At 40.3% G+C, this 144,179-nt stretch overlaps 1 protein-coding gene, 4 long non-coding RNA genes and 1 pseudogene across 7 annotated transcripts; 4 read left to right on the forward strand and 2 right to left on the reverse strand.

Moving 5' to 3' along the window:
* The first annotated feature begins 24,531 nt into the window (after nt 1-24,531).
* On the forward strand, nt 24,532-26,116 carry LOC120434243 (annotated as a pseudogene).
* Nucleotides 26,117-26,540: 424 nt separating this feature from the next.
* On the forward strand, nt 26,541-27,203 carry LOC120436378. The gene is made up of 3 exons (XR_005610367.1): nt 26,541-26,578; nt 26,728-26,802; nt 27,024-27,203. It is a non-coding gene; the product is annotated as an uncharacterized LOC120436378 (long non-coding RNA).
* An 18,151-nt stretch (nt 27,204-45,354) lies between these two features.
* On the forward strand, nt 45,355-50,801 carry LOC120437459. The gene is made up of 3 exons (XR_005611145.1): nt 45,355-46,362; nt 48,046-48,365; nt 48,497-50,801. It is a non-coding gene; the product is annotated as an uncharacterized LOC120437459 (long non-coding RNA).
* Nucleotides 50,802-57,064: 6,263 nt separating this feature from the next.
* Nucleotides 57,065-67,684, reverse strand: LOC120437461. The gene is made up of 4 exons (XR_005611146.1): nt 67,630-67,684; nt 64,392-64,423; nt 63,653-63,758; nt 57,065-57,120 (listed from the first exon to the last, which is right to left on the reverse strand). It is a non-coding gene; the product is annotated as an uncharacterized LOC120437461 (long non-coding RNA).
* Nucleotides 61,689-113,516, forward strand: LOC120437460 (complement C1q tumor necrosis factor-related protein 3-like). 3 transcript variants are annotated; one of them, XM_039608049.1, is made up of 9 exons: nt 61,689-62,126; nt 64,207-64,320; nt 64,430-64,604; nt 80,901-80,997; nt 81,230-81,313; nt 86,275-86,328; nt 107,134-107,196; nt 111,653-111,784; nt 111,894-113,516. In XM_039608049.1, the coding sequence occupies exons 4-9, from the start codon at nt 80,937-80,939 to the stop codon at nt 112,172-112,174; spliced, it is 675 nt and encodes a 224-aa protein (XP_039463983.1). In that variant the 5' UTR covers nt 61,689-62,126; nt 64,207-64,320; nt 64,430-64,604; nt 80,901-80,936; the 3' UTR covers nt 112,175-113,516. The 3 variants fall into 3 exon arrangements, with proteins under 3 accessions (XP_039463983.1, XP_039463984.1, XP_039463982.1); XM_039608050.1 differs by lacking the exons at nt 61,689-62,126; nt 64,207-64,320 and having other exon boundaries at nt 64,418-64,604; XM_039608048.1 differs by lacking the exons at nt 61,689-62,126; nt 64,207-64,320; nt 64,430-64,604 and having other exon boundaries at nt 79,707-80,997.
* A 21,127-nt stretch (nt 113,517-134,643) lies between these two features.
* Nucleotides 134,644-135,311, reverse strand: LOC120437768. Its single transcript, XR_005611397.1, has 3 exons — nt 135,148-135,311; nt 134,929-135,059; nt 134,644-134,837 (listed from the first exon to the last, which is right to left on the reverse strand). It is a non-coding gene; the product is annotated as an uncharacterized LOC120437768 (long non-coding RNA).
* Between the last annotated feature and the right edge of the window lie 8,868 nt (nt 135,312-144,179).

Below are 144,179 nucleotides of genomic sequence, written 5' to 3' on the forward strand. Positions count from 1 at the left end.
TGACGAGGGTCAATTATTAGCTTTTAACGGCCCTGAAGCTTGAAGTTATTACCTTAAAAGGAAGGTGTTATCAAAAAGAGAAGTTATATGTCTGTTCATAGTTATTAGAGATGTACAAGATGTACCCTTGTCTGTAAACAATGACTGGACATAATGTATTTTTGACCTGTATTGACGTGTATGTGGGGGTGTGATCCTCTATGCTATAAAACCAGAACTCAGTGTATTTTTGTCAGAGCAAATAAGCCATATGCCGACGGTTGTTCTCCGTTGTCAATAAACTCATCGTTTGATTGCACTTTTCTGGGCCTCCGTCGTTTGTTGTCTGGTCTACAGTTGATCGATCTCGCTTCATTTGGTGGAGGATGCGGGCAACTGACGATCAGCAGGTGTTTGTTGTTGTTGTCGGCGGAGGTCGAGGCCGGATCAGGTGATCGAACGGCAGACGTCACGGTGATGGCTTGACTATTGGGCCCGCAAAAAAGGTAAGGCACAAACCTCTTAAACTGAAATTGTGCTGTATTGGATTATAATTCTAGAACATGTAGTCAAGTGGTCATCCGTTGATCTCTGTTTTGAGTTTTGTTTGAAACGAAAAACTTTGTTGAAACGAAAGTGAAACTTAAGAGTAGTGTTGTGTTCACCGTCGCTCGGAAAAAGCAGTACTGAGCTAAAAGTAACTAGAGATGTTGTTTTAAGGAAATAGAGAGAAGAGAGATTGAACTGTGATTAAGGAATAAAGAGATTATAAGTGTCTAAAAGTTACGGAGCCGAAGGACTCCACCCCCGGGAAAGACGTTTCCTGGGTATTAAACTAGGGGGAGGGCCCCGCTGAGATTTTGTAGCCTCAGATATAGCCCCGGTGATCGCAGAGGATCATTGTTAGGGAGACACTTAATTGTGAGAAAAAGAGTAAAATACCGGACGCAAGAGTCCGAGGAAGTTGATATATGATTTAAGAGAAACTCAGGCCAGCCGTAAGCTTGAGGTTTTGCAGTAAAGCCGGCCGAGCAGTAAAGTGAAACTAAGGTCTGTTGTGTTGAAGTAACTCTGAGAATAAATACTGTGAGCTATGAGAGACGATTAAAAAGTATTACCTATGCATTTGTGGACCCGCCGTGGTCAGTGAAAAATTTGTGGACCACCGTGGGCCAAGAAAAGCTGTGTTTTTGTTGATATTCCTGGAGAATTTGCAGACCTGTTGACGTCTCTTAAAGACGAGCAGCGGTGTGTATATCCGGGTTGTAGGGACCCACTCATACAGCTGGAAACCGTGACGTAAGAAACTGTCTGAAATGATTTAAGTGCCAGCCGGCTGCAGGCTGTGTGGGAGAGAGGCTGTAAAAGTCTCTTTTTCCGTTCTTTTTTGCTGGGGAAAAGTGCGCAGTTAAAATTTGGGTGTGGTCACTTCCCCTTTTAATTTTAACAAAGAATAGATACATTGATTAAATGAGGGGTAGATAAAAAGGCATGCTCATTGTGCCGGTGTTTCATTATAGGTGCTTGGAAATAGACAGTGAGAGGCCCACGGGGATCCCATTAAGGCTGCTGAAGCATTTTCCTGTTTTGTGAGCGTGCCTTGGGTGATTTTGAAATACAGTATCACTGGACAGGGTGATTCTAATATAAGAGTTATTTTAATCCAACCAGAAACAGAGTAAGAAATAAAGCTGTGAGCCTCCTGAGTGGAGAGAATTTGCAGAATTTTTGAGTATCTCTTGTCAAAGAAAAGGGAAAAGAGATTCTGTGTACGGCAGACCGTGAAGTTTCTAGATTAAATCAGAGAGAACTAATGTGGCGAAAGGTTGGATCTGATATGAGGCGAACAGAGGACCGGTCTAAAAGATTAAAAGGTACGCACAAACCTGTTCAATAAGCAAATTTGTGCAAATTGACTGAATTCTAAATTATCTGTTCGCTGAGTAGATGATCTTAACTACTAAATTGGCGCAGTAGGGGTAAAACTGAATTCTCGAGAATAAAGTAAAATGTTGAAGTAATGAATGAGTAACTTGGAAGTAATGAGAAGCTTTGAAGCAAGGATAATGAAACTTTGAGAAACAGACAGTACTGAGTTAAAAGGTTATATGGTATTTCATGGTAAAAGAGAAAAGAGACCAATGCATGTTTAAGAATAGAAGAATATAAGAGTTATTGGTCAGCTTATGGTTTAATAAGTGTCAAACTCACGGGATTGAGAATCCTGTACCTCTTTGAGACTTCAAAGAGGAGCTCCGGCGTGGGCATATGTCAGGTGGTGTTGCCGAGAGTTGTGGGCTCGGTGAATAGCTAATGATCAAGAGGATCATTTTGGGAGACGCTTATTTGTAAGTAAAGGATTAAGTTCGGACGAGGAAGTCCGACAGAAAACACCTGGTGCTGTCAGGATGTTTAAGTGACACAGAAGTTCAGAAAATCGAGTCAGAAATGGTTTTGTGGCTCTTGGTAAACTGATTTTGAAGGAAAATCAGTGTTTATTGTGCTGAAGTAACAGATCCGGCGCGGTCTGACGGGAAGAATCAGCTGCACAATTCTGAGTGTGCAGTGTTGTTGATATTAACAGATCCGGCGTGGTCTGAGGAAAAGAAATAAATTGGTTAATGGCTGATATATTTATATGAATTTTGGTGGATCTGCTGAGGTCCAGAAAATAATCAATGCGGACTGTGTTGGTTCGAACGTTGATAAATGATCCAGGAAGAATTGCCCTGGGTCTGTGTCTGTGTGTGTTGTTCAGTGACAACATGCACAGTTTAAAATTGGGCGCTGTTCCTTCCTCTTTTTGGTTTCAAAACACAAAGGCTGTTGGATGAAGAATTACTGTGTGAGGAACGGCTTCACTTTTGACTAGGGAAATAATATGCTTACTTTTGGGTTTATGAAGATCTCGTAACAATCTGGGGGAGATGCCGGGGTAAAAAGAGTGAGCTCGGACGAAGGGGTCCGAGAAAAAGACACTGTGAGTTGAGCAAGGTGTTTAACTGACTCAGGATTTCAGAGAATCGAGTCAGCTGTGATCTTGAGTTTTAAGGGTAAGTTGATTTTAAAGGAAAATCAATGTTTACCATGTTGAAGTAATTCTGATGATATTACTAGATGTGTTGTGATACAAGTAAAGAATAAGTTGTGTAAAGGTGAACACACGATTGTGTTGAGATGTATGGATCGGCTGCGGTCCACCTGATAAGTTAATACTGGGTAAACTGAGACAATAAACTGTTTTTAAATCTTCACTGGCTGCAGTGAGATACGTGTGCTGAAGATTACTGGACCCGGCGAGGTCCATATGATGAAGTTCTTGGGAGATAAATGACAGAAACAGTTTCTGAATTTTGAGGAGAATTCTGAAGCACTGAGGTTGAATTTTCTCTGTGCTTGGTGCGCTGTGTGGACTTATATCAGAGTTATAAGTCCAAAGGTTATGACCTGGAGGTCATTCATGGTGTTTAAAGAAGAACAGGAATTAGAAAAGGATATTTAATGTCATATTTTGTGTAAATTGAGGAAAACTCACCACATGTGTTCACCTTTTTTTTCATTTAAAGGGACACAGACATTAACACACACACACAGTTCTTGGGTGTGAGTTACTTCCTCTTTAATTTTAAACCGCAACACATGTGTGCATTGAACTAGAATTTCAGCAGTGAATGAGACAGGATTTAGGTTAGGGCTAGTTAAAGATAAAGATGACTTTTATTAGTCCCACAGGTGGGAAATTTGTTTTGTTAAAGCAAAAGTGCAAAGTTATGCAGCAGAAATTAGAAAACACTGGAATGTAATAAAATAAAGTAGAATAAAATAATATATACAATAGAATGAAATAGAATACCAATACTATATACAGCTGAGTAAGAAAATACAAAATACAACCTTGTCAAAGAAAGAATTGCACATATAGCAGTCTTATTGCACGTAAGAGGGTTCTGGTAAAGTACTAGTTCTGGTAAAGTAAAAGATTATGCTCAAAGTTTTATGCCCTGGAGGCCAAGAGTCGTGTGTAGAGAAGAACATGACGTAGAAACGGACATTAAAGGTCACATTTCGTCTAAGATGGGGAGAATTGTCCCATATGTGTTTATTTCTCTTCTTTTTAAGAGGACAGACGCACTGAGTGTTGTCTACTTGCTCTTTCTGATTCTAAGCAAGCATGTTTGATAAAATACTCTTAGGAAAGCGTATTTTGAGTGCTTCTAAGTGTGTGAATGTTGTGAGTACTTGATTTGAATGATTCTGTGTGATTTGTACAAAATAATAAATAAGTAATAATAACTCATAGGAGAGTGCGTGAATAGAGGAGGCCTGAGAGAGTGTGTGTGCGTCAAACAGGAAGTCTGATTATAGCTGGGGAGAGACGTTGCAGCATGAAAACAGAGCAATTAGAGACTGAATGTCTTAAGAAAAAGTAATAAAATATATTAATTACATGTTTTAGAAAAAGAAAGACTGAGAAAATAAATACATGAACTAACAATTACATTAATGAATAGAAAACGACGTACACAAATTGCTACAGGTGAAATTATTGTTGAAAACAATCAGAAGTGGGATAGTTTAATATACCCTTGCAAGGAAGAAAGCAGCTTACACTCCTTTAATGTCCAGAGCCAGTGTGTCCCCTCCCTTCATGCCACCCCTGGCCAATTGGCCCCCGTAACAGGCGAGTATGGAAGGCTGGTAGCCCATGACGGGTAAGATCCCACTTGGAAAAACCACGGGACAACCTAAGGCAGGCACAGTCACGATTACTATGGCCTGAGTGAGCTCGGACTCACTGGTGGAGACGGGACTTCAAGCCGCTGGGCCGAGTAGAAAGGAAATGTCATTCAATTCTGGAGGAGGACAAGGAATGCTGTTATTTAAGGTGGGAAGTCAGAATTGGGGATAGAAGATTTGGGAAGAGAAAACTGATTGTTTAAGTGGAAAATTGTGAAGGAGTCTGAAAAAACCACAACAAAAAACATATACACAATCACACACACAAATAGAAAAGGCTTTAACCTTAGAATACAAAAGAGTTCATGAAGATCAGATAGCAGGTTTAGCATAGGAGTCTGTTTATCATGTTGTCCAACTCGCTTAGTGTGTAGTAGTTTTAGAGAGGAAAAAATTCAGAATTTAGTGTTGATGGTGTGCAAGTTGTGTGGTGTTTAACGAGATTTTCTGTGTTTTGAGCAGGTGAAATTATGTTAAGTTGACCTGAGAGTGTCAGGACCCTGAAGAAGTTGTGGCAAAATGTTCTGTGTTTAAGATTGTTGAGGTTGTTGTTGTAGTGATGGGTTACTTCTATCGGTTAGATTTGTGTTGTTTTCTTATTTTAATAGAGGGAGTTTTATAGAACATGGACGTGTAGAATTGGGCCCATTATTTTTGTAACAGTGCACTTAGGAAAAAAAAAAAAAGAAAGAAAAAACCTGTCAGGTGATTTTGTTTTGTGTTTTGATGAGCCAATAATCAGCTCTCTTCTTCTCATTTTTGATCTAAGCAGGCCTGCAAAAGAATGAATAACAGCGCTGACAAAAGTCTCGGGAGAACAAAAAATAAGGTGACCTTTTCCAGATTACAATGGGCGGAGGAAAGAGGCTACCTGTGGGGATCTGATCAGATTGTGAGTCCCTGTCTAAAAGGATTGCAGCGAGCCAATCCAGTCCAAAAGTATAAAGAACTATTTTCCTAGAAACAAGTAAAAAGAAAATAAATAAATTGATTTTGCTGAAAGTGGAAAATCTGATTATTTGTGCGGAAGTCTACCAATACCTGATGTTAATGCGTGTGAGTGAATGTGTGGGAATGGACAGGTGAATGGACGGACCAGGCAGACCATAGGTTGGACCGACTGGACACTGAGATAAAGACTGGACTAAGGTTGGACACATGACTGATAACTGTTCTGTTTTAAGTTTCCTTTCTTATAACACAGGTTGGATCATAAGTGGGGAAAAACTGAGTAGGAAATGTGAAGTTCTGGTTAACACACAGGTTTTTGTTTCTAGGAAGTTCCAAGGATGCAGGCTGGGGATGGAGCCAAGAAAAGATTTGACATAATGATTAATTTGATTTCATTCCTTAAACACAGGTTTGAAGGTCCGGAGCATGTATACCTAATACGATATGACTAACCTTTTTCTTTTAATCTCCTAAGCTCGAGTGAAGGATTTTGAGTTTGTAACACATAAGATGTGTCACAAAAGGGGAGTTACAGGATTTAAGGTTTAATTTGAAATGGGTTTTAGGATCGTTTTATGACGTTTGGGGTTTTGATAATTTAGATATAGAAATTGTTTTGTGGTTCTTTTGATCTGTTTCTATGCTCAGATGGTGATGGTTTATATCGCACCCTGGGCGTGTTTAATAAAACTAAAAGTGTTGCTCACACACATGAAGGGCATGGAGATTAAGTAAAGTTAATATAAAGGACAGAGCCCAGAACATGATATGGTGAAACAACTTTGAATGATTAAAGGAACCTTAGATGAACACAGTAGATTAGTGAGGTGTAGCAGAGAGAGGCTTTTTGTTTTCTATCCTTTACAGGAGAAGATTTCAGGACCACAGCGACCATAGGGGGCGAGAATCCTGGAAGCCCCAGACCGAACGGGAACCAACCAGAGAAAGGAGAAACAGAGCACAAATACACCTAGTTGTTTATATTACAAAGAAGATCAAAAGCTTGTTAGACATAGGTTATAATGGAAGCATAAAAGGGATGAGAGGAACTTTACATAACATAGAAATCCTGCAACAATTCGTAAATTGCCCAAACACAGTGTTCAGACCGGATATGCGCTACCCGTTAAAGGGGGCAAAGAAATCAGGCCTAAGTTTGAAAAATGAAACGGGTTAACTCGATAGAGGATGTTTCCAAAGGTCGAGAAAATAATGTAGGACCTTTTACCAGGAGAAAGCTAATTGTATCTTTTACACTTTACAGTGTGCACTGAGGGAAGTCAGGAATAGTTTAAACTAGGATTGAAAAAAATTAAACTAGGTGAAAAAAAAGGGGTGTAGCAAGTAGATTTAGGGCAGCTCACAGCCTGGAGTAAACGCAAGGTGCCGTCACACAGCTTAAGTTATTTGTTTGATTTATTTTTATGACAAAATAATAAGGAAACATTGAAAACATACAACCTGTTGAGGAGACAGATAGGGTTGGGGAATTGAAGGGTTTTGTTTGTTTAGCATAATCTCTTTTGTTATATTTTAGCTTTAACAGGAAACATGCCTCTGGAGCTTCTCTCCTGATGCTACCCTGCCAAAGACCCTTATCCATAGAGACTATGTCAGCTCCCAAACAGACAACAACAAACCAAACCTAGCAATAAACAACTTAAACATCAATAGTAACAAAGCAAGAACAATACAGAATCCACATCTGAACCGAAGAATAAAACAGTGAAATGTGGATTATTAAATATTAGGTCTCTCACCCCCGGAAGATGATTGAATAAAGAAAGACAGGTATTTATGTATGTCAGCATAAGGTGGAGTCCAACAGAAGCAAGGCACCCTACATGCGCACAGCATGCAGCAGGGTTGCCAAAATAATATAGAAAACAGCACATGTAGTGAGAGAACACCCACTAAAAGTTCTGATTACACATAGTGTGGTGGCATATGTGAACTCATGGGCGTTCCCTATGACATCATTAGCACAACAGAGACTGAGTAAAGTTTTAGATGCTCCAAATCTGACATTTACACATGAAGGAATCAATATGGCAGATTTAATGGGATCAGGAGAACCTCATGATTGTACTAAGAAAGCAGAAGTTGAAGGGAAAGTCAGGGAAGATTTAAAAGCAGAACCTATCCCTGGAGCTGAGGATTGGTTCATAGATGGCTGCTGTCATCGTGATGAAGAAGGATCGAAAGCAGGCTATGCTATAGTCTGCAAACAAGGAACTGAATTTGAGCCCACGAGGAACTCCAGCAGTGGAAGGAGCCACGCTGGACTGGTCCTTATGAGGTCGTTACCAGAACAACTATAGCAGGTCAACTGAAAGGGAAAGGCGATACCTGGTATCATTGGTCGCAGTGTGCGCCAGCACATGAGAGGTTGGTAGAGGAAAACCCCTCTACACCCAACACAGGTGGTAACGAGCAGAGGCAAAATAAATCCTCTCACCTGTGCAACGGGCCAACCAGTAGTCCACCTGGGAGGCCAAAGAAAGAAGAGGAGCAGCTTAGAAGGTCGCCACGCCAGCAGAAAGGAGCGGTGACAAGTTGAGGACTCCACAAAAGCAGGGGAGTTTCATTCCAGGATACAAAGTTTATATAACATGATGCAAACACACGAATCAGAGACACGTAATGAGAAAACTGATTAGAATGTTCCTTACAACTACATGTTTATTGTATGCAATGATATTAACTATGGCTGTGTTGTTTATTGTCTATATGTTGCAGGGCACTCCGGACCACTTGTCTGAACACGGAGGCCAGTCCAGCCCAGCACTTCCTGAGATTGTAGTTGCTAAAACGGGATCGGTAAAAAAAAAAACACAAAAGCGCGAGGTGTCAGGTAAAGGTGATGAGTGTCTCAGCATGAATAATGGCATAGAGTTGAATTATGTTAAAGGGTCTACCAGCTCATCCACATTTGATTTGTGTGACGTCATTAAGTGTACAGGAGCTAGTAGTAGCTGGAGAGCGTATGATGTATGGGTCTGGAATGACCCCATGATATGCTTAGGGTAAATTTAGTTGATGCAAAGTCTAAGCCGTTCGCAGAAAGCTTAATCACCATTCTGACTGATCAGATGGTAACTTGGGGAACAGTAGCTCAAAAGGAACAGGAACCAAAAGGGAGAGTACTTCTGACAATAGATTACTTTAGACTGAAGCCTAAGGATTTGATAAAGCGTGCCACAGGTTTCAAGGACAGTAACCTCTGGCTTGATTGGGTGGCTCAAAATGCTAGAGAACAACATGTATCTGACTGTGTTGCCTGTGCTTCAGTTAGGCAGGTAAAGGCTATTCCACAACATAACACACGTGCGTTTTTAGCCATAAGACGTAAGAGACATATCTTGGCCAAAAGAGGGACCCAGGGTACACATGCATATGACCCTAGGTTAAACTCTCCGACTTGGATAGACTCTATTGGAGTGCCCAGGGGAGTTCCAGATGAGTACAAGCTGGTAAATCCGATAGTGGTAGGATTTGAAAGTATATTTCTTTGGGTGACACCTAATAAGAATGTTGATCGCATTAACTATGTTGAGTGCAATCTGCTGAGACTCTCTAACCTAACCAGGGATGCCATGATGGGGTTCGCAGAACAATTGGGTCCGAGTTTGCTGATGGGAAATCGAATGGCCCTTAACATGAGAAGGGAGGCGTGTGCGCCATATTCGGACACATGTGCTGCACTTTTATCCCTAATAATACTGCCCCAGATGGCTCAGTAACCCGAGCTCTGGAGGGCTTGAAAACTTTGTCTAAAACTATGCATGAACACTCAGGTATCGAAAATCTGCTGGCGTCCTGGATGACATCTGTGTTTGGACAATGGAAAGGTGTGGCTATGTCAGGGATGTTTTCTTTGACTGTACTTTTGGGAATACTGGTCATCGCTAGTTGTTGTATCATTCCTTGTGTCAGAGGATTGTTGGTAAAAGTAATGGCGAGGGTTGCTAACCCTGGCTGGGTTGAGGGCATCTACCAGATGAACTTAGAACCCATAGAGTGGGGCAGGGAGTGATACAACATGAGTGTGGTGACATTCCTGGTTGGAATGTCAAAAGAGGGAATGTTGGGATTTAGAGATTCTTTTATTGCTGCCATATACTCTGCCTTATGATAAATGCATTAATAACATGTTCTACAGTATTATTTTATCAGTAATATTGTTTACAGGGTTCATATTGCATTGAATATGTTTGTCATCACATTCATTCTATTCACAGGTTGAGTTCATTTTATACACAATGCATAACTGTGCTTGTTTAGAGTTGATGTTCTATCCAAGAGGGTTTTAAGCTTCACTGGTGAGAGTGTCCAGGTGATACATGTTGAGGGAAGATGAGAACATAGCAGGTTAATTGCATGCATGCTTACAATACACATAAATCTAGTGGCAGGCCTGAGCGAAGGCCCAAGTGTCTTCTGCTCTCGTTTTGAGACCTGCGCCAATTCAGTCTACTTAGTGATTGGTGACGAGGGTCAATTATTAGCTTTTAACGGCCCTGAAGCTTGAAGTTATTACCTTAAAAGGAAGGTGTTATCAAAAAGAGAAGTTATATGTCTGTTCATAGTTATTAGAGATGTACAAGATGTACCCTTGTCTGTAAACAATGACTGGACATAATGTATTTTGACCTGTATTGACGTGTATGTGGGGTGTGATCCTCTATGCTATAAAACCAGAACTCAGTGTATTTTTGTCAGAGCAAATAAGCCATATGCCGACGGTTGTTCTCCGTTGTCAATAAACTCATCGTTTGATTGCACTTTTCTGGGCCTCCGTCGTTTGTTGTCTGGTCTACAGTTGATCGATCTCGCTTCAATGCCCAAAATGATCAGGAAATAAAAGCTGAATAGATCCACTTCAAACAGGAGAAGCTTTCCACTTTGCATCAGCTGGGAAACTCTGTCATATCCAGTCTGCAGAGCTCTGCCATATGCAACGCCTGGCGTTCCATACTGCCAACCACCCCATCTTTAAAGTCCATGAAAGGTTTTCCTTTCCATGGTGAACTTTGGTGACAGAGTGCAGAAGAAGTGCTCTGTCTGTGTCACGTTAAAGGAATCTGAACTCCATCACGTTCTGTATTTTCAGCCTTTACTGGTGAAATGTCTGTTCTTCCTGAGAACCACTGAGAAGGCCATAACCACCGCTAACGTGCAGCAGGTCAGTAACTGGTCTGGGTCACCTCCTCACCTGCAAATTTAACAAACTGCACAGACCTCATTGGTTGACTGTGACATGGATACAGCCAATCATTCTGATCTTCTTGTGCAACCTGATGTTCCCGTTTCTAGGAAGTGAACTTTGGCGTGTTGGACTGCAGCGGCGGCAGCGGCATCCTGAACAGTCTGGAAACTCTGCTGACTCACATCATGTTACCTGCTCTCAGGTCGCAGCAGGTAAAACACCTCCATTCATTCAGGCTTTCACTGAGCACAAAAAGGGAGATGGTTTAAGCTTTCAGTGATCACATGACGCCAGTGTTGGGAAGGTTACTTTTAAAATGTATTCCACTACAGAATACTGAATACATGCCCCAAAATGTATTCTGTAACGTATTCCGTTACGTTACTCAATGAGAGTAACGTATTCTGAATACTTTGGAATACTTAATATATTATCATGCTGTTTACAACTACATGAATGTCCTATTGCTGTGATTTATTACTGTTACTGAAGGTCCGCGGCTCCGAAACGTAGTAAAGGGACCTCTGGCTAATACGTCGGGTTCGTGTTGGGCTGGTAGCCGAAAACTAGCTTTACTTTGTTGTCTGGGTCAACTTTGCTTGCGGGAGACAGAGAGAGGCGCTGAAAGGCTGCTCCAACGGAACTTATTTTTTCCGGAGGAAAACACGAACACAGTGTACAGTTGAGTCTTAATAGCTTACTTACAAACGGGCTCCTCAGGCACTCTTCTTGGCTGCAGTGGTTATTATTATATTTACATGCTTCCAGCTCCCGTTTTTGCTCCGTGACAGCTCGGACTTTTCCTTTCTCTCCCTCCCTCGCTCACAGACACATAACGTGTATGGCAGTCCATTCTCGCTGCAGCACGGACTACACTGCCCATCAGGCTACACGCTTTAGAGCTATGCCTGTAGCATTCTGCCTTTTAGCTTAGCACAACAACAACAACAAAAAAGCGCTCTCTCACCCAGGAAACACGCAGAGAGAGAGCGTCACCCTGTAACCATGGCAACCGTAACGCTGCCGCCTGGAACAACATTACGTAGCTGTCAAACAAACCCAAACAGTCCTGACCCGCGACAATATGAAACAGGGAAGTACCGCCGTGTATTCCATTTATTTCAACAAAGTAACTGTATTCTGAATACCACCTTTTTAAACGGTAACTGTAACGGAATACAGTTACTCATATTTTGTATTCTGAATACGTAACGGCGGTACATGTATTCCGTTACTCCCCAACACTGCATGACGCCATATATGAAGACTTTGTTGATGGTGGGAAGGAAGAACTCTCTTTAAACAGGAAGAGACTGAAACCAAAGAAAGGGGCATGGAGGGGCAGCCATGAGGGGTCAATCCTGTGAAGAGAAGCCAGTGTAGGAGAAACGTGCTCACACCTTGGGCTTATCTGTACCTGCTGTTTTTTCTTTGTGGGGTTTGACTGTAGAGCAGCTGTTACATAAAGATCCATGAAAAGTCTTATTTGTGTGCAGTGCTCCTCCTGCTGCTTTTGGCTGTAAATAAGGTAAAAACTGAAACAGGAAACACATTAACTTTTGTTGTTATTGCTGACCTTTGACCCTGTGCCCAGTCATGGGGCTCTGTGCAGGACGGCGCCTCGTGTCCACACGTCCAGTCCTTCCTGTCCTCGGTGGATCAGGTTGTCAGTAATCTGAGCTCAGCCAGACTGAACATGGAGAGAAAGTTCCAGCTGCAGCACATCGAGCTTCCTGACGCCATCAGCCAGCTGAGCAGCCCTGCAGACTACAGAGCAGCAGGTATGAAGCTCAAGCTGTTCACATCTCACACAAACAATAAGACTGTTGGAAATACAGGAAACATCATTTAAAAGGTTTAAAAATCAACTCTCAGGTAAATCAAACCAGTTTATCTGTGGAGGCTGAAGGAAGCATCTGACCTGAGACGATGGCTTCTTTGAAATAATGAGTCCGTGTTCACGTGTGTTTAGAGAAACTCGTGTGTTTCGCTCTCAGCCAATAACAGTGAGCTGGTGGAGCGTCTTGAGGAGGTGTTGACCCTGTGGACCAATCAAATCAAGCAGGTGCTGACGGAGAGCGAGCAGATGAGGAAAGAGGCTGACGACGTCGGGCCGTCGGCCGAGCTGGAGCACTGGAAGAGCCGCACGGTGACCTTCAACAGGTAGACACGTCCTCTCAGCTGGATCTTCTGTAGCATCAGCATTTACAGGTTTTCAGTTTAAACTCAGTTTATCAAACATGATCTGACGTCTGTGGACAGAAGCTCCTCAGACCTGTAACAGTTTAGTCTCCACTCTGAGACTTCAGGACAAAATGACTTTTACACAATATAACTTTAACTTATTTATGTTTCTGCTCTTTAAAGTTTAAAAGTTAAAACATATTCATGTGTTTGTTTGTTTGTATAATAGTTTTTAACCCTTTCATGCATGAATTATGACGACATCAATCAGGATTTTTTCTTTACTATTTTTATTTATCTTTAAGGATGAAAAGAAGATTTTTGAACTTCATTTTTTTAAACATGTATTTTTCCATCTTGGTTTGAAGAAATGTTTCTGTGCACTTACACTGGCTGACCAGTGGGTGGCAGGTATGGAGCGACACATCAGAGTTCAATGTAGTGGTTTATGTGCAAGTACAACATCAACACTGACACGAATACACGAAAACAGCCTTTGAATAGCTGTAACTGTAGTGACCACTGTGTGTGAAAGGATTCATAATAACTGTTGATTTGAGCACATTTCATAAAGTCTGTGTTTCTGATCTTTCTGTGTGTGTGTGTGTGTGTGTGTGTGTGTGTGTGTGTGTACAATGAGAATTAATCTTTTGTTTATTTTTACGCAAAAATATAGAATATTATGTGACTGTAGCTTCTTAAATGTGAATCTTTGCCTTGTTTATCATTGTAAACTGAGTCTTTGGTAGTTTTGACTGCTTGTCAGACAGAAAAAAAAAGTCATTTCAGTGTAATAACTTGTTAACTTGGACTTCCAAATCAGCTTTTATCAGATATTTTCCAGCTGAGCTGTATTAAAAAAATATTTTGTTGATAAATCTAAATTCGTGACTGAATGATTATTCTGTCTTTTTGTTATTTACAATGTTTATTTTATTAATACATTTTATTATTTGTTTAAAAATAAACTTAACACTGTATGAACATGGGACTCAGAATTGAAGGAAAAGATCATCACTTTATGTTAGAGGTCTTTTAATTCAGGCTTTATAGACCAGTTCACTACCATCTTCTATTTTACAGCTACACTAACAGCATATTTACGAATACAGTACACAACCCAGACAGAATTATTAGGACAAGCTCAAGATATCTTTTTCTTGTTAAAGAGTTTAAATATGCAAAAGTGAGGCTTGAGATGTCACTCACGGACTCCCGGGACCTCATAGTGACGGGGAGGAAGTGGACCCTAGCCACATCTGTGCTACAGGCGAAATCCACTCTTCAGCATCGTGACGTGGTGGGTCACATCTAACAGGGCAGAGGAGGATTTGGTCTTGGCGCAGTAACACCTCGGTGGCAACAGGCATCTGTAACCGAACGTCGAATGAATTGGGAGAGTGTGCAAAAGAGGAAACTCTCATGGAGGGAAATCTGGGGAATGGAGTCTAATAGACTAAGTTTCATCATCCGAGCGACATACGATGTGCTACCTTCTCCAATTAATCTGCAGCTTCGGTTTGGAAAGGACCCATCCTGCCCCCTATGTACAGACCCAGCAACAGTCAAGCACATCTTGGTTGGTTGTAGGACTAGCCTTACTCAGGGCAGCTACACATGGAAACTCAACCAGGTCCTTCGGTGTCTAGTCGAGAAAGTTGAGTGCAAGAGAAAATCCATCAGCGCTCAACCTTTCACGAACCAAGAGGAGCATCGGTATCCATCAGCATTTGTCCAGGAGGGGGGCAAGCTGAGGACAAGCCCTTCAACCCCAAACCTGGGTCAGCTGAAGGTTGCCAGGGATTGGCAGATGCAAGTGGACTTGGGTCAGAGGCGAATTTTTACCACAGAGATCGTAACAACTACTTTGCGACCAGACCTCGGTTTTTGGTCTAACTCCCAAAAACATGTTTACATCATTGAGCTGACCATGGGAGGATGCGATTGAAGAAACATTTGAGCGTAAGAAGCTATGGTATGTCAACTTGGCAGCTGAGGCAGAGGACAGAGGCTGGAAGATCAAGGTGTGCCCAGTGGAAGTGGGATGCAAGGGCTTTGTTGCCAGTACAACAGCAAAACTGCTAAGAGGGATTGGGATCAGAGGACAGGCGCAACGGCAGGCTATAAGAGAACTAGCTAACACTGCTGAGAGGACCAGTCACTGGCTAAAAAGGGCTGACATCACTTGGGCAGCTAAGGCAGTCAGCTAACTGAAAGAGAAAAGAAAATATTCCGCTCTTCTTCACTTTTCTGGGAGGCAGTGGGGAGGTAGAGCATACAGCCCGATCCGGCGGGGAGGTGTGGGAAGCTAGACCGGGCGCCCCCCTTCCGGTTCTCTCTCTGCTCTCTCCTATATTGTCCATTTTGTCTTACTTCTCTCTATCACCCTTTCTATCCCTTTGAATAAGTAAGCCCAATAAATGCTAAAGAGGTAAGTATTATTTCTCAGTTGCAGTGAATAGATAGAAAATGAACTGTAGGAATCTAAACAGAAGAAAGAAGAGAAATAACAATTTAACATAAACCAGTGACACACTCCAGGGCCCGATCAACCCTGGCAGGGCCTCCTTGGATGAGGGTGTCTAGTGATGATGGCCGAAACACCCGATGAATCCAAGGTCCAGTACTGATCATGTCACGGGCTGCGATGGCAGACCGTGGAGTTGTAGTGAAAGTAGGGCCCAAACGCGAGACTCTAGTGAAGGACAGTGGATTTATTGATGGTGAGCGGACAGAAACGACAACTATATACAACTCAAGCACTGTGACTCCAGTGGCGATTCCTCTGTGAATCCCACACAGTGCACGTGTCCATAGCAGTGACAAGGTGACAACTCCAAAACCCGATTCCACTCCGTGATTTCCCCTCGTGACAACTTTCCTGACTCCCGACTCCTGGTGACACAAAAACACACACAGCTCAGCAGGCAGTCTTTGGTAGCGAAGCTGTTCACACACACGAATCTGCAGAGGTACTTAACAGGTTTGACTTAGTATAATCCCGCGCCGACTGGAGCTCCGCCACCTTCTTAAATAAGACGCTCCCCATGAAGCTATCAGCTGCAGCTGGTGAGGGCTAATGAGCGTCAGGTGCGGCAGCCTCCAGTGCGGGAACACTTCCTGGTCGCGGTCCCCTCAGTGACCCCAAAACATCCGGGAGAACACAGGGAGAAAGGACAAAGGGAGAGAAAACCACCAAAAACACAACATACGGAAAAACATATACAAACAATACATGAGCTCTGGGTCATCAGACCCAGGCCATGACAGATCATGTGTCCCAAATTTTAAAATGATAATCTAGATCAGCTCTCTAATCCCTAAACCTAACCTAACCAAGGAAGAAAAAATGGCAGATTAGCCTGGGTAAAAGACCGAAAGTTGAGGCACATAACGACGTGTGCTGCTGGTAAAGTTTCTGGGCTGCCTTTCCTCATAACAGCTGTTGGGATTCAGAGATTCTTTTATTGCTACCATATAATCTGCCTTATGATAAATGCATTAAGAACATGTTTTACAGTATTATTTTATCAGTAATATTTCTTACAGGGTTCATATTGCATTGAATATGTTTGTCATCACATTCATTCTATTCACAGGTAGAGTTCATTTTATACACAATGCATAACTGTGCTTGTTTAGAGTTGATGTTCCATCCAAGAGGGTTTTAAGCTTCACTGGTGAGAGTGTCCAGGTGATACATGTTGAGGGAAGATGAGAACATAGCAGGTTAATTGCATGCATGCTTACAATATACATATAATTTAGTAGCAGGCCTGAGCGAAGGCCCAAGTGTCTTCTGCTTTTCTTTGAGATCTCCGCCAATTCAGTCTACTTAGTGATTGATGACAAGGGTCAATAATTAGCTCTTAGAGACCCTGAAGCTTGAAGTTTATTACCTTAAAAGGCAGGTGTTATAGAAAAGAGAAGTTACATGTCTGTTTATAGTTATTAAGATGTACATGATGTACTCTTGTCTGTAAACGATGTATTTTTGACCTGTATTGACGTGTATGTGTGGGCGTTAATTTTCTATGCTATAAAACCAGCATTCAATGTATTTTTGTCAGAGGAAGCCATATGCTGATCTTTCCTCTCCTGTGTTAATAAACTCATCGTTTGATTGCACTTGTCTGGTGCCTCCGTCGTTTGTTGTCTGGTCTGCAGTTGATCGATCTCGCTTCACAGCCATCCCTCAAGAGTCTATCCATCTGAAGCAATGCATTATCAGGGACTGTAACATCTAGTTCTTTTTACTGAATTGTTATCCTTCATTTTATTCTGTAGCGCTATGGAAGGATCATTGTTGATCTGCTTTTTAATATTAGCAGTTAATTAGCCATTATTATTAGCCTCCCTCTGGTGGCCATGTACAACTCATGTCTAAACATGGTAGATAAACCATTAAAGAGGATAGCGTAAATGTACAATGAGAATCGTAATTTTCCAGTCAGTCATGTGTGTGTTTACAGTTTATTTATTACTCGTTACTTTTCGCAAAGCAAAAAGTTCAGTCCCCCACCTCTGTCAGTGAACCAATAGAAAAGCTGGTGTTCAGAGGAAGAGGGCGGGCTTTACTTGGTGTCAGTGACAGAAATGAAAAAAGCTCAAATGAGTGAGAAGGACGATGAAGGAAACATCTGTGCTGTGTCTGCTCTGTAAGTAGAATCTCTCTTTGTTTGAATTCTTGTACTTTGACTGTCTGCTCTCCTGATAAGCAATAATAATTAAAGTTATACGAATCCCTTTGAGTTTGACTTTGAGTTTGCAAAGTCAACATCCATTGTACAACTGAAGCTTCCTGCTGTGCTGACCCCTTCTGAATAAAGGAGCCACGAGAATTTGAATGCGTTTAGTATGCAGTGAATACTGTTGTCTTTCCAGCATACTTTCTGTGTAGATTTCCTCCAAGATACAAAAGCGAAATACAAGTTTGTGTGTTTGTCAGCTGCTTGTGTGGAGTTGTTCTTTATGTTCATCTCAAATCAACCTGAGTGTCATTTCTCTTTAGTTCTGATCTCACTGCTGAGCTGCACAACAAACCAAGGTCAGTAACCTTCTTCTGTCACAGTTTAAACCTGAGAAATGCTCACTGATATGACCTGATTGAATTCTCACACATTAAATAAATTAAACGAACCATTCTGCAAAGCAATTATTTCAGTGTAGCATCATATTTGTCAAATGTATATTTAATCATCAGTTTTTCATTTTAACCCTCACAGCTCGTCTGACTGTGAGTCCCAGCAGCTCTCAGTTCTTTGAAGGAGACTTTGTGTCTCTGAGCTGTGAGGAGGACGACAGCTCTGCTGGATGGACTCTGAGGAGAAACACAAGCAAAGGAAACACCACTCAGTGTGGATATGGGTGGGGAACATCTTTTAACTCTTCCTGTGACATCAGTTACATCGTTGAACGAGACAGTGGAGTTTACTGGTGTGAGTCCAGAGAGGGTCCCATCAGTAACATGGTTAACCTGACAGTCACTGGTAAGCTGAGTGTGTGGAGTTAGTGTTGATGAAGCTGTGTGTAAATGGATGAAATGCTGTAGTTTGTCTCTGTGTTGAGGTGGATCAGTGATCCTGCAGAGTCCTGTCCTCCCTGTGATGGAGGGAGATGACGTCACTCTGCTCTGTAAAACAAAGACCACTCCCTCCAACCTCCCAGCTGCTTTCTATAAAGATGGCTCCCTCATCAGGAAGCAGCCTACAGGTCACATGACCATCCAGCATGTTTCCAGGTCTGATGAAGGCCTCTACAAGTGTGACATCAGCGGTCATGGAGAGTCTCCATCCAGCTGGATCACTGTCACAGGTGACACACTCACCTGTCTGTGTTTCTGCAGCTTTCAACATTCACAATGTGACGACAACTTAATGACTGTGTTTGCTTTATTTTAGACAAACACACCACCACACCTCCACCTACATCCACACCTCCACCTACATCCACACCTCCTCCTGGTTCCAGCTCCACCACTCGTCCTCCTGTTCTCTCTGTGTTGTCATGTGTTGGATCAGTCTGTGTTGTTCTACTGGTGTTACTGGTTCTGCTGAAGAGACAACATGTTCACAATAAATCTAAAGGTTAGACTCAAACTTTTCCAGTAAGTTTTCTTAGCGTTGATGTTCTTTCAGGCCATTTGGAATATTTTTTTTTGCTTTTCATTTTGGATTATTTCAGGTGAAGAAGACAAAGCTGCAGAAGATGATGTCATCACCCACACCACATGCAATATCATCAACATATCACATGATCAAAAACACCCAGTTAGACGAAAGACAGGTAAGATATTTGCCACATTTTTTAACAGTATCCCATATATGAGAATAACAGTGGAAATAGTCATAAAATGGCACAATCTTAACAATAATAACAGTAATGATATCAACAGATGAGTTATAAGCCTTTAAGCTTTTCACCCTCCATAGTGTAGATGGTTACACATTTGCTTAACATATAGTGGTTGACCTGTCACGTAGTCGGTAATCCAGGTTACGAGCCCTGCATGATTTTTAGTTTATTCCCCTGCACAAATGATCTAACGGTATCAAAAACACTGGAGCACATTAAACGCACATGAAGTGTTGAATGCCCGAAAATAGGCGACTGGACTTCTTTAGGTTTGCAAAGATGTTTCACCTCTCATCTAACAGACTTCTTCTACATCCTACAAAGGAGCTGTCCCCTCAGAGGTGGCTATGAGGGTTCCTGGTCCACTATTGATCATGTAGCTCCAACCGTGAGTGTAGGTGATGTGTTTTAGAATGAATACAGTGTCTCAGCATTGTTTGATTCACATGTGGCACATCTGCAGTTTTCTTTGGGGCCCCTTTAGCCTCCACTAACATTGTAACCTCAGCCACAAGTCTGCCTTAAATGTTTCAGACTTTTGGCAGCGACGTAGTTGAGAAATACTCAAAATGTGGTTTAGTCCCACATTCGTCTGCTGTCTGCTTTTTCTTTTGGCACACACACAAGTTGTTAGTAGGATTATCAAAGAGGATTTATTGTCACCGTGACATATATAAAGACCAAATGCCCTCTAAAACACGAGTCCTTATGGCTTCTTTAAAGTTGTGCAGGTAAAACCACAGCAGCACTTTCCTGTTGTTGATTCTTGTTAACTGCAGTCTGATGCTGGTGAGAGGTCTCACCACAGAGTGTCCTGGTTTAGATAACGAGTTAGAAGGTGTTTGTCTTCTGCTGTGGTGAAGCGCATGAGTGTGCATTTAAAGAGGATGCCAGCTTGGTGGTCATCTGCCTTCATTTTCTCAGAAACGTCCCCCATTACTCTGTGGTCAGTTGTTTCACAGCGGTTGTGTTAAGAAGTCAGGGGAGGAAAATAATCTGGTGCTATTTATAAATGTTATCACTTAATTTCTGCATAAAGATTCATAAACAAAAATAGTTAGGTGCACAATTTGCAGTTTTGCCACTTTACACCACGTCAGTAGATTTTAAATCAAACAATGAAGACATGAATAAAGGGCAGAGTTTTGATTTTAATTCAGTGGATTTTTATGTTTAGGAATTAGAACCATTTTTATGAATGATCAAAACTAACTGCACAAACTAACATCATTTAAAACAAAATGAAAAAAATATTTCCAAAGCAGTCTTGTAATGCTGTATTTAAAATTTGTTTTTAATCTGCAGTAACAGACTCTCTTGCGATCTACTCAGTAGTGAGAACAGAAGACGTCAGTAACGAACAAACAGCCATGAGACCGAGGAGGCTCAGGTACAGCTGCTCTCTGTCTTTAATATTTAACATCCAGACTGAAGGATGTGAAGCATATGAACAACTGATTATATGTTCAACTATAAATTTGCCTCAAGAAAAATCCTGCAAACTGGAAACAGAACTGAAAGTTGTGAGGTTTCCTTTCAGTAACAACCAGTTAAAAGCCAATAATGCTTCTTTCCATTGATAAAGTCAACCGATTTGCTTTTGCTCATTTCCTGTCTTTTATCACCAGTTCCAGTGGTGAATGTTCATGTGAACCATGGCCAAAGTTTCTAATAATGAGGTCAGTGCATGCACAAGTAAGTAAGTAATTAAGTACATTCTCTTCTGAATGTAACACAAATTGTTGTCAGAATTAATAAAAATCAACCAAATAAAAAGCAAAAAACTGTGTCTCAGTTCACACTCTTAGTACACTTCCCACTAGTACACAATTTAAACATACTTATAGTGCATGGATTTTAACAGGGTCAAGCACCCTCAATCAAAGGTAGTTGTGGATTTACTGGATAAGCTATTATTTAGGCATCATTGGAATCACTGACAGTATATCCACCAATGTCTAAAATCTATATGTTATCCCTCTCTGTCTGCCAAATGATCTCTGTGTTTCACACTTCAGTTTTTTGTTTTGTTTTGTTTTGGGTTTTTTCTTTGAGGGGGGGGGGGGGGGTGTCCCCATTGGACAGATTTTTGGGGGGATGTTCTACATGAGTTGGAGAATAGCAGTGCCCTGGGAGAAAGAGGTTTAAGCTACATTTGAGCAAAAACTACCAAATAGCAGGTGTAGTAAAAACAGATGCAGTTTTGTGTGTTTTTTAGAGGAAGTCTGAACTGGGACTGTGTGTGATGCAGAGAGGTGGAGATTGGAGGTCTCGATTGAACTACAAAGCTTGTAATCATGTTTCCTGTTGTTTGAACTGTGTGTGTTTGTGTTCAGACTTTAAACCAGAGCCAGACGTCGTCTACTCTTCACTGAAGTAGACCACCAGTCCAACCACTGACATCCAGCTGCTGGTCTCTAACTGGTCCCCATAGACCACAGGACATCCACATAAAAGATTATTATTATTATTACGTTTGCTGGGTGTTATTACAACTACAACAGTTTTGTTTCTGTACAGTTTTTTTTAAGTTGTGCTCATTTTTTTTCCTTGAGTGGTTCTGTGGGTTTAGAAAAGGTGTCAGTGGAAAATCTGACTTTTTCCTGTCTGGTTGTAGCTAATATATAAACTTCTTTCTTCATCTCAGAAAATGAAGACAAATCATTAGACGTCAGTTGTAAACTGCTTAGAAATATTTAAGTACAGAACTTTTTAAAAAATATTTTTTTAACATTTGGTTTTAAGTCATTTTTATTAATTATTAATTTATTTTTAAGCAAAAATGAAAATCAGTGTCCAATGGCACTTACCTAAAAGTGAATCTTTGCCTCTCTTTTTTTCAGCTGTGTGTGTGTGTTTACTCTAGTTTGTATTAGAAGTTTTACAGTCTATCAGGATACCCACATCTTTGAATTTTCAGCCTGTGCAGTCTGTTTTGCAACTACTAAAATATAGTCATCTAAAGACACGCACAAGTTAATTTCATTTATAACTACAGAAGCATCACTGCAGAGCTGCATGTGTCTATGTATTATTTACAGTTAAATATCGCCCTCTATTGGCCATATAAAACCATGTGGGTGAATGGAGTTATAAATAAGTTATTGATGTGTCTCTGGAAGGACAATCAATATAAATGAGTTTGAAGTCGAAGAGTACTCGGTCTCATCTGATAAACATCCTGTCACGGCTGAGTAGCCGGTGTGTTTAACGAAACAGACTGATAACATGAATAAACAAAATAAGGCAAACGGGCAAAAACTAAACTAAAATCTAAACAGGGGAAACTAAACTGTGGTTACTATGATTAAACTGTGATAACTACTGACAGGAACATGATTCTGAGTATGATGAAAGAACATGAACATTACATGACCATGACCTGAGCAAAACCATGAAAACTCTTAATCTGACATGCCGTGGAAGGAAATTACACAGACGACCTGACAAAGACTGAACGAAACACAGAGACTAAATACACGCAGGAAGTGATCAGGGGAAGTGGGAGACAGGGGGAAACAGCTGACACAAATGAACATAACAACGTCACAGGGGGAGAGTAAAACTAAACACATTGAACAAAGAACGGAAGACTTTCAAAATAAGACAGGAAACATGGAGAGATGCAGGAATAACACAGATTTGACAACATGAAACACACAGACAAGAAATACAAGTCATACTGACACAGAGGACAAGAACAGAATCACACAAGGGGAAATAGATGAAAACCTAAACTAGAATAACACTCAACTAAATCCTAACTAATAATACCAACACAAGACTTAACGTGTTTTCAAGATAATATAAGAAATCAAAAATACAAAATGAACTCAAAATGCTGGCTCACAGACCCAGCCCCTGACACATCCAGATTCAGAGTCTGTCTAGAACATTTGTGTTCAGTCACATTTCTGTGAATCAACCTGATAATCACTGAGCAGTCTGCAGATGTTCACTGTTAGTCTTTAAACATACGCCTTATTCAATTTTTCTAACATCTGCATTTTATCCAGGACACCAGACGGAACCTTTTTAACCTAAGAGTGAAAATTTGACAGAAATGATAGCAGTCTCGTGATAAACAACAGCTGATTGTGCATATCACACAGAGAGTACACCATGGATGGTTCTGTGGAAAATGTCCAGTTTATTCTCCTGGCTCTGGTATGTCTCTTCAAGCTGTGAGTCCTTGCTTGGCAGTTTCAAGCACAGACAGCTTGCTGTACTTTCTTCATCACACCTTTCTGCAGATTTGATAGTTTGCAAACGTCCTTCCCTGCTGCCTTGATTGTGACCTCCAATCTCCTTCTCCGTCCAACCTTGTGGCTGTTCATCTAGTAGCTAAGCATTTCAAGGAGCACTGTTGGTGTGGCTTAGATCAGATGGTAGATTTTTTAGTATTTGACATTTTACAAACTCCTGTGAATTGGTCATCAAAGTTTAAATGTTTATTTTTCACAAAGCATCATATTTCAATTATTACTCCTTTATCTGTAAAACATTAGCATCACACAGTAGTTTAAGATGAAAAGCTTTAGTGTTTTGGTGTCTCATAAACTACAAACCCGTGAATATGGGACTCAGACTGTAGTTGTAGATCATATCTACTGAATCAGAACAGAGACTTTTTGTCTCATCATAATTCATCACACACTCATCTTTGACTGTTTGTGTTTATGTATCAGCTTGTATGTATCAGTCCCCCCACCTGTGCTTGAACCAATAGCAAAGCTGGTGCTCAGAGGAAGAGGGTGGGCTTTACTTGGTGTCAGAGACAGAAATGAAAAAAAGCTGAAATGAGTGAGAAGGACGATGAAGGAAACATCTGTGCTGTGTCTGCTCTGTAAGTAGAATCTCTGTGTTTGTTTGAATTCTTGTACTTTGACTGTCTGCTCTCCTGATAACTGATGATGGAGGAGAAGACATGAAAAACAAATCAGGCTGAATTCAAGTTCAAAACACCACGAGGACCAACTGCAGGTCTGAACTGACTCTACACTGTGTTTGTGTTCAGACTTTAAGCCAGAGCCAGACATCGTCTACTCTTCCCTGAAGTAGTCCAACCACTGACGTCCAGCTGCTGGTCTCTAACTGGCCACCCAGTCAAGTACAAAATGTTAAAAATTACCAGGTCATTGTACTCAATCTCAGGAACCATTATTCCATCCATAACGGAACAACCAGTCAAGAGCTTGGGGAAACTCTTTGACTCCAGCCTGAAAGACTCTACTGCCATTCAGAAGGCAAATGAGGAGCTGGGAGCGTGGCTCATTAAGGTGGATAAGTCCGGCCTGCCTGGAAGATTTAAAGCCTGGATCTACCAGCATTCCATCCTGCCCCGAATCCTGTGGCCCTTGCTAGTCTATACAGTTTCAATAACTACTGTGGAATCCCTGGAAAGGAAGATCAGTGGCTTTCTTCGTAAGTGGCTGGGACTTCCCCGCAGTCTCACCAGCGCTGCCTTGTATGGGGCAAGCAACAGCTTGCAGTTACCCTTCAGTGGCCTCACAGAAGAGTTCAAGGTGGCTCGCACACGAGAAGCCCTACAGTACAGAGATTCTAAAGACTGCAAGGTGGCATCAGGAGGTATTGAGGTAAGGACAGGAAGAAAGTGGAAGGCTGAGAAGGCAGTTGAGGTGGCAGAGTCACGCCTAAGGCAGAAAACACTGGTGGGGGTCTTAGCAACAGGGGGAGCAGGCTTGGGGTACTTCCCAAAGGCCCAGGTCAGCAGGGCACAGGGGAAGGAGAGACACCAGCTACTCCAGGAAGAGGTCCGAGCAGGTGTGGAGGAGGAGCGAGTAAGTAGAGCTGTAGGCCTTAAGCAGCAGGGAGCATGGACAAGGTGGGAGAGCACCTTGCAGCGCAAGGTCACCTGGGCAAACATCATGCAGGCAGACTTCCACCGGATCCGATTCCTAGCGCAGGCAGTATACGACACTCTGCCAAGCCCAGCAAACCTCCATCTGTGGGGGAAGAGCGAGACACCTGTCTGTCCCCTGTGCTCTGGAAGAGGGACCCTAGAACACCTCCTTAGCAGCTGCCCAAGGGCCCTGGCCGATGGTCGGTATCGTTGGCGGCACGACCAGGTGCTCAGAGTAGTTGCTGAAAAGATTGCCTCAGCAATCAGCACCAGCAAGCATCATCATGCTCCGAGGAAGGCAATTTCTTTCATTAAGGCTGGAGAGAAACCCCAGGTGCGCCCACATTTAACAACCGGCCTCCTCAACACAGCCTCTGATTGGCAGCTACAGGCTGACTTGGGTAAGCAGCTAAAGTTCCCTCAGAACATTGCAAAAACATCCCTCCGGCCAGACATGATAATTATTTCTGAGACCTCAAAACAGCTGATCATGCTGGAACTCACAGTGCCTTGGGAAGAGCGGATCGAGGAGGCCAATGAAAGGAAACGAGGAAAGTACCAGGAACTAGTGCAGGAGTGCAGGGGAAGGGGCTGGAAGACTTTCTATGAGCCCATAGAAGTGGGTTGTAGGGGCTTTGCAGGACGATCACTCTGCAAAGTCCTAGGCCGGCTGGGCGTGGCTGGGGTAGCCAAGAAGAGGGCCATCCAGGTTGTGAGTGAAGCGGCAGAGAAAGCCACAAGGTGGCTGTGGATCAAGAGGGCTGATCCGTGGGTAGCTACTGGTACGCAAGTCGGGGCCTGATCACCCCCGGCTGGGTCGCCTGGGCGAGGGTGTATGATGTTGTGAGACCCAAAACACCTGATGACCCCAGGATACATCACTGAAGATGCGTACCAGTGCATCCAGGAGATGTGTCTTTATAGTACAATTATCTACAATTAATTCAGTTATTATTGATTATGTCATGGCTCACAGACAGACTCATGGGCAGACTGTGTTCTGGTCAGGGAAAAAGGTGACAGTTTATTTACAAGAAGGTGAAGCACAGTGCTACTAACATGTACAGAGAGTTTGGAAATGGTCCAGGGCTCCAGAGGGGTAAGAGGGAAGGGAATCCACACACACTTTCCTCTTCAGTAAAATCACTGCCACTCCTCTTCTGCACACACTCACTATAAATGCCAGCAAAGCCACTTTACTTTGCGCTTTTATTTTGAAAAGTACCTTAGCACTTCCTCTTTTATTGTGTCATACTTCCTGTTCTGTTCTCAGTGAAACGACACAAACACGTTGCTTCAGAGTGAGTAAAAAAGTTTATTTTTTGAAAATACTCATGCAAAACTATGTATTTCATATATCTGTCACATGCAATAACTTTGAAAGTTTACACAATGTGGTTGAATTCGTTTTTTATTGTGTATGCATGTCATTTGTTTGTGGTGTGGAAAGACTGGCTAAGAGATGGGCATGGAGGAGGTTGGCTAGCTGGTTCAGCATGATTAGCACCCTTGGAAGCAGAAAGAGGTTGGTTTAATGATTGCGAATGATTGTTTATGTATTTAAGAGACAGAAAGGTTGTCGTTAATTCATTTTATTAAATGCTGTAACATAAATAGTTTAAAAACTATTGATTTATGTCAATGTCACTATTTGAGTTAATCAAAATAATTTTCTATAGTAAAATGTGAACATTTCTGCACTTTCTACTTAAATGTTTAATGGTATTTGTTTGTGCATCTTTATAGTTTTCACGGTGCCATATTGTCGGTGGTTTAAAGAGGAGAGAATAAAGTTGCATCAGCCGAAGCTCTCTGCATCACGTGTGGTAATTCCAAGTGGACAGCTACACTCACTCCTCTTCAGCCACTCTCTTCCTGATCTCCACTCAAGTTGCCACACACAGGAATCACAGGGAAGGGTCTTTAACCAGGTCTGGGAAAATCTACACACAGAGAACACAGGTTAATCCAACAGGCGAGTGCACAAAGAAAGATTTCCAAGAGCATAGAGTAGGAACACGAGAGGTTCAACATTCCAGCGACAAAGTGCTCTGTGCCGCAATGTTAAATAGTTACAGAGAACCCCAGGTAGATCAGCAACAGGTGGTGGCAATCACAGGTGCGTGGGCCAAGAGTGAGAGCCCATAACGAGCTCCGCCCAGGCAGGCAGGAGAGAGGGGGAGTGTCCAAATTAATTGGCTGCCTCCTCCTGAGGGCGTATTTGTAGGCCGATTACGTCACAGCGACACGCCGAAGGCTGTCCAAATTCGTAGACTCCTCCGAATGCAGCCGACAAATGCATCTTCCTTTTCCCCAAATTTGAAGGATGGGTTGGGTGTGTCCTTCGTGGCCCACCATATCCCAGAATTCATAGCGTGGCCCAGCCAATTCCAGTTTTCAACAATGGTGGCTACTAATAGGTTTTTAATATTACTCTTATTAATCTTTCTGGGTCACAAAATAAACTTTTAACATATTTTCAGGCAAGAATGTGGGTGTGTAAACTTCAAATATCTGCTCGGTTTATCAAGACATCACATATTTGTAAAAGTGCTTCGAAGTTTTCGGAGACGTCTGTTACCCACCAGCTCGATAGCTAGCAGGGAGCTCGAGGGTCACTAGAACCGCCGAGAATGGCAAACTCCTGACACATCATTTTCAGATCACCGCAGTCTTTCGCTACTCAGGTTAAACATAATATATAAGTCACTTAGACAACCTAAAAATGTTATTGTTTGGCTTTTTTCAGTGTTTTATTTGTTCGTGAGTAAATCGGTTTGGCTCAGATTAAAGTTCTAGTTTTCACACAGCTGAATAAACGTCAAACAGAAAACTGATTAAGCAGAAGTGTGAGATGGTCGAGAATTTACACCAGTGTCCTGTTATATTTTAGATAGCAAGGAGCAGACGGCCGAGTTTATTAAACTCCACCGAGACAGCGGTGACGCAAATCTGAAGGCTAGACAGCCGTTTACTTCCAGCCTACCCGACCTTCTGAGGACCCGGCCCACGTAGACCCATGTAGAAGGCCGGATCCTCAGGAAGATGCAGCCCATGAATTTGGACACGACCAGGGAGAGAGAGCAAAACATAAACAAAACCTGTAGCCATCATGAGTGACACAGGGACCATAACAGATTATTAGTGTGTGCTACATATAATTCAGCAGTTTTTATTTCATTTGTTCAGTGTGACACCATGTGTGATGTTTTTAAAATGTTCACTTGAATAGTGCTCATTTTTAAAATGGAGTTTCATGGAGTTTCATGACACTGTCAAAATTATAATGTGATAATAAAACAGCAACAGTCATGTTATTTTTTACCATCAGTGTTCATTTACAATTAAGTTCACATTTTTACCTGTTTATTTAAAAAAATAGATATGTAATTTTCTGATATTGCTCTTTAGTTGTAAACTTTAAATTACTTCTAAAATGTATTCCACTACAGATTACTGAATACATGCACCAAAATGTATTTTGTAACGTATTCTGTTACGTTACTCAATGAGAGTAACGTATTCTGAATACTTTGGATTCCTTATTATTTTGTCATGCTTTTTACAACTACGTGAATGTAGCAATCACATCCTGCAAATTGTTGTTTATTTTTCTCTACCATTTGGCTTTTAAGCCCAAATCTCTTTGAACAGACAATATATTTACTGCAAAGACTTATGTTAACGTAAGTTAACATAAGATGTTAACATAAGATAAGGTGTTAGCCTTCAGAAATAGTAATAAATTACACAGCAGTAGTACATCGAAGGTACTGAAGTGGGACATAACTCAGGTAGCTACCACAACTTAAAAAAGGTAGTTGCAGTAGGCTAATCTGGAAGTATAGAACTTACTTTCAGATGTTTCTGAGAGCAGCTTGGTTGATGGCAAACATAGTTTGCATTGCACGGGCAGATTTTGCCCTTTAAATGTGAAGTAGTGTCAGAATTTCCAAGTAAGAAATGCATTGCTGCCTGTTTACTACTGGCTCTGATGTGCTGGCTCCAGGTCCATTGTGTAATTGATGCCACCAACATTAAAAGGATGCTCACATTAGAGCCTCTTATTGTGTGTTTTCTTTGGGTCAGAATCAGAATCAGAGAAACTTAATCCCAGAGGGAAAGTGAGTATAGGGCTTTGGAGTTGACGTCATGCCGCAATGCATTGTGGGAGCACGGCACCATTTTAGCAGGCCACGAATCAGAACAAACACACTGTGTTGGAAGGAAGATTGCTATGAACCATACTTAAAAGCAGCTCAAAAGAAAAAGGACGTTATAGAGACAGATTGCGTCCGGATGCAAAAATTGTTACTCAAAAAAACAAAAACAAAAAAAACAGGCAGATTTAGAATATAACATGCAGTGTTCTATAGATGGATACATAAAAAGATAAAAAATTACATGTATGTGCTAACTTTCTAAACACTTTATTTGTTACATTTATGATAAATGGATTTGAAAGTAGATAAAACACATCTGTGTCGGCCTTGGCTCATAGTTCTTGTCATTAAATGAACTTCGTGTGTATTTCAGGTACTGCACTCTCAAAGACTGAATGAACCAGCATTGCAGGGTCATTGTGAGCATCACAGGGAAGGTTGAAGCCGCCCACTGCAGCTGTATAACCGCAGTCGTGGAGACCTGCAGCCATGTCCCTGCTCTTCTGTTCAAAGTAGAAGCAACAGTGAGGATCTGTGGCACAAGGACTGTTACAGATGAACCTGCATACTGGGTTTTGCTGGGTAATATGACCAAGAAACAGCCAGAGGTTGGCCATAAGATAGACTTCTCCTCTTCAGCTGCCTAAAAAAAGGCTCTTGATCAAAACATAAACAGTGACAGGTAAAAGAAGCCATCCTCAAAAAAGAAAAATTCCACCTGCTACTGTGGAGTTATCTCAACTGATGGGAAAATATTTCTCCAAGCATAGTTCTGTTATGAATAACCCATAATGTTTTATTTAGTGGGCCATGTAAATAATTTACATTTACTTAATATGTACTTACTAAGTACCACTGTTCAAAAGTTGAATAAAGAAACAAACAAATATTTGCCTTTTTTTTTTAAAATAAAACCACTTTGTAGAACATCACATCAGTTACAATGTAGAATCCATGTCGTTTATAATTTACAAATGACAAAATGTTCACATAAAATCATGACAGCATTTAAATAATATCACCCACTACTAGCATTCTGTAATTTACTGTCTCTTTTGCTACATTATACAGCACAAGACTTTTAAGACTATTTAACAAGAGCATTTTCCCCAGTTTAACTACAACACTGGGGCAAATGTTCACCATAATACAGCAAACCTTCACCATCTTATCCAGGAGGGTCACCTCTTCACCCTCACATGGAAGAAGTAATCTGATTGGCATGGTGATATGTAGCATGTAGTTTGAAGCAGGGATTTCATAGCGCCCCATGTGTAGTGTTAGAACCCAGTCATGATTTGTTTCATTCATTTCATCGGCTGGTTTGCTGCAATAATGAAAAACAATTAGCAACTCTGAATTGCCTGAATGAAAATGTCTGGAGCACACCAACAGATATCTGGGGATGGTAGAGAACTGGATATCAGCTCGTCTCACAGCTGCTATCCAGGCTAGATGCCTTCTTTTGGTAACATCCGCTACATGAAGTCCCATGAGAATAAAAAGGGAGCCCATTTTCCACCTTATTCCCTTCCCGATCGTGCGATCTAACATTACAACCGACAACACAGCAAGTGCGAACCATTGCTGATGCTTTCGCTTCTTTAGCCCTTTGTTTGGCCTGCTAAAAGGGCGCCTCGGCGGCCACGCCCCCTCCTGTGACATCACGCTCCAAAGCCCATTTAAAAATAAGGGGGGGGGGGAGATCACAGGTCAGACCCGGACTCAAATCAGCCGCTTTCACCCATGCACCTTATGGTTGGCTGCTCATACAACCGAGCTAAACTTGCGCTCAAATGCACTTAATTACCAAAATTGGAGAAGGAATAGAGAGGAGAATGTCTAACATACGAAACAGGTAATGACCGCTGTGTATTCCATTTATTTCAACAAAGTAACTGTATTCTGATGATCACCTTTTTTAAATGGTAACTGTAACGGAATACAGTTACTCATATTTTGTATTTTAAATACGTAATGCTGGTACTGGTATTCTGGTACTCCCCAACACTGGATGCCTTGAAGTGATTGTTGTAGTGATTTGGTGCTATATAAATAAAATAAAATTGAACTGATATTGAATATTGATACTATCAAATTGAAAAATCTATTTCACTGGGACAATTAGAAGCCACCAACAAATGGCATACATACAATGATGCAGCTTTTAGTGTGGTTCTGTGTTGTCATTGTGTTTTATTTACTTTTTCTCTAGGAAAAGATTCTAAATACTTTTAGCTAGTGGTAAATGTGTTTTTGGTATGTTTGGTAATATTGTATATAAAGCCAATATTTTACATATCTTCAGGTGAAGATATGTTGTGGGAGGCTGTCAGTGTATACAAAATAGGTACATTTTTAGTCTGGTTCATTTTGTCTTGTTAAATAGTCGAGGTAAATGTTTTGTGTGTGTGGGCCTGTAAAGGTCACCGCATGCCACTAGCATTTCTGTCTTTGCTTACTCACCACAGAGGCCTTTTTCTGTACTCACTTTTTCTGAATTTCTGGTCTTGTATGTGAAGCAGCTTTCAGTAACTGTTTTTATTGAAAGCATTGTAAGACAATGTTCACTAGAGTGTGTTTGTAGTTATATTTTCAAATGATGTTATCTTTGGACAATCCAAAAATGGTAGTTCTCCACCACTGTCTTTGAGCCACTACAAAAAACCCCTGCTCAGAGGAAGAGGGCGGGCTTTACTTGGTGTCAGTGAGAGAAATGAAAAAAAGCTGAAATGAGTGAGAAGGACGATGAAGGAAACATCTGTGCTGTGTCTGCTCTGTAAGTAGAATCTCTGTGTTTGTTTGAATTCTTGTACTTTGACTGTCTGCTCTCCTGATAACTGATGATGGAGGAGAAGACATGAAAAACAAATCAGGCTGAATTCAAGTTCAAAACACCACGAGGACCAACTGCAGGTCTGAACTGACTCTTTATCTTTGCTCAGGAGTCGAGGAAACACAGCAGGCAGTGAAAAGCTCAAATCATTCACTCATTATATCAACACAGCTGCACAGTGGACACATGACTTTACAGGGTTATTTTTAAAAAGTGGATATTTTGTGTATACTCATAGTGTAGTTAGTTGCAAATTCTGCAATTAGGCCTCTGCATTTAATCCATTCAAACAGTGAAGAAGTGGGCAGCCACCAATACAGCACATGGGGAGCAGTGGGTACAGACGATACCTTGCTCAGGGATACCTCAGGGTAGCTGTTCAGTGAACCCCGACCTTCGGATCATGGGGCAAGCACTCTACCTTCTGAGCTTTCTGTGCTCGAAGGTTTGCCATTAGTTGTATAGGTGATAGTTTTACATTGTGGTATTTAACAGATTGGCTTGACAAGTGAATAATTCCTAGCTCCCTGGGAAGTTAAAAAAATTCTTTGAGCTTTCATTAGGAAGGACATCTTTACCAAATAAAAAATGTGGAGGTACCTGCTGTGGTGACCTCTTCTGAATAAAGGAGCAGCCAGAAGTTTAATCTGCAGTGGATACAGCTGATTTTCCAGCATGCTTGCTGTGTAGATTTCCTCCGAGATGTATCAAAGAGAGTCGCATGTCCAAATGATATAGAAACATGTTTTTGGTAGCAAATGTGCAGATATACCAAAAGACAGACGAGTTTGTGTGTTTGTCAGCTGTTTGTGTGGAGTTGTTCTTTATGTTCACCTCAAATCAACCTGAGTGTCATTTCTCTTTAGTTCTGATCTCACTGCTGAGCTGCACAACAAACCAAGGTCAGTAACCTTCTTCTGTCACAGTTTAAACCTGAGAAATGCTCACTGATATGACCTGATTGGGTTCATGTTTCAGAATGGATCTCAGCTTTATATATGAATTAATTATTCTGCAAAGCAATTATTTCAATTTGGCATCATATTTGTAAAAAATCATCAGTTTTTCATTTTAACCCTCACAGCTCGTCTGACTGTGAGTCCCAGCAGCTCTCAGTTCTTTAAAGGAGACTTTGTGTCTCTGAGCTGTGAGGAGGACGACAGCTCTGCTGGATGGACTCTGAGGAGAAACACAAGCAAACAGCAGAGGACTCAGTGTGGAGATGGATGGGGAACATCAGTTAACTCTTCCTGTGACATCAGTTACATCGTTGAACAAGACAGTGGAGTTTACTGGTGTGAGTCCAGAGAGGGTCCCATCAGTAACATGGTTAACCTGACAGTCACTGGTAAGCTGAGTGTGTGGAGTTAGTGTTGATGAAGCTGTGTGTAAATGGATGAAATGCTGTAGTTTGTCTCTGTGTTGAGGTGGATCAGTGATCCTGCAGAGTCCTGTCCTCCCTGTGATGGAGGGAGATGACGTCACTCTGCTCTGTAAAACAAAGACCACTCCCTCCAACCTCCCAGCTGCTTTCTATAAAGATGGCTCCCTCATCAGGAAGCAGCCTACAGGTCACATGACCATCCAGCATGTTTCCAGGTCTGATGAAGGCCTCTACAAGTGTGACATCAGCGGTCATGGAGAGTCTCCATCCAGCTGGATCACTGTCACAGGTGACACACTCACCTGTCTGTGTTTCTGCAGCTTTCAACATTCACAATGTGACGACAACTTAATGACTGTGTTTGCTTTATTTTAGACAAACACACCACCACACCTCCACCTACATCCACCTCTCCTCCTGGTTCCACCTCCATCACTCTTCCTACATCACTCTTTTATCCTGTAATTCCTGTGTTGTCATCAGTTTGTGTTGTGGTTCTACTGGTGTTACTGGTTCTGCTGGTAAGACTATGTCGTCACAGGAAACCTGAAGGTCAGTTTCTTTAGATTAATTTTTTTTCTATAATATTTACAGTAAATAACTTCACTGTTGCATTTCAGCATATCACGATATGGCAGTAGAAGATGGCATCACAGAGAGTGAAATCAAAATATCAAACAGTCAAGCAGAAGGAACACAAGAAAGCACAGGTAATAATGATGCTCGTTTCTGTTGGGTTTTTTTCTTTTGCAAACAACAGCCCTGATGTGACCCATTGGTTGTGATGCCAGCAAAGCAGCAAAGGACCAGAGCTTGTCATGGGATAATAGGGATTTACATCAATGTTTGGGACTGTAGGTTTATATTGCTAACTTCTAATTATTAGACAATGCATTTCAGGTTATTTTAGGGAGTACCAAGTAGTTTAATGAAGTACTTTCTTCAGTGAGCACTTAAGTAACCTAGTACACTACCTTGAACATAAGTAATGTAGGATATGTAATAAATTACTTTCTGATTGACCCAAAAAGTATCCACAACAGCAGGTCTGAGACCTCTGAAGTGCCACCAACAGGACATCCGTCTCGGCTGAAAGTATTCTCCAAATACCAAAAAAAAAAATACATAAACTAACTGGGCTAACTATCTTGCACACTTTTATCCCAGAGGATATAGAGCCTGTCCAGTTTTCCATGACCAGGATGTAGGCTGAACTGTTTTTTGTTTTATCCAAGGTTTGATTAATGGGTGGACTTGTCAGTATTCCTAGCATTGATCTTCTTAGGGAGGGTAAGGAATGTGAGCCTCCTGAAAATAAAATACACTCTGTGTCTTTGGATTTGAAACATGAGATCATCACCTAATGCTGCTAATTCAACTGTTCCCGAGGACTTTGGTTCAAATCACCAGTTTTCTTTTAACCTCATTTGGCCTTAACAAAATTTACAGACTTTTAGTCCATTTTTGGCCCAGAGAACATCGGCAGTGCTGTAGAGGAGCAATAACTCCAAAATTTCAATAAATCCAAAATGCAGCTCAGATTAGACACAGATTCAGTTTCAGGTGAATAATTTATACCACTGCCAATTTACAGCAAAAGTCACTTCAAGGTCAGTTTGCTACCTTGTGCTCCTCAGTGCACGCACAACTTTTTAGCAGGATTAGCAGGATACACTTGAGAGTTTAAATCAACAGAACAAACTTCCTTTGACACAGTTCTTTGTGTCTTTTCAGACTTCTTAAAGTTCTGCATTTAAAACCACAGCAGCAGCTTCCTGTTTTTGATTTCAGTTAGCTACAGTCTGTTGCCTATTCTCACCACAGAGTGCCCTGCTTTAGCTAACAATAGCGTTCATGACGAGAAAGTGTTTGCTTTGTCCTCCGTGGTAAAGTGCATCAGCCTGCATCAAAAAGGGCTTTGTGGTCGTCCATGTTCTCCTTTCACACGAACACCCACCAGTTCTTTGCTGGTTCACAGCTACGATCTTAAGAAGTGGAAAAAAACCCCTTTTGAAAACCTGCTGCTATTTATAAAAGTTATACAAAGATCATTATTTAATATTTTCATAAAGCTACATAAGCATCAATAACATTTTTTCCTTTTTTTTTCTTTTTTTTTCTTTATTTTGCAGAGGATGATTCAGCTTTAGTTTACTCAATAGTGAGAAAAAAACCTGGCAGTTATGGACAAACGACCATCAGTCCAAAGACGACCACAGGTACAGCTTTTCTTTATCTTCATCTTTAGGCAGACATTTCATTTCCTGTCATACAGCTCATGTTCCAGAGGTAAATGCTCACACTGAAAACGACCAAAGTTTCTAATAATGGCATCAGTTCATGTGCAATGCATGTGAGTCAAAAGCTCAGGTAGAGGGTGATGGTTTTTATAGTTCTTTCATTTAATTTGAAAAAGAACATACCTATTACAGTTTCTATTTATGCTTCCACTCTTCTTCCTGCCGAAGTGCAAATTAAGAGCACTCATTAGTAGAATACGGTCCTTATTATTTAACTTCGTCCATTTGTCCAATCTGGCCAGCTGCCACCTGCTGTGAGTGAACGGCGTGTGAAACATCCACATTCATGAATATTTGGCTGAAGTCCCAGTTATGAGTACCATTGAGATATTTGAATTAAGCGTAACAATGCTTTTTAGGAAGAATGCGCTTTTGCACTCACAATAGCAAACTCAAATAAGGAAGTACAGCATTTGCACGACAGATTCACATTGTGATTTGCAGCTGATGTGGTTTCCAGCAAAGTCAGGACTGTGTGTGAGGGACAGAATCATGTTTCCTTCCGTTTGATCTGTTTGTGTTCACACTTTAAACCAGAGTCAGACGTTATCTACGCTTCAGTGAAGTGATGCGAAATTGAAAACTACTTTGGATGGACTTCATCAACCACCAGTCCAACCACTGATGCACACTGCTCGTCTCTCACTGCTCCCTGCAGCATCTCAGACCACAGTACCTCCACTTGATTTCCATATGTTTCCTGTGTTTTTGTCACTTTAAAACCACATCCTATTTTCAAAATTGTATCTTCCTCCATAATCTTCAGGAACAATATAAATATTTAGTTATGTATTTATGTCCTCAATAACTTTAGTGATATTTATATTTCTTTGTGTTTGATGTTCAGTTTTATGAAGATCAATAAAGTTTTGATCTTATTTTGGTTTTCTCACCTGGTTAAGTGGGTTTCACGAAAATTTCACATGAAAAAGTTGACTTCATTCCGGCTAAGTGACAGATGCCTGCCTTCAGTGGAAAAAAAAAAAACAATGCAGACTAAAACCAGCATGGCCTTAGCTGTAATCTTCAAAGAAATGCTTCAATACAGGATGTGTGTGTTTAAGACTATTTCACCCAGAAACCAACCAGCACAGCTAACATTGCAAAAGTCCTGAAAATTTTCTTGTAGCAGCTTCTCAAGAGAGAGCTGAAAATGTTTCAGTTTCTGATAAAATGCAGAACAAATGACTCAGACTGGACCTTGCTCTGGATAATGGCCCCTAAACCAGTAAAGAGATCGGTCTGATAACCTAAGTGTAGCTTGGAATGGGCATGATTTACATTTAAAGTCTTCTCCCATCCACTGGTATAAATGGGTGTTACATCTGCTTTGTGAATGACAAGTTTGACCTCTAAAAGTTGTCTGCTGGTTGGGTATGACTTAGTTTTTAGGGTCAGGTTGCATTTTACTTAGAACCTAAATATAAATTTCAGAAGCTATCACAGTTCTGTTATAAAATATTCATTTGAATAAGACAAATCCATTAAACTCTCATAAATGGATAGGTGAGGACAGTTCATTGGCAATCGAGTGGATATCTGCAGAAGTTACTTCAGCAAAGTGGAGGATCTTAGGATCCCCCGGAAGAACCTGGAAATTTTTCGGAGCAACCCAACTATCTCTCCCAGTTCGATTCTAAGGGTAGTTACACATTCCACACACCCATGTAGCATTGACTACTTGGATGCCCGGACAAAACACAAGGAGAACAATGAGAAAACCCAATTGTCTGTCAAGAGACAAAATAGAAGATGGACCTAGCAAACAGATTCATAAGAGAAATCAATTGCGAATGGTCTAAAATAACAACTTTCCATAGTCTGCGTATAGGTTTGGTGGAAAAAACAGATGCAAACTTGCACGAGCGCTAGCGGGTTAGACAAAGAGATTACTTGGTTAAGCACAAAAGTGCTATTGATCTGAACTCTGCAGCTGTATAGGAAAGCTATACTCGTCTCACTGTGGGAGACTCATTTCACTAGCACAGAGCCCACAAGAAAACCAAATGAAAAATACATCCAGATGTCAGTGAGAGGGCTGCTTAGAGAAGCTTCAAGGAGAGTCTGTGCACCCCTACAGAACCCTCTGAGAGGCAACACAGCCTTTGAGTTGAGCACATGCAGCCGTCTCATATATGCTGAGGGGAGCAGCTGCTTTCCAAGACATGCCTCAGAAGACAACTGGGAAAAGGAAATCCACTAGCTGGTTAAAAAACTGTTCCTCTTGAGGAAATCAATATGGCGATCTTGGAACACACAACATGCACCTGACCCAAAGAAAGTGTGTTTAAGAACTGCCTTATGCTTGTGAATGAGTTATAGAGGCTTATGGTGATAGTGTGGAAGCCTCAGACCATACCATAATCATGGTGCAAAATGGTTGACACCTTAATTTCAAGGGAACAAAACTCCAGAGACTTTATTCAGTTTAGAGGCATTTCCTTGCTGAACATGTAGGGAAAAAAATTCAGTTTCTCCATCTTGGATAAATGTATGACCAGCTGACAAGCTGTCAGAAAGCAGGCATCCTGGAATATCCTGGCTCCATGGAATAATCTGCAGTGATCTGGGAGTTAATCCAGACAGCGAAGTGCAGCAAAGCAGATCTGTATGCTGCTTGGTTAGACCTTGCCTTTGGCTCTATCCTCCATTAGCACATCAGGTATAAACTTGATGATTTCCACCATGTATTTTGAACCTGTTACCAAACTGCTGTAATAACCTGCTCATCTACTGCACAATCTGGGAACTTACCACACCTCGACAGAGACTCACAAGAAGATGATGATAAAGATTTTATATGATGCTCTTCTTCTTTGTCTTCTTTCAGGTGCTCCTTTTAGCAGTCACCACAGCAGATCAACCGTCTGCATGCCTTCCTTTACTTTCCATTAATTTTCTATGCATATTCCTCTTTTCCCCCTGCCTTGCAGCTTTATATTCAAAATTCTTCATCCTGTATATCTACTCTCCATCCTCTGCAGATGTTTAGACCATCTGTGGTCTGCAGATGCTACCTCTGCTGAAGCTACAGTCGGTATTATATAGTGTTCAGATTCAGACCATCTAAGTCATTTAGACTCTTTTTCTCCAATTAATCTTTCTGAGTTAACTTCAATAATTAATTCCTCCAAACCATCAACGTGTCTTTTAGACCCCATTCCTACAAAACTGCTCAAAGAAGTCCTGCCATTAATTAATTCTTCGATCTTAAATATGATCAACCTATCTCTAATAATCGGCTATGTACCACAGGCCTTCAAGGTGGCTGTAGTTAAACCTTTACTCAAAAACCCTTCTCTAGACCCAGCTGTCTTAGCTAATTATAGGCCAATCTCCAACCTTCCTTTCATATCAAAAATCCTTGAAAGAGTAGTTGTCAAACAGCTAACAGATCATCTGCAGAGGAATGGCTTATTTGAAGAGTTTCAGTCAGGTTTCAGAGCTCATCACAGCACAGAAACAGCTTTAGTGAAGGTTACAAATGATCTTCTTATGGCCTCTGACAGTGGACTCATCTCTGTGCTTGTCCTGCTAGACCTCAGTGCAGCGTTCGATACTGTCGACCATAATATCCTATTAGAGCGATTAGAACATGCTGTAGGTATTACAGGTACTGTGCTGCAGTGGTTTGTATCATATCTATCTAACAGACTCCAATTTGTGCATGTAAATGGAGAGTCCTCTTCACACACTAAGGCCAATTATGGTGTTCCACAGGGTTCAGTGATAGGACCAATTCTGTTAAACTGCAGGAATGTCTTAAAGACATAAAGACCTGGATGGCCGCTAACTTTCTGCTTCTTAATTCAGATAAAACTGAGGTTATTGTACTCGGCCCTGAAAATCTTAGAAATATGGTATCTAACCAGATTCTTACTCTGGATGGCATTACCTTGGCCTCCAGTAACACTGTGAGGAACCTTGAGTCATTTTGACCAGGACATGTCCTTCAATGCACATATTAAACAAATATGTAAGACTGCTTTCTTCCATTTGCGCAACATCTCTAAAATTAGAAATATCCTGTCTCAGAGTGATGCTGAAAAACTAGTTCATGCATTTATTACTTCCAGGCTGGACTACTGCAATTCTTTATTATCAGGATGTCCTAAAAACTCGCTGAAAAGTCTTCAGCTGATCCAAAATGCTGCAGCAAGAGTCCTGACAGGGACTAGAAAGAGAGAGCATATTTCCCCTGTTTTGGCTTCCCTTCATTGGCTTCCTGTTAAATCCAGAATTGAATTCAAAATCCTGCTCCTCACATACACACTATACACTATTTATGTTCCCATTTTCCTATTTTAGTTAGAAGACCCAAAATGCCATGTTGCAATTAGGAATGGGTACCGATATCTGGTGCCATTACGAATCTGATGAAACACAAAATCTGATGGGTTTCTTTTGGAAAAGTTTCACTGCTGTAGGCAAAAATCCTGAAATTTACTCATTTAAACTTCAGTAAATTGTCATAAACATTTTCAAATGTGTGTAATCAAATACAGAGGAGAGTAACCATATTGCTGTTAGCAGATTGTTAATCTTTGACTGATGAAAGGATTTTCATTTTCTTCTCTCTGAATAATGTTCAGAGTGTAACACTTAGTAAGTTATAATGAAAACAGAGAGATTAAGTGTTTCAGTGTCTCATAAACTATAAACTTATCAACATGTGGCTCTTACTGACTCATACCTTCTGAACCAGCACACACACATTCAAAGTCTGCTACCATCCACTGGTAAAACTGGGTATTACATCAGAGCAGCAAAGGTTCAGCACAGCAAACAGGAGCCATTATATATCTCATCTGTCCTGGGAGTGGTTCAGGATCACATTTAAAGTCTGCTTTTAGAGTATTAATAGTTGAAGAAAAGACAAATTCCAAACTTCAAACTTCAGAGTAAAATGTGTTACTGTCTGAAATGTAAATGTGAAACAGGATGCAGTTCTCTGCCAACTTAAAAAGCCCATATTTTATGAACTACAGAACATAGAAAACATTTCAAATGTTTAAACTGAGAAAAGTTTAACTTAACAGTTATAAAATGTCTCAAAAAGTTGGGGAAGTGGAAAACAAAAGGCTAGAAAAGTATGTGGTACTAAAAAGAAAGGGCTGGAGGAACATTTCACAATAATCAGGTTACATATCAGTGATATCATTGGGAATGAAAACACATTTAGAAATGGACAAACACATTTCTAGTGATTTGATTTGTTACAGTTTCAGTGTTATCATTCTGTTGCTTTTATTATGTTTCTGCAGCATTTTAACCATAATTCTGTCTCACCTCATTCAAAGCTTAAATTGAACTGAAGCTGCTGCTTATACAGAAGTAAGTATGAGTAAGTCAGAGCAGAGAATTATATGTAACAACGCGGTGAAAGGGATGCTAACCAGTCCCAACATGTTAGTGTCCAATGAAGCGGTGACACAGTGAGCTTGCAGGGACAGGCTCAGGGCGGGGCTGGAACCAGATTGATTGATTGACTGTGTGTTTCCCACAGTGACAGTGGGAGCCGAGCAGGAAAAGAGTGCTGCAGCCATCCAGGAGTGTCTGTGTCCTGGGCTGAGAAGATAAAAATCACAGTGTGTGTGCATGTGTTGCCACAAATAAAAGAGCTCTCGCTTGACCTTGATGCTGGTGTGCGTGTGTGTTTGGGGGCAGTGTCAAATATGTCACTTCATGTCAGGAGACTCTGACTCATCCAGAAACCTGGCAGCTAAGCAACTGTTCAAGTCATGCAAAGATGTGTGTGTCTGTGTGCCATAGGTCTCTTTAAAGTTTTCCACCTCACACACAAAAAATTTACAAAAATAAGATATCAGAATGATTGTGCTAGTTCTGTGAATATTTTTTTTAATAGTTCCACAAATGCAACATTTAGCCTAGCCTGAAATAAAAATGACTGCAGTGCAGTCTTTTGTGTGTGTTTAATCAGCTCAGTCCCTCGGGGGAAATCCCAGGATCCTCTGCCCGTTATGTGTCAATCTAACGTCTTGCTTGTGCATGTTTGTGCTTGTAAGTATTCATTTGCAGTCATGTTGAAAAGAAAGCACGACCTTTTACATTTATTAGGTTTCATGTATCAGGCAAAAAATCAAGAAGTGTCAATTGAGGTTAATCCAAAAAAATATACAAAGATGAGTTTTAACAAAGGTTATAGTTTTTTGGCTAAGAAGTAACACTCAGCTCTAATAAAGCCTTAATCATAATGTGTTATTTACAGCAGCAGAGACCACGGCCCCACTACTGTGATAACTCTTTGAAATCTGCTTTAAGCCCACTGGACGTAGTGGACTAAGCAGTAGCAGTAGAAACAGGTTTATGCTTTCACTGCTGAGTGTCTGAGAGCTTCAATAATAAAAAAAAAAGAGCATTAATAATGTTTGCAGTCAGCAGCTGCTCTGTCAGGTCTTTGTTTTCACTTCTTTTATTTGGGATCAAATGAAAATCTTTCTTTGAAACATTTGTCAAACTTGCGGGCTTAGGGTAGAGCCATTTGCGCGGGGGTGTTTTTGAATTTTTAAAAAAGAACGCTTAGACGCTGCTAGCATAATGGACAACTTTTCAATGGGGTTACCACACAAACGCAAAGCAGAAGATGAAGCATTGCTTAATATGTTTCCAAACCAACTTTCTTCCAAGCCAAATACTAGAAAATATGATGAAGCATATCTTCCCTTTGTCTTCACCTGCACAAGTGCCAAGGTAGGTCTCTTCGACAGAATTACTTTCCCCTGCGTTGGGGCTCTCCAAATCGCAGACAAACAGCATCCCACATTCTTGATTTTTAGTTCACAAACACTTCTTATAATGAATAACTACTCCTGACATTTTGGAGATGTTAGCTCTTTATACAGTAAAGTTAAAGTGGGTATACACTGTATACTGACCTTACACTGTTTTTTCTTTGTGGATATTTTTTCCTTCCTGATGATCAGAAGAGTGCTTGATGGCTTCAGAGACGCCTGCAGAACAACAGTGATGTCTTTCAGCCTTTAGAACAATGTTCTTGGTAAGGGTTATGCATGCCTTTTCACATGTAAACAAAAAAGAGAGATCACAGCAGCCTTGCACTGTCTCACTGTGCGTTACAGAATCCAGGATAAAATGACACTGTTTGTGTTTAAAGCATTAAATGGCATTTCATCTGCATACATGGTAGAAATGTTGAACCAGGTTTGAACCTCCAGTTTGATGGATGAGTTTGGTTATGTTTGTGTTGTTCTGTGGACATTATTTAAGAACAGAACCTGTGAAACACTCAGACCTGCTTCATACGTCACCTCCTTTCTTATTGCCTATGTAATTATTTTTTATCCTACAGTCTAAAACCTAAACCTCTAAAACCATACAAAAAAAATATAATATTTATATGTAACAAAACTTTATTTAAACTCATAAAGGTTTTCATAGAATAAAGTCCTACAAGTTAATAATTTTCAGTTTAGTTCAGTTCATTTTTATTTCAAACATATACATTCACCAACATTTCATAAAATCTTTCCATGCAGTTGTTTGAAAAGGAGTAGGCAGAAGTATATACTTACTTAGCCCTACCCCCTCAGGTTTACATCCTCATCATCTAAATTTGAACAACAAAAACATATACAATGCCTTCAACTTAGAACATAACATCACAAAAAATTATTTTCTCATGTTCAACTAAAACTATATTTAGATTTGCTAATTTGTAGAAGAAAATAAACACCAGTTTCACAGCTGTCTTGGGTTAATTGCATTTTCTTCATTCTTATACTTATTTAAAATTTCTTTTTTGAGTTTTATTTTAAACTGGTTTATATCACTACCGACCTTTATTTCTTCTTTTAACTCATTCCAAAATTTAACTCCCTCTATTGAAATAAACATCCTTTTCAATGTTGTTCTTACTCTTTGTAATTTTAAATTCCACTTCCCTCTAAAATTATACCTCCCTTCTCTTTATAAGAACCATTTACTTATTTCGATTGGGAGCATCCCTTTCCTTGCCTTATATATTATTTGCACTGTTTTAAACTTCCCCAGATCCTGGAATTTTATAGCTTGCGTCTTAATAAAGAGTGTGTTTGTCTGAGCCCTATACCCCTCCTGATTTATTAGTCTAATAGCCCTTTTCTGCATTATAATTATAGTCTGAATATTACTTTTATATGTATTTCCCCAAACCTCTACACAATAACTCATGTATGGTAATAGTAAAGCACAATATAACATATACAATGTTTTCCTATCCAGAAATTGTTTTACTTTCCCCAAGACAGCAATGCCCCGTGCTAACTTTCCCCTCACGTAAGTGATGTGTGATTTCCAACAGGCCTTATGATCAATGATCACACCAAGAAATTTAATGGTATTAACCCTTTCTAGATATACATTATCAACACAAATTTCAATGTTAATGTTTTTCTTATAGTTTCAGAATAACATAAATTTTGTTTTATTTAAATTTAAGGACAATTTGTTTCTATCAAACCACTTCTTTAATATCTTTAACTCCTGTGTAATAGATATTTAACAGAAAAGCTGTGTGATGTGTGGTCGACAGTGTGAAATGCTGCACTCAGGTGTAGAAGAATTAAAACTGTACTTTTTCCAGAGTCAGCAGATAAAAGCAACATCATTAAACACCTTCAGTAGAGCAGACTGTGCTATGGAAGGCTCTGAAACCAGACTGATATTTATCCAGGATATTATGTGTGTCTAAGAATGAGGATAATTGGTGGAGGACAACTTTCTCTAGAACCTTAAGGAATGGCAGCTTAGAGATTGGTCTAAAACAGGGATAATGAGAGTGGTTTAAATTCTGAGAAAAAGAATGAACATGTAGGTGGTTCAGAAGGGTCTTGGGGTGGGAGCGGGATATGTGCTCTGATGTTATCAGTTTTTTCAGTAAAGAACTTTTGAAAATCCTCAGAAGTGTGTGACGCAGACTCAGATATGGCTTAAGTGGTGGGATGCAGGACAGAGTTGATTGTCTTGAATAGAACTTTAGGATAACCAGAATTCTTAATAATGATCTTGGAGAAATAATTTACTCTTTCTACCTTTCTGGTGCGCTGATAGTTATTTAAACAATCTCTAAACACTTGGTAAGAAATGTGGAGCTCATCTTTCTTCCATTTTCGTTCTGCTTTCCGGCATTCCTGTCTGGCGGCATGAGTGACCTTATTAAGCCAAGGCTGAGTTTTACATTTTTGCCATCTACATTTTAGAGGAGCAATTGAGTCCATAATGTTTGTACAAGCAGAATTAAAACATGCAAGTAGCTCATCAGGATTACTGCAATGAAGAGAACTTTCATCAAATGTCAAGGCTCTGTGTGCAGGCAGGCAGGGATCCAAATGCAGGACTCGGAGACTGAACGCAACTCAAAAAACCTCCGCTTTATTGTTGGCAAAAACACAAAACATGAACTAAACAATGACTACAGCGAACCAAAACACACAGACACAATCTGAGGGTACAACACGACAATGGCACAGAGAAACACGGGGCTTAAATACACTGAGGAAGTCATCAAGGATCTCCCAGGATACACAGACACACACACACACTTCTTTTCCACCCACATGGTGCTGATGGAAAATCAGTTCCTACTTCTAAAACCAGCCAACATTTTATTGGTTATTATGAAACATCACTAACAGACTGTTTTAATCTTCACGAGAATCTCCATTACATAGAAACTACAACAGTGTCAGCGTCGGCAGAGGTAGTAAGGGATTGTTGTTGCCTTTGTTATTATCCGCTTCTTTGGAGACACACATAAAACTTCAATAACTGAAAACATAAAATAGATCTGGACACAGATGAGGGTCTGTAAGGATTTTCAGTGTTTTATTTCTGAGCTGGATTCCTTCAATGTAGCTAAACCAACAGGAAGACTTTGATCAATAATGGATTAACAGAATGTTGAGAGCATCAAATGAGCACTAATAATAAAAAAGAATATTAATAATGTTTGCAGTCTGAAGCTGTTGCACTTTGTCAGGTTTGGTTTTCACTTCTTTTGTTTGGGATCAAATTAAAATTATTCAGGAATCAAGCAGGTGTGGCTACTAACCTGTCATACCGGTCCATGTTGTGACATAAAACGGCTACAGGGAACTACAGGTGCATTTCCTGATATGTGGCTGTAAGGTAACGTGGTAACGTCCACTTTACCTTTAGATTTTTAACTTATGTTTTATCTTTTGACTTTTAATTCATGAACTTTTTACCTTTTAAAATCTTTTTTTTGCTCGAGTAGAATACAATATAATGAGGTTCCATTTGACCCACTGAAAAAGAAGACAGGAGTATACTGACCTTGAATGTTTTTATCTTTGTGGATAATTTTTTCATCATGACGATCAGAAGACTTTTTGAGGGTTTCACAGATGCCATCAGAACGACAGTAAGTGTTAAAATGATGTTTTTGAGCCTTCAGAACAATCTCCAGACTAAAAGCTTCAAAAGCATATTTTTTTAGGAAACTATTTATTGTATTTTAATTAAATTATAAGCACTTTGGTTTTCGATTTGCAACAAAAATCAAATGTACTTATTTACTTACATCTAGGTAATCTAACAGGTTGACAAACGTCTGTTAATGTTAATCCAGCTGATCCAGGATTAAAGCTTCACTTTACTAGTTTAAAAAATTTCTGTTGTTCTGTGGAGATAACAACTGAACCTGTTAAACACTCTGACCTGATTTTTTTATAGAATAATATAGAATAAGAATTTAACAATAGATGCGGCACGTCACTCTGCACGTCACTCTGCACGTCACTCTGCACGTCATTTTAATGCGACTCATCAATGTCCCTAAGACAACGATCAATCTTAGCTTTATTTTAGTTTAAAGTTTAGATTTAGTCTCATGTAGTCAGGTTTAAACTTGGATTTTCTGTTATTCACTGAAAATATCAGGATCCTCAGACATTTAGAGCACTCTAAGTGTCACTAAACCAGTCGCACTAGAACTAGATCACATGCGAATGGCTTCCGTAATGGCTTCCGTAAGCATGCTGCTCTGCTCAACTTTGGTGTTTGTTTTCATCGTGCTGATTTCTGCAGGTGAGATTTAGGTATTTAAACAAAAACAGTGTTTCTCTCTGAGATAAGGAGGACAGGTATTAACCTTCTTTACATGTTAACAGTATGATGACTTACTGATTTGGTATGTCCATAGTTATGAAGTTACGGACCTTTTCTGTCAGTCATTATGACCTCAGTAAATCCAAATCAGTATTCCTATGTAGGTTAATCTTTCCATATACGTTTCAGTGCCTGATATCAATTGTAAATATACACAGTAATGCTACAGAACACCAAATGTATTTTAGCTCACCAGTGTGTAACATATCTGCTAGCCTTAGCAGCATGAACTAGCTACATAGTAAACATAGTCATTAATATTATACTTCTACATATGCAGATTCACTAAATGACATGAAAGACTCAAGTCACACAATTTGGCTACCTAGAAGTCCACATGTGCAATAATGCAACTATAACTATATTTATAAAAATAAATCTCCACTCACCCTGTGGGCAGTCTTTATGTTTGGGTCCTCTACCAGAGGTCTGGGAGTTTGAGGGTCCTACACAGTATCTCTGCTGTTCCTACGACTGTGGTCTTCTGAACAGAGACTTTATTAAAGGAATAACAAAGTTAAAACAAACTTTCCTCATTTTAATGTCCTGTTGTTATTCATGTGAATTATATCATATTTTGTAATATACCAGCTGATAATGACATCATCACAGCATATATTTATAAAGTATTAAATATTTGCTCATGATTAAAAATGTTTTGTGATTAAGATTTCTTCCATCAGCTGTTAGTTCACTTAATACTAAAATTGATTAGAGTAAAATTATATCCAGCTAGTGTTACGATTTTTAATACACCACGAATTCTATTTTAAATAACAGCAAAAAAAACAAAAACAAAAAAAAAATCCACCTATATGTGTATGTGCAGAGCTCATTGGACTTTCTTTGTTTCCCTTCATTCTGATTGACTGTTGTAAAAGTGAACAATTGTACTTTAATCTTTAACCTCTCTGCTCTGTGTTGTTTCCTCTTTCAGACCAGAAAATCATCACCGCTGAGTCTGGACAGAACATCACTCTGCCATGTCGAGCTCCAAACAACAACATCATAGTTGTAAAGTGGAGCAGAGCTGACCTGAAGCCACAATATGTGCTTTTGTTCCAGATGACCAGCATCCATCATTTAAGAACCGGGTGGATCTGCAGGACAGACAGATGAAGGATGGAGACGTGTCTTTGATTCTGAAGAATGTGACGACTGCTGATAATGGGACATACGAGTGCCATGTCGTCCAGGGAGTCAAACAACCTTTGAAGCTCATCACCAGCTTCTACCTGAGTGTTGTTGTTCCTCCAGGTGAGTGAGTAGAGTTGAGTGTGTGTGTGATCAGAGGTGAAGCTGCTTCCTTGTTGTTGATGTTTGTTTCTAAAGATGTTGTTGATGAGACTTTGTAGAGCTGACACTTCACACCCGTTTCTCACCTGCAGGTCAGACAGGAGGACAACCAGGGGATGGACCTGTTGGACTGATAGTTGCTCTGAGTGTTTCTGCTGTGCTTCTTGTTGCTGTTGTTGGTTTTTGATATACATAAAACATAAAAAGACAGAGAGTCATGTCTCACACAGGCCTGCTGTTGATCAGCAGCTGTTTGAAACATCAGACTGATCTAGTGATGTTTTCTGTGTTGTTGGAGAAGTAGAAACAAAGAAACAATAGACAAAAATGCATGATGCTAAACATCAATCAAACATGTTCACAATTAACATTACAACTGTAAAATAAGAATAACCACAGACAAACAGCAGCAGACATATTTACTTCACCATTCATTCCCCTACCAGGCCTAACCTAAGTCTCAGCTAATATCCTGTAATCAGTATTGGGACACTCAAAAAAGTAATATACTGCACATTAGTCATCATCTTTCCTTGATTTCATACCGAAGAAAGTAATTTGTTACATCTGTTTTGCATTACTCTGCAAAATGACCTGGAACTCATTGTCTAAAAGTGATAAGTTAAAAATATAAACCTGAGGATAAAATGAGGATAAGATGAAATTAGCTGATTGCATCACAGGTTCTCATAACAAAAATAACATATGAATTTTTTTGTTCTCTTCTGCCTGTCCAACATGTGTGCAGATTAATGACCTCTTGTAGTAACAACAAATAATGTAATTACTGAATTTAGTACGGTCACATGTTACATTACTGATTTACAGAAAAATGCACTGTGATTACTTTAATGCATTACTTTGGAACACCGAGCACTGGCTGTAACTGAGGGATAGATAACCAAGAAGCTAAAACAAACATTTCAATCCATTGCAAATGACCACAGCAGATCTTTTCAAGCTCTGCAATCAATCTACACACTGCAAACAAATTGAGTCATGATATTACTAAAGGCTTTTACACATAGAGTGAATTGCGGAAAAGAAAACATGAAAATGAACTAATGTCCACATCAAGCACTATGAGCTGGTCTTGATGTTTCAAAACAATAAGAGGAAGAAACTTAACAGTTTTGAAAACACTAACTACAACTAAAACAGTAACACAAATATCATGCACATGTGAACACACCGAAATATCCAAAGACACATGTTAAATGAAGAACCTTTTGGACCCACCTTTAAAAGAACAAACAGTAAAAACCCACCACAACAAATCAAACCCACTCCCACCAGAGTGAGACCATCACCTCCTGAAGTTTCCACAGAACAACAAAACCTGTTTGCCAAGAACACAGCAGAGAGCAGAAATCTGCACCACTTACATCACATTTCTGTGATTATCATCAAACCTGTTCAGACTGTGTTAGTGTTTCTCTGTTCTCTCTGTGAATTACAGTGTTTGTTCGTCTTCAGTATTTTCATGGATCTGTTTTATATAATCTCAGTAATTTTGCTTCTGTGTACTGTATGTAAAAAGTAATACTAATTATAAAACAGCAGCTGTTTGTAAGATCAAACATGTTGTGTGAGGTTTGGACAGCACAAACTGATCCTCATGCAGAGATCAGATGTTACAGTATATCTACAGACACTCACTGAACCAAAAGTATAAACACCGTAGAAGAGGCCTTTTAGATTATAGATAATCAGTCATCTGTTTAATAGTGTTCGATTCATTGAAGGGATAACACTAAATGACATCTAGCTCATCACACGTTGTTATTACAGTGTTATAAACCCAAAGAGCTCAATAAGTTTCATATACCAGCAGAGTCTGATATTTCTGATCCATAATGATTTAACATTTCCTTCCATGAACTAAACTCTGCAGTTTGTTATTTCATTTCAAGCGCTTTTCGGATATTGTGTATCTTTTTTTATCTTTTATATTAGATTTTTTTTAATTAATGACTAAGGCTTAATACTGCATCTGTTACCATTTCTTATGTCAGTCTTTATTAATATGTTTGTTTTCTAACAGTTTACATAATATGTCATTTCACTTGCTATCAAAACTACTATCACTATACAATCTATAATCTATTTAATCACTACATTAAATATACTGCATTAGCACTATTGCTGTATTTAGACAGTTATAAAACATTTAAAAGCTTATATGTTGTGTTAATGTGCTTGGTATTTTTTGCTGTGCGCTGTGTTTGAGATCCTTTTTCTAAGCCTTTCTGCACAACCAGCATGTATTCTGTTTTCATCCAGACAATAAACTGCAGCACTAAAAGATAAAAAAAAATGTATGTTGTTTATCTAAAAATAAAAAACTCACTTTGCATAACATAATAATGAAAAAGCAGTACTGTAACAGGTAACCCTGCATGACTAATAAGCCTATAGTGGGTCTTTACAGGATAAACAACATTTTTAAGCATATTTAAAGTGTCTGGATCATGCCACAAGCTGGTATGTGTAAAAGGCACTGAGAGAAATGAAGCCACCATTAGCACTGTGCACAAAGCAGGAGAGACTTTCCCTCAAATTCAGCATCTGGAATAATGAACTCATGGTACATCAAGTCATGTTATTATTGATGGAGGATGTAGTAGGACGGACCCCTGTGAGTTATTTGATGCATGAGTTGACATTGTGGATCACGCATCTGACATTCAGTTGCGTCACATTAACATGTGTTCTGTAAGCAGACACTACTTTTTACTCCTGACCGTGCTCAGTGAATACGTTTTTTTACAGGTTATATTAGAAGTATTACAGCCTGATCAAACACCATAAACTCACAGTTAGTTCCATGACCTCTGCGAACACACATGAATGTTCATCCAAAAATGAATAAAATACCGTCACTTTATTTGAACGCTGAAACCAGCCCACTGAAGGAACAATGGGCTGGGAGGTCAGTTCCTTCATTATAATTATGTCAATTCTCATTACCATTGATAAACAGCCACTGATCAAGGCCCACTGATCAATGGCCATGAGTACCATTCACAGAGAGTTGGGGAATGGCTGCAATCACAGCATTGTAAGATGGTGAAAGATGTACCCTTAGGCCCCCTCCTCGATTCAGAGATGGTCTTTCCCTTTTCACGAAAACGGCCTCCTTGACTCAGCGCTCAAACCAGCGTTCCTCCCTGTCCAGGATGTGTACATCCTCATCATTGAAAGAGTGTCCACTGGCCTGTAGGTGTAGATAGACTGCAGAGTCCTGGCCTGACGAGGTTGCTCTTCTGTGTTGTGCTATCCGCTTCACCAGAGGTTGTTTGGTTTCCCCCATGTATAAATCCTGGCAATCCTCCTGGCACTTAACAGCGTACACTATGTTACTCTGTTTGTGAACAGAATCAACTTTTGGAGATTTACTTCATGAAGATATAAATAAAACAAAATCCAAAACACTGGGTCACTGCCCCAGTAATATAACTGGGTATAATAAGAACAGACAGATACTGAGAAGTAAAGAGTTAGTTGTTCACCAATTTAAAAAAAAAAATGTCTACAAATTGGGGCACAATTTAAGAATAATATTCCTCAGTGTAAAATACTTAAGAAAAATCTATGAAAAACACATTTTAGTTTGTGTTTACAGCAATCAATCCAAGTAGACAGTGTTGCTTCTTGACAAGACTTTAAACTTTAGATGGACACATCAAAGTATCCAACTGAGGGGGAGATTAAAAAGCCTTAAACACTGAGTGACTGTAAAACAGCTCAGCCAGTAACAATCTGCCACTGCAGTCAAGTGAGGGTGTGTGAAGTAAGCCTTCTTCCCCTTGTTAATAAAACCTGGACAGTAAAACAAAGGACATTCAAAACCAATTTTGAAAACTATCCATAAATGTGTAGAGCTGCAACCATAGAGCATACATGGATAAATTGTACGTGGGTCTGAAAGGAGAAGCTAATGTTATGGACTGGTTCTTATATATAGTGCTTTTCTACTCTGTCTGAGCACTCAAAGCGCTTTATACAACTATTTCATTCACCCATTCACACAAGCACTTCTAAGCTTAAGTGCTAAGTATCTAACATTCATACACATTCACACTCCGATGGATGCATCGGAGAGCAACATGGGGTTAGTATCTTGCCCAAGGATATTCGGCATGCAGACTGGTGCAGCCTGGGATCGAACCATTGACCTTCTGGTTAGTGGCTGATCTGCTCTGCCACCTGAGCTACAGCCACCCAAAATGGATAACTGCTATATCCAGAAGTTCTCAGACGACACCACCATTGTGGGTTGGGTGAGAACCTACAGCCAAAGGATGAGGGGACGCGAGGCCAGCCACTCCGGCACAAGCAGAGAACCACCCAGCAGAGCGCCTGCAAGGGATGGCTGTTAAACCTGTTAAACCTGCATTATTTCTAATGGCCAGTAGGGGGTGACTGTTCTTTTACAGGTGACTGCAGTGAAAGAAAAGAGTCACAGCCATTCATCAAACACATGCATCATTTAATCTCTTCTACTCTTTAACATCTGGTATGAACATTCTTCTTTTGGCCCTGACGTCTGAGAATGCAATTGAAACCATGATGGACAGTCAGACAGGAGCCCTTGTGTCACGTGTAACACATAACTGCATTGCTGGTTTGATTCATCTGGAGAGCACCACGTGCACTTTGAGAGTCATGTTTTTTTTATTTCTCCAGTGCTTTCAACAAAATCCAACCCTCAGTGCTAAGCGGGAAGTTGCAGGGAGCAGGAGTGGACCATCAGTTATCCACATGGTTTGTTGACTACCTCACCAGGAGACCCCAGTATGTGAGGCTGAGGTGGGAGTCTGTAGCACGGGGGCCCCACAAGGAACAGTACTCGCCCCTTTCCTCTTCACCCTGTACACTGCAGACTTGAGTTGTAAAATGGATAAATATCCAGAAGTTCTCAGACGACACCACCATTGTGGGTTGGGTGAGAACCTACAGCCAAAGGATGAGGGGACGAGAGGCCAGCCACTCTGGCACAAGCAGAGAACCACCCAGCAGAGCGCTCGCAAGGGAGCGGATCAGCAACCATGTCAGAACATCCAGAAATGTTCTCCAGAACTACCAAGTAACCTGATCACAGGGAGGAACAGCAGCATCCAGCAGGGGTAACTCCACCCTCCATGTCTATGTCAAACAGGGGCTAAGCACAGCAGCCTCCAGACCCACATCCACATAAGATAAGATAAGATAAGATAATGCACGTACATCGACTCCCCTCTGAAGTGCAGGTGAGCAAAGGCATCGGGACATTTGCTTATTTCCATAAAACACACCTGAAAACTCAGTCCTGCTCTGTGTGATGATCTGCCTTTATCATTGTTAATATTTACAGTGAAACAGCTCCATCTAGTGGGCCTCATCTGGTGTTAATGTAAAATGTGAATCATAGTGTTCCAGTCAGTCATCAGTGTGTCTCTGCACAGCTGTAATTAAAATGTGTTCAGAGGCCCTCAGTGTCTGAATGGTTCCAGTTCAGCTCCATAACAGCAGCGTCCCTGGTTTGATTCCTGTGTTTCAGCTCATATCTGCCTCTCTCACTGAGGGGGACGTCCACTACATGGACATAGAGCAGTTCTGTCCTCTGTACTGATTTAAAAGCTGGTGCTCAGAGGAAGAGGGCGGGCTTTACTTGGTGTCAGTGAGAGAAATGAAAAAAAGCTCAAATGAGTGAGAAGGACGATGAAGGAAACATCTGTGCTGTGTCTGCTCTGTAAGTAGAATCTCTGTGTTTGTTTGAATTCTTGTACTTTGACTGTCTGCTCTCCTGATAACTGATGATGGAGGAGAAGACATGAAAAACAAATCAGGCTGAATTCAAGTTCAAACACCACGAGGACCAACTGCAGGTTTGAACTGACTCTTTATCTTTGCTCAGGAGTCGAGGAAACACAGCAGGCAGTGAAAAGTCTCTGTATGACAACTGTAATAATCTTTAGCTCTTGCTCAACCCCAAGTTGGATAAGACATTAAGAAGATAGAGATGAGAATTTTCCATCTGATTTTAGCATTAAACATTGTTTCATTTTTGTTATTCCTAATTGTATTTAAGTACTGTTGAATTTACTCATAAAGTGTTTTGTGGTCTTAGTGTCTGTTTAGTAGAATAATCTTCACATTCATTATGATCACATTAATAACTTTCTTAAATGTAATCTCTGTTTAGATATTTAATTTATATTATTGATTTTTGTGGATCACTTCAGCAGATCCAGAAGAAGCTGGTGAAAATGATACCATCACTCATGCCGTGTACAGCTACATAAAAACATCAAATCATCAAAGTTAAAGAAAATAATAGTAATTTTATTGTTTATAATGTGAGGACATCTTGAAAAAAATCATACACAAAAAGAAAAAAGTGTGTGAAAAGAAATTAACCATGGATAGAAATCTGTAACAAATATGATCATTTCCATCCCTAAAAAGCCAATCAGTAGCTGAAACATGTTTCCTGCCCTGAGGAGTTACATTTGCTTATAGAAGGATTTTATTGCAGCTTTTCAATCTTGGAACATTTGCAGAATGGAGGAAGAGAAACTGGAATCATGGCATGTAGATCTTGATCATAGTTTCAACATTTTCTCTGATCTTTTCCTCTTCAAATGTCTCAGACTGAGTTTAGTATAAAGGTAGAATTAGATTTAGCTTTATGAGGACTGCGCTAATTTCAATAAAATGAATAATGACGACATTATGGATCATGTGAGGAATGATCAAAAATGTGGACTGTTATAACACTAAAATAAACATTTTCCTGACTTGATTTAATCAAAACATGAAATTACAATATTTAAGTTTATACTTAAGTTTCACATGTGTTTCCTTTGGTCATGTGTGTTTAACTCTGTACTTACTGAGTGTTGTTCACTGTGAGCTGGACTGTGTGTTTGTGGTCTGTGGTTAACTGAAGCTAACAGCTCTGCAGTCGTCCAGCATCCTGTTTCTGATAGAAAGAAAACACTTCAGCTGCAGGTGTTTCAACACAGAGCTGTTCATTTTACAAACAGGAAGGAACATGGAGACATCATTTGGAAAAACATTTCTCTAAACTCTGCACACAGACCATCAATGTATTCAAAGTCAACATAAATTACCAGTGTTGGTCAAGTTACTTGAAAAAAGTAATCAGTTACTAATTACTGATTACTTCCCCCAAAAAGTAATCCCGTTACTTTACTGATTACTTATTTTCAAAAGTAATTAATTACTTAGTTACTTAGTTACTTTTTAAAAACACGATTTACAACCTGAATAGGTGATAAAGTGATAGATCTTTCAGCCCAATTCTACTTTTTCTGCATAATTCATCATACAAAATGTAATCAAAAGGAAAAGTCTCTTTTTAAAACTTGTTTTAATCTTTTAACTTTATGCATCAAGCAAAAACTTAATTATATGCAACATTCTCTGACTGGAAGAAATTTGTTTAACATTTAAAACTATTTTCTGCACATTCCAGCACATAAAATAAAATATTTTTTTGTGTTTACACTCACTCTTTCAAATAGATGCAAGTAAAACACAGCAGAAAATAAATAAAGTCAAAGACTAGCGGTCCTGTTGCTCTATTTTCACCTGTAAAGCAGGACTGGGGTAGGCGGAGGTTTACCCTGGTGCAGGTGTGCTGCAGCGGTCAGTGGAAGAATCCGCGAGTTTCTCTGTGAATTTCACATTACGTCGTAGCGCACTCGCGCTGCTTGCTTGGAAGTTTAGGGTTTTTTAAGCTGTAAAAAGAAGTTTTCTTCCACGCTGTGGACACTAATGTTTTTGTCACTTTTTATGGAATCAAACTCAAAATAAGGTCAGTACTTCCACGCCTTAAACGCTGCATGCTACACTCTGTCCGCATTCGATATATTATGATCTGCAGACAGCTGTTGTCACGAACGTCGCACTCGCTTACGTCACTGTCATGAGACGTTCTTAAAAAAATCACGGTTTTAGTAACGCAGTAACGCAGCGTTCTTATGTGAAAGTAACGGTAATCTAATTACCGTTTTTGCAATAGTAATCCCTTACATTACTCGTTACTTGAAAAGAGTAATCAGATTACAGTAACGCGTTACAAGTAACGCGTTACTGCCCATCTCTGTAAATTACACTAACAACGTCTTCCTCTATTATTAGCTGTTTTTCTTTAAATTTACCTATTTGGCTTTTTAAATATTCAATTGACTCCAGTATTTTAAATATAGTAACGTCGGTCTCTATACTGAAAATCTGAATCTGACTTTAATAAAGTTACTAAATTAGTAGTGTCTGTGACATACATTCATCCTGTTGATCATGTTAGTTTGACTGCAGTCTGAAGCTGATGAGACCCACTGCAGTGTGTGGTGGTTTGGCTAAAAATAGTTTGTCTTTTGCTCTGTGGTGAATAATTTCTGGTGTTAATCTGCACAGCTTTTGTGTCATCCCCTTTTTTAAAAAAGCACCTCAGGTTACAGTAATTCTTTACTTCACAGCAGGTGCTAAGATGAGAAAACTGTGAAAAGCTGCTGCGTTTTTTTTTTTTAACATTATGCGACCTGTAGCCCTGACCCCCATCGTGAGCAAATGCTTCGAGAAGCTGGTCAGGGACTTCATCTGCTCTGCACTACCCGACTCACTGGACCCTCTACAGTTCGCATACCGTCACAACAGGTCCACTGATGATGCCATAGCCCTGACACTCCATGCTGCCCTGTCACACCTGGAGAAGAGAGACACATATGTGAGAATGCTGTTTGTAGACTACAGCTCAGCATTCAACACCATCGTTCCCTCGAAGCTGGACAGGAAACTGCAGGATCTAGGACTGAGCAGCTCCCTCTGCAGCTGGATCCTTAACTTCCTGTCTGACAGACGCCAAGTGGTCAGACTGGGCAGCACCACCTCATCCCCCACCACACTGAACACTGGTGCTCCACAGGGGTGTGTACTGAGCCCTCTCCTGTACTCACTCTACACCTACGACTGCACGGCCACTAGCAACTCCAACATCATTGTGAAGTTTGCGGACGACACTACAGTGGTGGGTCTTATCACCAACGGTGATGAGACGGCCTACAGGGAGGAGGTCAGCGCCTGACCCACTGGTGTCAAGACAACCATCTCACCCTCAACGTCGCAAAAAGACAAAGGAGCTGATAGTGGACTTCCGGAGGTGCAGAGGAGTACACACCCCATCACCATCAACGGCGCCGCTGTGGAGAGAGTGAGCAGCTTCCGCTTCCTTGGTGTACATCTGGCTGAGGATCTTACGTGGTCAGTACACATAAACAAAACAGTGAAGAAGGCGCAGCAGCGCCTCTTCTTTCTCAGGAGACTGAAAAGATTCGGCATGAGCCCCTTCATCCTCAGGACCTTCTATCGCTGTGCCATTGAGAGCATCCTCACCGGATGCATCACCACCTGGTATGGCAACAGCACCGCTTACAACCGCAAAGCTCTCCAGAGAGTAGTGCGGTGTGCTGAACGGATAATTGGAGGTGAGCTTCCTCCTCCAAGACATCTACAGGAAGCGGTGCCTGAGGAAAGCGGGAGGATCATCAAGGACTCCAGTCACCCCAGCCACAAACTGTTCAGACTACTTCCATCAGGAAGGAGGTTCTGCAGCATCCGGTCCCGTACCAGCAGACTGAGAGACAGCTTTTTCCACCAGGCCATCAGACTGCTGAACACGTCATAGACACCTCACCCTCACTACTGGAACTTCAACATTATGCACTCCATACTGTACATAAATACCACTGTTTTGACTACCAACCTCTGTATATTTTACATATCTTATTTTATTGTTTACTTATTTCATTTGTAAAACATGTATATACACACTATATACACACTCACACACACACACACGTAGAAAAACATATTTAGTACACACGTTCAGTAATGTATATACCTTATACATTGTACATATATTTATTACTTTTAGATTAGCCATTTTATATTTCGCTTGTTTTTGCACAACTCTGTTGCTTGTGAAGCCCGCACACAAGAATTTCACTCACATGTACTGTACCAGTGTACCTGCACATGTGACGTGACAATAAAAGTGATTTGATTTGATTTGATTTTGATTTAATCTCTTTTTTAATGCTCAAAAATATCGTCTCCTCAGTTAATTTTAATATGTTTTATTCTACAGAGGAGGATTCAGCTGCAGTCAACTCAACAGTGAGAACTGAAGACTTCAGTTATGGACAAACAGCCATCAGAACAAGGAGGCCCAGGTACAGCTGCTCTTTGACTGTGAACAGAGACAAGCTAGCTGCTCACCGTGTTTACTGCCATCATGCTAAGCTAAACTAAACTAAGCTAACTACATCGAAACTACCGTATTTTTCAGACCATAAAGCGCACCAGATTACAAGGCGCACTGTTGGTGAACAGGTCTGTTTTGATGCATAAGGCACGCCGGATTATAAGGCACATTAAGCAAAACAAAACAGTCAAATAAGTCAAACTTTACTATACTCATTCTTCTTGCTTCCTCCACTCCGTACCATTGATTCATTAATGTTGAATTCTCTCGCAGCTGCTCTATTCCCATGTTGTTGCAGTATATTAATGACTAACCTCCTATTGTGGATGAATTATCTCAGGTGTTCTCCTGAGTGAAGTTTGGTGCGTTTAGAACATCCTGCCATACAATTGCATTTGTCCCTGACCATTGGGAAGCCTCATGTTAACTTTTATTGAGTGGAAAAAAGTTGGCGTTCATCCTCCAGCTTCACTGTTTATGTTATGCTAACATAGCTGTGTCGCTAGCAATCATGTAGCACATCATTATATACCAGCTAGTCCAACTTCAGTAACCCTGCAAAACCCACTGCTGTTTAGTTTTCTCTCTTTATTTATGTTAGAAGTGATAGCAGAGCTGCACGTTTTGGTGTCTCATGTTTAGGTGGAAACTAGTGAGCTAACTTCCTGCTAACTTCTAACTGCGTTAAATTGAATAAATTCTGTTGACATGGATGCTTGAATGTTAAACTTAATTGTTACACCTGGTAAAGTAGCAACAATGATCATTTTATTAAAGATGAAAGAATTTAGACAATTTTTAACAGTGTTTGTTTGACTTTGGGACCTTAAGCGGACGGAGTTTTGGACCCAGACTACTCTGTGAGGCTCCTGACTACAGTAGCCATAATGCTCCAACAATCCATCAGGCGGCTTTGTAGCTTACCAAAGTCGTACTAAAACATTTTTTGACAGATTTTTGAGCTCGTGTACCACATAAAATCAGTTCGAGGTCAGTAAGCACAATCAGAATTCATACATTAGGTGTACCGGATTATAAGGCTCACCGATGACTTTTGAGAAAAGGATTTTAAGTGTGCCTTATGGTGTGGAAAATATGGTATGGCTCAGAGCTCACTGGGACTGTCTGTGATGCAGAGAGGTGGAGATTGGAGGTCTTGATTGAACTACAAAGCTTGTAATCATGTTTCCTGTTGTTTGAACTGTGTGTGTTTGTGTTCAGACTTTAAACCAGAGCCAGACGTCGTCTACTCTTCACTGAAGTAGTCCACCAGTCCAACCACAAATGTCCAGCTGCTGGTCTCTAACTGGTCCCCCAGCACCTCAGACCAGAGGACATCCACATGATCAAAATATTTTTTTTTTTCGCTAAATTGAACTAAATAAAAAAGATCTTATACTTAAGTGTAAAGGTGAAATTTATATGTGAATAAAATACAAATTAAATACAAATATTTTTTTGTGTATTATTTGATGTCCTCAGTGACTTTGATGATATTCTACTTAGGATTCATAAATGTTTTCTCATGTGGTTTTGTGGGTTTCACTGAAGTGTGAGATGGAAAGTTTGACTTGCTTGCATTTGGTTGTGGCTAACCTATCTTTGCTTAAGAAATAAAGATTACACATAAACTTCACAGAAATGCTTCAGAACAGCATGTGTGAGTTTGAGGCTGAAGTTTTTAATTTCTTTATTTTCCTATACACACGGAAACCAACAGTCAGCTATTAATATACAAGATAGAGTCTGGGACAGACAAACAGACAGTTGGGTTTAGTGTCTTGTCATTATTATTCATATTATTATTATCATTATTATTATTCATATTATTATTATTATCATCTTCTGAGCATACACACTAGTAAATCTTCTCAGTAAAGGTTCATGTAATCATGAATAAACTGTAAAGTCTGCTGTCATGTACTGGTGATACTGGTTGTGTTTCCTGGAAAAATTTGAGATTGAGGGTTAAATCTCTGGGTCTGGTCCAGGGCCTCCTCCTGGTGGGACATGCGTGGAACACCTCACCCAGGAGGCATCACTGTCAGATGCCCGAACCACCTAGACTGGCTCCTTAGTTCAAAATTTATCATTCATATTTAGAAATGTCTAAAATTAAAGCTCACAAACCCCTCCTCCACAATGACATGGTAACTCAATAAGAGGGTGGAGTGTTATGTGCCAAAATATGGCTCAGACTCAACGACAGTCTTTATTCCCTCTATTTGTATGAATGCTGTGTTTGTATGTTTGTGCTTGTCTGTGCAATAGAAAACACCTACACATATAACACATTCAAAAATCAAGGCAAAATGCAGAACCAGTGTGTGAAAAGATAAGTGCTTCCTTAAAAACTGTTAGGAGCAAGGAGCAGCAAAGTGCTGCTAATCCATTGCAGTTGGTTAACTGATCATCAGGAAGTCTTTCTTTGAAAGCACAAGTTTTACCCGTTTACTGGTCTGGAAACAGCTGCAGACACCACATCCCCACTCACCTCTCCTATGATACTACTTTGAAATCTGCTTTAAGTCCAGCACACACAAGTGGACTTGCAGATATGGAAGCTATAAGAAGCATTTGAAATGCTTTTGCTTCACTGAGATTGAACCAGTTTGACCAGGATACACACACACACCTCTTTTCCACCCACATGGTGCTGATTGAAAATCAGTTACTACTTCTGAAAACCAGCCAACATTTTATTGGTTGTTATGAAACATCACTAGCAGATTGTTTTAATCTTCATGAGAATCTCCATTATATAGAAACTATAACAGTGTAACTGTGTGCAGAGGTAGTTATGGAATGTTGTTGCTTTTGTTATTGTCTGTTTTTAGAAACACAAAGAAAACTTTTAAAAGTGAAAAGGCAAAATAGATCTCAACACAGATGAGGTTTCTGAGCTAAATTCCTTAAATGTAGCTAAACTGACAGGATGACTTTGATCAATGTTGATGTTAATGCAACAGGTTGATGCTTTCACTGCTGAGCATTTGAGAGCATCAAATAAACACTAATAATGAAAAATAACAATAATGTTTGCAGTCGCACTCTGTCAGATTTGGTTTGGTTTTCACTTCTTTAGTTTGGGATCAAAATAGAATCCTTCAGGAATCAAACAGGTGTGGCTACTAACCTGTCACACAGGTCCATGTTGTGTCATTAAAACAGGGAATACAGGTGCATTTCCTCATATGTGGCTGTAAGGTAACGTGGTAACGTCCCTTTTACTTTTAGACTTTTAACTTCTGATTTTTAATTCATGAGCTTTTAAGCTTTTAATTTTTTTTTTACTTGAGTAGAATACAATTTAATGAGGTTCCTTTTGACCCACTGAAAAAGAAGACAGGAGTATACTGACCTTGAACGTTTTTATCTTTGTGGATAATTTTTTCATCATGACGATCAGAAGACTGTTTGAGGCTTTCACAGATGCCATCAGAACGACAGTAAGTGTTAAAATGACGTTTTTGAGCCTTCAGAACAATCTCCAGACTAAAAGTTTCAAAAGTATATTTTTTTAAGGAAACTATTTATTGTACTTTATTTAAATTTGAAGCACTTTTTTGAAGCACAAATCAAATTTACTTATTTACTTACATCTAGGTAATCTAACAGGTTGACAGAAGTCTGTTAATGTTAATCCAGCTGATCCAGGATTAAAGCTTCACTTTATTAGTCTACAAAATTTGTGTTGTTCTGTGGAGATAACAACTGAACCTGTTAAACACTCTGATCTGATTTTTATAGAATAATATAGAATAAGAATTTAACAATAGATGCAATAGTGGCTGTAGCTCAGGTGGCAGAGCAGAACCAGAAGGTCGGTGGTTCAATACCAGGCTGCTCCAGTCTGCATGCCGAGCAGATACATTCATCGGAGTGTGAATGTGTATGAATATTAGATACTCAGCACTTAAAAACTTAGAAGAAGTGCCGGTGTGATTGGGTGATTGAATTGGTTGTATAAAGCGCTTTGAGTGCTCAGACAGAGTAGAAAAGCGCTATATAAGAACCAGTCCACTTACCATTACAGACACGTCACTCTAATGCGACTCACCCTAAAGCAACGATCAGTCTTAGCATTATTTAAAATGTAAATTTAGTCTCATGTAGGTTTTAAACTTGGATTCTCTGTTATTCACTGAAAATATCAGGATCCTCAGACATTTAGAGCAGTCTAAGTGTCATTAAACCAGTCGCACTAGAACTAGATCACATGCGAATGGCTTCCGTAATGGCTTCCGTAAGCACGCTGCTCTGCTCAACTTTGGTGTTTGTCTTCATCGTGCCGATTTCTGCAGGTGAGATTTAGGTATTTAAACAAAAACAGTGTTTCTCTCTGAGATAAAGAGGACAGGTATTGACCTTCTTTACATATTAACAGTATGATGACTTACTGATTTGGTATGTCCATAGTTATAAAGTTACGGACCTTTTCAGTCAGTCATTATGACCTCAGTAAATACAAATCAGTACTCCTATGTAGGTTAATCTTTCCATATACCATATACATATACATATATTTTGATCTTATTTCATTAAATGCTTTTAAGTCTAGATTGAGAGAGCCAGAGAAAATCGTTTTTTAAAATGAAATTGTTATTTTATAATATGTATGTAACTTTGTAATTTCAACGTGTTGTCGCCTCTTGGCCAGGACTCCCTTGAAAAAGAGGTTCTTAATCTCAATGGGACTTTTCCTGGTTAAATAAAGGTTATATATACGTTTCAGTGCCTGACATCAATTGTAAATATACACAGTAATGCTACAGAACACCAAATGTATTTTAGCTCACCAGTGTGTAACATATCTGCTAGCTTTAGCAGCATGAACTAGCCACATAGAAAACATAGTATTTAATATTATACTTCTGCATAAGCAGATTCACTAAATGACATTTAATACTCTGGACCATGTCCATGTGCAATAATGCAACTATAACTATATTTATAAAAATAAATCTCCACTCACCCTGTGGGCAGTCTTTAAGTTTGGGTCCTCTACCAGAGGTCTGGGAGTTTGAGGGTCCTACACAGTATCATTGCTGTTCCCACGGCTGTGGTCTTCTGAACAGAGACTTTATTAAAGAAATAACAATAGAAAAGTTAAAACAAACTTTTCTCATTTTAAAGTCCTGTTGTTTTTCATGTGAATTATATAATATTTTGTAATATACCAGCTGATAATGACATCATCACAGCACATCACACTTTATAAAGTATTAAATATTTGCTCATGATTAAAAATGTTTTGTGATTAAGATTTCTTCCATCAGCTGTTAGTTCACTTAATACTAAAATTGATTACAGTAAAATAAAATCCAGCGAGCGTTACGATTTTTAATATACCACAAGTCCTATTTTAAATAACAGCAAAAAAAAAAAGAAAAAACAATCCACCTATGTGTGTATGTGCAGAGCTCAGTGGACTTTCTTTGTTTCCCTTCATTCTGATTGGCTGTTGGAAAAGTGAACAATTGTACTTTAATCTTTAACCTCTCTGCTCTGTGTTGTTTCCTCTTTCAGACCAGAAAATCATCACAGCTGAGTCTGGACAGAACGTCGCTCTGACATGTCGAGCTCCAAACAACAACATCATTGTTGTAAATAATTTCCTAATCCAGCACAGTGCTGCTCACAGTAAGATGTGAACAACACTTTCATAACATTGAAAATCAAGAGTTACCTGGATAAGGTTTTCATTCTCCTACCTGACAGCTGACAACTCACTCCTGTTTCTTCCCTGCAGGTCAGAGAGGAGGAAGAGAAGAAGATAATGTTAAATCTGTTGGACTCATCGTTGGTCTTTCAGTTTTTGGTCTGATTCTTCTTGCAATTGTTTTGCTGATGTACAGAAGATGTAAACAACAACAGAGCCAGGCCTCAGACTAGTTTGCTGATGTTCATTAGCAGCAGTTTGAAATGTAAGTGATTCTCATGGCCACATTAATCCCCCTTACAAGGGCTAAGCATTTACTCTGCTAATATAAATATAAAAGCTGTATCATTGCACAGATAAAATCATGTATTACACATTACTTTTTACTTTTCCAAAAAGTAATACAGGTACTTATGGAATTACTTACTGGAAAAAAATACTTCATTACACTAATTACTGTATTTCTGTCACATTATTGTCACAAAATTATCAGTTAACGGCATGTTAACATATGGGTTCATACTAGTGAACCTATAAGTTGCAGTCACACACAGCAACCCAATCTAAATGAATACAAACTTATGATCTTTCTATTAGTATTTACTGATGATGATTTTAACCTCTTTAAACCTCGACCGAAGAGAACTGACACCAACCTCCACATCTAACTACATTTCAATAATTATCTGCCAATCACACGACAGACAGCAAAAATCTGCAAACCTGTTCACACTGTGTTAGCATAAGCACTATAGAAGACTGTGTGAAGTGCACATGATGTCTTTTGGATTACAGATAACTGATAATCAGTTTGATAGTGTTCGATTGATTGATTGATTGGATAATACTGAATCAGTGTTTTTACATTATTATAAACCCAAAGAAAATAAATTTCATGTACCTACAGAGTCTGATCAACGACGCTTTAACTTTTCCATCCATAAACTAGACTCTTCAGATTGCATTTTAATAACAGATATTGTTTATCAAATTTCATAGCCTATCAATTTTTTTGTTTATATTTGATTTTTTAAAAAGACGTTACATGTTTACTATTTCTTTTTTTATTTTTTAATTATTTGATATGTCTGTAACGCTTTCTCACACGCAAATGAACCAAACCAAATTCATTGTTTTTGGAAAATGCAATTACATTTGCTATCATAACTAAAATCTGTTATCCATGTGCTGTAGTTGTTGGGTCAGCCAGAGGGTCTCGCAGAATCAGTGGATAAATGCCTCTCAGAGTGTTTAAACATTTACAGTTCATGAGAGACTGAAGGTCCTGAGGAGAGTTATTGTGCACAGTGCTGCCTACAGTGATTCTGTATGAATATCTATATAATCACTGTATTAAGTATATTGTATTAGAACTTTTGCTATATTTTCTAAAACATTCTAAATACATAACTAAACAATTCACTGCCAGGCTACTCTAGCGTCTTTGTTATGTTAATGTGCTATTTTTTGTTGTGTGTTTTATTTGAGTTCACTTTAATAAGCCTTTCTGCCCAACCAGCACATATTCTGTTGTCATCCAGATGCAGCACTAAAAGATAAAAGTAAAAAAAAAAAACAAAGTAAAAAAACAAAAAAACAAATGGGCTCACTTTGCTGTTTCATTTGAAATTTAAAGTATCAGAAAGTAAGTCATGAAAGACATACAGGTATATTAAACTTATTTGGGGTCATTACAGACCACACAATATATTCAAGCATATTTTGAAGTGTCTAAATTATTTGACAAACTGATATGTGTGAATGCATAGTGCACTCAGATAAAATAAGCCACCATCAGCACTGTGCACAAAGGACAGGAGACTTTCCATCAAAGTCAACATCTGGAATAATGGTCTTATGGCACATCCAGGTAAAAAGTCTAATTGAGATTTAAAAAGAAAAAAATCAAGAAAGACCAGGCCAATACCTGCTAATGAGTGCAGACAGAATAAGAAAGTTTTAATTTTAACAAACAAATTTAAAGGACAAATATGTCGAGTGCGTCACCACAGTGTCACAGCAGTCATGAGATTAAAGGAGCCAGGCTTTGATCACACAGCTAGGATTGTATTTCACACTGACCCTGGGTTAGTAGAAGTATCATACAGTTTAAACGAAGCATTGAAACTTGCACATATTTATTACAGATGCATTGAAGCTAATCAAGATATTTACTGTCAATCTGTGGCTGCGAATAATCACTTTACTGCAAACTTTATTAACTAGTAACCAGTGTTGTGGAGTAACGGAATACATGTAACGCCATTACGTATTTAAAATACAAAATATGAGTAACTGTATTCCGTTACAGTTACCGTTTAAAAAGGTGGTATTCAGAATACAGTTACTTACTTATTCAGAATACAGTTACGTTGAAATAAATGGATTACACGGCGGTACTTCCCTGTTTCATATTGTCGCGGGTCAAGACTGTTTGGGTTTGTTTGACAGCTATGTTCTGTTGTTCCAGGTGGCAGCGTTACGGTTGCCATGGTTACAGGGTGACACACTCTCTCTCTGCGTGTTTCCTGGGTGAGAGAGTGCTTTTTTGTTGTTGTGCTAAGTTAAAAGGCAGAATGCTACAGGTATAGCTCTAAAGCATAGGTGTCAAACTCTGGCCCGCGGGCCAGATTTGGACAGCAGCCTAATTACATGTGGCCCGCGAAGCCATACCAAATTACGATTAGAGCTGGCCTACTGGTATTATGTGTTCGTGTTTTCCTCCGGAAAACAAAGTAAAGCTATTTTTCGGCTACCAGCCCGACACGAACCCACCGTATTAGCCAGAGGTCCCTTTACTACGGTTCGGAGCCACGGACCTTCAGGAACAGTAATAAATCACAGCAATAGTACATTCACGTAGTTGTAAACAGGATGATAACATATTAAGTAATCCAAAGTATTCAGAATACGTTACTCTCATTGAGTAACGTAACGGAATACGTTACAGAATACATTTTGGGGCATGTATCAGGTATTCTGTAATGAAATACATTTTAAAAGTAACCTTCCCAACACTGCTAGTAACTTAATCAGTCATGACAGAAGTTAATATTTGTGCTAACATCGTTTAAACAGTAACAGCTTTACTACAATATAAGCTAACGTTTACACCGTAACTTTAAGCTAGCACCATAAAGACGGTAAAACACGTAATAATATCTACAAATGCATCTTAAAGCCTTTATATTAGCACTCGGTGTATTGCTAACATAACCACATTAACATTATTGACACTCGCTGACTTTTAATAGTCTTTCTATAAATGCTGTCCGTTTAAATGGTCTTACCTGTAAACACTGCTGTATCCACCGGATTCCAGCCAGAGTGGATTCTGGAGTCTTCCCACGCTCCTGTTACTGATCCTCCATCTGGATGGACAATAACAAGCTTCTGAACAATCTAGCAGGTGGAGATGGCCCATATCTATGGGACTGATGTCTGCTAATAACGCCCTTTGTATGGACTGATAACATCCAAGGCGGGTGAATAAAGTCCCCCAGTTGCTAGTGGTGCCATTACCCAGCATACACCTCTCCCTCCATAAATGCAATAAATGATACAAAGGTAATAGCCTATAATTAATTTATCTGCTGTTTCTCAGGTAGTTGCTTACATTATATAATATATTGTATTCAGTATATGTCACTACAATGTGCTTTCGGAAATGTATAAATATACGGACAACAGGCTCTTCTGTGGCAATCTCTTGTCCTCAATAAACAACGTTTAGGGTTTATCTCTACAGTATTCAGTAGGTGGACTCTGCACGTCAATTCTCGACGCGAGGGGGGTACTGTTAGGTTTTTGTATTGTGATTGCCATTTATGCTTAGAAATATTTAACCATATTTGCTTAGAGGTGTATAATCGATTGTGTAGTGATAGGATGTGTGATCTTCAGCAGGCTGTAAAAGGCTTTGTGTGCATTCCAGAGCTCTCTGACTTCCACACCCACATCTTGGGAGCATGGGAGAGGTCGTATCTTGTTTTATTGTTTTATGGTAGGATAAACGTGTTTTAGGCTAAGTGCATTTTGTTTAGATGGACTGCTGGACTTTCAGGCCACGAAAACACACACACGTGTTTTCGTGACATATCAGTACCTATGACAAAAATGTGACAAATGGGAACGTGCCTTTCTGAAGGTCCTAGAGGCATGGGAATCACAAAAAGTTTTACCCATGCTTCCAGGAACACGCCCATCTGTTGAGATTTTGGCTAGGGTGAAATTTTGGTCAAACCTGAATTTAATGCTACTTGTGAGGACACTGTCAGGTTTATGTGACACACTCATGTCCTTCACTGCTCAAAACAATATGAGGACATGACGACTGAACACATGTAGAGTTCATGTTCCTGACTTCTAACTTGTCCTGCTGTTGTCAATAAAAGCTCTAAACCCAACACTGATGTAAAGCCATCTATTTCACCAGAAATTAAAGCATGTGAACTGATCAGTGGGAGGTTATTACAGGTACTGTGCTGCAGTGGTTTGTATCATATCTATCTAATAGACTCTAATTTGTTCAAGTAAATGAAGAGTCCTCTTCACACACTAAGGTCTATTATGGTGTTCCTCAGGGTTCAGTGCTAGGACCAATTCTATTTACATTATACATGCTTCCCTTAGGCAGCATCATAAGAAGACATAGCATAAATTTTCACTGCTATGCAGATGATACGCAGCTCTATCTATCCATGAAGCCAGGTAACACACACCAATTAGTTAAACTGCAGGAATGTCTTAAAGACATAAAGACCTGGATGGCCGCTAACTTTCTGCTTCTTAATTCAGATAAAACTGAGGTTACTGTACTCGGCCCTGAAAATCTTAGAAATATGGTATCTAACCAGATTCTTACTCTGGATGGCATTACCTTGGCCTCCAGTAATGCTGTGAGGAACCTTGGAGTCATTTTTGACCAGGACATGTCCTTCAACGCACATATTAAACAAATATGTAAGACTGCTTTCTTCCATTTGCGCAACATCTCTAAAGTTAGAAATATCCTGTCTCAGAGTGATGCTGAAAAACTACTTCATGCATTTATTACTTCCAGGCTGGACTACTGTAATTCTTTATTATCAGGATGTCCTAAAAACTCGCTGAAAAGTCTTCAGCTAATCCAAAACGCTGCAGCAAGAGTCCTGACAGGGACTAGAAAGAGAGAGCATATTTCTCCTGTTTTGGCTTCCCTTCATTGGCTTCCTGTTAAATCCAGAATTGAATTCAAAATCCTGCTCCTCACTTACAAGGTCTTAAATAATCAGGCCCCATCTTATCTTAATGACCTTGTAGTACCATATCACCCTATTAGAGCACTTCGCTCTCACTCTGCAGGCCTACTTGTTGTCCCTAGGGTATTTAAAAGTAGAATGGGAGGCAGAGCCTTCAGTTTTCAGGCCCCTCTTCTGTGGAACCAGCTTCCAGTTTGGATTCGGAAGACAGACACTATCTCTACTTTCAAGATTAGGCTTCAAACTTTCCTTTTTGCTAAAGCATATAGTTAGGGCTGGACCAGGTGACCGTGAATCCTCCCTTAGTTATGCTGCAATAGACGTAGGCTGCCGGGGATTCCCATGATGCATTGAGTTTTTCCTTTCCAGTCACCTTCTCACTCACTATGTGTTAATAGACCTCTCTGCATCGAATCATATCTGTTATTAATCTCTGTCTCTCTTCCACAGCATGTCTTTATCCTGTTTTCCTTCTTTCACCCCAACCGGTCGCAGCAGATGGCCCCGCCTCCCTGAGCCTGGTTCTGCCGGAGGTTTCTTCCTGTTAAAGGGTTTTCCTTCCCACTGTCGCCAAAGTGCTTGCTCATAGGGGTCATATGATTGTTGGGTTTTTCTGTATTTATTATTGTGCTATCTACTGTACAATATAAAGCGCCTTGAGGCGACTTTTGTTGTGATTTGGCGCTATATAAATAAAATTGAATTGAATTGAATTAAATGGACAAAAACATGTGTAAAAGGACAAAAATATCAAATGTAGTCAGAATAAAGATCAAGCTGATACTTTAAGGGAAAGTTTGGACTAACAAATGGTATAAACAATTACTTTCTCCTAATGCTAATGTTGGTTTTGGGAAACTTTAACTCAAACTGATTGTTTTAGTATAATCAAAGTGCATTTCATTTATGCACTAGGCCCAAGTGACACATATACTTGATACCAAATACAAAAACATTATGTGTAACCTGTTGGAAGAATGAAGTGGGTATGTCACTCACCAATTGGTCTGTATGAGGGTGAGACAGGACCTCAGCACTTGGTGTCTGCAACAAAAGACAACAATATAACGTCAGAAACATTCTCTAGTATAAATCCCGACTAGATGATTAACTACAGATCATATTTGTATCAGTGAACATTATTACAGAAGGATCTCACTTCCTTATACCAGATTCTATAGAAAGTTAACACTGTACAGTTCTGCTACCCAACAATATGAGGACATTGTAACACACACTACAATCACTGGTCCTACCACATGAGGACTTCTACTTAAACACACTCATGTCCTTCACAGCTTAAAACAATATGAGGATATTGTAACACACACTACAATCACTGGCCCTACCATATGAGGACTTCTACTTTCCTGTTGGAGGTTGAGACAGGATGGAAGGAGAGCAGGGAAGTAGCTGGCACAAATGATTCTATTGACACAACAGGGAAGTGAGATTAATGAACTGAACACAACAGACTCTTTCAAAAATAAAACAGGAAACATGGCATGAAAATACAAACGTTGTAATATACAGCCCTAACATAAACTCCTTAAAACAATGTTAATAACGTTAAGCCAAACTCAAGTAACCTGCCACTAAACATAAGAAACACAAAAACCTTAGAATAACGTCAGAAACGCATGGCCAGAGACCCAGACCTATTGGTTTGTGCTAAATACGAAAACATTAATATTAACATTTAAATACCCCCAAACATATCTTGTGTTGAAAAAAAAAATGTGTGTTGCAGTTAGCTACACTTTAAAAGAGCTTAGACTGACTGTCTCTGCAGTTGAAGATGCAGAGCACATGCAAGGCCGCAGGTCCCTTTAACTCCGGTGGGAATTTAAAAACAGTTAAATTTAACTTCTAATATCTATTGTTGAAGATAAATCTTAAGTAATTTTTTAGTATTTATCATCATTCATCACACAGTTTGGTCAATTCGATTGTGTATTGTTTTAATTCCGTTTAACTAGCGTTAATTAGCTTGTTAAAAACCTTTCAACTGATTAGAAATCCCAGTCTGCAATTAATACAATACAAAATACTACATAGAGTGTACAGGTCATCGGATGTTCCAGATGGGCTTTACCTCCTGCAAGAACTGCTCACACTGTGAGGCAATACACCAGACAATTACATCCACGCTCTTTGGTTCTATCCACCAGTTCGGAAGTTTTGGCGTGAGATATGTGAAGACTTATCAAAGTGTCTAAAATGTCACATTCCAACCTCCCTTTTAGTGTGCTTGTTGGGCAAATTAGATGATGTCACTACAGAAACAAATACAGTCCAAGTGGTTATTACTGGCCTATGTATTGCCAAGGAAATAGTCCTCATGAACTGGAAAAATAAAAATAATCTTAATTCTAGCCAATATAGAAACCATCTAATAGATCACTTTAGTCTTGATACAGCCTCTGAAACCACATTAGATCAATCCCTCTGGGCTCCTTTGATCAGCTCCTGTTAGGATGCCTGGGTCGACCCCGAGGTTTTGAGTTTGTTATCATTTATCATTTCTAGTCTCTGGTTTCTTAAGTTCTGTCTTATGGTTTATGTCTATGTTCTCTAGTTGCTCTGTCTCCCCTGTCAGCTGTATCCCCTTGTCAAGTTCGCGTCTCTGTGTTATGTTTCCTGTTTTACTTTGGAGGTGCGTGTCTTATGTTAATGTGTCTGGCTTTACTTCCTCATCTCGTTAGTTCTGATTTCTCCCAGCTGTGCCCTCCTTCTGTGTCTCATTCCCCTCGTTACTTCCCAGTGTACTTAAACCCTGTGTTTCTTTGAGTCAGTGTCGCGTCGTCCCCCATGCTGTGTGGATCTCCCTGTGTTTCCCGTGAGTTTATGTTGTTTCCCAGTTTAGTTTAGTTTGCTTTGCTTTGTACGCTTGTTTCCCTGTGCCAGCAAATAAAGCTGAGTATTTTTGAGTTCATCCCTTGAGTCTGAGTCTGCACTTTGGGTCCACCACTCCTACTTGCCTGCCTGCCACACAGCCAACCATAACAGCTCCATCGCCTAGTGGAGGTGGGGGGTCGTAGTTTGGTCCAGTCTTCAGTATTAAGGTTGATGTGGAGGTAGGGACGGGCTTAGGGAGTCCCTAGGGATGTTATCTCTGGAGGGCTTAACCGGGGGGTTGTGGTCATGACCTGGTTAGTGGCTCTGGTGGCTCTTAGATGGTGTTTTCCTTGTGGCTGCGTGCAGCAGGGCTGGCGGAGGGTATGTGCTGGCAGACGTAGGTTACTGGCCTGGTAGCATGGTGCTGGGGTGTCCTCTGCCCAGTGTTAGTGTTCCTTGTCTCCGCTCCACAGTGTCTGAGCACTGTCCTCTTGTCTCCACATTCTCCTAGGGAATAACAAAGAGGTAGCCGTCAGAAACACTGCAATGCAGAAGACTAACCTTTACTAACTGGCCAAGAGACTAACGTGAAGTCACGCAATGGATCCAGTGGCAGCAGCATTGCAGCTCCAGCGGCCTGCCGCGGGTCCAATGGTGGCGGCGCTGCATCTCCGACGGCCTGCCACGGGTCCATTGGCGGCGGCGGCGGCGGCGGCATACCAGCACAGGCAACCTGCTCCGGGTCAAGCAGCAGCGGTGTTCAGCAGTTCAGGCAGGTAGTGCTGTAGCAGCTCCGGTGGGCAACAGTGTAGCATGGCACATGATCCATGACGTGCTAGCCGCGCTGGCTGTGGATGTGGCAGCCGTGCTGGCGGCTCCTCTGGCTGGCTGAGCTCCTGCTCGGGTGGCACGACCTCCTCCTGCTCACAGAGCTCCTACAGCTCAGGCTGAGCAGGTCTGGGTGGCGCCGTAGCAGCAGATGGTGGAAAAGATGGGAGAGTGGTGGCTGCAGGCAGACGAGATGATGGTGGCATAGCCGCTGCAGATGGTGAAGCAGAGAGTGCTGTGGAGACCTCTGACTGAGGCGATGCTAGCTGCGCTAACGGCTGGCTTACAGCAGTATTAGCGGTGTCACCGTCCACTGTAAACACAAAAACAGATGGCATGGGAAAATTGTCCTTATTACTCACCACAGCCGGCTGTTGAGATGTCCAAAGATCCAGCTGCAGTGAGGAGCGCCGGCGGCTTTAACGTTGTTTCCGTGTAGTAGACGGGGTTGGCGTGTCAGCCTGTGAATCTACCGGCTGTCAGGGCCGGTGAGTAGCCTGAGGCGGAGAGTGGAGATGGAGGGTAGAGAACAGGAAGTCCATGACGACTGGGTTGAGAGAGTCCACCAGCCTGGGAAATTTAAAAAGCGTTTCCTGCATCTGTCTCTCCACAGCGCAACGCAACACATCCCGGGCTTCTCCCACCAAAAATCACATAGTTTGTAAACTTTGACCATTACCGCCCTCCTGAGTCTCTCCTCAGAGTCTGCTGGGCCCATGTCCAGGTTTGGGTCATTCTGTCATGGTTAGAGCTGGCCAACAGTGGGGATGTGGGGAAAGGAGGACCCAAATGCTGGACTCTTTGATGCAACAGTGCGTTTATTTACAGTGCAGGGAAATTAACAACAAATCCCCAGTGCGTTCCCGACTCCCGTGACATGTCCTCTTCCCAGTCTTAGTGTTCCTTGTCTCCGCTTCTCAGTATCTGAGCATTCCATGCTCACTGCCCTCTTGTCTCCACACTCTTCTAGGGAATTACAAAGAGGCAGCTGTCAGAAACATCACAATGGTGTTTTATATTCTAAATAATAATTCTGCATTATTAAGCAATAAGAACAAGTAGTCTGATGTCCTGTAATCATTATGAAGCTATATTATTACAATTACATAATACAATTATATATCATACAATGAAACATTACATTTTTGTAAAGAGTATCGTATCGGATCAGTATCATCAATACCAACTTTAATTTTACTTGGTATCGGATCGGAAAAGAAATCAGTTTTATCGCACATCACTAATAGCAAGTAAGCCCTGATTAGATGATCTCAGCATCCTGCTAGGAACATAGCACTGTAGAAGATCAGTAATATGAGCTGGTGCTAGTCCGTGCAAGGCTTTAAAAGTCAAAACCAGGATCTTATAATGGACTCTAATTCAATAAGAAGCTAGTGTAACTGAGATAGCAACGGTGTCACATGTGAATACTTCTGGTATCTGGTCAAAGACAAGCTGCAGTGTTTTGCACAACCTGCAGATGAACCAGGGAACCTTTGGTTAGATACATTAACAGTATTGCACAGTGAAAAGGCACTACAGCTTGGTTGTTCCCCCCTCCTTTGTCCTCCTGTTTCCCCTCCCTCTCCCCTCCAGAGAGGAATGAAACAGTATGATGGTGTGTGGGACAAAGGAGTTTTTAAGTCTGTTGGTTCTTGTCTTTGGGAGAAGCAACCTGTCACTGAACAGACTCCTCTGGTTGGTTATGGCCGTGTGCAGAGGATGCCCAGCATTGTCCATAATGTCCAGCAATTTTTTTAGTGTCCTTTTCTCTGCCACTGTCACTAGAGTGTCCAGCTTCATGCCGACCACAGAGCCAGCCTTCCTGATCAGTTTTTCCAGCCTGGATCAGTCCTTCTTTGCTGTGCATGACCAGTTTAGTTTGTTGTCCACCCACAGCCCGAGGTACTTGTACTTGTTGACCACCTCCACCTCCTCCCCCTCTAGCTGAACCAGCAGTGGACCGGCTCTGGACCTCCCGAAGTTCACAACCAGTTCCTTGATCTTTGAGGTGTTGAGTTGCAGGTGGTTTGTGTGACTCCATGTGACGAAGTTCCTCACCAGACTTCTGTACTCCTCTTCCTGATTATCCCAGATACACCCATGATGGCTGTGTCGTCTGCAAACATCTGAATATGGCATAATTCAGAGTTGTAGCTGAAGTCAGAGGTGTACAGGGTGAAGAGAAGAGGGGACAGCACAGTTCCCTGTGGGGCTCCTGTGCTGCTGACCACAGTGTCAGACATGATGTCATTCAGCCTGACGTACTGTGGTCTGTCAGTGAGGTAGTCAGAGATCCAAGTGACCAGGCAGGGGTCCACCTGCATCCTGTTTTTCCTGGAGCATATAGGGCCGGATGGTATTAAAGGCATTGGAAAAGTCAAGAAACAGGATCCTGACCATGCCTTTTCCCTTGTCCAGATGTGAGAGGGCTCTATGTAGGAGGTACAAGATGGCATCCTTCACTCCGGAGGACTCGGAAGTCATTCAGCTCATTGGGCCGGTTCCTTTTGGGGACCGGGACGATGCCGGATGTCTTCCATATGGCGGGCACTCTCCCCAGTCGCAGACTGAGATTTAAGACTCATTGTAGCGGCTCAGTTCAGCAGCACACGTTTTTAGCATCCTCGGACACACCTTGTCTGGACCTGCTGCCTTTCTTTTTTTATATATATATATATTTTTATTAAATTTTCTGCATCCATTTTTGCAAAGGAGAAATTAAAAAATATGCTGCTTTCCTTTTGAAGAACATAAAACAATATGAAACATACACTCCCACCTCATAATTATAGGAGTACCAGTGGGTATATAAAAAGAAAAAAGAAAGGGTCCAGTCTAATAATACGAATAGTAAACCCTGGAGTACAAGATAACAGTTCCTGAGTGTACAGAGAGATGTGGAGAGTTTCAGAGCCCACGCCCCCACACAAACACACACACACAAAAAAGATGGAACATTTACATATGTCATTTGAATGGAGATGGGCACAAAAAAGCAAAACATAATGAGTGGTCAGCTTAGTTGTAAAGATAGGTCAAATCTGTAAGAGAAAAGAAATATGTATAAAGTAGGTAAGTAGATACCATCATAAGGCGCAGGCACATTAGAGTCCATATACTTAAGCATAAGATGAAATAAAATAGAATAAAGTCTGAGCTGGCTAATTGGGAGTGTTGCGAGAGCGCAAAGTCTGAACATGGTCAAAAAAGGGTTGCCAGATCTTAAAAAATTTGGCCATAGACCCACGCAGGGTGAATTTAATTTTGCTAAAATGCAAAGCGTCTCTGATCCAGATTTCCCAGGATGGGGGAGAAGGAGATTTCCAACATAACAATAATCTGCGTCTTGCCAATAAGGTGAGAAATGCTACCAAATCCGCTTGGGGTGTCGGCAAGACAACTGTATCAGGAAGAACCCCAAACAAAGCAGTTAAGGGCACAGGTTGGAGGGCCTGCTGCCTTTCTGGGGCAAAGTTTCCTCAGTTGTCTCCTGACCTGTTGTCTCCAACCCTTTGGGCTGGTCAAACCTGTTGAAGAAGTTGTTCAGTTCGTTTGCCTTCTCCACAGTCCCCCCTACTGTGCTGTTCTTGGTGTTGTGGCCTGTGATGGTTTTCTCACTATTCCAGACCTCCCTCATATTGTTCCTCTCTATCTGTTGTTAACATAGACAATGAGTCCCCCACCTTTGCTTTTTTCACTGGCCTGTGTGTCCCTATCGGCTCTCACGGATGTGAAACCACATAGGTTTACTTTAGCCTGTGGCATTAGCTCGGTTAGCCACGTCTCCGTGAAGATAAACAAACTGCACTCACGGTATAGTCGGTGGTTGTTCAGAGCACACAGTTCATCCATTTTATTCTGCAGTGAGTTCACGTTGCCCATTATCACTGTCGGGATAGATGGTTTGAATCGCCTCCGGTTATCCGCTTTCCTCACTCCAGCCTTGCAGCCTCTGTAGCTCCTCTTTATCTCAGCCGGGATGTTGTGTCGCATGCCGGTCTGTTCCTTTGTTCTTAGTGCCAGCAGCTCCGCTCTCGAATAGATGAAGGAGCTGGTTCCAGAAGTTTTAAAAATTGCATTATACATCCTGTATATCTAAAAGGTACAAGTAGAGTAACTAGAGGAAGGTGAAATAAAGTTTGAAAGCCTAGTCTAAAAAAGTTAAAAGTTAAGAAAAGGTGCGGGGTTGCAGAGCTACTTGGAAAGGCTGCCGTCACTCCAGCGCCATCTTAAAGGAATCTCAAAAATACAGAATCTATAACTGATAGATCTGGCTAGGCACAAACCTATTGCTGGAACAATCAGAGACAATTCTACTGCAGCTAGCAAAGCATGGAGCACCAGGCCGAACTCTTTGTGTGATCTCCTGCATGAGGGAGATGACTGAGACAAGCGTTGTTCCTGACACTCAAACCCCAGTCACTCTCAGTCAGCTCCCATGTACACTGCTCTTTATTGTGGTTACATAAATATGCCTAGGTTCATTAACATGTGACATCTCAAACAGGCATACATGTGAACAAAGAGTACCTTGTCTGTGTGTAGTGTAGGTGTGTGTGTGTGTGTGTCACGACCCTGCGAACAACTCCCGAAAGCTGGTGCTAGGAGTCCAGAGGACGACCTAAACAAAAGGCATTCATACTTAAAGAGATACAGAGTTGGTGTCCTCCTATACTATAAATCAGGAAGAGAAGTTACGACCTCTCTCATGACCTTAGGATGTGTGTGTATGCCAGAGTGCCCTGGAACTCACACAGAGTCTTTGCAGACTACTAAGGATGAAACATGCTATCAATATGCAATTGATTATACATCGCTCAGCATTACTGATTATATGTTTCTAAGCATACATGACAATCCAACAATATAACCCTGACTATAACAGTAAAATTGTAGTGGGTAAAAGCCACCAAGGAACCACTAAGGGCCTCTGTACTACCCATGCAGACTTTCATGCCCAAAGCTCTTGCAGGAATGAGCCGAAAAATAAACAGGACAAGAGGGTCAATATCAGTCAGGGTGAATTAAAGTTTGTGTTTTCTTAAATAATAAAGGGTTTGCAATAGACCTAAAGCATCACAATAAAAAAAGGTCACTAATGACCACAATATACTCTTATTGGTGCAACATGCCAGCAATGAAACTATCACCTGAGGACTTGCTCTTACCTGGCGGCTCCAGACGCTCGTTGCTTTAGAAGAAACAAGTCCACCCCAAATAAATACGAGCCCAGCAGAACACTTATCGCATGCACTAAGTGTTTTAATTCAGGCAATAACTACAATCTTAAGCGCAGCAACTCCACTCACACTCTAAGGTAAGAGCCCAGCTCAGGGATTGCGCATTGCCTGACTAATATTGCACCAGTCCAGTAGACAAAAAAGCAAACCCAAAATAAAAAAAAACAGTTTTAAAATGTGACTGTTTTCTAAAACCAACTTGGGAGGAAAATGCAACAAAAAGGGAGGAAAGGGGAGTCAATAGAATAAAAATTACATTGCAATGCATAAATATATATTTTTTTCATGTTAAAGATTAAATTAACATACCTCCAGCTGACTATTATGTTTGCTGCACAACTTTGTGGCCACAAATAGTATAACGTGCCCACGAAATACTTATTTGTGGCCACGAAATACTATTTCGTGGGCACGAAATAGCACATTATAAGACACACAGACATGAAGGCAAAGAAGGCAAATAAACTATAACAAAGCAACCTAGGCAAAATAGAAATGAGCTTAGGGAACCTAATAAACTTAAACATAACCATAAACGTCAATATATATGTATAAACCCAAAGCGCTGGGTCAAAAGACCCAGGATTGTGACAGTTATATGTTCAGTCGATCTAATTCTGTATATAATATGAGTAGGTGTATTTTGAACTAACTGCAATTTATGGAGAGATTTGTGAGGTAGACCATGAAGAAGAGAATTACAGCAACCTAAATGAGATGTGACAAGGACATTCGCAAGTATGACAAGTAACCATGTACTTACCAATGATTTTGTATACCACTGAACATCCTGAAATGACTGGCTCGTAACTGATGCACAGTAGCGTTTATAAATGATTAATCAATGATTTTTGGAACTTTTATTTTCATTTATCTTATGTTTAAATTTATTTTGCTATATTTCATTATATTGCATTGTTGTTATTGGACAATTGAAAGGTGACCTTGAGGGTCTTAAAGGTGCTTATATATAAAAAGTATTATTATTATTATTATTGTTATTATTATTATTTGAAGATAAAATTGGAGGCAGAGCCTCCAGATCAAGTTTTGGGATACATACACTTTTTCTAGTTTCACAATTTGTATTTTCTTTTAAATAAAGCTTATAGCTAGTGTTTGATCAGGTGATCCTGAAACGTCTCTTAGTTATACTTCAAAAAGTTTTATACTTTGTACTTTGTTGTACTTTATTTGTCCCCCATTTGTCATCTTTTGTTAGTGTACATTTTCACAATTTGGGTCTGCCATCTTTTATTTCGATAATTTGTGTCTCATGGTTCTTGTTTTTACTTGCTGTCTTTGTCTTTAATTGTCTACCGCTTTAATGTACCTGTTTATTTCTACCTATGTTAATATTATCACATTGTAGTAGTGTTTTTTCCATTTTGCTCATAATCAGCTAACATATTTGATTCACCTGATTTTTTTCTGGAATTACAAAAAACAACAACAACAAAAAAAAACTTCCTGACTTTGTGGTCAGGATCAGTTTGTCAGAGCTCTAGAAGTATGAGGAAATACAGTGTCACTAATTCCCGTCACTCCTTCACAAACAAATATCATTTACCGGTTTTCTGTACTCACAAAAGTGGACTTTGGATCTAAATAGCACAATTACCTTTGGGCAAAAATCCTAACACCCTTAGAGCTGCAGAACATACTGATCATCATGTAAAGATAAACTGCTCAATATCTTGATCTCAGACATATTAAAAGGTTTAGAGAGTTCACAGGAAGAAGTGAGCGCCTGATAAGTGTGTTGTTAAAATGGTCCATTAAATAGACCTGCTATGAGTCTGGACCCTTAAAGAAGGATCAGTCACAAGGACTTTTTATATAAGCTGGATTCATTTTATGTTAATAAAGATTGAATATGAATAAAACTTTGATATGAAGCATTGCAAGGTTAGGGTGAGGTTTTTTCAGCAAACTGGGTCGAGGAGCAGATGAAAACTATCAGAACATTTTCTACATGTTACAAACTGTTGTTCTGCACTGTCATCCAGCTTTTATATAAAGTGCAGTGAGAGGTTTCCTTCAGTGTCTGAGTGTAATCAGGTTCACTCTCTCACAGTAAAACATAGATTCACTGTCAGTTAACCATCATTGAAAGTTACTTGTTGTTTTCCTTGTAGTTTGTCTTGAAGTCATAAAGATTACATTAGTCATTAATTTACTAGAATTACTTATGCCCTCAGTTATCATAGGGTTACTGAATCTAATGAAACAGTGACCTCCCCTTTGTACTGTGTAATATAAAAGTCAGTCAAGTTTGCAGATGACACAGTTTTCACTGACAGAATGGAGATCATGGTGTTTTTCTCGCTGTTGCTTCTGGTCTGCTCTGTTTCCACAAATCAGACAAAGGCAGATAATGAAATTCTTGACCATCAGATTTTAAACCAACAGCTCTGTCCACATGACATTAATGCTGTGCTGAGAGAGATGGCGGTCTCAATGGCTGGACAGAAAGTGAGGATCACATTTCTGGAAAAAGAGAATCAAGGTACAGTATCATGACAGGTAGTGAGAGAAGTAACAGCATCAGGGAACGTTCCCTGATGTGTAACAGAGATATGAATACCCATCCTTAAATATTCAGATTGACAGAAATGACGACCGACAATCATTCGTGGTTCTGTATTTTCTTCAGAAATTGTAGTTTTAAAAATATATTGGTTTTTTGGGGCAATTAATAATGCAATGAAATAAATAACACATATTTTCATTTATTTCAGATCAGGCAGCAAAGCTGGAGAGTCAAAAGACTGAAATAGACAAACAGAAGACTGAAACTGAGCAGCTGAAGCTGCTGTCCAAAGGTATTGTGTGGAAATCTTCATGTCTAATACTTCCTGTAAAAAAGTTGAAATCTGTTTTTGACACATTTTTGATGGTAAAGTACAAAATTTAATTTTCCAGAGTGTTTTTTTTTTAATCATTAACCCTTTAAAACTCTCCATAGAACCAAGTCCACCAGAGCTTATCTTTATATTTTTACATGCTGTAGTGCCAGTTTTGGGAGCATTATAGGACAAAATTCTAATAATATGTATGCACTAAGTGCAAAGTAGCTACATAAATTGCAAACAAGTGCAATAAACTACGAAAAAAAAATGAAAATCGTTTTTGTTTTTTTTACATATATTCCTAGTTAGAGAAATTTAAGAGGCTTATCCCTCAAAACTGTAAATACAAAAAAGTTGCACAAAATAGTTTCCAACAACATTCAAATATCGAGGAGAAATACAGGAGGAATTTAGATAACAACACTGATCCAGGAGGGTTAGGTCAAACGATGATTTTAATGAACCACGCGTGGGGAGATGTACACTGCAAAACATCAGCTGTAGATCTCCGTCCAAAAATACACCAGCAGTTGTTTTATATCATCAGGGTATTATTTATGACGCCCCCTCATGCATCAAAGCAGATACATCACATCTACCTCACAAATGTTCTGTTGAAAACCTGTGACACAGTTAAAAGAACATTTTCTTCGCCTCCAAGCCAGGTGCTTCCTGTTCATCTTCTGACTCTCGCTTATCTCTGAAACATCAGAACACGTCCTACAATAAACTATACTTATGCAGGCACAAAATGCAGTTGCAAGCAAAATATGTCTGAACTCTTACCTAGACCTAAGTTCACCTACTCTGTATGTGTGTGTGTCACGACCTCAACTGCACTCTTTCTCACCTCTCACCAGACAGAAGGCCAGCACGTACACAACTGAAACTATATGTGTAATATATTGAATAAATGTTTTAATCAAGAACCACTACTAAAAGCTTAATAAAAAGAATATAAACAAATAAAATATAATAATGAAAAACCTGGTTCTTCGAATAGCCTCATCCAAACAGCTCCTCAAAATAACAACCAAAAATGCAGACTTCCTGACTTATTCTGAGTCATCTGTTACCAAGCAAACTCAAATGCAGCAGGTTGCTGAATACACTCAGGCCTGTGCTCAGCTACTATTTTACTGTAGGATTAACCTTCTAAGCTCCACGTCACTCATACTCTGCTTAGTTTCACTTTCTGGGTGCAAAAGCATGCTCTGCAAAAGTTTGCAGTTTCCTGTCAAGAGTTTCAGCACAGAGTGTACTCAGAGTTGGGCCTTTTACGATTATAAACTTAAACTCAACAGTTTAAAGGAGTTATAACTGCACCTGTAATACAAATTTTAACATAATGCCAACAGCTTCAATAAATGCTTTGATGAAATGATGATTAATGCAATGATAAAGATGATAGTTATGAACAGTAGCAGTAAAATAATTTCCCTGATCTCCACAGTTCTACAGGGATTTAAAAACAGTTAGCTGTCTTTATATTAGACACTGTAAAGTTGGTATGAAGGCAGAATTAATCTTCCTTTATTTTCTAGCACATTTCACATAATGTCAAATCTACAGACCCAATATCTGATTTAAAAACATGTAGACTTACATCTTTTTAAATCTAAGCTTTCTTCTTCCTCTCTCTTTCCCATAGTGATGGGTCGTTCGCGAACAAAATGGCTCTTAGAGCCGCATCTTTGAAGTGAACGATGGGAGCCGTGGGTTTTGTTTTTCTTTCTCCTGCCCTCTCTTTCACTTTTTTTCCCGCTTCACGCTGCAAGGCGTTGCGTTTGCGCCCCTCCCCCCTCTGCTCAGCGCTGAGCTGAGGGGGCGGGGCGGTAGTTACACTCGCAACAGTAGTAGCACACAATGAGAGCAGGTGAGAGAGGGAAAGAAAGAGCCGGGAGCAACAACAAGAGACAACACCGTCACATTGGAAAGGTACAGTAAAGAAAATTAGTGACACCAAGAAAAGAAGCAAAGTCTGGAACCATTTCAATCTTATTGACAAAACAAAGGCAGAGTGTAGAGTCTACAAGAAAAGGATATCATATAGAGCCGGCTCCACAAACAACATGCACAGGCACCTAAGAACTGTCCACCTATCAGTGCAATGGGAAGATAAAACGCAGTCAATTGAGTGTGATATTAATATTTCTAAATGCCAACCTTTCCCTTAATTAAAGATCTGGGCGGGTTTTTTTCCCCTTTTTTCCATATTTTAATTTATATTTTATTGTGTTGTGGTTTGCAGTGTTTTGTGTTGTTTCACTTTAAATTTTCTTAAAAGGAAAAAGCTGAAAATTTAAATAGTTAAAAGTTGAACCGTGAATAGTTGGTTTTTGTATTATATGATTTATTTATTGCATTTTATGTGGAATTAATAAATAAAAGTATATTTACGGTTGCCCCTAGGGACAAAGCACGTACAAACCCAGAAGCACATACAAACTCCAAAACACGTAAAAACTCCATAGCACTTACAAACCCCGAAGCACGTACAAACCCCAAAGCACGTGTCTGTGAAGGTTCTCAGTCATCCAGGTCATCGTAGTCAAAGGAATTTGCAAAGAAAAGCGTCTGGACTTCTTTGAGTTGCTTGAAGACGTTTCACCTCTCATCCGAGAAGCTTCTTCAGTTCTAAGGTCAAATGGCCGAGAGTCCCAGATTTAAACCCAGTGGGAGTATCCCCCCAAGGAGGGACAAAGGACCCCCTGGTGATCCTCTAATCACATGCGCCAAGGTGTGAAAGTGGGTGTGGGACCTAATCAGCCAGGGTTTCGGGTGAGCTCATTGTGAAACCTGGCCCCACCCTATCATGTGATTTCCTGAGGTCAGATGGCCCAGGATGTGAGTGGGCGTTAAGGCGTCTGGGGAGGGAACTCAAAACTGGATTATAGATGGCAGACAGTTGGTGTCGTAAACCAGTACACTGTCGTAAACCAGTGTACTTCAGACCCAGCAACACACTCAGACAGAAACTGGTTCACCCGAAAGACAAAACTCCAAAACACAGACTTAACAACGTGGTGTATGCTGTACAGTGCAGCGAGGAATGCCCAGACCTCTACATTGGAGAGACCAAACAGCCACTTCACACGCGCATGGCACAACATAGAAGAGCCACCTCCACAGGACAAGACTCAGCAGTCCATCTGCATCTTAAGGATAAAGGTCACTCTTTCGAGGATGCCAATGTTCACATTTTGGACAGAGAGGACAGATGGTTTGAAAGAGGAGTGAAAGAAGCCATCTATGTCCACTGTGAGCGACCATCTTTGAACGGAGACGGTGGTTTACGACACCAACTGTCTGCCATCTATAATCCAGTTTTGAGTTCCCTCCCCAGACGCCTTAACGCCCACTCACATCCTGGGCCATCTGACCTCAGGAATTCACATGACAAGGTGGGGCCAGGCTTCACAATGAGCTCACCCGAAACCCTGGCTGATTAGGTATCACACCCGCTGTACCCACCTTGGCTCATGTGATTAGAGGATCACCAGGGGGTCCTTTGTCCCTCCTTGGGGGGATACTCCCACTGGGTTTAAATCTGGGACTCTCAGCCATTTGACCTTAGAACTGAAGAAGCTTCTCGGATGAGAGGTGAAACGTCTTCAAGCAACTCAAAGAAGTCCAGACGCTTTTCTTTGCAAATTCCTTTGACCCCAAAGCACGTACAAACTCCAAAACACGTAAAAACTCAGAAGCACGTAAAAACTCCAAAACACGTAAAAAAGACAACAGAAGTGCTCCAGGATGCTAGGCACAGTGTTGAGCTTTTGTTACCTAGAGGCTGCACAAGCCAGCAAATACCAACGACCAGATTTATTGTGCGGGAGTAATAGGTAAACAGGTGAACATTTTTTTAAATTATTTGAATATATATGAGTGCTTGTTTATAAATACACAAGCCATACACATATGCTTTCAAATGTGTAATTTAAGTGATCTAGGTAGCTCTGTTTTGGAAGTTCAGTTCATGCTAGAAATGTGTTTTGGAGTTTGTGTGTGCTTTGTCTCTAGGGGCCACCGCATATATTTATATATAAAAATATACAAATAAAACCACTTTTTTACATTAGTAATTCCTTTTGTGCATAATTTTATATTATTGTTAATAATAAATTTATTAAAGCAACAAAACAACCTAAAGAGCTGGTTCGGAGCCGAAAGAGCCAGCTCTTTTTAGTGAGCCGAGCCGAAAGAGCCGGTTCTCTAAAAAGAGCCAGAAATCCCATCACTACTTTCCCATCTTTCTCCATCTCTGAGTGACATTAGCTCTCTTTCTTTTCCCTCCCTGTGCAATACAGCAGCTAGACCTTTAGCTAGCAATACACTGTGAGACAAACTGCACACAGTTTGTGTGTTTGCTGATGTTTGTTGAGCTGATAGAAACTCATTTAAGATGATCTGTCACAGCATGTTACTCCTTTTACACTTGTTCGTCATTTGTAGCTCTAGCTAGATGCTGAAATAACGCAGCCACAACTTATGAACACCTGCAGTCGTTCCGGTGATGTAGAGAAAAAAAATAAATAAATTAGCCCACTTTAACCCCTGACTTTAGCACGCGTCATCGTTTTCCCCGAAATTTGTTAAACTGAAAAGGTAAGAAGTAAAAAGTACAGATATTTGTTTAAAAATTTATGGATTAAAAGTAAAAAGCAATCAGAAAAAAGTACAGATACAGTACAGTACAGGTATTTTTACTTTGTTACATCCAACTCCAAAAATGTCTCTTTTCATCTCAGCATCAGGAACTCATTCGAATGTGTTTATAAAGAAACAGCTCACAGCTCCTCTTCATGGCAAACACTTCCAAAACAAATATGACATTTATTTAAAAAACAGTTTCTGTGCTGATACAACTATTTTAAACATCATTTAAAGTCTGTGTTTGATTCTGTGAGTGTTTTATTTTTCATTTTTCTCAGAACAAGCAGCAAAGCTGGAGACTGAGATTAACCAGCTGAAGCAGCATTCAGAAGGTATTGTGTGGAAATTTTTCTATAGAAATGTTATTGTATTCATATTTCTGACACATGTTCACATTTATATAATTGTTTGAACCACCTCTGCTGGAATGTTCAAAGCAGTTGAAGTTTCCCCTTTAAATCAAAAGCAAAAGTTAAACTGAGCATAATGTGATATTGGAGCATGCACTGAGACTATATTTAAGTACATTATTAAATTTGTGAACAACTCTCACCACCACCACCATTGAATCAGTAACCTCAATCACGGTTACCTGTTCAGGTATGAATGACTGTTGAACATTTTTCTCCAAAGCAGTTACGGTTATTTCATCCGCAGGACCTCCAATAGTCTTGTTAACCTCGTTGTGTACAGTATTTGATTGTGTATCTTAGATCATGTCGCCTTTTTAAATTCTTCAGTGAAGAATTCTTCACACCCACTGCATTCACCCTTTCTAAAACAGTCTCCCAAATAGCTCTCTTACAGCTAGAATGACATTTCTGATTTTTGGAGAACATCATTAAACATTTTCATCGGTCAACTAGGACCTCCAGCTTGAGTGCAAAAAAATCTTTTTTTTTTCTCTGCTTTTTCTTATTTCTTTATTTACAGGCTTTTCTGATTACAGTTAACAAGCTGTACCTGTCCTTTCAGTAATTCACCAACAGCTCAACATCTCTTAGTTTGTGCTAACTTGTGACTGTGGGCCTAATTTTTTGTGAACACGTTTTTCTGTATTTGTGCTTGTTACATCCTGTGTGTCAACTTATTAGCTTCTGGACTACTATGACACTTACTGAAATACTGCTACATGATATATTTTCCACAATTGCCCCTTTTCATCTATTTCCTGAGTTATGTCCTGTACGTAACAATGACAGCTGGGAATGTAGCAAGATAAACCACAATAGACAAAATAAAACCTTTCCATTGCCCAAGCATAGATGTCATGCATTCCTTCAACGGGTTGTGTATTCTTCAATGTTCATGTATCGTTTTGGATTTATTATATTCTGAGACCTTCCAAGGTTCTGGTTACAGAACCATCTGGGGCTGTATTGTTGGGAATGAAAATGCAGCATATCTCTCCAAACATTACACCCCCTTTTTACCCACTAGATGTCAGTTCTCTTAGTTATCATGCTTTCCTTCTTTTGGCCCTCTGTCCCCCTTTAGCGGGTGGACCGTACCTGGGATGTCTGCTGTGTTTAGGCAGTTGTCATGGCATAAAAATCACAGGCTATTACCAAAGCTAATTCTCTCAGACCTCTTATTATTTTCTAGCTTCCCCCGATCCCCATTCTGGTTGTTTCCTGCTTCTACCTTTGTGCTCAGACTAGAACCTCTGTCTGAGGGGCTTTTGACCAGCTTCACAGTTATACAACTACCCTTCCAGGACGGGCGATTATCTGAACTCTTCTCCTCTTCTTGCTTCAACCTAAGGGGTTGACTGCCCCTCAGTTCATTGCTTAGATCATGGGATTTTTTTACTCTGCCCTTTGGCCGAGATCTATGTTTCTTTTGGGGTCACAGCCGTGTCCCCCTTTTTTGGCCAGAGCCATTCTATCTGGTGGTTCTGGATGAACCCTTTGTGGTTATTGCTGTGGTTCTGTAATCCTCTCGATGTGACCCCTGACCTCAATTGCTGTCAGGGCCGTCCGCTGTGCCTGGAATGATTTGTGCTTCTCGCTGGTTCTCTAGGAAAAAAAATCTGGAGCTCTGGGGATTTATGGTCCATTATAATTTTAATCTTAAATTTTTACGTGTACCTGAATTGTTAATCGCACAAATCACCACCAAGTCATTAAAAAATGATCATAAACCCATTGTTTAATGTTAACCCAGAACCCCACCACCACCACAACTAGGAAATTAAAAGAAAAAGGTTGGTGACATTATTTCTCAGAAAACATCAGAAATTCTTCTTTCGAGTAGCTTTGCTCCAGGCGTGCAAACCTGTGTTAGGAAAAAAAAATCAGTTTGTTTTTCATTTTAAATCTATTTAACTCCAGGAGCCTGCATCCACACCGCACCTGCCTGAAAACAAAACCTGTGAATTAATATGAACTTCACATTTGCAACCCCCCTTTTTTCTGTGTGTCAGGAGATTTATTCTAAAGACTCTTCTTCAGCTAAGAGTCTAAGAGTAGAAACACACAGACGCTGCAGTTTTTACTTGCAAGGGTGATCACAGAACGCTCACACCAGAGTGGGGGCCCAATGATGTGCGCCCTGTTCTTACACTTGTCTTTATTTATATACAAAAATAATACAACAGTGAATACGTCTATTCATAGACAGAGGAATGTTAGTGCGTATGTAGGTGTGTGTGTGTGTGTGATTCTGAAGGACGTGGCCCCTCTTCTTGTTAGGGAGTGCAAATAAAAGTGTCCAGCTCTCGGCTATTATCGCTGTGAGAAAGAATTTATAAAACAAGTCTTGTAGTGGACAACAGTCTAAGTCATCAAAAGGTAATCATGCACTATTCTATCATATGCAAACTTATATCATTAAAAGCTTATACTGACTACCAGTACAATTTTCTATTGACACTGTGGCGAGAGTAACACTTAACTCAAATACAGTAGATTTTTAACTTGCAACCACCTTTTTTGTTTTTCCCCACTGTAACATTTGGCATTTACCAACAAGACCAAAACACAGCCAACAAAAACACATTTTTCTTCAAGAAAATAAGTTCAGTCCTTAATCTCGATTTCACGTCCGTCAAAACTGTAGTCCACCTCATCAGCCCAGTGACAGTACAGTCACACGCATTCAGTCACACGCATTCATACCAGTTATTACTGATAGTGGAGTCTCCCACGCAACATATTCGAGGATCCACTGACAGAAATATGACATCATCATTTTTTAAAATAAGCTCACCTCATATTTGCTCTCACGAAAGAAAAACTGTGTTTTTGTTGGCTGTGTTTTGGTCTTGTTGGTAAATGCCAAATGTTACAGTGGGGAAAAACAAAAAATGTGGTTGCAAGTTAAAAATCTACTGTACTGTGAGTGTAGGTTGATCTTCATTGCATGTGTGGGTTTGTATTCAGATTGATGCATGCATGTGGCATGGAGCTGTGGATTCAAACTGTCTCCCCCAGCTCTTTGTTCTCTCCAAAAAGAATTTCACGTGTTTCTGTTTGTGTATGTATGTTTTTTATTTATTTATTTACCCTTCTCAACTTCCACAAGTCAGTCAGCCTCAATTTTTGCTCTCACTTTAACAACACCAGCCTTCATTTCTCCTCCATGTACTCTTCTCCTGCTCTCCCACATCTGCAGGAATCAGAGGCCCAATAAGCTGTTTCTTCTTCTCTGTTCATTCTTTCTCTTCCTCTTTTCGGTGTCTTCTTTTGCCGCTGAACTCCCAGCATGGCAAATGTGAAACTCAGACAGTCATCTCAAGTCCACTCACACACAATGATGTCACTGGTGAACTTCCCAGCTTGTGATTAAGAACGCATGCTTCCATCAACGATGGTATTTGTACATGCTGCTGGACCGTTCAGAGTTTTAGGTCAGTCCTGCGCTCTGTTCCCCTGCTGTTGATTCTTGAAGTCGACGCTGTTGCTCTGGAGCTGCCTTTTATCATCAGGGAGAAATTGACCATCCTTGAAGCTTCTTTCCAGGATAAGATGTACATGGAAGTGATGCTGTGAAATTTCAACCAAAACCCGGCCTGGGCTATGGTTCTAATTATGTTAATCTATCATTCTGCTCGTGCTCGTGGAGTAAGTTGATCCAGGTCCGTGGTCACCTGTACTAACACACTATGACATTTATTTAATATCATTTTCACCTTCATTCTCTGAATTCTTCTATCCACATTTTAAAATGTCTCTTTCTCGTCATTCGTTGCATTCATATCAGCCAACTTCCTTCAGACTACATGCAGACACTTTCACTTCTTGCCACACTGAAACACTCCCACTTCCCCTTTTGCCTTCACAGCCCTCTGCCTTCTCCTCCCCTAGAAGGTGACGTGGTGCTCATCACCCTCTACTCCAGACACAACCCCCCCCCCCACACACACACACATATTTTCCTTGCAGTAGCACAATTAACTAGTGCTGTCAAGAGATTAAAAAAAAATAGAGATTAATTAATTATGATTTTTAATTAATTGATCTAATTAATCTCTTTTTTAATCTCACCTAAAAATAGCTGAGGAAAGCCCTCAACTTATTGTGGCAGACCAAAAGACTGATATATAACAAAGAAAGTGACTTTATAAAGTCATTTATTGTTTAACAAACGTTAAACAGATGCAACCATTTACATACTGTTGTATTCTTTTGTAAAATAAGTGGAAAATAAATACAAATAAAATCAAATAAATTAAGTGCTGCAAGTTAGCACATCAGAGTTGCTCTTTTCTGAGCAATACAGCACTGAAATTCCTCTGCTTCAGATAATGAAAAATAAAACTGACATTGCAGTGCTGCAAGTTAGCACATCAAAGTATTCTTCCATCACAAAAAAAAAAGTGCTGAACATCAAGCAATCTATTCTAGTAGGCTACAAATGACACAGCAGCTATGCTGACCACATGTGTCTCATTTCTTCTTCCTCAGCCAGTCGCTAAGACACACCAGCCTGGTAACATTTTCTGGAAGCAAGGCTGCCCTTTTCTTTGCACTATGTGGCCTGCAAGGCTAAAGAGTCTCTCACAGGGTACAGAGGTAGCTGGGAGGCCAGGTACTTTTGTGCTAGGACTGACAGCTTTTCATAGACTCCTGAGTGAGCATACCACCACTGCAGGGGACAGTCATCAATACTGATGCTGGGTTCTGCTCTGTAGCGCTGCAGCTCTCCAGACTCAATTCCATCTTCTGAGTCAGAGTCAGACCCCAGAAGGAGTTCGCTCCTCCTCTTCTTCTGAGCTGGTCCATCATCCTCTGTGGAGGGCTGGAGACTATCTGCTCTTCTGGGCTCTGCTGCCTGGAGCATATTCTCCAGAATGGTCCACACCTGAATGAATGAATGAATGAATGAATGAATGATTGTGATTAAAACTAAGTGCTTTTTTTTTAATTTTATTTAATCTTGTAAAGAACTTTGTGTTCCATATAATAAATAAAAGTTTGATTTGATAATGAATTGGACTCATTAGTCCAGCTTAACCTTATTGTCCTACCTGTTCCTCTTTTCTCTTGGAAGACATTTCAAATCCTTAAACCGTGGATCCAATGCTGTGGCCACCTCGAACCATATCTCGTTGCCATTAGCTCGTCGTGCTGCCAGATCCTTCTGGAAGGCATTCTTGAACTTCACCACGTAGGCAGGATCATCATCAGTAATGTCCATGACACGGTACAGATGGCGAAAAAGCAGGCAGCACTACAGAGCAAGAGACGTGGGCCTCACCACCCAGCAGCTCTGTCACATACCTGCAGAGGTGGAGAGGTTTGCTAAATAAACCTAGCTGGATTCATTTAAATCAAAGTGTAACTGATTCCCAATTTAATTGTCCTTAAAAGTTCCTTGTTATGTTCATTAATTTTGATTTTACACATGTAACAGTAGTTTATATAATTAAAATGGGAAGGTGTTTATTTGAACTTACTTGCATGGTTCAAGCAGGAGCTCCAGCCTCTGCAGTTTCGCCCACTCAGCTTCGGTTGGCAAGACCAACCTGTGGTTCTGTTGGTCCAACGTAGCCTGGACAGCCTCTCGGTTACATAGGAGGCGTGAGACCATTGCGAGAGTCGAGTTCCACCTGGTGGGTACATCCTGTATAAGTTGATCGCTCTTCTTTCCGAGTGCTACTTGTTGTTGGTTAAGTTCTGTGGTACTCGCAGGGCTTTGTTTAAAATGACCAACAATCTTGCGGCACTTTGCCAGTACACCGACAAAACCACTGCTATCGAGACATACCGTGATGGTCCTCTGGAGAATGTGAGCATTGCAGGCGATGTGCTCATATGGAAGTGCTCTCATAGCAGCCAGCATGTTTGCTGCGCTGTCTGTGCCAATGGTGGATATCTTGTTTTCAATACCCCAGTCATTTGCTACCTTGAGGAACTGTTCGGTGCATTTATCAGCAAAGTGCCTGGTTTCTGTTCTCATGACGGTCAGTGCAAATGAGTTGAGGTTCCACTCACTATCAATAAAGTGTCCAGTCACCCCAAAATAGCTGTGGTTGCCAGCTGAGGTCCAGTGATCTCCGGTTATAGCAACACAGTTGGGAGAATCCTCCGCCAAAATCTCAAGTTTGTTTTTCTTTTCGCCGTCGTACATTTTGCTGATTTTGGTCGTTACTGTAGTCCTGCACGGCGGCTTGTATGACGGGTCATTGGGCGCAATTTGCAACACCTCTGTCAATCCTTCGTCCTCTACTATATTTATCGGCCTACAGTTCATCGCTATCCACTTGGCAATAACATTAGTCAGCTTGTCGGTCGCAGAACTTGCTCATACGAGGGTATTCTCTAGTTTTGTTTGGCGAAAAGCTTTGCTCTGGCTTGCTATATTGCTAACGTCTTCACTGCTAGCTGTTGCTGCACTCGCGGCTGGGTGCTTTGCGTTGAGGTGATAGGCCAAACTTGAGCTGCTTCGGTGGTAAGCAAACTCCTTCTTACACTCTAGGCAGACCACTTTACCTTTGTCAATGGTGCCGTCGGGGCGTTTATGAAATACAAATTTCCCGTTCATTGGGCCAACAACTCTCAGATGCGCCTCCATATCCACACTGTAAGCTAATCACCACTTCTCACCTTGACCTCACGACGTGACTCCACCCCCAACAAGTCAAGCACAAGGAGCCCAGCACATAAAAACGGATTTTATAACATAGCAACTCTCATACAAAATCAATGACGTCAAGAGATTAAAAATTAGATTAACGAGATTAAAAAACATAATGCGCTAAATAGCATTGTAATTAATTAATCGCAATTAACGCGATAATTTGACACCCCTACAATTAACACAATTCTTTACCCAAACAGCAACATATAAACATTATCTGAAAATTACTTCTTGTCGGCCGTGTTTCCTACTGAACTTTGAATCTTCGTCCCAGACGAAGAAGTGGCCTCTAACCACCTTTTGTGGACTCTAACCACTCTTAGTGGACTCTAACCACTAGCCATTTATGGGGTTCTAAGTCCCAAGGTATGCCAACCTGGATGTCAGGTCCAACCGGTCCGACTGCGCATCCACAGGCGGTGGGGGTACCAACCTCTGAACTTCACGTTCCTAGGAGTCCAACTCCCATCCTATTTTAATTTCTATATTCTGTGCCCTATCTACCTATCTAGTTTCTACACCGGTGGCAAGCAAAATAAATTTCAGATGATACACTTATATGCTACCAACAATGGACATTCACTGGAAATCTCACAAGTGGAATTTATAATTTAGTTTAGCTTTTCAAATCAGCACAATTCGGATATTATTCAACAGGCTGTGCTTACCTTTGTACTTTCATGGGCCCACCCCACTCGATTTATCTACCGATTCCTGTCCGTCTGACAACTGGACTCTGTCCTCCTTTGTTTAACGCTCAGAATCACAACATCCGGGTCCATGGGACCAAAAAACTGTCCTGATTCTTTGATGTTGGGCTGAGAACAAATAATCAAGAGCTGATCACGTTCAAACAATAACAATCTTTTATTATGCACATATGTGTTTTATTAAACACATGTGTGGGAGATGTACATGATACCACCCAGGGCACATTCCGGAGATCTCAAAAAAAAAAAAAAAAAAAAAAAAATATATATATATATATATATATATATATATATACATATATATATATATATACACACAAGCCTCACTATTTAAAGGGCTGTACACGGCCTGTATGCATAAGCAGAGTATTTTTTCATGCATCAGTGACAGTTAGCTGCAATCCCTTTTTGGTGGTATTTTACAACACTTAGAATGCTGTTTCAACACCCTTCCACCAACACCTGTTTCCTGTTTCTGGTTATGAGGCCCCATGATCATAAGTTTTACATCCTGAGTCCATTCTGTTCTAAGTTCATGTAATGCAGGCACATATGCAGTTACAAGCAGATCACGTCTTTTAATGCCCTATGCTTTGCACATTTATTAGCTTCTGGAAAAGTATTACACTTACTGAAATACTGCTACATAATATATTTTGCACACCTGGTACACTCCAGAAGCTAGGAAGGCTAATATTTGAGAGTAGACATGTCTGGGGAGAGGTTCGGTGGTATTACTATTTATTTATTGCTTCTATGTGTGTGTTGGAGTAGTACTCTTTCATTGATATTGTTAGCCCTAGGGTAGCCAACCGGTGTGCGCTTTTGGCTGTTTTTTTTTTTTTTTGCCTGGCTGGATGCCTGCATGAAAAAGGATTGCATGAGGTGGCATTGTTCTATGGGATTGGTGTCTTCACAGTTGGCTTGGTGGAGAAGGGGATTGTTAGAGAATTGTCCCAAACCCTTGCAAAGGTCTTCAGGTTCACCTAGTCTGGCTGAGCATGGTGTAGCATCTCAGCAGTTCCTCTGTTGCTGGATCAAGCAATTCAATTTCAATTCATTTTTTATATAGAGCCAAAATCAATCAATCAATTTTAAATCATGTTTTTTATCTGTTGTTTTCAATGTTTCTGTAAAGCACCTTGAATCACCCTGTTGTTGAATTGTGCTATATAAAAAAAAAAATAAAAAAAAATAAAAAAAAATCACAACAACAGCCTCTTTATATTGTAACGTAGACCCTAAAATAATACATCAAGAGAAAAAAAAAACCTAACAATCATATGACCCGCTTTAACAAGCACTTTGGTGAGGGAAGGAAAAACTCCATTTTAACAGGAAGAAACCTCCGGCAGAACCAGGGGCGGCCATCTGCTGTGACCGGTTGGGGTGAGGGAAGGAAGACAGGATGAAAGACATGCTGAGGACGAGAGCCAGAGATTAATAACAAGTGTGATTCAGCAGAAAGTTCTATTAACACATGTTAAGTGAGAAAGGTGACTGAAAAGGAAAAACTCAATTCATCATAGGAATCCCATAGTAGTCTACACCTATTGCAGCATAACTAAGGGAGGATTCAGGGTCACCTGATCCAGCCCTAACTATATGCTTTAGCAAAGATGAAAGGTTTAAGCCTAATCTTAAAAGTAGAGATAGTGTCTGTCTCCAGAATCCAAATTAGAAGCTGGTTCCACAGAAGAGGGGCCTGAAAACTGAAGGCTCTCCCTCCCATTCTACTTTTAAATACTCTAGGAACAACAAGTAGGCCTGCAGAACGAGAGCGAAGTGCTCTAATAGGGTGATATGGTACTACAAGGTCATTAAGATATGATGAGGCCTGATTATTTAAGACCTTGTATGTGAGGAGCAGGATTTTGAATTTAATTCTGGATTTAACAGTGAGCCAGTGAAGGGAAGCCAATATATGAGAAATATGCTCTCTCAATTCTAGTCCCTGTCAGGACTCTTCCTGCAGCATTTTGGAATAACTGAATGCTTTTTAGGAATTTTTTAGGACATCCTGATAATAATGAATTACATTAGTCCAGCCGGGAATAATAAATGCATGAACTAGTTTTTCAGCATCACTCTGGGACAGGATATTTCTAATTTCAGAGATGTTGCGGAAATGAAAAAAAAAAAAATGTTTGTCCATTGAAGGACATATCCTGGTCAGAAATGACTCCAAGGTTCCTCACAGTGTTACTGGAGGCCAAGGTAATGCCACCCTGAGTAAGAATCTGGTTAGATACAATATTTCTAAGATTTTCAGGGCCGAGTACAATAAACTTAGTTTTATCTGACATTAGAAGCATAAAATTAGAGGCCATCCAGGTCTTTATCTCTATAAGTCATTCCTGCTGTTTAACTAATTGGTGTGTCTTACCTGGCTTCATGGATATAGTTGGGTGTCATCTGCATAGCAGTGAAAATGTATGCTATACCTTTTGATGATACTGCCTAACGCAGGTGTGGTCAACTCCAGTCCTCAAGGGCCAGTGTCCTGCAGGTTTTAGATATCATCCTGGGCCAACACACCTGAACCAACTGATTAATTCATTACCAGGCCTAGGGAGAACTCCAAGACATGTTGTGGGGGTAATTTAGCCATTTGAATCAGCTGTGTTAGATCAAGGACACATCTAACACCTGCAGGATACAGCCCCCGAGGCCTAAATTTTCCCACCCCTGGCCTAAAGAAAACGTTTATAATACAAACAGAATTGGTCCTAGTACTGAACCCTGTGGAACTCCATAATTAACCTTAGCGTATGAAGAAGACTCTCCATTTACATGAACAAATTAGATTCTATTAGATAGATATGATTCAACCTACTGCAGTACAGTACTTGGATCCCTGAGGACAGGCCTCATTTTGACACTGCCTTATTTTGATTCACTCTCAATAAAGTCATCAATGGGTTCAAAGCAGGATGCTAGGCTCAGAGTTCATCTGGCTTGTCTCCAGCTGGAAAGGGAGGATCATGAGAGGGAGTTTCAGCTGAAGAAGGAGTTGGAGCTTAGGCGTTTAGAGGCTAAGCTGGCCAGAGCCAGAGAGGTTTAATTAAAACATTTGGAAGCAGAGACAACAGTCAAGCTACAACTGTTGGAATTCCAGCAGGCTTCTCTTCCTACGCCATTCCACAGCCAGAGGCAGCATTTGATGTAGGAAAAATAATTGCCTGGATCTGGTGTTTTGCGACACTGAGGTAGACCGTTATTTTGAGTCATTTGAGTGGATGGCTACAGCTTGGCACTGGCTGCAGGATCTGTGGGCCATCCTGCTACAATGCAAGGTGGGGGGCAAGGCCCAGGACATTTTTTTCCTCATTGTAAGCTGAGGATAGTTTTAATTATGAAAAGCTGAAAAGTGCTATCCTGGTATATGAAAAGCTGAAAAGTGCTATCCTGGTAGCCTATCAACCAGAAGATAATAGTCAGCGTTTTCGGGGGTTGAAAAGGGGACAGGGTCAATCCTACCTGGACTTTGCAAAGGAGAAAAATGTCCTTTTTGACCGGTTGTGTATGGCCTGCAAAGCTACTGATCTGGCTTTGGTGCATGAATCGATGCTTATAGAGAAAGTTAAGAACTGCATCTCCGAGCACATCACAGTATATCTTAATGACCAAAAGGTTTTCTAATTTCAGCCCGCTGCGACACTAGCTGATAAGTTTGCCCTCGTCCATAAAACCAGCATCATTACGTATGAGCAACGTGATGGCGCAGTGAAGGCACATCACTATCCTTCAATTCAATTCAATTTTATATAAATAAAATTGAATTGAATTGAAGGCTAGTGATGCACTAGCTGGGTAGTATCAGATGTGGTGCGGCTTTGAAACACCTTTCACACTTGCCAGCTTGTGGGTAAACCGAACCAAGAAGAGGTACCAAGGTAGACTGTGTTGGTCCCTTACCAAAAACGCAGGTAGGTAATCAGTTTTTGTTGACCAAAATGTGTGTATCCACTCAATTCCCCAAAGTGATTCCTCTGCGGAGAATCACTGCGGCAGGCATTACCAAAGCTCTAATCAATTATTTTACCATCTTTGGTGGCATGTTTATTTATATAGCACAATTCAACAACAAGGTGATTCAAAGTGCTTTACAGAGACATTAAAAACAAAACCAAATAAAAAGCATGATTAGAATTGATTAAAAAAGTAGATAAAATCGGAACAGTAGATAAAATCAGTAGTTAAAATGTAAGATTTGAAATTTAAGCTTAAAAGTGTGGATTTGGTGCTTTATTAAAATGCAGCTGGGAATAGGTGAGTCTTCAACCTGGATTTTAATAAACTGAGTGTTTCAACTGATATGAGGCTTTCTTGGAGTTTGTTCCAGATATATGGAGCAAAAAAGCTGAATGCAGCTTCTCCGTGTCTGGTTCTGACTCTGGGAACTGATAAAAAAACGGATCCAGATGACCTGAGGGATCTGGAAGGTTCATACTGGGTCAGGAGGTCACTGATGTATTTTGGTCCTAAACCATTCAGAGCTTTATAGACCAGCATAGTAAGCTGATTTTGTTATTGTCTTAATGCGTTTTTCTAAGTTTAGGTCTGCATCCAACACTACACCCAAATTTCTCGCCTGGTTTGTGGTTTTTAGGTGTATAGATTGAAGTTCTCTGGTGACCTGTAATTGTTTTTGTTAAGATTGTCCTTTTTCAGTATAGGTTTAATCACAGCAGTATTTAGTGGTTCTGGAAACACACCGATATTAAAGAAAAGTTGACAATTTGTTACAGGTCTGACTCCAAAGTCTTTGAGACCTTTTTGAAAAAACTTGTTGGCAAGACATCTAAATAGCAAGAGGAGAAATTCAGTTGACCTAAGATGTCCTCCAGGTCTTTGCTCTTTATAGGGTGAAACTGTTTGATGGTGTTTAAACAGTTTTTTGGTGGACACACTACCTATCCTGAATCTGCTGTTGATGAACCAATTGCTTGTCTAATCTTTTGGATTTTGTCTGAGAAGAATTTGGCGAAGTCATTGCAGGCCATGGTCGAATGAAGTTCAGCTGCCACTGACACAGGAGGGTTTGTTAGCCTGTCAACTGTAGAAAATAAGACCCGAGCATTATGACTGTTTTTGGTGATGATGTCAGAGAAGTCGGACCTCCTTGCACTCCTCAGTTGTAAGTTATAATTTTCTGAAGTTTCTCTTTATAGATGTCATAATGAACCTGGAGTTTTGTTTTTCTCCATCTGCGCTCAGCTTGCCTACACTCTCTTTTTTCATTTTTCACCAGTCTGGAGTTTCTCCATGGAGACTTTTTCCTTCCAGAGATAACCTTCACCTTAATGGGAGCAATAGTGTCCATTACATTTAACGTTTTAGCATTGAAGCTATTGACAAGGTCATTGACTGAGCCTCTGGACAGGCCAGGTGTAAATGGGAAGACCTGGTTAAAGATCTCACTACTGTGTTCAGTTATACACCGTTTTGTGATCACTACTGTTAATTTATTTGTGTGGGCTGAAATTTTACTTTCAAAGAAAACACAGTAATGATCAGACAGACACACATCAGACACAGTAACGTTTGAAATGCTCAGGCCCTTGGAGATCAGTAGGTCAAGAGTGTGACCTCTATTATGTGTGGCCTCTGTTACATGCTGAGTCAGCCAAAGTGTTACTCAGGTCTTTAGTCCCTTTGTCCTGAGGGTTGTCCACATGGATGTTAAAATCCCAACAATAATTACACAGTCGAAATCAACACAGATCACAGACAGCAGTTCACTGAGATCATTAAAAAAGTCTGTGCAGTATTTGGGAGGCCTGTAAACATTAAGAAACACAACTTTGGATGGGGTCTTCAGCTGTAAAGCCACATATTCAAAAGACTGAAAACTTCCAAGAGATAGCTACTTACATTGAAATGATTCATTAAATAAGACAGCAACCCCTCCTCCTCTCCTGCTCACCCTGGCCTCACTGATGAAACTGTAGTTAGGAGGGGTTGTCTCGATGAGGACAGCTCCACTGTTACTTTGGTCCAACCAAGTTTCAGTTAGAAACATAAAATCAAGGCTGTGCTCAGTGATTAAATCATTAATTAAAATTTTTTCCCAGCTAAAGATCTAGCATTTAATAAAGCCAACTTAAGTGTTTTAGAGGTATTATTTGCTCCCTCGTGTTTGGGAGCAGTCTGTGGCACACAAGGTATGTTTACTATATTTAAAGATCTTTTAGAGTGCAGCTCTCTGTGTTTTGACCAGGCCACATGTCTCCTTCTGTCACCTAAAAGTACAGAAATTTTAAAACCTTCTAGTAAACAGGATCCCAGCTTCTCCTGGGAAAAGTCACCTCTGTCATAATCCTCGCAGCCCGGACCCTCCACACATCACACATCAGACTGGGCATGAAGGTGGTAAGGAGGAACTAAGGGGGGCGAGGCTGGGCAATGTAACTTTGATTGCTCTGTTGAGGGCGGGGCTCGATGGCGAACCTTTGGCTGCTCTTGTGGGGGGTTTATGGGGGACAAAAAGGGATTGGGCCAGGGGTAGATCTGAGCCCAGCATTGACCTGCTCCATCATCTCCTCAGTGAATTTCAGGTGTGGGGAGGAGGAAGAAACGGAGGGGGAGGAGGGTGATGGCCTGTCAGGGCTTTGGGGGACTGGGGAAGGTCGTGGTCCCTGGTCCTGGTCGTTGGTGTTGTTGAGAGAGTTGGAGGCAAATAGGGACCCCTCTTCTTGCCTCTGATGTCTCTCCTTTCTGAAGCTCTTCCGGGGTGGGGGCAGATGAGGCTCCTCTGGAAGGTTTCTGCTGGGCTTTGTCTGTTCTTAGAGCATTGTTTGTTCCTCTATATGAGATAACTCCTCGTTTATCTCAGCCGTGGCACCAAGCACAGATGGATGACGTATGGAATAAAACAAGTTGGAGGTGAACATTTTCACGCCAGACTTGTTAAAATTAAATCCATTTGCTATAAACAGATGCCTTCGTTCCCAAAAAAATATTAAAATTGTTGATAAAATGCACTGAGTGGTCAGTACATTTATTCATTGCAAACAACCTGCTGAATCTCTCGTTTCCTCCTCTGACCGGTGGTATGGGTCCACTGATGAATACAGCTGCATTCAGAGAGTTTACAGTATTTAATAATCCAGTAAAGTCCAGTTTCAGAACCTCCGACTGTTGTATGGACACATCGTTTGACCCTGTATGCAGAATAATGTTTGATGCAGTTGGATATTCATTTGCAATTTAACCCTCTGGGGTCGCTGGACGCGCCAGCGCGTCAAAATCACATGACCAATTTAAGATGACACAGCTACAAGATGCAGCACGTCAGAGTCTCCATTCCAAGTTGGAACGTGTCAAAAGTGCGGACTTCAAACTACATACCAGTTTTTGAATTGTGTCGATGGGCCACGTAAAACCAGAGTTATGATTAAAAAATACACGCGATGTTTTTTTCTGAACAAAACAGTGGTGTTTACAGCGGGAAGAACGGTAAAAACGGCGTTTTCTACAGACAGCCTAGCATACACTCTCCCTTTGCGAGTGAAAAAAGAATAACAAAAAATACCCCTTCCCTATTGGTGTTAGAGTTTACCATGTCAGCCAATCAAAAAAATGATATGGCAACATGTGACATTTGGTTGTTTGGGGAGAAGGGGAAGTTTTTAGGAGTGACAACCGCGACGGAAAGCGGGCAAGCGAAAGAAAGAGAGAGAGCGAGTTTTCATATGTGAGACATTAGTGATGTTTAGCGTGTTTGGAGTTGTTTGGAGCGTGTTTAGTTAGTGTGTTGTGTAGTTATTGTCTTGTATTGTGTGTCAGTTATACTGCTGAATTTCATATTTGATCTAAAAAAGCCGTCAAAGGCAGATTCCAGTGTAAACGCTGTCTCCACATGGAAAACTGGACTGATGCCACCTCCTGCTGTCAGACCTGCAGGGTTTAGGCTTGTGGTGTTCCTCTCTGTCTCCACTGGCACAAATAATTTGTGTGTCTTCTTATTTGATGCAGCACACCTGATTGTTCTGTAAATAGTTTTAAATGGTTATATAAAAAACGCCTGAGGCCTTGGCTGCATTTTTAGGTAAATAGTACCATATAACTTTGTTGTTTGCAAAACTTGTGCATAATTTTTAGAAATGTACAATTTCTATTTGCATTTCAAGTTATGAAAATGATTCGTTAAACATGTTTGTGGGTTTTACAGTAAAAAATATAACTTTTTTCTATTCGGATTTTGAATTTTTTGTCTCAATTTAGATCAACTGTGCTAATATAGTATGCCAAAATGAACAAATAACTAAAATTTCCGATATTTGAGGTTGTGCTGAAAATATTGATACCAAACAAGAAAAACATATTTTAAAGGTGAAATATAGAGGTAAAATCAAAAGTAGTCAAAAACGGCCAATTATACCCTGGACCCCAGGGGGTTAAAGAATTCTCTCCTTCAGGTTGTTGACCATATCCTTAGGAAAGCAGAGGACTTTAGTGTTCTTACTGCACATCCTTTGTACATCCTTTACGGCAGAGTCACCCACAATCAGAGTTTCAGGCCTAGCCTTTGGCTTTCCCTGTGGCCTTTTACTTTTCAACAGATTTTCAGTCCTTACCTTACTTTTAGATGGATGGTTGTCCGATATAGATCCAGGGTCCTTTGATAGTGGAGCAAATCTGTCCTGCAGTTTCCCATTCAGTTGTTTTGGATGTTTGTTATTAGCCTTCCTATTCATGGTTGTCCAGTCCTGTTTCTTCCTGTATACAGGGGTAGAAGAGCTTCTCTGTCTCATAGGAAGTGAAGGCCAGTTGGTTTCAGAGATTTCAGCTCGCTGTGCTCTGCCTGTGATACGTCCTCCCCCTTCCAGGAGACATGATTTATGTCTTGGTTTTGCACCAAGACAGTCCAAGGGGGGATTATCGCTTGAGGATTTATTATAATGCACAGAGTCTACTTTCTTGGTCATGTTATCTGTGCTCCTTATCTGTGTACTAGCTTGCTCATCGCCATTGTTTTGAATCAAAGGCAAGGTTGTTTCATTTCCACACAGTCCATTTACTTCCACGTTAACTTCAAAGCGATGAATTTTTGTCTATAGTACTGCGATCTTCTGCAGGAGTTTGTTGTAGTCATCTGTGGAGAGGGAAGGCATCTTGTTGCTAGTTAGCCTAGCGGTTAGCATCTTTCCAGGCTATTGAGGCTGTTTGGTGCCCAGACGCTGTAATCAGGCTTCAGCTGAGTGTAGGCCACAGACACACGGAGCGCTGAAGATAAGGTAACTATAAAAATGTTGCTGTTTCTGTTAAGAATACTTTAGTCCAAATGATCTATAAGTGTCCAGAAGCTATCGCAGGTAAGCTCATATGGAATAAAGTGAAAAAATCAGCATAAAAATCAATGAAAATCAATAAAAGAAGCAAAGCATTTAAAGAGCAAGGACAGGAAGTGTCCACACTCACAAAAGGGGGAGGAGAGAAAAAAAACAGACAGATCTTAGGACTTGTGGATGTCCAGAGATTGTAAACAGACTTTACATTCTTTTGGAGTTTCTCATTCTTTGTCGAGTGCTTACCACCCAGAGTCACAAGGTGTACTTGAGCGTTGGCATCAAACGTCAAGGCAATGTTGAGTACATACAGTATTACCATGACATGGGTAAGGGATGGGATGAGGGTGTCCCTTTTGTTTTCTTCACTATACGCGATGCTAAGCACGAGTCCTTCGGGTTCAGTCCAGCTACCCTTGGGTTTGGCCATGATGTGCAGTGTGCGCAGTTGTCAAATTCAGCTTTTTTAGCCAAGGCAGAGACCCACCTATTTCATCTTCCTCCTTCCCAGTGTAGAGATGTATTTGACTTGTTACACTCAAATCCTTCTCTCTTTAGTGATGTACCTTCACATACCAGTGTTTGTGAGCATGACATTAATGTTGGTGATACAACCCCAATCATGTAAAATGCATACTGCTGCCCCATCGCAAAATGCGAGGTGATGAAAACGAAGTTGATTACTTGGTGGAGAACGGTTTAGCACGACCCACTTGTAGCCCCTGGAGCTCCCCATGTCTATTAATGCCAAAGTCTGATGGCACACCCCATTTCTGCACATACTATCGGGAAGTAAATGCTGTGACTGTTTCCGACTCCGTTCCACTTCCTCGTATGAAGGATTGCATCGACAGCATTTATAATCACATCTGTCAACCCTTAATATTTATTACTTGGTGACTTGTATATATTGTACATATTGTGCGGTTCCTCCTATCTTAACATACTGTATTGTTAAATAGTTTAGTTTCTTTTTGTTAATGCAATTGTACTGGAGCAACTGTAACCCACATAATTTCCCAAGGGATTGAAAAAGTATTCTGATTCTCCGGTAACCGTATTCACACACCACAATCCTCTTGTTTTTTTCACCGGATGTACAACCACAACCATTGACTAATGCGCTGGTCACTGCTGGCACAGTATTGTAATCTGGTAATCAAACATAAAAAGGTACTGAAATTATAGTAGCTGATGCACTCTCGTGCAGCTCCCAGGAAAGGGTTTTCGTCACCTGTTATAGCTTGGATGTTAGGGGGGGAATGTTCCATCCTGTCAGATTGTGGGAGTATGTGAGTGTGGTGTTGCCGTCTCTCTCCGCCTCGTCCTCTCTTGCTCCCTCCTTCTCTCACTTTCACTCTGCCCTCTCTCCAGGATGCAGCTGCTGCTCATTTCCCTCGTTTGGCATCTGGACCCAGTCAGGAATTACCTCTCAGAGGTTACTTAGGTTGAGGAAGAGGTTACAGAGGTTAATTAGGTTGGGGAAAAACTGTGTGGTGCAGGGTGTTTGTCCTGTGTCTCTACACTGCTGAATAGGTGATGGTAGTGATGGCCAAATGAAGCTTTCTGAAGCACTGAAGCTTGTATTGAAAAACGGTTCATTACTCGAAGCTTTTCAACACAGTCCTCTCTGGTTACATCTGGTGGCCAAAAATATGAAGAGCAGCTTGAAGCCACAAAATAAAACCAACTGATTCATAATGATTGCCCACTCTACAGAGTGGAATTTAAACGTGTATTTTTTGGGGTGACAAAAATGTTGTTTATTTCTTTAATAAATAATTTTGACCAGTAAACCTTCCTTGTTTAAATATGCACCATGGTTTGGTCTTTCTTTGCTTGTGACTTCTTGATGTTGGTAAATACAATAACTGAAAAATACCACGTTACATGTAATATACATATAATAATGTACAACACATTATGGAGTATGCATCTGCTGTGAGGTCCTGCCTCCATGTACTTGTGCAGTTAATCGCTAGATGGGTATATTTATAAATAATATTATACTAGGGAAATTTTCCTGTTCCTTTTCGTGGAGATAATTTCTCCTGCCTTAAGGAAAATCCCTTCACATGGCACAGAAGAGGCTGGAGTGCAGAGAAACTGGTAGAGATGCAGTTAAGGCTCCACAAACTATCAGCTAAAGACAATAAATAAATTAAATTGCGGCACATTTTGTAGACTAACATTTTAAGATTATTATTTTAAAGAAAATATATCTTTTTATAACATTAGATGTTACGAGTCAAATGGAAGTTATTTAATGATATTTATATAATGTAAAGCAGATTTTTGACATTTCAAGTTTTTCCCGTTTTCAGATAAAATAAAGACGCACAAAACAAAAGCAAACACCCAGAACACAAAGCTGGAAAACCCACCCGATTGACCAGAATCATCTCAAAATACTCCCACACAACAAGAACCAAATCTCTCAGTAGAATGATCAGTGGTTCGCTATCTGTCATCATCAAAACACTCCACAAATCCCGCAAATGATTCACTTCATTCCATTTGAATCAGGTACCGAAGCAGTTACGTGCGTAATGAAGCTTCGGACGTCACTGGTCACGTGACTTTTGCCAAACGAAGCAAGCCTCGACACAGTGCTTCTGAACCAGTGTGTTGTTTTTTTCGACACACGCTCCAGAGCTTCAGCTTCAAGCGGGCCATCACTAGGTGATGGGAAGGTCCTATTGTGCCTGTGGTGTAGAGTTATGAGAGCAGTGGGGGGAGTAACCACTTCAAGTGAGTAGTGTGGGCTTTTGGGCCTCGACAGCAGTAGAACTTGCTGCTGCTAGCGGCAGGTTGGCCCTGTGGGCCCTTGGAAATACACTTTACTTTTTTTGTTTGTTGTTTTCTGTTGTTGTGAACTTTTTATATTTTTTGGACTTAGTGATAAGGTGACTTTACTGTCTCTTTTTGTTAAGATTATTTGTAATAAAAACTCAATATATGCTAAACACCTCTGTTTGGTTTCCTTTTCATTCTTTACCGGTCTTGTTTGTTACTGCTCCCCACACCTTCCCCTAGACCTCATTTTTGGGGATGTAACAGTGCTGTAGTGCCACCTGCAGACAGAAGCCAGCTAACCCCACTCAACTTTTGGGTAATAATGTTTGTATGAACTATAATACTCAATCAGGTGTCAAACTAAGGCCCCTGTAGCAATTTATGACATTAATAAACTGATTGTTAGGGTACCTGGATCGTTGACCCAGTGGTTTCAGTTTTGTACCTTTTATTTGTGTTTTCATCTTAGTTTATTTTTGTGAAGGTTTTGGTTTCTGTTTTGCATTTCTATTTTTTCCCCAGCTCTTCTCAGTGTTAGATTATGTAGTTGTCAGGTTTTGGTTTCCATACTCCCTCTATTCTGTGTCCAGTCAGTGTCTGTGTCTGCCCTGCTCCCACGTCTCTGTTGCAGTGCCTGCTTGTGAGTCTGTCTATAAGTTCAGTCTGTGTTTCCTGTTTTACTTTGAAAGTCCGTGTCTCATGTTAATCCGTCTGGTTTTGCTTCCTTTGTCTCGTCAGCCCAAAAACAACAACAGCACAAGCAGCGCATAGGTTTTAAGCCGGTGAGGCATGATTGTAGATGCAGTGAAGGTGAGTCCATCTCACCTGCAGCAGCATCGCAGACCACGGCCGCCACAATAATAAAGCATTTTTTAAATTTAATTACAAATTAATTATTTCTCCTAATTATGTCCCGGATTTTAAGTAATTAATAATACAAAATAAAAAATCACAAAAAACACTTAAGGTTATGAAAATTAATTGCGATTTAGCAATTCAATGAGGCATCCACCTTATTTATTGAAAAGTATCGGTATCGGTATTGGTATCGGCTATACTGGCCCGTATTTACTTGGTATTGGATCGATACCAAAATATGCAGTATCGCACACCACTAATGAGGGGCTGTGGACAGGACCAGTGCTAAGAGTAGCACGAACAGAATGAAAGTCACAGTTATCTTCTTACTTACAGATAAAAAATGTGAATCACTGTGTGCTGTCAGTAAGATTTTCTTTATTTTGCTTTTTCTCAGAACAAGAAGCAGAGCTGGAGAGTCAGAAAGCTGAGACTGACCAGCTGAAGCAGCAACTAAAAGGTACTGTGTGGAAATAGTTAAACATTTTTTTAGAAAATATCTATATTTTTGACATGGGTATATTATTTTTTTTGACATTAAAGTTAAAGAGCTCAAACTCTCATTACTATGAACATTTTTTTTCTTGCTTTTCCCATTTCGTTCTTTAGCCATCCGAATTATCCGAAGGCCAAGAAGGATGCCCAATATATTTACTTTACCCAGTGGATCATCACGACCATGCCATATTGGTCCTTTTAATTGACCTTTGTCTTTATTTATTTATTTATTTATTTATTTGATTTTAAGTTATTACAGTTGAGACACACATGTCTGGGGATATGAAAGGGAGATGGAAAGAAAAAAGGAGGGGAAGAGGGACAGTGAGAGAAGACACTAAAAAAAGAGAGCAATAAAATAAACCTGACATCACAGCAATGACCTAGATAACTGTATCTAACAGTAAATACTAAACATTGAATGTAATTGTGTAGCACGCAAGACCAACAGTGCACAATGTGCTTTGAGGTAGCAGCCAAGAAAGGTGTAGTTTGTGTCTGTAGCACCCGTGTGTACACCTGTGTGCACACCTGTATGCGTGAGCGCACTTGTTTTCAAAGCCATAGCCATAGCCATAGCCATAGCCCCATTCCCCAGGGCATGAAGCAGGCATGGAGATCCAGGCCCCAGATATCCAGAGGCTGCGTGCTGTTCTAAAGTGGATTTTAAACATGGGAGGGGCATAGTCCTTCCTGCCAGAGAGCGGCAGGTGTCAGCACGGCCCCTCCCGAGAACCCTCAATGTCTACATGCATTTAAAATTGAGAGGTGGGCACCGGCGCCAGAGGTGAGGGTGAACATAATCTGTTCTGGTGGCAGAAGCTGTATGTGATCCATTAGACAGTTTCTATATTGGTTAGAATTAAGATTTTTTTTTTTTTCCAGTTTTTGAGGATCGTTTTCTTGGCAATGGATAGGGCATTGAAAACCTTCTGGGCTGTATTCATCTCTGCAGTGATATCATGCAAGTTGCCCAACAAGCACACTAGAGGGGAGGTTGGAATTTTACATTTCAGAAACTTTGATAAGTCTTCAGAAATCCCATGCCAAAACTTCTGAACTGGTGGACAGAACCACAGAGTGTGGATATAATTGTCAGGTATATTGCCTTGACAGTGTGAGCAGTTGTTTGAAGACCTAAAGCCCATCTGGAACATCTATTGACCTGTATAGTGCACTCTATGTAGCATTTTTAATTGTATTAATTGTAGATTGGGATTTCTAATCATTTGAAAGGTTTTTAAGCTAGCTGAGACCAGAAGTTTTGGTCTAAGCTGACTGATAAATCTGCTTCCCATTTTGTAATGGGAAGTGATATTGATTGATCAAATTTTTTAGAAAGTTTATTTTTATACAGGGAGTGCAGAATTATTAGGCAAATGAGTATTTTGTCCACATCATCCTCTTCATGCATGTTGTCTTACTCCAAGCTGTATAGGCTCGAAAGCCTACTACCAATTAAGCATATTAGGTGATGTACATCTCTGTAATGAGAAGGGTGTGTGTCTAATGACATCAACACCCTATATCAGGTGTGCATAATTATTAGGCAACTTCCTTTCCTTTGGCAAAATGGGTCAAAAGAAGGACTTGACAGGCTCAGAAAAGTCAAAAATAGTGAGATATCTTGCAGAGGGATGCAGCAGTCTTAAAATTGCAAAGCTTCTGAAGCGTGATCATCGAACAATCAAGCGTTTCATTCAAAATAGTCAACAGGGTCGCAAGAAGCGTGTGGAAAAACCAAGGCGCAAAATAACTGCCCATGAACTGAGAAAAGTCAAGCGTGCAGCTGCCAAGATGCCACTTGCCACCAGTTTGGCCATATTTCAGAGCTGCAACATCACTGGAGTGCCCAAAAGCACAAGGTGTGCAATACTCAGAGACATGGCCAAGTTAAGAAAGGCTGAAAGACGACCACCACTGAACAAGACACACAAGCTGAAACGTCAAGACTGGGCCAAGAAATATCTCAAGACTGATTTTTCTAAGGTTTTATGGACTGATGAAATGAGAGTGAGTCTTGATGGGCCAGATGGATGGGCCCGTGGCTGGATTGGTAAAGGGCAGAGAGCTCCAGTCCGACTCAGACGCCAGCAAGGTGGAGGTGGAGTACTGGTTTGGGCTGGTATCATCAAAGATGAGCTTGTGGGGCCTTTTCGGGTTGAGGATGGAGTCAAGCTCAACTCCCAGTCCTACTGCCAGGAAGACACCTTCTTCAAGCAGTGGTACAGGAAGAAGTCTGCATCCTTCAAGAAAAACATGATTTTCATGCAGGACAATGCTCCATCACACGCGTCCAAGTACTCCACAGCGTGGCTGGCAAGAAAGGGGTATAAAAGAAGAAAAACTAATGACATGGCCTCCTTGTTCACCTGATCTGAACCCCATTGAGAACCTGTGGTCCATCATCAAATGTGAGATTTACAAGGAGGGAAAACAGTACACCTCTCTGAACAGTGTCTGGGAGGCTGTGGTTGCTGCTGCACGCAATGTTGATGGTGAACAGATCAAAACACTGACAGAATCCATGGATGGCAGGCTTTTGAGTGTCCTTGCAAAGAAAGGTGGCTATATTGGTCGCTGATTTGTTTTTGTTTTGTTTTGAATGTCAGAAATGTATAGTTGTGAATGTGGAGATGTTATATTGGTTTCACTGGTAAAATAAATAATTGAAATGGGTATATATTTGTTTTTGTTAAGTTGCCTAATAATTATGCACAGTAATAGTCACCTGCACACACAGATATCCCCCTAAAATAGCTAAAACTAGAAACAAACTAAAAACTACTTCCAAAAACATTCAGCTTTGATATTAATGAGTTTTTTGGGTTCATTGAGAACATGGTTGTTGTTCAATAATAAAATTATTCCTCAAAAATACAACTTGCCTAATAATTCTGCACTCCCTTTATATTCGACAGTAATTTAGGTGTTTTAAGATTAAGACATTTTATCACACTTAATGGTGTTTATAATTCAACTAGATTAGATTTTTTTTTTACCATAGGTTTAGTCTGTTAATATTCTAAAATATGTTTCTTGTTCATCCCATACTGTATAACTAGTCAGTTAATCATATTATTGTTCTGTAGTATGTCAGGGTTGTTCCAGATAGGTATACGTTTGTGTGGGATTAATGAAGACTCAGTCACTTTTAGAGACTCCCACCATGCATGCATCAAAGAAGAGTTGATGTTGATGCTTTTAAAGCATTCTTGTTGTATGAGCTGATAAATGGTAGGTCTGAAATCTCTAGATTACTGCAATATTGATATACAAATCCAGAGATCTGAACCAGTCTGGTGATGGTTTACTCATGATCATGATTTTCTCATGATTTTGGTAATTTTATTCATTCATTTTTATTGGAACAACCCTTCCAATGAGGGATATGGGAGCTGTGAAGCTGTATTTGTGCTGTAGTGGCACCTGCAGACAGAAGCCAACAAACTCTGGAGGCTCAACATATGACAGTGCCATAAATCTGTCCACAAGGTGGTGTTACTCTGTTTGAACATATTTAGTTCATTCACAGGGGCAAACTTTAGTACCAACAGTGTCTTTTTTTTCTTCCACATGATATCTGAGGGCAAACACTCAAACTAACTGGCCACCTGGTGAGACAGTATGTGGATTACATGTTGTTACATACATGATGGGTTGGATATGAATAGAAGCAGTAATATCTCAGATATGTTTGAATTGGGTCAGTTTAAATAATCTTTCAGAACAAGAGCTTTAGAGTGCAGCATGTGTTGTTTCTTACTGTCAACATGAAAATACCAGAAGATCATTTATTAACCAAATGTGATCTCTGGAACATATTTAGTATTTGAAACTACAGCCATTCCAAACTTTTTCATAAAATATTCACTCTCAAATATTGCAGTAAATAAAAACTGGAGCTATGTTTGCAGTTCTAATAATGTGGGAGCCGGAGAGTAAGTAGAGGATTAGTGTGATTGTTGCCTGTGATTAACTGAGGTGTTGTTTACAGGTGTATCCCCACTCTGTGCAGGTCATTAAAGTGAAAGCACTCTTTAAGCTTCAGAACACACATTAGGTTCATTACTGGATCTAATTTATTGAATTACATTAAACTGAGTTCATGTTTGTCTGAAGCACAAACCAAGATGCAACTACAACACTGAATAATATAGTTTGTTGTCTTGGCAGAATCTACAAAAATAACTTCCTGTCTGATCTAGAGGACGATTTTGGGATCATCAAAAATAGATTCAATCAAATTTCAGTTTCCAGTCAGTTTGATTTCTTCTGTGACAAGAAAATGCTGTCAGCTGTCAAATATTTCTTTCATTGGAGATTAAAGTTCTTGTCATGGTCACCTTTTTTGGAAGAGTCTAACTCTAAACAGGAATAATTTAAATTTAAAATAATAAAATTTTTCTCTCTCCCAGGCCAACAGGTGGCTTTCTCAGTCTCTCTGCTGGATCAAGGTTATGGAGATACTGGACCCTTTAACACAGAGATTCCTCTGATCTTCAAAAATGTTATAACAAACATTGGAAATGCCTACAACCCACAGACAGGTAATGACACTGAATGTTACTTCTCATCTATGTTGATGTCATGCTAATGTTTTAGTTGTTATAACAGCTGATTTCCCATTTTAACATGACAAAAACAAATGTCCCACAGGTATTTTTACTGCACCAGTGAGAGGAGCCTACCACCTTGACTTGAAATTATATGGCCATGCGGGAATTCAGACAGGCGGTTTGTTGCTCAGGAATGGAGAGAACATATTTCTTGCACATGAACATCAATCAACTGCTGGTGGGGTGAGCGCCTCTAATGGAGTCTCACTGCTTCTAGAGGTTGGAGATGAGGTGTCTGTACATCTCTGGGCTAATTCAATGGTATATGATGGTGCAAATCATGATACCACCTTCAGTGGTCATCTGATTTTCACCATGTGAGAGGTGTGACAGCTCCAACACTCCCTGTTTGGACTGCCATTTGTGGAAAGTGCTTAGGAGTAAAACAGGAAGTAAATCACTTGCTGGAATCAGTTCCTTGCTCTCTGTTCCCTCTCTCCCTTTCTGGTTGGGTTCTAGTTTTGTGTGTTTCTACTTCTCCTCTGATTCTACTGACTCTGATAATTTTCTTCTTGTTATCTCTAATTCCAATAAAACCAGTTAAATGCTCAGTGATTCTCACCTCTTTATCCTTTCTTTGATTCAGGTCTTCATAAAGTGCTGTTCCTCCATTAGGCAATGACTATTTTCTGTAAGTTGGTAAACACCATTAAACAGCTGATTTAGATATCAAAATGTGTGTCAGTGCTGTGGAAGAATTTCTGGAAGATGAAACGTTTCCTTATTTTTTATCTGTATGCAAATCAAAATCCAGACATGGATAACTGGCTGTAAGCTTACTCAGGTAATTTATTTTAATTCTTTAGTTTCAAAATAAAAGCAAAAACCAACCCTGTGTAGTTCTTTATATGTGTTTCATACATAGAGATAAAATCTACACAGGAATGAGGGACCACAACAATCATGATTTTAACCAATAACATCACAGTTTGATAATCTTTTTAACAGCAAAGTTTTCCCAGTTCAATGTCTTGGTGATAGAAAAACAGGAAGAAGAATTGATTCTCTTAACATTTGAAAGTGAAAATTTAACAGTATTTCCTGTTTACATTTAATTTTACAATAACAGAATACACAGCACGAGACAAAGTTTTCCAACAGATGTCTTTCTGAAAGCGCTGCTACCAAATTCAAGTATGCGATTGTTGGGCATTGTTATCTTTTTCAATGTCATGTGCCAAAACAATACAGAGCAGCTACCTAACCTCTACATCATCCGAACATACAACCTCGCATACTCTGGCTCCTCTTAAAAAAACAAACACACAAAAAAAACCCCCCGTCAGAAATCAGGTTCTTGACTCCCTGGTACAAGTCACAAAAGTGCACCTTAAAACAGGTAATATGCAAGCAGGAAATGGCATTGCACTCATTTTTAAGATCTTCATTTGAATTTTGAAGTTCTTCAAATAAACCATTCATTTTCAATCAGGATTCAGAATCGCAGTATAGAAACAGCTTTAGTGAAGTTTACAAATGATCTTCGTATGGCCTCTGACAGTGGACTCCCTTAGACCTATAGCATTTAATACAGTTGACGACAACATTTTACCACTCAGTTTGGAATGTGCCATTGATATTGAAGATATTGCGGTGAAGCATATCTATCTAATATATGTCCAACACATGCATGTAAATTTTGGAGTCATTTTATTCATATTATGTCCTTAAGCAGACACATTGATTGAATCTTTATTTTGAACATATATGTTATGTGTTTATATATAAATTTATATATGTATATATATATATATATATATATATATATATATATATATATATATATATATATATATATATATATATATATATATATATATATATATATATATATATATATATATATATATATATGTGTGTGTGTGTGTGTGTGTGTGTGAGTGTGAGTATACACGTGTGTATATATATGTATATACATACATATACACATTTTCAATAATCCATGTAACACCTCAAAGTATACACAACCTACAGAGATATATATACCCATGCTAACATATCCATGTCCAATATTTCCACACATGGAAATATTGGACAAGAACACCCTATCAAATCTTAACCTCGTCCCTGTACCCTGCAAAAACCGTATCTTTAAACTGCTGTTTAAACTACTGTTTAAACTGCGCCATGCTTGGAGATTGCTTCATATCTTTACTTAGTCTGTTCCACTGTTCCAGTCCACACACAGAGATGCTAAAACTTTTTAAAGTTGTACAGATACAAGGATGTTTTAAATTTAATTCCCCCTCAAATTGTATCCCCGTTCCCTTTTAGAAAACAATTTTAGAATATTGTCAGAAAGTAGGTTGTTTATTGCTTTATTCATAATTTATGCAGTTCAAAAATGAACCAGATCTGTGAATTTTAGAATTTTTGATTTTAAGAATAGTGGATTTGTATGATCTCTGTAACCAGTTTTATTGATTATCCTTAATCTATAAAGAGAAACTTAACAATTATAATTTAAAACTGAGGAGTGCAAGGAGGTCCGACTTCTCTGACATCATCACCAAAAACAGTCATAATGCTCGGGTCTTATTTTCTACAGTTGACAGGCTAACAAACCCTCCTGTGTCAGTGGCAGCTGAACTTCATTCGACCATGGCCTGCAATGACTTTGCCAAATTCTTCACAGAAAAAATCCAAAAGATTAGACAAGCAATTAGTACATCAACAGCAGATCCAGGATATGTGCTGTGTCCACCGAAAAACTGTTCAAAACCCCATGAAACAGTTTCACCCTATTAACAGCAAAGACCTGGAGGAAATCTTAGGTCAACTGAATTCCTCCTCTTGCTATTTAGATGTGCTGCCAACAAGTTTTTTCAAAAAGGTCTCAAAGACCTGTTACAGCTTGTCAACTTTTCTTTAATGGCAGGTGTGTTTCCAGAACCACTAAATACTGCTGTAATTAAACCTATACTGAAAAAGGACAATCTTAACAAAAACGATTACAGGTCACCAGAGAACTTCAATCTATAGACCTAAAAGCCACAAACCAGGTGAGAAATTTGGGTGTAGTGTTGGATGCAGACCTAAACTTAGAAAAACGCATTAAGACAATAACAAAATCAGCTTACTATCACCTCAAGAACATTTCAAGAATAAAAGATCTGATGTCTCATCAGGACCTGGAAAAACTAGTCCATGCATTTTTCTTTAGTAGACTTGCCAACTGGAACAGCATCTTTACAGGTTTACCTAAAAAATCAGTCAGACAACTACAGCTCATTCAGAACTCTGCTGCTAGAGTCCTCACTAAGACCAAAAAAGTGGACCACATCAGTCCAGCTCTGAGGTCTGTACACTGGCTGCCTGTCCGTCAGAGGATAGACTTTAAAGTTCTGATGCTGGTCTATAAAGCTCTGAATGGTTTAGGACCAAAATACATCAGTGACCTCCCGACCCAGTATGAACCTTCCAGATCCCTCAGGTCATCTGGATCCGGTCTGTTATCAGTTCCCAGAGTCAGAACCAGACACGGAGAAGCTGCATTCAGCTTTTTTGCTCCATATATCTGGAACAAACTCCAAGAAAGCCTCATATCAGCTGAAACCCTCAGTTTATTAAAATCCAGGTTGAAGACTCAACCTTTAAATTAAATTAATTAAATTAAATTAATTAAACTTTTAATAAAGCACCAAATCCACACTTTTAAGCTTAAATTTCAAATCTTACATTTTAACTACTGATTTTATCTACTGTTCTGATTTTATCTAATGTTTTAATCAATTTTAAATTATGCTTTTTATTGTTTTTGTTTTTTAATGTCTCTGTAAAGCACTTTGAATCACCTTGTTGTTGAATTGTGCTATATAAATAAACTTGCCTTGTCTTGCCTTATGGCCCTTTTTTATAATATAAAGATTGATGATAGCGAACATTTGTAAGTATTTTCCCAAACCTCTGCACAGTAATGTAAATTCAATGCAACAGAGAATGTGGAGTGATCTGTGGTGCAGAATGTGTTTTCTCAAAATTGAAACACTTCTTGAAATTTTGTTATGTATATGATCTATATGCGACTTCCAGTTTAATTTATCATCTATAATAACACCAAGAAACTTATGTTCAAGTACTCTTTCAACTTCCACACCATCTATATGAATCGGCACTTGTGCATTTCTAAGTGATTTCCCAAATAAGACTATTTAGTTTTACTTAGATTAAGCGATATCTTGTTCCTGTTAACCCATTTTTCAATTTTGCACATTTCTGAAGTAATTGTATCCAGCAACTCCTTTAGATTCCCACCAGAACAAAAAAATATTTGTGTCATCTGCAAATAATACTAATTTTAATATATCAGATTCATTGCAAATATCATTTATATAAATAATAAATAATTTTAGACCCAGTACAGAGCCTTGTGGAACACCACAAACAATGTCCAAGCAAGATGAAGAATGGACACCCAGCTTCACAAATTGTTTCCTGTCACTTAAATAGTTTTTCACCCAGTGCAGTACAACTTCCCTTATCCCGTACCATTCCAGTTTATTAATTAATATATCTAATGAATTATTGTGTCAGAAAAAATAATTAATTACACCTGGTTACGCCAATCGGAGGTCACTAAAATCAATATTGAATTGTTGTGTAATTTTGCCAAAATGATGTCGGACTCTGCAGTTTTCTCTGGTCCCCTCCCCAATCAGACCAGGAGTGACATGTTTAGCCGCATGTTCTCCTTAAATTGCTGTCTTTCTGAGTGGTGTCCCAGAAATGATATGGGCTTCATAGATAATTGGCAAACCTTCAGGAGGAAACCTGGTCTTGTTAGGAGAGACGACATTCATCCTACTTTGGATGGAGCAGCATAATTGTCTGCCATCTATAATCCAGTTTTGAGATCCCTTCCCAGACGCCTTAACGCCCACTCACATTCTGGGCCATCTGACCTCATGAAATCACATGATAGGGTGGGGCTAGGTTTAACAATGAGCTCACCCGAAACCCTGGCTGATTGGGACCCACGGCCACTTTCACACCTTGGCTCATGCGATTAGGTAGAGGATCATCAGGGGGTCCTTTGTCCCTCTTTGGGGGGAAACTCCCACTGGGTTTAAATCTGGGACTCTCCACCATTTGACCCTTAGAACTGAAGAAGCTTCTCGGATGAGAGGTGAAACGTCTTCAAGCAACTTAAAGAAGTCCAGACGCTTTTCTTTCCAAGCTCCTTAGACATCCAGAGCTCACCCTCTCACTCCCAAAGCTCGCGGGTTGCCCGTCAGGAGACTCTGAGGTAATTGACGGGGATGAATCGATCCTAATAAATAAAAAAACTATGAGCTAACTCTGTTTTTAAAAAAGAAATTATGTTGTATTAATAAAGCTGTCTGCCTCGAGTCTATAAAATAAAAATGTCTTTTTTTACTCTCAACTTTATACAACAAGAATAAATAAAATATTTTCTTTTTGTGTGTGTGTGTGTGTGTGTGTGGTGGGACTAAATAAAACATTTGTCCTTTCAAAGGAAGGACATAAAGATTAAAAATATATTTTGTGTTTCTTTTCTTACAGTAAGAGGTGGATCCTCGGAGACCTCACTTTCATGTACACCACAACTATCTGTGCCTATGCATCAACATCACATATTAAAGGATCTGTAAAGGGATACAAAATAAAGCATACACTTGTAAAGTCTATGAATTAAGAAATAAAAAAATCATATCGGAAGAACTGTCATGACCCTGTGCCTCCTCGGCTGTCCCTGTATGGCTACAAGTATGTTGCGTCTCTCTCTCCCCTCCTGCGCACTGCGCTCTACCGGGGCGGAGTCATGACGACTCCAGCCCCTGGCTCGAACACCTGCGAATAATCGTCTCATCACCATGCTCACTTAAGGCGATGGCTGAGAAAGCGTCTTCGCTGGATTATTGTGTAACACTCGTCAGTGTCACTGCAAGTCAAGCCTTCTTCTTGAGTTTCTTTGTGCTGCTACTTACCTGCTCTCCTCTCTGTGCCAGATTCTCGCCAGCCTGGGGACCACCATTGGGTGAGCTAAGCCGGAGTCCGAGCCAACCTGAGCCTCTGCAAGGATAGTGTACATAGCCCGTTCCCCTCCCGTGCCTGTGTTCCCCGGAGACCCTCTTCCTGTGCCCCCCCCCTCACCTGTATATATTCGCACCTGGTGTCTGCGTGTGTGTGTAAATAAATTGTGAACTCTAGTGACGGTCTGCCTCCGAGTCTCTCCTGAGCCTGACAAGAACACAGCATTCCTGATGCTTTTTTGGAAGCCGTGGAGGAATTGAACAGAGGCGTCAATCTTATAGGATCACCAGTCGAGCCTCTACAGCCTTTATAAATCCCTCTCCAGGCCCTCCTTCAAAACATTGAAAATGAACGGCATGCCAGTCGACAGAACTTTGACCCTCTGCAACCGCTAGAACACATGTGTCAAAGTCAAGGCCCACCGGCCACATCTGGCCCGCGAGATCATTTTATATAGATCTATTATTATTGTTATGCATGGCCCGGCAACATGAGGCGCTAATAATATACAAACTACAGATCCCATAATGCAGTGCTGCAGCCTCCTTGCTGAACGCTAGGCTAACTGGGAACAATCCCGCATCAATCAAGTCAAACTTCTGTAATTGTGAAGCTAGCCGCTCACAATGGTGGAGAGAAAAGTTGATTCTGAAAGCAGAGCCTTTCAGCGCTAGTGGGTGACTCAATATATGTTTACAGGCATTCCTGGTAAACCCGTGTGTCTTATTAGTAGGGATGCAACGATACCAATTTTTTCAAACCGATCCGATACCGATACTTGGATCTGAGTACTTGCCGATACCGAGTACAAAATCCGATACTTCTACCACACACAAGTTAAACTTAACCAGCAGTAAAGAAACGACCCCAGACAACTCTTTAACACAAACGAAACGTTTACTGAACGTAAGGGCAGAGACAAATACTGTACAACACATCCCTTTTTTAAACTCAAATGATATTCCAATTCCTTAACCAAATGAAATACACTGTATAAATGAAATAATTCCCTTTCAAATTATACTAAACAACCCAACTTATGTTATCACCTTTTGGTAAGTGACTCACTAATATACACTCCAAAACACGTTATATAACTCCACTAAACATACAATATTCACACATGGGCCCCACACACACTCACATTCACACTTGTTGCAGGCCTGTTTGCTGCTCACGCTGGACGATGGAGAAAAATCCTCTTCTCCCCAGTAAGAGCACAAAAGTCTGACTTACAGTTCCGTTGCTCGGTAGGTCGCCGTGTACCAGTCCCACACTAAATCCACTCCCTGCGGACCCGATGCTGTCTCAGCTACAGCGCGTTAGCCAGTCACTGTCCAGCTCTCCGACAGTCCATAACGGCTGCCTCCGTGGTGCAGCCAAGCAGTCCGGGCTAGCCTTTAGCCTCGGCGATCGTAGCTGGAAACACAGTTTTCCACGGTGGTGCGACCGTTGAAACAAAAAGTCACTTCACCCACACTCTGTTGCGAAGCTCCCACACGGTTAGCTTTCTAGTCACACACTCTTTTGTGCTAGTTAACCTCAGTAAAACTAGCCGAGTCTCTCACTTTGGTTCAGCTAACCTCGTGCATCTCTCCATGCCGTTCTCTTCTCCTCCTCCATTGCAACAGATACACAGGTCCCGTTTTATGCTACCTTCACGGGCCTCCAGAAAATTAGAACTCTGAACAATATTTTAACTCCCTTCAGAGTTACATACCATAAAATAATACTTTTATGATTAACATAACAGTTTGATTGCTCTAATTACCTGTATTTACCTTGTGACATATTACAGGGCAAATTAAATTCAGGGTACAGTTACATCACATAACTGTGAACACCTTATGTTACCGTGGCGTTCAAGTCCATGGGAATTATGAGTATCTACTCCCAAATTCGGGCTACATTAGTATCGGTTCATGGTATCGGTTAACTTTTACGAGTACGAGTACGCACACATTTTACAGTATCGGCCCCGATACCCGATACCAGTATCGGTATCGGTGCATCCCTACTTATTAGTGAAGCTAATGTGGTTGTAATTAAGGAATTTAATTTAAGACAGCACTACGAGGCAAAATGTCAGGATAAGCTGAAAAACCTAAATGCAGAGCAGAAACTACAGAAAGTAGAAGAGCTAAAGAAAAATCTGGCATTTCAGAGCAAAATCACAAAGTGAAGCTGTTGTGAAAGCAAGTTTTCTTGTAGCAGATGAGACAGCCAAATCCACTCTGAAGACCTGCAGGATGAAGGTGTGCGACGTCTTGTGTCCAGACAAAATGCAGATTTTGGCAAATGTGAGCCTGAGGAGAAATACGATTGCTTTGGGTTTGTGAGATGGCCACTGATTTAAGAACAGTTTGTGTGAAAGAAGCAAAAACTTCATTGCATATTCTCTTGCTGTGGATGAAAGTATAGACATGATGATGATGGACATTGCACAGCTGGCCATCTTCATCCGTGGAGAGGAAATATTGAACATTAAATTGATGCACGGGACAACGACAGGAAAAGACATTTTTTAAAACGTATGTCAAAGTGTGACCGACATGAAACTTCTTTGGGACAAACTTGTTGGACTTACAACAGAGCGCCCGTGTTGTGTGTGAAAAAAGCGGACTAGTCAGTAGGATACGAGTAAAGATGCAGGAGGAGATCTGTACCGGTGAGTTAACAGCATATCACTGCATCACACACCAGGAAAGGCTGTGTGGTAAAGTCCTAAAAATGGAGCATGTAATGATCACCGTAACGCAAACCGTAAATTTCATCTGAGCCAAAAGTTTAAATCACCGTCAATTTCAGTCTTTTATGTGGAAAATAGATTCAGAGTTTGCCGACATTCCTTATCATACAGAGGACCGTTGGCTGAGTTGGGATAAAAATTCTCAATCGAGTTTTTGAGCTCAGCAAGGAAATCTGTCAGTTCATGGACATGAAATGTATGCTGCAGTGAAGCTGTCACAAATGCACCAGTGCAACCTGCCTCACTTTCTCTGTTGCCAAGTAATGTTTTTTTGTTGTCTTTTTTTGTTTTTTCCCACCTGTCCCGTTTGGTTTTTTTGCCATTAGAATTATTGTATAAAGGCGAAGAAAGCCTTGCCGTAATGGTCTATTTGATTCACCTTTTATTGTTTATTTTATTTTCACTTGCTGAATATGGGACAGACTTTACTGGGGGAAAGAAAGGGGAGAAGGAAAGAGGGAAATAAAAACAGCTGAGAAGAGGGACGGGGGAAAAAGAGCAAAAAACAAAAACCAACAGAATAAGCAGACAAAAATACATATAGTCCACCTGGATCACCTGTTGAGAAAGAAAAAAAAGAAAACAAGCAGAAGAAAACAAGAGCAATAGAATAAACAACATCACAATGATATATGGGAATATAACAGTAAATACTAAATGTTAAACATTATTGTGCAGCACGTAAGATTGACAGCACACAGTGTGCTTTGAGGTAGGAGCCAAAAAGGGTGTAGTTTATGTGTGTGAGCACCTGTGTGTACACCTGTGAGCATGGACGCGCTTGATTTTTTAAAAGGTTCCTTCATGTAATGATCTGCCAGAGGGTGTGGGGGGCCACTGCCCCGTCTTCCAGGGCATGAAGCAGGTATGGAGGAGATCAAAACTTCACACATCCAGAGGCCCCCAGAACACAAGAGACCAAGGAAGACCAACAGAGGGGCAGCTGCGTCACTATCCCAGAAAGAGCTGAGGAGAGTCCCAGATGAGGGGTCACTCAGCAGCCGCGGAGCAGAAGCCAGGGGGGGTTGCAGTGACGTGCTCGTGAGCTCCGCCGGCAGCCAGCTGTGCCTGAGTGACCGAGCCCTAGGCCGAGAAGCCTGCGGCACCCCACCTCTCAAGTGGCCCGAGCGAGCCCCAGGCTCCAGGCCCCGATAAGCTGCCGCCAAGGAGTGAGCCGATGTGTACCTGGGCGCCCATCCCCGGACACAATGAATCAACAACGCACCGATGTCTGAGGGCGTCTGCCACCGGCAGGGGAAGTGGTGGGGGGAGATAGGCCTCCAAACCTTGGAGGGCCTGAGATGTCCCCAGAGAGGTGGCGTCTGATACCCAACCTGACATATAGACACAGACATACAGGCACACACAGATACAAACATCCGTTCCCACCCTCATGCTCTCAAATGCAATTACTCCACACTCACCCAACGTGGAGACAGACATAAAGAGACGCTGTACACACAATCACACTCCTCAAGCGTACTCTAAGACCTAGACCCGGTTCTAGGTCTAGGTACCCCTGCCCCTGGAGGGGGAAACGGCACCCAGACCCAGGTGGTGTTACCCTTTTCCCTGAGGTGGGGAGAAGCAGACCGCCCAACGCAGCGGCAGGGAGGCCCCACATTCCAGACCCCAGTCGGACGACCAACTCCTCCTACTAGCCCCCCCCCCTCCAACAGGCCGCAGAGAATGGGGTGTGAGAAGACTCCAAACCTCCCTCCACCCGCTCATATGTAGTGTTGATGTATGTGTGTTCTAAGGTGCATTTAAAACCCAGGAGGGCATGGAGCACAGCCTTGATTTTATGTTTTTAACTGAAACTTGGTTGGACCAAAGTAACAGTGGAGCTGTTCTCATCGAGTCGACCCCTCCTAACTACAGTTTTATCAGTGAGGCCAGGGTGAGCAGGAGAGGAGGAGGGGTTGCTGTCTTATTTAATGAATCATTTCAATGTAAGCAGCTATCTCTTGGAGGTTTTCAGTCTTTTGAATATGTGGCTTTACAGCTGAAGGCCCCATCCAAAGTTATGTTTCTTAATGTTTACAGGCCTCCCAAATACTGCACAGACTTTTTTAATGACCTCAGTGAACTACTGTCTGTGATCTGTGTTGATTTCAACTGTGTAATTATTGTTGGGGATTTTAACATCCATGTGGACAACCCTCAGGACAAAGGGACTAAAGACCTGAGTAACACTCTGGGCAACTTTGGGCTGACTCAGCATGTAACAGAGGCCACACATAATAGAGGACACACTCTTGACCTACTGATCTCCAAGGGCCTGAGCATTTCAAACGTTACTGTGTCTGATGTGGGCCTGTCTGATCATTACTGTGTTTTCTTTGAAAGTAAAATCTCAGCCCACACAAATATATCAACAGCAGTGATCACAAAACGGTGTATAACTGAACACAGTAGTGAGATCTTTAACCAGGTCTTCCCATTAACACCTGACCTGTCCAGAGGTTCAGCCAATGAGCTCGTCAATAGCTTCAATGCTAAAATGTTAAATGTAATGGACACTATTGCTCCCATTAAGGTGAAGGTTATCTCTGGAAGGAAAAAGTCTCCATGGAGAAACTCCACACTGGTGAAAAATGAAAAAGAGAGTGAAGGAAAGCTGAGCGCAGATGGAGAAAAACAAACCTCCAGGTTCATTATGACATCTATAAAGAGAAACTTCACAATTATAACTTACAACTGAGGACTGCAAGGAAGTCCTACTTCTCTGACATCATCACCAAAAACAGTCATAACGCTGGTCTTATTTTCTACAGTTGACAGGCTAACAAACCCTCCTGTGTCAGTGGCAGCTGAACTTCATTCAACCATGGCCTGCAATGACTTTGCCAAATTCTTCACAGAAAAATCCAAAAGATTAGACAAGCAATTAATACATCAACAGCTGATCCAGGAAATGTACTGTGTCCACCGAAAAACTGTTTAAACACCATCAAACAGTTTCACCCTATTAACAGCAAAGACCTGGAGGACATCTTAGGTCAACTGAACTCCTCCTCTTGCTGTTTAGATGTCCTGCCAACAAGTTTTTTCAAAAGGTCTCAAAGACTTTGGAGTCAGACCTGTTACAGATCGTCAACTTTTCTTTAATATCAGGTGTGTTTCCAGAATCACTAAAAACTGCTGTAATTAAACCTATACTGAAAAGGACAATCTTGACAAGACACAAATGAATAACTACAGGCCGATCTCAAATCTCCCATTTTTAAGTAAGATCATTGAAAAAGCAGTTTCTCAACAGCTCAATTACTTCCTAAAACAGAATAACTGCTATGATGCCTTCCAGTCAGGTTTTAGACAGAACCACAGCACTGAAACCGCTCTGACCAAAGTGTTTCATGACATATGTCTGAACACAGACAGTGGAAATATGTCAGTCTTAGTTTTACTGGATCTCAGTGCAGCATTTGATACAGTTGACCACAACATATTACTCAAACGACTGGAGAACTGGGCAGGTCTTTCAGGAACTGTACTAAACTGGTTCAAAACATACTTAGAAAACAAGAAATACTTTGTATCAATAGGTAACTTCACATCTGAGCAGACAAGTATCACATGTGGAGTTCCCCAAGGTTCCATCTTGGGACCCCTTCTGTTTAACATTTACATGCTCCCACTGGCACAGATTATAAAGAACAACAAAATAAACTATCATAGCTACGCAGATGACACACAAATATATATCACAATGTCACCAGGAGACCGAGGCCCGGTAGAGGCTCTTGGTAAATGCATTGAGGAAATTAATGACTGGTTGTGCCACAATTTTCTCCAGCTAAACAAAAATAAAACTGAGGTAATAGTCTTTGGTGCAAAAGAAAAACGATTACAGGTCACCAGAGAACTTCAATCTATACACCTAAAAACCACAAACCAGGCGAGAAATTTGGGTGTAGTGATGAATGCAGACCTAAACTTAGAAAAACACATTAAGACAATAACAAAATCAGTTTACTATCACCTCAAGAATATTTCAAGGATAAAAGATCTGATGTCTCAACAGGACCTGGAAAAACTAGTCCATGCATTCATCTTTAGTAGGCTTGATTACTGTAACAGCATCTTTACAGGTTTACCTAAAAAATCAGTCAGACAACTACAGCTCATTCAGAACTCTGCTGCTAGAGTCCTCACTAAGACCAAAAAAGTGGACCACATCAGTCCAGCTCTGAGGTCTGTACACTGGCTGCCTGTCCGTCAGAGGATAGACTTTAAAGTTCTGATGCTGGTCTATAAAGCTCTAAATGGTTTAGGACCGAAATACATCAGTGACCTCCTGACCCAGTATGAACCTTCCAGATCCCTCAGGTCATCTGGATCCGGTCTGTTATCAGTCCCCAGAGTCAGAACCAGACACGGAGAAGCTGCATTCAGCTTTTATGCTCCCTACATCTGGAACAAACTCCCAGAAAGCCTCAGATCAGCTGAAACACTCAGTTTATTTAAATCCAGGTTGAAGACTCACCTATTCTCAGCTGCATTTGAATAAAGCACCAAATCCACACTTAAGTTTAAATTTCAAAACCTACTTTTTAACTACTGATTTTATCTACTGTTCTGATTTTACCTACTGTTTTGATATTTTATTTTATATACTGTTTTGTTTGTTTGTTTGTTTGTTTGCTTGTCTTAATCAAATTTAAATCATGCTTTTTATTTGTTTTTGTTTTTAATGTCTCTGTAAAGCACTTTGAATCACCTTGTTGTTGAATTGTGCTATATAAATAAACTTGCCTTGCCTTGCCTTGCCAGAGAGCAGCAGGTAAGCGCATAGCCCACCTGATAACCCTCAATGTCTACGTGTATTTAAAATTGAGAGGTGGGCAACGACGCCAGGGGTAAGGTGTACACCCTGATGGTGATTTGGGTTCCGTGTAGCGTGCCCACCCCCAAGATCCTATAATATGTGTAATTAGAGTGTGAGTAATGTGAATGTCTAAGTTGAATGCCTCCTCTGCACCCTGGTGACACAACCCTACCCCAAGGCCCTGCATGTGTGGGTGATTGTGGAGGAGCGGGAAGAGGGAGGCAGCTGGAGAAGGGGAGGGGCAAGTGACCCCTCCCTGGGGCCAGCTCTCCCGCTGACCCCAGTAGGCACCCCCATACTCCACGACTCGCCAGGCAAAGGGGGCCCATCTGGACCGGGGCCAAGTGCAGCAGTGCAGCCCGACCCCACAGAGCTCGGGACATCTTCCTCCACCTCTCCTGTATCTCCCCCTCCTGCAGAGAGAGTTCCTGAAGAGAGGAGAGCTCCTGCAAGGTGTAACACCCCCCCCCCCAGTTGAAGAGTCCCCCAGTTAGCTCGATGCACCAGCAGCCCCCATACACCCACCTGCTCAAAACCTTGGCAACACACCAACCAGGACCCAAGCCCCGAGGCCCGGTCAGGGTCCCAGTCCAGAGACAGAGCGCCCCCAGAACCTCGTGCCTGTCCCGGACCCACCCAGGGGCAGCTGGCTACCAGGTCAGTAACCCACGTCCGTCAGCACAGACCCTCCCCTAGCCCCGCTGCACGCAGCCATGAGGAAACTGTCACCTGAGAGCCAACAGAGACCCTAATTGGCCATGACCGCTACCCCTGGTTGAGCCCCCCACGGAAGATGCTCCTGGGGAACCCCCAGACCCCCCAAGCCCGTCCATACCCCCACACCAATCACAACAGTGAAGGTGGGACCTAACTATGACCCCCCCCACCCCCACTAGGTGATGGAGCTGATCAAAGTAGCCCAGAGCAATTGATCTGATGTGGTGGCAGAGGCTGTATCAAGACTAATGTAATCTAATAGATAATTTCTATATTGTTAGAATTAAGATTCTTTTTATTTTTCCAGTTCATGAGGACTGTTTTCTTGGCTATGCACAGGGCAGTGAAAACCATATGTGCTATATTCTTTTCTGAAGTGACATTGTCTAAGCTGCCCAACAAACACACTAAAGGGGAAGTTGGAATGTTACATTTCAGACACTTTGACAAGTCTTCACATATCTCACGCCAAAACTTCTGAACTGGTGGACAGAACCAAAGAGCGTGGATATAATTGTCCAGTGAGTTGGTTTGGCAGTGTGAGCAGTTGTTGGTAGACGTAAAGCCCATCTTGAACATCCGATGACCTGTGTAGTGCACTCTATGTAGTATTTTGTATTGAATTAATTGAAGACTGGGATTTCTAATTAGATGAAATGTTTTTAAGCAAATCTGAGACCAGAAGTTTTGGTCTAAGTTAACTGATAACTCTGCTTCCCATTTTGCAATAGGAAGTGATATTGATTCATCTGTTTTAGAAAGCATTCTGTATATTTTGGATAGTAATTTGGGGGTTTTAAGAGTAAGAAATTGAACCACACTTGGTGGTGTTTGCAGTTCAACTTGGCCCGGTTTAAATTTCTTTTTTACTATGGATTTAATTTGTTGATATTCTAAAAATCTTTTCTTGTTGATCCCATATTGTGTAACTAGTCTGTCAAATGAAATAAATTCTGTTCCTTCTAGTATATGTTCTAAATATTTGATTCCTTTACCACTCCAATCTGAAAAGTTTATCATATTATTGTTTTGTAATATGTCAGGGTTGTTCCAGATAGGTGTACGTTTGCATGGGATTAATGAAGACTCTGTCAACTTCAGAAACTCCCACCATGCTGTCAGAGAAGAGCTGATGTTGACGCTTTTGAAGCATTCATGTCGTTGGATGTTTGAGCTGATAAATGGTAGATCTGAAATCTCTAGATTATTGCAAAGTGCTTGTTCTACATCTAACCAAGGTTCATCTAAGAGGGTATGTTTTAGCCATCGTGAGATAAACTGAAGCCTGTTGGCTAAGAAGTAGTGCTGAAAGATAGGTAGTTCTAATCCTCCTTTACCCTTGGTCTTTTGTAATGGTTTTAAGTATATACGTGGGGGCTTATTTTTCTAAAGGAATTTGGACATATGTGAATCTAGAGATCTGAACCAATCTTGCGGTGGTTTAGTTGGGATCATTGAGAATAAATAATTTATTTTCGGTAATACCATCATTTTTATAGCGGCAACCCTTCCCATGAGTGATATGGGTAGACATTTCCACCTAGCCAGATCACCTTCTACTTTCTTTAAAAGTGGGATATGATTTAATTTAGTTAGATCTGCAAGCTTGGGAGAAACGTTAATACCTAAATTTTTTATATTTCCCGATTGTAGTGGAAAAGAAGACGAATTATGGAAGGAGCAATTAATCGGAAGGACTGTAGATTTTGACCAGTTAATTGAGTAATCTGAAATTTTTGCAAACAAGTTTATCAATTCAATCACCCCAGAGATATTGGTTTGTGAATTTTGGAGAAACAGTAACACATCATCTGCATAAAGGCTGATTTTATGTCCCACATTCTTGCATTTTATGCCTTTAATTACTGAATTCTGTCTAATTGCTGCTGCTAGTGGTTTGATAAAAATTGCAAACAGTGAAGGGGAGAGTGGGCATCCCTGCCTGGTGCCCCTCAGGAGACACAAGCTGTAGGATGTCTGGTCATTCGTTCTGACACAAGCTGTTGGGGAATTATATAATATTTTTAACCAGTTGATGAAAGAAGATCCAAAACCAAATTTGTGTAAAGTTGCAAATAGAAATTTCCAGTTAACTCTGACAAACGCTTTTTTCTGCATCTAAAGATAATATTGTAGTTTCAAGGTTTTTACTGTATGAGTAGTCTATCAAATTAAGTAATCTACGTGTATTTGTTGATGAGTGCCTACCTTTTATGAAACCAGTTTGGTCAGGATGAATTAAGAGGGGGGTTATTTTCTCTAGTCTCTTCGAGAGAGCTTTGCAGATTATTTTAAGGTCTACATTTATAAAGGATATTGGACGATAGCTTGAGGGATATACAGGGTCTTTGCCTGGTTTTAGCAGGAGATTAATGTTTGCAGAATTCATATTTGATGGAAGCCTGCCCTTTTCTTTGATTTCCAACAACGTTCTGTAAAAAACTGGTGCTAGAATCGTCCAGAATTCTTTGTAGAATTCTGCAGGAAAGCCGTCTGGACCTGGAGCCTTATTATTGGGCATACTTATCAGGGCTTCCTGGAGTTCACTTGGCGTCAGTGGCGAGTCCAGTGCAATTGTTTGAGCATCTAATAATTTTGGGAGAGTTATGTTGTCTAAAAACTGATCAATTTGTTTCTTTTATTTTTTTGTTTTCTCTGTTTAGCTGAGTAACATTGTCTGTGAGACATTTCACAGACTCTCTTAGCGTGGCATTTTCAGCAGCGAGTGTTTCCACCTGCTGCTGGCTGAACTCCAGGGATTCCGCCAAAATCTCCGGCGTCTGACGTCAGTTACAACATGAGTTCCTTACCTTGTCCGTCACTTCCGTCACTTACCTCCTCCCTCTCGTTCTCCTTGCCAAGTAATGTTGAACCAAGTCAGCGGACTTTGCTTAACTGCACATGTCCAGATTCAGATGGAGCTGCAGTATAATGGAACACTAAGGGGAGAGAACGACACTGAATAGCCCACACAGTTTATTAGTTCCATTCCTGAAGCAATGCCCAGCTCCGTCTACATGCGGCTCAAACCTTGTTTGCTTTCATTTATTTTTTGGGGGGTTTTTGGAAGCATGTTCATATTTCTAACTTACATAATTTTGAAGGATATATTTTTATGAAGAGCAAAATATTCAGAGTTAAAGTTTATTTGATCTAAAATAATAATATTCCTGTCTGTTTTATTCATATTTATGTTTAAAAAACATTGTTTTGGTGTTTTCAATGAATGTTTATCTTGTTTGGCCCACGCCCTAAAGTGTGCCTTGAGTTTTGGCCCCCTGTGCAATTGAGTTTGACACCCCTGTGCTAGAAAATGCTCTTCAGGTCTTTCGCTGATCGGCTCCGGAGGTTCTGCGTCTTCTAAATCGCCTGGAAAAACGACAGGATTTATGTTTCTCCTCACGCTGTGATCATCTGTAAGTTACAGAATTTCTTTAAAAAAACAAGTCTATTTAATGTTGAAACTTATTAAGTGTGCCTATGCCAAGAGGCACACTTATTACTATTCGTCGGATTTATTCTTCTTCTTCTTATTATTATTATTCAGTTTCCGCCTGAAATTTTGCAGCGAAACTCGCCCCGCAGTTTTGAGAGAAGCTTCATATATGTTACCTCATTTTGTGCGGCTGGATCTGGAATGGTGTTCTATGACTTTTGGTGTTTATGACTTTTATAGTTTTTTAAATATTAATATTTTAGTGAAAATTTTCCCGCGCTTCTCTGCCGAACAGTTTTGACAATAGGGTTACATATGTTAGATCATTTTGTGCGGCTGGAACTGGACTAGTATGGTATGACTTTTGGTGTTTATGACTTTTATAGTTTTTTAAATATTTTGATTTTAGTGCAAATTTGGGCCAATTTCTAGGCTCCTGAGAAAGATTCTACTTTTGGCCCCATAGAATCAGACTTCATTTGTGGTGTGTTGGCTCTCTCTAGTGGTATACCCGGAGTAGTACAGCCGAAAGGTGTATGCTTGGGGGGAAACTCCATATCCCACAATTCATAGCACGCCTCTGCAGAGTAAACAATGGCGGCCACCACTTCGTTTTGTATGTCTTTTATTAGTATTTCTAGGTCACAAAATCAACTTTTAAGATATTTTCAGGCGAGAATGTAGGTGTGTAAACTTCAAATATCTGCTCGTTTTATCAAGACATCCCATATTAGCGACAGTTCTCTTACGTGTTGCTGATAGCCGGCTAGCTAGCTAGCGCCGCTAGCACCGCTAGCATATGACGACACCCCTCCTCCGCTTTGAAATTGACCGTAGACATGATTTTCTGAGACAACGTGGCTATCGTTTCACCGGTAACGCGTCTTTCCCCCCCTCCTCCGCTTTGGACTTGAACTTACAGTGATTTTCTGAAGTGTTTACTAAGACACACCGTAAGCTTTTACAAGGTAAGTGTATCTCTCTGTCTCTGGTTTGAAATTTAGCTTTGAAAATGATTTTTTTATGTGTTTCTTTATCGATTTCTTTGTTTCGGCACGTTCGACACGATGCTAAAGCCAGTTAGCGGATAGTCAGCTAAGGCAAGCGTTTCTTCCCTCCTCCGGTTTTGAAATTGACCTTTAAAAGTGCTTTTCTGTGTCTTGATGCTGATATCTACAAAATGACTGTGATTTTATTCCAGTGGTATCCTTTGTAATTGAAACTTTTAAGATGCGACTCTCAAAAAATGGCTTCATTGTAGTCGGGTTTCACACCTCTCTTTGTCTCGTGGTTTTGTTGCTGGCTAGTTAGCGGATATTAAGCGTCTCCCGGTTTGAAATTGACTTTGGAAGTGATTTACTTTTAGAGGTATTTTCTGTGTCTTGACGCTGATATCTACAAAATGACTGTAATTTTACTCCAGTGGTATCGTTTGTAATTAAAACTTTTAAGATGCGACTCTCACCGCGTACGAAGCAATCCGGTTGTTCAGTCTGACGTCACTGGCCGTGTCTGGGCCTAAACTCCGCTGCAGGTCCATATATCAAACGATCACTGTGGCATTACTGAGAGTTGAAAAACTGTCTAAAGTCTTTCATCTTTAATAAAATGATCAGTGTTCTGCTCTACCAGGTGTAACAATTGAGTTTAACATCCAGGCATCCATGAAAATGGAATTTATGACATTTAATGGCGTTAGAAGTTAGCAGGAAGTTAGCTCGCTAGCTTCTATCTAAATACAATATAGCATGTCCTGACTGCGGGTTTTGGAAAAAAATTCAAACGTACAGCTCTGCTATAACTTCCAACATAAATGAAGACAGAAAACTAAACAGCAGTGACGTTTGTAGGGTTACTGAAGTTTGGCTAGCTGGTATTAATGATATGCTACGTGACCGCTAGCGACACAGCTATGTTAGCATAACATAAACAAGCTAACTTTTTTTCCACTCGATAAAAGTTAACGTGAGTGTTCTTGGTGGTCAGGAACAAATGTAATCGCATGGCAGGATGCTGTAAAAGGACTAAACTTCAGCCAGGAGAACAAGTGAGATAATCCATCCACAATACGAGGTTAGTCATTCATATACTGCTGCATGGGCTGTGCTGTAGTTACATCGTAAGGTTTTAAAAACTGAGCTTAAATAAATGATTAGCAGTAATAAAAGCCGAGGGAGGTCAACAGTGATCACTGACTGTTTTAGGAGCTTTTTGAGATTAAATAGAAGAAAATACAAAACATTAAACATGTTAACAACACAAAAGCCATATTATACGCAGACTACTTTAGGCCCGGAAGTAGGATTCATCACGTCATCACTGAACAACCGGATAGCTGCGTTGTAGTCGCGTTTCACACCTTTCTTTGTCTGTCTTTATAAGGCGTTAACTACAGCAGCCTTTAATACCTCAACTCTTGATTCAGCCAAGGTAAGTGCCCCCCCTTATATTTTCTATGTATGTGTTCAGCTGATATTTAGAAAAAAATAGGTGTGTTTAGCGCTGGATGTCATTTTATTCCAGAGCTGTTGTTTGTAATTAAAACTTTTTAGATTAGATGGTACAGTGTTTTTACTCCCTTCCAAACAGTAAAGTTCCTCTTTGTCTCTCAGTAGGAAATTTAAACCAGACAGTACAAGGCTACATTTCAGTGTTACAAGCCAATCAGTTTGCTAATTGTTCTGTGAGATTTGTTTGCAAAGTTTAAGGTGTTAAGTAGGACTGTGAACATCTGGGTCTGCTTGCTGCTGGCATTCTGCCAGAGCCCCAGCAACAAGACCGCCTCCCAGCAACAAGACCGCCTCCCAGCAACGTGACTGCCTGTCAGCCTTGCAAGGTACCCAATTTTCCAATTACTCTATAACAAAACTGTTGTGGGCAACAAGACTGTCTCCTAAGTTTGTAAGCCAATCACTTTGCCAAATGTTCTTGTAAGATTTGTTTGAAAAGTTTGAGGTGTTAAGTAGGACTGTGAACATCTGAGTTTGCTTGCTGCTGGCATTCGACCAACATCTCAGCAACAACACTGCCTCCCAGCTTTGCAAGGTAATTACTTTCCCAATTACTGTACACCAAAATGAAGTAACTGTCGTGGTCAACAAATCTGCCTCCCAACTTTCAAGGTAATCACTTTCTCAATTACAATATACAAACTGTTATGGAACTTAACAAAGCCTTAAGACCCGGTAGTGACACTATCAATATGTCTATTTAAAGAAAAGAGAGATTTTTTTTTTTTTTGTTCTTGTAGTCATCTTGTCTGTCAATGTATCAGAGGGTTAAAATAACACATTGCTTGAAATGCCAATAATTAATATTCTGTTTTTATGTTGACATTCTACCAGATGCCGAGAAAAAATAAAAGATCCCAGGCACAAAAGAAGCGCTGGAAACCACTTGACCTGGTTGATCCTGCTGTCCCAATGCTCACTGGCCACAACCAAGATGAGGCAGTCAGTAGTTTTCCATCTGACCAGGTAATGAGGATATGGTAGTGATCACAGACAGTTGAACAGTTTTCAAAACACGTTTGAGACAGTTAAGAACACTTACCCATGCAGTTTAGGATTTTTTGTTATAATGTCACACAAGTGGCATAACAGTGCATGGTATACAGAACATTTAAATGAAATGAATGTGTCAGGTCACTTAATGTCTTCTATACCCTTTTTCCTGGGTTAGCAGACGGCACCAGCTGGGTTATCTTTGGAAACACAGGATAGACCCACCTCCTTATGTTCCCCAGGTACCAAGGTAAATATCAAAAAATATTCCTCTATTAAGAAATTACAAGGTATGCCCACCCATAGGGCTGCTCGATTATGGCAAAAATGATAATAACGATTATTTTCACTGAAATCTAGATCTCCATTATTTGACAATATTTATTTAACAATAACAATGTATTGAATAATGGCTTTAAAGATTGTCATAAAATAATTTGTTTTTGTTTTTTGGGTTTTTTTTTTTTTTACCTCTTTCAACCAACGGCAGTCACTCTCCTCTCCAAATAACTTCTGCTTAGCTTTCCGAGCTTCCCTCTGTTAGCTCCTCTTAATTGTTGTGACGCGTGTTCGAAACGCAGAGAGGTGCGCTCGATTTGCCACATGGAGCAGCGCGAGAGAAAAGCACGAGGGAGGTGCTAATAATCGACTCATTCTCTCGACTCCTTTTTAATGATCGTTGAAAGCCCAGATCGTAATTTTGATTAAAAGTAGATTCATTGAGCAGCCCTACCACCCATGTGTATAACCAGTCTGTATATATCTGATCTTTGGTGTCTATAACTACAGTTGATATGTAGTCTTTCACTTAAAGCATGTTTGCTAACTCAATTTTGTCTAATTTCTATCCAAAACAAAGGAAAATATGACAAAGGGGTTTTTTTTTGTTTGGCTTTTTTTTAATAGCTCTGAACAGGTAATTCTGATGTGGTAGTGAGCACATACAATATATTTTTTATAACACTTACCCATACAATTGACCATTTCTATCTTGTAATGTTACCCAACTGGCATAACAGTTCATGCCATGCATTGCATTGTAAAGTGAAATTAAAGTGTCAGGTCACTTAATGTCTTAACATTATATTCTTTTTTGCCTGGGTTAGAAGACAGCACCAGCCAGCTTGTCCTTGGAAACACAGAATAGACCCACCTCCTTATGTCCTCCAGGCAGCAAGGTAAATTTAAAACGGTATTCCTCCATTAAGGATTTATAGTGGACAGTTACATTACCATTAAATGTTAAAGACATATGGTTACATGTTTGCCTTATGTAAACAGTAAGAATTTTGTTGTCTCGCTTCTGTTAGTTTTGTTTAAAGTTACACTCACTTTCAAATTTCTTAGTAGTTATGCAAACAGCTGGAATTTTTTTATTTTTTATTGCTTAGTACGTTTAGTAACCGCTACTGTTTCATGTTTTCTTTAAAGTATCCAGTGTTACACTGTATTTCAAATCTGTTAGTAGGTTTTCTAATTTTGATTAACTGTATTATCAGAGTTCAGAAACTCGTCCACCAGCAAAACGAGTCTGGGCAACCGATGATTTCCACACGGCTGTTATGCTAAGTAAACGGACTCTATGGCAGAACACACAGAAACGCAGAAAATGCAGGAAGTGCTTTTTATTTACAGTGTCCAACTTATTTACACGGGATGGAATATGTACACCGACAAATAAACGGAGGGAAACCAGAGAAGGGAGCTGACACGCATTCTGAGGGAAAGGGGTAACCCGCACACGCAGGGTGGATCTATGGAAAAAGGAAAAACGTAACTTTGGGAAAGGATGCCAAACAACCGGTAAGAAACGGCAATAAACATGGGGAGAGTTGGAGAGCTCACTTGTCACACTGGCTGTACAGACTCGGGCGAGGATTCCCGGGAAGTAGAAGAAATGCTGAGATCTATCTCCGTAGAGATCCCGGAAATGCGGCTTCACAAACAGCTGACAGGTAAGCGGGTGATAGATCCAGCTGAGGATACAGGACAACAGGAAAGTAAACCAAATCCAAGACATAGGTTGGCCGTATGCACACCGCAGAGAATTAATAAACAAGTTACCACTCGGGGAGGTGGCAATACTCCGACACCAGACGTCTGTCGCGCTGCTCCTAAATAACGCTCCATCAAATGACGTCTGATATACCGCCGGTGTGTCAGCATCCCGTGACACACCACCCCGCCTACCTGTGCTGAAAACAGAAGCAGACCCCATGACACCACACCAGAGAAACCCCACCAATTCCTAATAACGGCATCAAATTCTCCACCTAAAAAGGTAAGCCTAACCCTATGTATAATCACCGGGGTTGATATTTAGTCTTTCACCTTAAGTGTGCTTGCTAACTCGTACTAAATATACTAAAATGTTAGACTAAACATGTACATTTGTCAGTTTCTTTCATCAGACTCCTAAAATGCAGACATCTCAACAGCTGTCTGTCTGTTTAGCTATTTCTATATCTATTGTTCTGAAAAAACTTTTATACCATTTTATACTTAAAGCTTCAGATAAATTGACATCCACAGTGAAAAGCAGTGCAAATAAATACAAACATTTTGTGACACTCATCTTTTCTCAAGATGGATGTCAGTGTGTTCTGTTTCAATCACATTTAACCTGTAACTGAATTTTGTGTCATTTCTTTACAAAATGTAACACAACTATGAAACGTGTTTTTTATGGCACATGTACAGAGCCATCTGGTTTAATCTGAAATCAGTGAATGAATTACATCTAATTTAAGAGCATCTGAGATCCTCTTACGAATAATACGTAAACAGGATTTCCTTTCATTTGTATTTAGGCTGCAATTTAGTTGATGTTTGTTGATGTTTTAAACCTCATGCCACTCATTCAATTATTTTCATTTTCTTTCTATACTAATCACTTGTTTTGATCACTCAGTGCAAAAGCACTGCTAAGTCACCCTTTTAAACTAGTTTAATCCGTTTATTCAACATTCACACCATTCTCTCACTCATACAAGTAGCAAGCCGATCTTCATTGCATATGCTTATGTTCTTAGCCAGGTTTTTAATCAATATCTGTTCATTAAGCTTCAGGAGCTTGTCTTTATAAGGTTAATGCATTTTCTGTTTGTGTGTGTATGGGTATATGTTATTTTGCATCTATGACTTCACAGTCTCCCAGACTTCTTCCCAACTCTCCAGTTAAGCAGTCAGTTTTCTTTTTTTCCGAGTTACTAACCCACATTTTGATTTCCCACCTTAAATTACCGCCTCCTGGTCTTCAGCCAGGAGCTGGGGCTTGCTTTTCAGGTTCCTGGACACATCCTGCTGTGAACAATTCAACCAGAAACTTGCCTTAACTTATCCATAGATGTTAACCTCTAACTTTCTTCCGACTGCTGCTGTGGAGAGCCGGTCCAAGTCTGCTTTACTCCTGAAAATAACAAAACTAAGACATTTTCATTATTATCACCAGTGGTTAAATAACCCATTTCTCTGTCTCTGGTCAGAAACACCAATTATGCCAGGCATGTAAGCGTGTTCTTCCCTGCATTTTATGTTAATTGGGTGTAAACTGCTTCTTCATTAAATTAATTCATTGAGTTTCTCATTGCATTTCTATGTATTCATGTTAATGTACACTACGTGTAAGCTGTTTCTTCATTGCATCCTATATATTCATATTTAATTTATGCATTTCACCACTGAGCTTTAGATTCAAACTATCTCACTTCTGATTCATTTCAAAAATAATCTCACATGTAACAATTTGTATGTGTGTTTTCTATTCATTAAGGTAATAACAATTATTTCTTTCATTATTCTTACCTTTTCTAATGTTTACCTCTTTGTTATGCTATGGTGGACATCCCTAAACAATTCATGAGTTCAGGTTTCAATTTTCAATCCAATTATATCCTATATTCTCGCAGTCAAACTCGTCCAGCTTCATCTCTCACTGGTCCTCTCTGCACAATGTCCTGTTCGGGCTTCAAAGCTCCCGCAAACACAGTCTCAACTCAGCTGTTGTCTTCTTCTCTGTTTCTTTACAGTCTTTCTTTCAGATTAAGTCCCAGCATGGCAAAATATCACTCAATGTGTAGTGCTCTTCCACAATTCTTTATCCCACTGTTCAACTGCCCAGCCTGTATTTTCACAGTACATGTTACATTACACTTACATGCTGCTGCTGGTCGTCAGTCGTCATCAGTGTTACTGGATCAGTGGCACTGTCGTTTGCCTGCTGTATTCAAGTCCACGATGTTCTATCGGTCTTCATCAGGCGATTAACTGTCCTTTGAACTTCTTCTCCGCTTCAGGGACAAAGTGAGAGATCCAGCCGCACAATTTCGAGCCAAAGACTGGCTTATTTTCCCAATTCTTTTAATCTACTTTTCTGCTACTGAACTCAAGGTTGCAAAGTTGAAAGACGCCCACCTGTATTGACACACTAAACCATATAATTAGTATTATATTCATTTTTCTTAAAGGCTTCATTTGCTTCATGTGCCTAGAGTTAAATCTCTCTCTCTGTGTTCTTTCTGTACACACTCAGTTCCCATATATGGGCATGCACAGTTCCTGTTCACTATTTCCTGTCGCTGCAGCCCCGGTACACAGAGCAATATTTCCTGTTCCTCAAACTAATCTAACTCCTTTGTTTTTTGTTTTCTTGAATTAAAAACACTTTCAAACTTTAGCACATCCTACTTTTCATCACACAAGAAATATATTTCACACTCCTTTATTCCATACACACCTTTTAAATGCTCTAACCTCTTTCAGACGCCATAAATCGTCTCACACGCACTGCCTTTCTCTCTCTCAGACTTCCCCTTTTCACTTACTCAGACAAATCACCCAGTCACTCAAATCAAATACTGACAGCATTCACACAGTTAAAATCACACAAAATACGCTTTCATACGAGTATCTTGGACATGCCTTCCATGATCAGAAAGAGCAAGTCAAAAGAAAAAAGAAAAAGAAAACTGAAACCTCTCATAACATCACTGAAGGTCAAATATCTTCATAGACCCAAAAGTAAGCATATTATTTCCCTAGTCAAAAGTCAAACCGTTACTCACAGTAATTTTTAATCTCACAGCCTTTATGTTTTAAAACTAAAAAGAGGAAGGAACAACGCCCAATTTAAACTGCGCATGTTGTCACTCAACAACACACACACAGAAAATGTAACTGTATATATTATCTCAAACTGAAACAAAACCCATCTAAAAATCCTAAAACATCTTACTTGACACCCCAAAACACACATCGCACAGACATCTTTATTAATTAAATTATCTCAAATTCAATTTCAGTTCTCAGAACCCAGGTAACGGTCTTAAGTATCAACAGTTTATGTATCCTATCTCAAAACCCCTCAAAAAGTCATACAGTCATGGCAAGAAATAAAACTTTACTTACATATTGTAATAAACAAAACCAGCGTCTTAAGTACATGCACCAGCAATGTCTAGCAGTCCCTATTAACTTCCTCATACTCTATTGACCTCTCAGCTGCCTTATTTGCATTCTCACACACACACACAATCTAAAAATAATACCAGCCTGACTCTCAGACTCAGACAAGTCTCTTAATATATTTACACAGACGTCCTATGATTACAACTGCACAGATTTTAGGCTTCTCATTCCAAAACCTACACAATTTAGACAATTTTTAAATTAACCCTCCAAGGGACAAACTCCCTGAGTTTTTTGTGATCAATTTAACCAGTCTCGGCCCCGGACCGTGGTCAAATATCTAAGACCCTACACAATTTAAAAGCGTCAACCAACTCAACCCCTGCCGAAAAGCTCTGTTTTGGGGACATTTCACATCCCAGGCTTCCCCGAAGTTTTAAGTTAAAGTTACACGCCCGAAACCCGGTTTCTACTGACCAAAAAGTGCAAACCACCGCCCGGACGGCAAACTGACCCAGTCAGTGGCTATTTTGGAGTGTCGTAGTTCTCCACACTTGCCAAGTGAACTATCCCTCCCCGAGGAAGATGTCGATCGTCACCGACAAATTGGAAGCGTCACCTTCCGACAAATGCACTTGTTAGACTCCCAGAGTCCCGTTCTATACAATTTAATTTTTTGAAGACACCCCAAAATCACAAACCCACCATATCGGTGTCCAAGCCCGGCTTTATATTCAATTGAGACTTTAATGTCACAAACTTCACCAATTACCTATTATTCTAAATTCTCTTTATCCTAAATCCTCTTTATTCTTATTCCTTTGGGACTTTAACGCGGTACCTTTAGTGAGACTCTAACTCACTTTTACTCTTTTCTTATCATTACTTCAACTTCAACTTCTCATGAGATTTTCACCAAAACCAAAACAGACCTTTACCAGTAATTTTCAGTGAGTAGACTTTCAATTTTGTCAGAACCAATTCAGCACTGTTTGGAAATAATTCAACAGGTAGTGCCTTACCTTTGAATAAGCCGGCTTATGTCCACTCACTTCGACCACTGACTCGTGTCTGCCTGTTTGAGCACCTTGGACCCTCTCAGTCTCAACCTCCAACTTTTCTCCCTCAACCCTCGGCCAATGCACCAAATGTTACGGGTTCGAAATTGAGGATGAGAGTAAAACAATGATGGTCCAGAAGAGGTGGTTCAAACAATTGATTTTAATGAATGCACGCAGCGTGGAGAGGTGCAAACTGCAAAACAGTTGTACATCTCTACCCAAATTACACTCTAGATTGCTTTTATAACATCAGGGTATTGTAACGCCCCTTCTTGCGTTTACAAGCACATAATTTGCATGTACAGAACATTCATGTATTTTAAGAATTAACTGCAACATAGAGGTTCCTCCTTGTGGCATACTCTTAAGAATATGGTGATGATCTAAGGCCTTTGAGGTCACCATGGGCTGGACATCCTTCCGTCACCTGTAACTAGGCAAACTCAAATGCAACAAGAAGCTGAATACATTCAGGCCTTTGCTCAGGTACTATTTTACTGTAACAATATACTCAGCATATGAGTTATGATATATATATATTTAACTCAATCATTTTAAAGTAGTTATAACTGCACCTGTAATAAACATGTTAATATTTAATTATGATAACCCCTATAATATAAATTATAACATAATGCCAGCAGCTTCAATAAACACTTTGATGAAATGATAATTACTGCAATGATAAGATGATGGTTATGTAAAATAATCCCTGTAATTCCACAACCACAAATCACAAATCCCACTGTGCAAGTGCCTCAACCAGAATCAGCCCAAACCTACATGACAATGTTAGAAAGTGCTTTAAACCCGCAACAAGACAAAATGGCTTCAAATCAAATTTGTGAACATCAACTTGAAACATCTGTTGATCCAACAAGCAACATCCAAACAGAACAACAAGAAAATCTTGAACTCAATAATGAAAGAGATGAAGTCATAGATAAACCCCCCCAAAAAGCAAGAAATGTGTGCAGATTAAATAAACGACGACGTGGGAAAGCTATTCGTCAAGCTCAAAGTCACAGGCAGCATGTAAAAGCTAAAGAAAAATCTTCATCTGAAGACTTGGCAAAGAAGATAAACAAAAGAAGACATGAAAAGGAACGATATGCCTGCTTTCCTGAATTTCGAATGAAAAAATTACAGGCTGTGAAAACTCAATATGCTCAAAACTGTCATCGCCATAAACAAAAACTGTTATCAGCCAAAGATTATTATGCAAATCCTCATATTCAAGAGAAGATAAAAGCCCACAATGTGAAGAGATACCAAAATGATCCTCATTTTCAACAAAAAAAGAGAGACTAGATTATCAGAAGATATACCACAGATGCCAGCTTTCGAACCAGACAGAAACAATATGTCTTCCGAAGCTACAACACGGATGCTGACTTTCAAAGCAGACAGAAGCAATATCTGGTCCAAAGGTACAACACGGATGCTGACTTTCAAAGCAGACAGAAGCAATATCTGGTCCAAAGGTACAACACAGATGCTGACTTTCAAACCAGACAGAAGCAATATCTGGTCCAAAGGTACAACACGGATGCTGACTTTCAAAGTAGACAGAAAAAATATATGAGCCAGAAATACAGAGAGGACGATGTCAGAGAAAGGAAGAGGGCATACATAAGAACAAAATATGCATCGGATCCAAAATACAGGCACAAACACAAAAAATAAATTCATGCCAGGTATCATAATGACTCACAATTCAGACTGCACCATATACAGCACTGTGCAGAGTACCAGAGACACAAAATGGCTACCACTGCATCTTTCGCCATTTATAAAAAGTTGTGTGCGCAAAGAATAAAGAAGAAATACAGACGACTAGTAATACAATTCCAGCAGGGTCCACAGTCTGAAGCACAGCCCCAGCTTGTAGTGAATAGTGTGATGCAAGCAGCCACATTAGCTTTCCGTGAAACAATTAAGTTAGGACCCACCCATGTCTGTACAGTGTGCCACAGAACTCTGTTTCCTAATCAAAACACTGCAAAAGATCAAAGTATGTTAAAAATAGTCACATTGTTGACACCTGCTTGACAGGAAAATTTGTCCATGTTTGTGATAGTGAATGTACAGCTAATTGTACCTTTCCAAAACAAAGAATGCAAGAGTGGATTTGCTACAACTGTGACACCCACCTACAATGAGGAAAGATCTCTTCCATTGCAGTGGCAAACAATTTAGCACTAGCACCCATCCCAATTGAACTGAGTCAATTAAATGTACTAGAACGACAACTGATTGCTAAAATTCTCCCGTTTGCCAAAATCATTGCATTACCAAAAGGACAGCAAAGAGCCGTACATGGGGCTGTTGTTTGTGTACCGTCAGACGTGGAAACCACAGTAAACTGTCTTCCCAGACCTAGCAATGAAGCCCAGCTCCTGCAAGTACAACTGAAAAGACACATCAGATTCAAAGGATACCAACACTTCTACACTGTGAACATGAAGAATGTGTTAGCAGGCTTATCAAATCTAAAAGAGATGCATTCAGAATACAAAGATGTATCTATTGATGATGACGCAACTTTTGCTGATCCCACAAATAATCAGATAATCGAGACGGAACATGACACTGCTGATACAGATATTCAAGATGCACTGCCCAGAAACTTCGACAACCAAATTGTACCAGAAAGAAGAACCACTGAGGATACAACAGCTGGAATACTTGAGCCATGTCATGATGTAAACGAACTATTGGAGCCTGAACAGTCAAATGGAGAGCCCTTACAAGATGCGGAAAAAGAAAAGGAAGAACTTCGCCCTGGTCTTGTTCTAGACACCTGTATGCAACCACCAGATATAGCACAGGACATTTTATCATATGGTGAAGGAATATTTAGCATTGCACCCGCCCAAGGAAATAGACCTGTTGGCTTCTTCTCTATTCCTAAACTTGAAGCCATGGCCTTCCTGTGCAGTTCCCAACTGGACAGAACACATTAGATGAAGCCAGACAAGTCAAACTGTCCCCAAGCATGTATTTTAATACACGGCTGTTCTCTGCAGATACACGGTTTGCAACTGACCAAAGCTACCTATTCTTTGCACAGTTTGTAACAGAAACACACATGGCTACAAACAGCATGTCCATCCAATTGCGCAAAGGTAAGGCAATCACCAAGGATGGACGTAGAATTTGTAACAGAATGCTTCAAAATAAAGACGAAGTGGAGAGACTGATAAATAACAAAGATGCAACACGCTTCATGAAACCTCTGAGAGGTACTCCAGCCTATTGGGAAAAGGCACTGAAAGATCTGCATGCTATGGTCTGACAGTTAGGAAAGCCAACTTTTTTCCTGACATTTTCAGCTGCTGAAATGAGATGGCCTGAGGTTGTTGAGGTCATAAAAACTCAACAAGGTGAACAAGTGGATTTTTCACAACTTGACTGGAACACAAAGTGTGAAATTCTCCGAAGCAACCCTGTGACTGTGATGCGATTGTTTGAAAAAAGAGTCGATGCACTAATGACAACACTGATTCTGTCCCCGGCACAGCCCATCGGTGAAGTAGAAGATTACTTTTATCGAGTGGAGTTTCAGGCCAGAGGTAGCCCTCATATCCATTTACTGATTTGGGTCAAAGATGCACCTAAATTTGGAAGCGACCTTGAAGACCACGTGTACAAATTTATTGACAAGTACATAACATGTAAGATGCCTGACCAAAATGCCGATCCTGAACTTCACAAAATTGTGTCTGAGGTTCAAGTCCACAGCAGAAATCACTCCAGATCCTGTAAAAAAGGTAATGTGTCATGTAGGTTTGGGTTCCCCAAACTACCCGTAGACCAAACAATGATCACTTTCCCAAGCCCAGATGATGACGATGATCACAATGATAAGCGGCATAGCACAAGTAAGGAGAAAGGCACAAATGAAAAACAAAAGCAAAAAAACAGACGAATGGCTCTCGCAAAAAAACAGAAAGAGGCCAAAGAAAAACTCCAGCCATTGAGAGATTTGCTCTGTGACCCAAATTCCTCATTTGAAGACTTGTCTGAGCTGCTTCACAAATGCAAATTAACTTATGAACAATACTTGGATTGTGTCTTCAATTTAAGCAATGGCCATGTCATCCTCTTAAAGCGTGAACCTAATGACTGCTGGGTGAATGCATACAATGCAGATCTGCTGAGGGCCTGGAATGCCAACATGGACATCCAATATGTCATTGATGACTACAGCTGCCTGATGTATATGATGTCTTATGTCTCTAAACCCGAATTTGAGATGACACAATTTCTTAATGGAGTCATCCAGGAGGTCAAAAAGTCCAATGTCAATGAAAGAGATGAAATGAAACAGATAATGCAGGCATATGCTAAACACAGAGAAGTCAGTGCCCAAGAATCTGTGGCAAGGACATGCAGCCTGCCACTAAAAAAGTGTTCACGCAGTGTGGTGTTCATACAGACTGATGATGATGCCCTGAAAATGAGTCTCCGATGAGCAGGTTGCAGAGCATGGCACCAGATGATGAAAATGTGTGGATGTCTGGATTGCCAGAAAAATATGCAAACAGACCCAGAACACCTGAGTTTGAAAGAATGTGTTTGGCTGAATTTGCGTCAGAGTACAGGATTCTCTACAGCTGTCAAACA

This window comes from Oreochromis aureus, linkage group 3 (assembly GCF_013358895.1).
Source record: "Oreochromis aureus strain Israel breed Guangdong linkage group 3, ZZ_aureus, whole genome shotgun sequence".
NCBI lineage: Eukaryota > Metazoa > Chordata > Actinopteri > Cichliformes > Cichlidae > Oreochromis > Oreochromis aureus.

What these genes read in the sequence shown, in the direction of transcription:
- LOC120437460 (XM_039608048.1), top strand. Translation starts at nt 80,793, where the DNA reads ATGGAGATCATGGTGTTTTTCTCGCTGTTGCTTCTGGTCTGCTCTGTT. An exon ending in TCTGGAAAAAGAGAATCAAG is followed by an intron (nt 80,998 to 81,229) that starts GTACAGTATCAT and finishes CATTTATTTCAG; the next exon opens with ATCAGGCAGCAAAGCTGGAG. An exon ending in GCTGAAGCAGCAACTAAAAG is followed by an intron (nt 107,197 to 111,652) that starts GTACTGTGTGGA and finishes TCTCTCTCCCAG; the next exon opens with GCCAACAGGTGGCTTTCTCA.